The sequence below is a fragment of the Haliotis cracherodii genome, unplaced genomic scaffold, assembly GCF_022045235.1.
Source record: "Haliotis cracherodii isolate W230 unplaced genomic scaffold, xgHalCrac1.p SCAF_22, whole genome shotgun sequence".
NCBI classification, from domain to species: Eukaryota; Metazoa; Mollusca; class Gastropoda; order Lepetellida; family Haliotidae; genus Haliotis; species Haliotis cracherodii.
The window spans coordinates 11299963-11415088 of NW_027266278.1; the positions used below are offsets into that span (position 1 = coordinate 11299963).

The window sequence follows — 115126 nt, forward strand, 5'->3', positions numbered from 1 at the left end:
AAATTGGGTTTTTAGTTGTTGTCAATTTGAATTTCTGTCTTATTTCAACTATCATGTAATTGGTCTAGTAAGAATGTAAGGGGGGATTTGAGTGATTTTCTGTTCGTCTGCAATCTCGAACCAATCTGATCAAACAAATAAGCCATGACAAGTTTGGCAGCCTGCACCTTTCAAGCAGGAACTTATAGATGATATTCTGACAAGTCATGATCATATTTGACGTTTATGGAGGAGTGAGTATGGTGGTTCTACGCTGCTTATAGCAATATTCTAACAATAACGCGTCGGGGGACACCAGAAATGGGCTTCACACATTGTGCCCATGTGGGGAATTGAACCCGGGTCTATAGCATGACGAGCAAACGTTTTAACCACTATCCCACCGTCCTTAATGGAGAAATGAAATACCCATAGAATAACCAACGAGGTGAAATTAATGTTGCTTTAGCGAGGAACTTAAAACATTAATTTCACGAGTGACATATTTTCCGTAATCACTCGTACCCAGTGGGTTATTCTATTTATTACCCATAATCGTTTCGGGGTGGGTGGGGGTGGGGGCTGTCGCCGAACAAGAATCAGATGTTTTGTGTCAACACTGTCTACTCACACCAGTTTTAACGTGTTGTTACGCGTGAAAAATATACATGGGCGGATACAGCTTTTTTTTTTTAAAAAAGGGGGGGGGGGTGCACGATAAAGATCTATTTATTGTCTTTGGTGGTAATTTATACAGAAATAAAGATTTTTTTCGAAATAAAAAGGGGGGATCACATTATTGCAGTTTCTGTCTGATTTACACAGCGTAAACTGTCTAGCATAATAGAAGACGAATATCAAACAAGGCTTGTTTTGACAAGATCTCGTCACTGACAGACAAGTCGCATCAGCACAGGCATGCATTTCACACTGAGAAGAGGAAACACGGAAAACCTGTCAATTTGTTCATGTGTCATTCGACAAAAATGCCAAAACCTATAAGAGAAACATAGACGGAATGTACAGAAGTATTTATTCATTTCTTATTCAAGTTAACTTTCACAAGGAAAAATGTTTTCTATAAAAAATCCAGGGGGGCAACTGTCCACCCTGCCCGCCGGCTTGCTACGGCACTGCAGTTTGATCCGGTTGGTTGGTTGGTTGGTTTGTTGTTTAACGCCGCACTCAGCAATATATCAGCTATATGACGGCGGTCTGTAAATAATCGAGTTTGGACCAGACAATCCAGTGATTAGTATCATGAGCATCGATCCACGCAATTGGGATTGATGACATGCATCAACCGAGTCAGCGAGCCTGACCACCCGATCCCGTTAGTCGCCTTTTACGACAAGCATAGTCACCTTTTACGGCAAGCATGGGTTGCTGAAGACCTATTCTACCTCGGAATCTTCACGGGTCAGTTTGATCCGGGCTAGTTTAATGAACATCGTGTGTAATTTGAGACAAGTGTGGCTGATGGGGACCGGAACATGTGCATGTGGGATTTTAGGAGGACTCGTCAAATACACTCGTGTAGTGGACACAGCCTAGTGGATGACAGGGATCTGACCCGAGTGTCTTTTGATGTCAACTGTATCAGCAACTGTATTTTATTTATCATCCAACATCATTCTTCCAACTTTTTCAGTTTGTAGATATCTCCCGTGGGAGCCAGTTTTGGATGATAAATTTTGATGTGATTCATAATGGCCAAACAGCTGTTGATAGGCTAACACGGTATCTAGGGACTAGGTGCCAAGCTGTCCGTATTCACGAAGTTTATTTAGTTCAATATCGGACAGGATTAGCTCGATGGGGTAAGTTCTATTTTCCTCGTATTTTTAGTTATTGTTGTCTTTATTTCAAAACCTCTCCGAGTTCAGCAAAGTGCATCGATTTCGCGAGCACACATGTAGGTTGGTAATCATATAACGCAATGTGCTACCTTTGATCCCTTCATAGTAGACTAAGGCCGGCCGCGATTCGCTGTGCAGAGTTGCGTCCCTTGAACACGCCAGAAACCTATGATTGTGGGTTCGAATCCCGGTTCGCCCCAATTATGTTTCTAGGTTTGTCAGCACCATACCCGTGCTCGTGGGTTTCACCGAAGTGGTAAACGTCTGAGACCTGCATCACTTCGGGCTTTCCTCCCACATTAAGCTGACACGCCGTGATATAACTGGAATAATGTTAAAAGCGGCGTGAAGCCTAACTCACTCACTCATAGTAGTGCCTGTACTGGACGTCAGTCAGACCGCATACCGCTCAGTGCCACACTGTGCTGACGTCGCGGTTACGAAAACGTATTAAAAAACTGTCACAACGTTCTTATTTCTTTACACAACGTTACAAAATTCTACGAAATAATAGATCTTGATATTGTCTTTCGGAATGTATAAAGGCTGTTGCAAAATGAGTTTGTTTACATTCTGATGCCATTGTTGAAAGTGTGAGTAGTCTTAAATTTCGTGTTTTTCTTTCCTGTACATATTTTGTGAATTAAGTTCATGTCAACTTGTCAAGTTTAGTCTTTTTCATTGTGTTTTCCTTTTCAGTTGCAGTTAAGATTCTTATCGATGTCATCGTCATTCACAAAAGGCAAACCTGTCTGTATTAAGTCCGGTTCGGGTGGTCGAAAAATTCGTCAAACAGCAAGTCCTCTAACACAGACGCAAACCCGGGCTTGGTGGTGTTGATCTTGGCGCACTAGATACAGTTTCTGACAAAACTGCAATCTGAATCTTGGAACTCGTATCTGTCCATATGCAGTTTTGACAACAAAGACAATGTGTTCAGAGGTTGTATTATACGAATAACTCTGTCAGTCAGATCTCCGTCCGCTTTAACGAGGTCATTTACTTTGACAGGTGTCAACTGGTCATCGCTGTTTGTTTACAAACAACGCAGACGTAATTTTTGGTTTAACTAATGTAATGTGAAATAAATGAAAAAAATAATGTGAACTCATGTGGTTGATATGACACTGTTTCGTGTCTTAAAAATCTCGAATCAGTGAGATTGTAGCACGTAAAACATTTGAATAAGTGGCGTGGATTTGTGAATGAATGGAATGAGACAAAAATTGTCCCGTTGACCAATGAAAGTTGATCTTTGTTTAACTGACCAATCAGCTTCGAGAATCAGTAATTGCACACTGTGCCAATATTAAAAATATATTACACTGGATATTTTCGCCCATAGGGATTTTGTTTGATTGTTGTTTAACTCCGCACTCAGCAATATTCCAGCAATATGACGGCGGTCTGTAAATAATCGAGTTTGGACCAGACAACTCAGTGATTTACATCATGAGCATCGATCCACGCAATTGGGTTCGATGACATGCATCAACTAAGTCAGCGAGCCTGGCCACCCGATCCCGTTAGTCGCCTCTTACGACAAGCATAGTCACCTTTTATGGCAAGCATGGGTTGCTGAAGACCTATTCTAACCCGGATCTTCACGGGTAATATGAAGTGGTGCGTCACAGCTGGAGCTGAAACATTAGAGACCAACTAATTATATGAAGTGGTGCATCACAGCTGGAGCTGAAACATTAGAGACCAACTAATTATATGAAGTGGCGCATCACAGCTGGAGCTGAAACATTAGAGACCAACTAATTATATGAAGTGGTGCATCACAGCTGGAGCTGAAACATTAGACACCAACTAATTATATGAAGTGGTGCATCACAGCTGGAGCTGAAACATTAGAGACCAACTAATTATATGAAGTGGTGCATCACAGCTGGAGCTGAAACATTAGAGATCACCTCATTATATGAGACCAACTAATTATATGAGAAGTGGTGCATCGCAGCTGGAGCTGAAATATTAGAGACCAACTCATTATATGAAGTGGTGCATCACAACTGCAGCTGAAACATTAGAGACCAACTCATATTATGAAGTGGCGCGTCACAACTGGAGCTGACACATAAGAGACTAACTCATTTTATGAAGTGGTGCAACACAACTGCAGCTGAAACATTAGAGACCAACTCATAATATGAAGTGGCGCGTCACAACGGGAGCTGAAACCTTAGAGATCACCTCATTATATGAAGTGGTGCATCACAACTGGAGCTGACACATAAGAGACCAACTCATTTTATGAAGTGGTGCATCACAACTGCAGCTGAAACATTAGGAGAACCACTCATTATATGAAGTGGTGCATCACAACTGGAGCTGAAACATTAGAGACCAACTAATTACATGAAGTGGTGCATCACATGTGCAGAAAAGAAAAACTCATTATGAATTGGTGCATCGCAACTGGAGCTGAAACATTATTGACCAACTAATAAATATCACATGGTGCATCGCAACTGCAGCTGAAACATTATAGACGAACTAATTATATAAAGTGGTGCATTGCAACCGGAGCTGAAACATAAGACACCAACTCATTATACCAGGAAGTGGCGCGTCACAGTTGCAGTTACACCGCTAGAGACAGACTCATCATATGAAGTGGCGCTTCTCAAATGGTTCTGAAACATTGAAAGACCAAATCATTAAAATAGGATTGTGCACGTCTGAACTTGATCTAAATCATTAAAAGACTAAATCATTGTTACTGGAGATGGTACATTTCAATATAGACTATAGTCTTGATTTTGTTTTCGAAATGATCCTTTGGTAGTGATACGCAAATCGTTATAAAACTCTCCAATAGTTACATGCCGGAACGGGTATGCACAGCAGAGGTCCATAATCTTTGAATTGACTAGTGTGCTAAATAATGGCCAATCGGAGTCAATGTAGCTGTTCATTTGAACCCAAAGCTGAAAGCTTTTTAGTATCTATCAGTATATGTGCTCTAGAGATCAGACTTCCAGACGACCTCAGCTGACACTACAACTGCCTTTCTACGGTAACTGGGGTATCATTGGGTGTGGACAGCACCCGCAACTCATTCTTACACTTCACCATGAATGCGGAAGGTTATACTTTCCCTACTACTCGGAACATTTGGACCAGCAAAATACACCCCTATATCTACTGACCACATTCTTCACAGGGAAAGTCCAGCATAACATGGCTTTCTCAGAATGGAGCCCACGTGACCACGGACAGTTGCAATGTGTAACCCATGTCCAGGCACCTTGGTCGTCTAGGTAAAACGTACGATTGTAGAAGGACATGTTTACATTCAGTCAAAGTCACTGTGACTATAGAAACTAGTTGGAGTTAAAGTAGTACCGAGTTTACACCATTATACTGAAGAAAATGATTGTCTTGGAAAAACGTGATGCGTCTCAGATGGACATAAATTATAAAAAAACAGCTCATACTAGTAGGAAGTGGCGCGTCACAACTGGTTCTGAAACATATGCGAACAACTGATCATGTAAAGTGGCGCGTGACAACTGGAGCCGAAAGGTGAGAGACCAACTAATTATATAAAGTGTTGCGTCTCAACTGCAACTGAAACATTACAGACCGACTCATTATATGAAGTGGCGCGTCACAACTGGAGCTGAAACATTAGAGGCCAACTCATTATATGACGTGGAGCATCGCAACTGCAGCTGAAACATTAGAGACGAACTAATTATATGAAGTGGTGCATTGCAAACGGAGCTGAAACATAAGACACCAACTCATTATACCAGGAAGTGGCGCGTCACAGTTGTAGCTTCATCACTAGAGACAGACTCATCATATGAAGTGGCACGTTACAACTGGAGCTGAAGCATGAAATACCAACTCATTATATGAAGTGGCGCGTTACAACTGGAGCTGAAACCATAAAGACCAATTCATTATATGAAGTGGCACGTCACAACTGGAGCTGAAACATGAAATACCAACTCATTATATGAAGAGGCGCGTTACAACTGGAGCTGAACTCATTATATGAAGTGATGCATCGCAGCTGGAGCTGAAACATAAGAGACCGTCTCATCAGATGAAGTGGCGCATCAAAACCAGAGCTGAAACATGAGAGTCCAAGTCATTATATGAAGTGGCGCATCACAGTAAGTGAGTAGGGTTTTACGCCGCTTTTAGCAATATTCCAGCAATATCACGGCGGGGGACACCAGAAATGGGCTTCACACATTGTACCCATGTCGGGAATCGAACCCAGGACTTCGGCGTGACGAGCGAATGCTTTAACCACTGGGCTACCCGACCGCCCCTGGCGCATCACAACCGGCGCTGAAACATAAGAGGCCAACTCATTGTATTAAGAGGTGCATCACAACTGGAGCTACATGACTAGAGACCAGCTCATAATACAACGAAGTGGCGCTTCTCAACTGGTTCTGAAACATTGAAAGACCAAATCATTTAAATAGGATTATGCACGTCTGAACTTGATCTTAATCATTAAAAGACAAAATCATTGTTACTGGAAATGGTACATTTCAATATAGACTATAGTCTTGATTTTGTTTTCGAAATGATCCTTTGGTAGTGATACGCAAATCGTTATAAAACTCTCCAATAGTTACATGCCGGAACGGGTATGCACAGCAGAGGTCCATAATCTTTGAATTGACTAGTGTGCTAAATAATGGCCAATCGGAGTCAATGTAGCTGTTCATTTGAACCCAAAGCTGAAAGCTTTTTAGTATCTATCAGTATATGTGCTCTAGAGATCAGACTTCCAGACGACCTCAGCTGACACTACAACTGCCTTTCTACGGTAACTGGGGTATCATTGGGTGTGGACAGCACCCGCAACTCATTCTTACACTTCACCATGAATGCGGAAGGTTATACTTTCCCTACTACTCGGAACATTCGGACCAGCAAAATACACCCCTATATCTACTGACCACATTCTTCACAGGGAAAGTCCAGCATAACATGGCTTTCTCAGAATGGAGCCCACGTGACCACGGACAGTTGCAATGTGTAACCCATGTCCAGGCACCTTGGTCGTCTAGGTAAAACGTACGATTGTAGAATGACATGTTTACATTCAGTCAAAGTCACTGTGACTATAGAAACTAGTTGGAGTTAAAGTAGTACCGAGTTTAGACCATCATACTGAAAAAATGATTGTCTTGGAAAAACGTGATGCGTCTCAGATGGACATAAATCATAAAAAACCCAGCTCATACTAGTAGGAAGAGGCGTGTCACAACTGGTTCTGAAACATATGCGAACAACTCATTATATAAAGTGGCGCATCACAACTGGAGCCGAAAGGTGAGAGACCAACTAATTATATAAAGTGTTGCGTCTCAACTGCAACTGAAACATTAGAGACCAACTAATTATATGATGCGGTGCATCACAACTGGAGCTGAAACATTAGAGATCACCTCATTATATGAAGTGGCGCGTCACAACTGGAGCTGAAACATTAGAGATCACCTCATTATATGAAGTGGCGCGTCACAACTGGAGCTGAAACATAACAGATCACCTCATTATATGAAGTGGCGCGTCACAACTGGAGCTGAAACATTAGAGATCACCTCATTACATGAAGAGGCGCGTCACAACTGGAGCTGAAACATTAGAGACCAACTCATTTTATGAAGTGGCGCGTTACAACTGGAGCTGAAACATGAAAGACCAACTCATTTTATGAAGTGACGCGTTACAACTGGAGCTGAAACATTAGAGACCAACTCATTATATGAAGTGACGCGTTACAACTGGAGCTGAAACAGGAAATACCAACTCATTATATGAAGTGGCGCATTACAACTGGAGCTGAAACATGAAATACCAACTCATTTTATGAAGTGGCGCGTTACAACTGGCGCTGAAACAAGGAAGACCAACTCATTATATGAAGTGACGCGTTACAACTGGAGCTGAAACATGAAATACCAACTCATTTTATGAAGTGGCGCGTTACAACTGGAGCTGAAACAGGGAAGACCAACTCATTATATGAAGTGACGCGTTACAACTGGAGCTGAAACAGGAAAGACCAACTCATTATATGAAGTGGCGCGTTACAACTGGAGCTGAAACAGGAGAGACCAACCCATTATATGAAGTGGTGCATCGCAGCTTGAGCTGAAACATAAGAGACCGACTCATTATATGAAGTGGTGCATTACAACTGGAGCTGAAACAGGAAAGACCAACTCATTATATGAAGTGACACGTTACAACTGGAGCTGAAACATTAGAGACCAACTCATTATATGAAGTGGTGCATCGCAGCTGGAGCTGAAACATAAGAGACCGACTCATTATATGAAGTGGCGCGTCACAACTGGAGCTGAAACATGAAAGACCAACTCATTATATGAAGTGGCTCGTCACAACTGGAGCTGAAACATGAAATACCAACTCATTATATGAAGTGGTGCATCGCAGCTGCAGCTGAAACATAAGAGACCGACTCATCATATGAAGTGGCGCGTTACAACTGGAGCTGAAACATGAAAGACCAAACTCATTATATGAAGTGGCGCGTTACAACTGGAGCTGAAACAGGAAATACCAACTCATTATATGAAGTGGCGCGTTACAACTGGAGCTGAAACATGAAATACCAACTCATTTTATGAAGTGGCGCGTTACAACTGGAGCTGAAACAGGAAAGACCAACTCATTATATGAAGTGGTGCATCGCAGCAGGAGCTGAAACATGAAATACCAACTCATTTTATGAAGTGGCGCGTTACAACTGGAGCTGAAACAGGAAAGACCAACTCATTATATGAAGTGGCGCGTTACAACTGGAGCTGAAACATGAAATACCAACTCATTTTATGAAGTGGCGCGTTACAACTGGAGCTGAAACAGGAGAGACCAACTCATTATATGAAGTGGTGCATCGCAGCTGGAGCTGAAACATAAGAGACCGACTCATTATATGAAGTGGTGCATTACAACTGGAGCTGAAACAGGAAAGACCAACTCATTATATGAAGTGACGCGTTACAACTGGAGCTGAAACATTAGAGACCAACTCATTATATGAAGTGGTGCATCGCAGCTGGAGCTGAAACATAAGAGACCGACTCATTATATGAAGTGGTGCATTACAACCGGAGCTGAAGCATGAAAGACCAACTCATTTTATGAAGTGGCGCGTTACAACTGGAGCTGAAACATGAAATACCAACTCATTATATGAAGTGGTGCATCGCAGCAGGAGCTGAAACATGAAATACCAACTCATTATATGAAGTGGCGCGTTACAACTGGAGCTGAAACAGGAAAGACCAACTCATTATATGAAGTGGCTCGTCACAACTGGAGCTGAAACATGAAAGACCAACTCATTATATGAAGTGGTGCATCGCAGCTGGAGCTGAAACATAAGAGACCGACTCATCATATGAAGTGGCGCGTTACAACTGGAGCTGAAACATGAAAGACCAACTCATTATATGAAGTGGCGCGTTACAACTGGAGCTGAAACATGAAATACCAACTCATTATATGAAGTGGCGCGTTACAACTGGAGCTGAAACATGAAATACCAACTCATTTTATGAAGTGGCGCGTTACAACTGGAGCTGAAACAGGAAAGACCAACTCATTATATGAAGTGGTGCATCGCAGCTGGAGCTGAAACATAAGAGACCGACTCATCATATGAAGTGGCGCGTTACAACTGGAGCTGAAACATGAAAGACCAACTCATTATATGAAGTGGCGCGTTACAACTGGAGCTGAAACATGAAATACCAACTCATTATATGAAGTGGCGCGTTACAACTGGAGCTGAAACATGAAATACCAACTCATTTTATGAAGTGGCGCGTTACAACTGGAGCTGAAACAGGAAAGACCAACTCATTATATGAAGTGGTGCATCGCAGCAGGAGCTGAAACATGAAATACCAACTCATTATATGAAGTGGCGCGTTACAACTGGAGCTGAAACATGAAAGACCAACTCATTATATGAAGTGGTGCATCGCAGCTGGAGCTGAAACATAAGAGACCAACTCATCATATGAAGTGGCGCGTTACAACTGGAGCTGAAATAGGAAAGACCAACTCATTATATGAAGTGGTGCATCGCAGCTGGAGCTGAAACATAAGAGACCGACTCATCATATGAAGTGGCGCGTTACAACTGGAGCTGAAACATGAAAGACCAACTCATTATATGAAGTGGCGTGTTATAACTGGAGCTGAAACATGAAAGACCAACTCATTATATGAAGTGGTGCATCGCAGCTGGAGCTGAAACATAAGAGACCGACTCATCATATGAAGTGGCGCGTTACAACTGGAGCTGAAACATGAAAGACCAACTCATTATATGAAATGGCACGTTTCAACTGGAGCTGAAACATGAAATACCAACTCATTATATCAAGTGACGCATCACAACCGGCGCTGAAACATTAGAGATCACCTCATTATATGAAGTGGCGCGTCACAACTGGAGCTGAAACATTAGAGATCACCTCATTATATTGGTAAAGTACAGATTCTAGTATTTTGGGGGGTTGAGTCCCGGTGGCTGAGTGGGTTGGATTGCTGACTTTGTGTGCTGGCGATTAGGTGCCTCACCCTGGCAGGTGTGGGTTCGAATCCCGGACGGTCGGGACTCAACCCAAAATTACTAGAATCTGTACTTTACTAAGAAAGTGTTATCCCAAATATAACATTTGTTACATTTGACCACTTTCTAAATGGTATTGTGTATTCATAAATTTATAGTTAGCTAAAAAGGCAAGATGGATTAGGTTTTTTTAGTAGTTTGAGGGGGAGTTTCTTGAGCACATGATTGTTTGGTGTTTTGTTGAATGTCTGGTGGGGAGATGTGTGATCTTTTGTTGTTTCAGTTGGTTGGGGGGGGGGGGGGGGGGGGGAGAGGGGGGAGGAGGAGGTTTACTGATGGTTTGGGAACACCTTGCTGAAATACAACTTTAGAAAGGACGCGTGGGCTGTGTCACGTGAGTATTTCATGCGGAAATATAAATCAAACAACACGATGATGCATTTTCAGTTCTGTCATTGCTTTCTGTCTGTCTGTCATTATTTTCTTCCCCAAAATACAATTCTGAAACCTATTTGGGTACACTTGCATTAATACCGGACACCAATTCGCCATGTTTGTTTGATGCTACTTTTAAAGTAGATCGAATTTGGGGGATATTGTTTTTTGTCAGTCTGCAGACGACAAATTGATAATAGCATTTCTTATTCATTTTGATGGAAAACATATTGAGTGAGCTACCCGAGATACTAAAACAATGCAAAGTACAGCAGTGCGCGTGATCACGTAGAACGTGCTGTTAAGACGATGGCGATAACTGGTACAGTAAGTCGACGGGAAAGTACTATTTCCAATGTTTTGATTCCCTATCGTAGCGTTATAACAAATCAACTGAATCTTATACCACGAACAGAAATGAGCGCATTTGCTCAGAGTTTCACAAAAATAAAAGTTATTGGTACAGTCATCTTTGTACACGGAAGATGTCAGAAATAACATGAAAAGAAATAACTGGTCATGACCAGAAAACATCAACCACGAAAATCCCCAATGAATGTGTACTGGACAATAAGATTTCCAACACGAGCGCTTACTTTACTTTACTTGCCACATTTAGGTGCTTCCATATTACGATTAATGTAGAAAAGTAGGAACCTTGTAATACCGGCAATTTTACCGATACCTAGGCAGTGCATATAGGCCAGTAGAAATATTGAAACACCTATACATTTTTGATAACAGACAAATTTTATGTTAAAATGAATCATATACATATTCTGTCACACCATACCAAACCCAACCAAACTCAATCTCTGGCAAATATATTTTTAACCATTTTATTTATCGGGACAAATATGGTAGAAAAGGGGAAAATAGGGGATGGGTTGACTTTAGATATGGATGGGTTGACTTTAGATATACAGTTGGAAAGACAATCTTCTCGGGTTGTATGTTATACAATTTGGTTACAGTGTGTGTAATAATAAGAACCTTGTAGCACTTTTCGGGTTGATACAATCTATATATACACGTGTGTGTTTGAAACCGCGACGTCATCACAGTGCGGCACTGAGCGGTGTACAAAGCCAGCTGACGGTCAGGCACCATGAGACTCTACAACGTTGTGAGACCGAGGGGGTCGCGTGGTAGCTGCGTCAAAATTGCATAATGCGCTGCATGCAGTGGGCTATTGTCAAATTTAGCAGAAGTGGAGTGGGTAAATTGGTTGGTTTGTTTGTTGTTTAACGCCGCACTCAGCAGTATTCAAGCTATATGACGACGGTCTGTAAGTAATCGAGTCTGGACCAGATGATCTAGTGATTAATATCATGTGCATCGATCCGCGCGATTGGGATCGATGACATGCATCAACCAAATCAGCGAGTCTGGGCCTAGATTTTCGAAACGATCTTAGCCCTAAGATTATCGTAAAGTTATCGTAAGGAAATCGTAGGCTATCGTAGCCTATTTTCGAAACTATCGTAGCCCTAAGATATCTTAAGTTTGTTGTAAATCAAAGATAGCCCCATACCTGTCGTAAGTTTATTTTATCTTCATCCAAGATGGCGGCATACTTTTCCATAGCTATTGTGCCAAACAACTAGTCCGCTTTACGTTCAAACATTGACATTTCATTTTGTAAAACTGAGTGATTCAAATTGACACTTCGAAAACACGAAGAACGCATCAAGGATTTCAAGTCAAAAATGTTCTTAATCGCGACAGCGATACACATAACTGTGGAGTCGATAACTTACATTATTTTTCTATCCGAGTCCATGCTGAAGAAATGTGAAACATTCTGAGTCGCATTTGTGTCAATGCTTTAGTCTTTATTTCCGCATTTTATAAAATTATATGAATCTACATATGTATAAACAACCATAAAGGTTTCGCATAAGTTTTTACATCTAAAATCGTGTGGGACGGGTGGTTTTAATAATTGAATTTTAACTATACAGTGTAGTATTTATTGACTAAACAAGGAAATACATGTGATCAAATATTTGTATACAATATCTAATATTTTTCTTGCAAAAGTAATTGTAATTTGTTTCGTTTTAAATTCAATACCTACGTTATCTATATCCTCTTGAAAGACAAATATTTGATAAAAAGTGATTAAAAACTGTCTGTCGAACAATTGCATTCTTTGAAAACAGGTGATTAACGGCATGTAGATGTATTCCCTTATAAATATAACAATTTACTGAAATTTTGACAGCAAAAGTTAAGCACAGAGTTTTGTATCAACAAATCAAATAAAAAATGAGTTCCCATGCTCGTTCTGGTTCCCGTCAAAATGTAGCATAGATTGCACATTGTCAAAAATTCACTTTCAAATATATGTTCGCAGAAAAAATGTTTATTGAATGAAATATACTTATCAACATAAAATACACATTTTCAACACAATAATCTTTGCATTCAATAATCCGGTTTTAAAATATTTTGGTCTTTTTAATATTTAAGTCTACATCTTCCCGTTTTATGTTTTAAAAAAATATAGATATCCTTGAGACCATTCAGACAATAAAATCGTTGTTACGTATAGGGTCAACGGACAAATACTAGTAAATGATCCTCAGCAATTCTGTCAGAAAAGCCAAACATCATTGAACTACGTTCTGGAATAGATTTGACACATTACAAAGTATATCGCTCCTCAGCCAGATTTAAATGAAATCAGACAAATCAGTTTATTAGCTCTACTTAATTTAAAAGGATAGAAAATGACTACATTATATGTATGTTCACGTCAACTTGTTCCATGAGACAACATAACTTGACAATTCCTAAAATTTGCGAACGAAAATTAGTGTCACTTTTAAATTTTGAAAATAATTATGGATCTAGATAGATAAAAAAATAATTTCATCATCTAAATACTAATAGCTTGATATTGAATTTAAGTCCTTGGTTTATTCGTGAAATATATTGGATACATAAGTAACAAAACAAACTTAACAAGCTTAGATTGTCATATAAACTTGCTTGTGGGTGCGCCTCTCTACATATGTGTGTATATGTTCACACGTGTGTAGAAATGCATACGTGTGTATACTTGTCATGCATGTGAACGCGTTTACTCGTGGGTGTATATTTACACCAGGAGCAAATTTGCATCATGTCTGGAGCAGGTGCAAATGTAAATGTAAATTCGCACTGTGTGTATGTGTTGCAATGTGAACGTTTATGTCAACTTAAGAGGATGATCAAATTAATATATGTTCTTTTGCCAACACCAAACAAATTGTCAACAGTTGCCAACTTTTATGCGTTAAAACAGAGTTGAGCGGTCGGTGTTTTCTTTTAGTTTCAAGGAGTCAAAACTTTGTGTACACATTAAATCAAACACATGTTGCTTCACGCGAAAATGTTCGGTGAAGTAATTCTCTTCTCATTCAACTTTGATTGGAAAAAAACCTGTTTTGTGAACAGACTGACGAATATGTGTGCCTTGCACAATTTACATACTTTATTTACACACATAAGATGCTTTTCATGTGAACGCATAGTAAATTTACATATATGCATGCACGTATGAATAGTTACACATGTGTAAAATGTTGTGCATGTGAACGGGGTTCAAAACCCTTAAACTTTGCAAAAGGATCAAAACATAAAAATAAAAATAGCATCTTTATATCACGATCAGTAACCAACTTCTGTTCGAGTTCTATACATCAAAATATAAAATAAAAAAATCTAGCTTTACTCTTCATGCCATTTAATGCATCGACAGTATTCTCGGCAATTCCAAATTTCATTATAATATACAGCAATTATTTTAGATTAATCTTTGACAAAACAAAATTCTAAACAAACTAATTGCCATATGTATTGAATCTAAATTCGTTTTTTATCTTTGTATGCATGTAGATGTCGGTCAACGGGTGCAGGGGTTTAGCAAAGTCTCACCTTGTGGCGATTTGTTGATAAAAATTCTGAAGGAAAAAAGTGACATCTAACCCTAACACACACACACACACACACACACACACACACACACACACACACACACACACACACACACACCTCCATATTTAGACACTGGTACTAAGTTTGCGGTTTCTTACAGGGGACCAAACAGCTACCCTCGTCGGATTAAGACTGTTGAATCGACGGAGGTAAACTCGTTTTTATTGCAATTAATACTAAGTTTTATTGATATTAAACCAACAGTTTGCAGGCTTCACAAAGAAAACAGCATGTATTGATGTTATACTACACCTTCCATAGCGGAGCTGGGCAAGATAGAGCTGCAGTGAATGGTTGAAACGGCCATTTATGTCCTTACACCTATGTCGTTGGTGTTTTCAACTTTACCAATTACACAATTATAATTATATTCCAACAGCATTACGACGGGAAGACCAAGAATGTTTTTCACACGTTTTACCCAATTTGGGTACAGGACCCGTATTCTCGTCACAGGAGCGAACGTTTTAACATGGTTTCCCAATACACCACGTAAACAACAGAAAACAGTTATGCAGTGTTAATATACCATTTCTAAACTCCACCCGTACGAACAAGTGGTATATCATTTATCAGGGTTTCTTTAGATAATGAATGAATGAGTATGTTTTTACGCCACTTTTAGCAATATTCCAGCAATATCACGGCGGGGGACACCAGAAATGGGCTTCACACAATGTACCCATATCGGGATTCGAACCCGCGCGTGCACACTATATACACACAATAAATTTTCACAAAGAGAATTGTGTCCAACGCCTCCACACATAGGGCAACAACACGTGGAGACATACAGAGTATTTGCTGCGAAACAGAATTTAGAATCGATATGTTTTATTTACATGCTGTATTCTTACATTAAATAATATGCTTCATTCATTGACGACATGGGACAACCTCAACACACACACACACACACATACACACACACACCTCACAGCGATGATTCGTTTACATAATTATATGTTCACCAACAGATTGTTTGATAACATATTGCTGCACTTACCATGTCGTTTTGTTCAACGTCCTCTCCAGAGTGAAAACATACGGCAGGGCAGAAAATCACCTTGAAAAATGTTTCTTCGTGAAAAATCTTCATAATGCACAAGACATACCAAAGTTTTAAACGCAACGTTCAAAGTAGAGCATGAATTAACAAACATGAGAAATAGGGGCCTAAGCCCATTGAAACTTGCCGTTGTTGAAATTAATTTAACATGCACCGGTGCATTTGATAAAATCAGCGTCGTCTGCTTCGATCCACAGTCTGGATTACGCGCAGGAAAAACTTGTGCAACGGAAGTGGTTCCCGATTGGCTAACCATGACATCACGTGACTATTCTGGTGAACACCTGCATGAAATATACAACACTTCTAACCTGATTTGACATTTGTTTATATAAATAATCTTAACCGACAAAGCCATTGGCGGTGGGTTTGTCCAGCGAGGTTAAAGCGTTGACTCGTCACACCAATTCACATGTAGAGCCGTTTTGACACCCCTCTCCATAATATGGCTTGGATTTTTTTCCAAAATTTCGCAAATGTTTTTATAATAGTAAATGGTAATTTTTTAGCGGTATTCATCATAATAGAATGGAGATGTAAAACACTGGATGGTCGACCATGAGTTGCCAAGCGCCCTAAAATTTTAAAGCATTTTAATCATAACGGTGATTATGAATAAAACATTATCAAAGCATTATGAATAATATGTATAAAGTACCACATGAGCAAAAACGTATTAGTTGAGGGTCAAGGGTATACCGAGTTTTTGTTGTTTTTTTGTAATGGAAAATTATTGAAAGAACTGTTGTTAAATTTGATAATGTCTATTTAACCATCACTCATTCCTGAAACAGTTTGTGAAAAGTAATCTGTGGCTGGATAATTTTGTGTAAAAAATATTGGTTCGATGAAGACTAGGGTAGGAAATGAACTTGCAACCACATGACCCCCTAACATGTTTGAAATGTTATTGATTTATGCCGAAAGAGGAAAATTTATTGATTTTCAAGATAAGATATCAAAGATACCCATCAACGAAATACATAATATTATAGTCGGCCCCATAGAACGTATATATTGTCAGCCAATTCTAAAGAGACCATACTGCTGGGTTGTGGTGGTTAAAGCGTTTGGCCTGGGTACAACCCTGTGAATTGCCGTAGAAGGCGACGATGCTTGTCGTAAAAAGAGGCGCTAACGGGATCGGGTGGTCAGACTCGCTGACTTGGCTGATGCATGTCATCGTATCCTAATTGTGTGGATCGATGCTTATAATATGAATCCCTGGATTGTCTGGTCCAGACTCGATTATTTACAGACCGCCGTCATATAGCTGAGTGCGGCGTAAAACAAAAAACAAGCAAATCGTTTGGAAATAACTATTTTTCCATAAGAATTTAATCAATCGCCAGATTACCTCGCTCCTTTTAAATAAAATGGTCCATAGTTTGTCATTATGTATAAGGTTTTTTTCTCCTTTGCCTAAACAAAACCCTTTAATTAAAGCTCTACAGATTTGAGCTGAATCCATAAATCCATGTAATTATCGATGGAACATTTGGTTGAAAAGAAATAATACATTTTGTGACAATTAATACGCATAATGTGTTTGTCAATCAATCAAGGGAAATGTTGACAATTTGTTTTTACCTCAATATCTGATTGTGTTTCTATCTACAGTAAACTAGGGTTATAACGAACTCAAAGTGACCACTAATTTTAGTTCGTAATAACCGTAGTTCGCTATAAGCATATATACAGCATATATACATCAAATGGCCGGGACTAAAACTAAGTTCGCTATATCCGTCAGTTCGTTAAAAGCGTGTTCGTTATAAACGTAGTCTACTGTACTTGTTAATTACGCCATTGCTAATCAAATACTATAGTCTAAGAGTTGTGGTATAGGTGCAGTATATATAACATCGATCAGCGCGCGCGCACGCACGCATGCGCACAGATGTGAGTAAACAATATACATGTCTCTCAGGCGTTCATTATCGGCCGACCTGGTATGTACTATGGAACAGAATAATAACACAAGATAATGTTTGTATACAAAAAGGCAAGATGAGGAAGGCAGAGACGACCACTAGACCCAAACTCCTCACAGCGATAACTCATTCGCGGAGCTCTCTATACCGAGAGGGGGCACGGGTGGCCCAGTCGTCTAAGGCACCGCGAGTCGCTGTGCAGAGTTGCGTCCCTTAGGCACGCCAGAAACCTATGATTGTGGGTTCGAATCCAGGTTCGCCCCGATTATGTTTCTAGGTTTGTCAGCACCATACCTGTGCTCGTGGGTTTCACCGAAGTGGTAAACGTCGGAGACCTGCATCACTTCCGGCTTCCCTCCCACATTAAGCTGACACGCCGCGATATGACTGGAATACTGTTAAAAGCGGCGTTAAACCCAACTCACTCACTCATTCACTCTACACCGAGAGTGTAACGAAGGTGTCACGTGCTGGGAAGGGGCTTTTATACACTAGACCGAGCAAAGGGAGATAACTTCCAGCAGAAGTGAAAAACGATGTGCTCTAAATAGTGGGGCGGATTTTGTCAAAATGGTGCACTTTGGGTTAAAAGCACCAAACTTGGCACACTTATACACTGAACCACCAGGGGATCTGCCGAGGTGGATCCATGTCCAAAAAATTTCGGAATGGTTTAATGTATGTGCCAAGTTTGGTGTTTTTACCAAAAGTGCACAATTTAAGCCTTACAAAATCGCCCCACTAAAACTGAACAGCAGACGAGCTACATGCATTTGTGTCCACCCGGGGAAACATGAGGTCTGGAATGGGCTCCCACTGTACAAGCAGGCAACCGAGCGTACGAGCGAAACCTTATCGGTCCAGCGCCCGCCAAAACCTTGCCACACCTAACAGTATTTGTTGATATAAGACGCTAAACGGCAATAACAAAAACAACATTAATAATGGTTTACGTTTTAGCTACAATGTACATGAAGGTGCGAAAAGAGCGAGGGATCGAAGTCGGCGGTTTGTTTACATTAAAGTAAATAAATGTCTTTGAAGTCGACTTCAAAATGCAAATATTTAAATGTATACGGCTTACGCTTGTATTTTGCGCTGGGCAGGAACTTGAAATCAATCGTAACTAGATAAACAAGATTAGGTCTTTATAAACGTTTAATGTCACGCAACAAGTCGTGAGTCAGGATGTTACATGTTCGGCCCCGGCTGTCGTTATGTAAACCCAAACCATACCGGGCGGTAATTAGAATAGCCCCTGGCGAATATGTTCCCGTATTTGCTCCATTCGTCTTACGGGCATACCTAAAACAATTGTCAACTCGTTGTGTACTGGTTCACATATATTTCCCCAAAATTAATGTTTTATATATATTTCAGGTGGACTTTAAAGCACAGCGGGACATGCGGATATATACAGTATGACTGAACACATTTAACTGTGTCTTGGGTATATATTTAGATGCAGGACATATGTAAAATCAAAAATTATTCCTGACGAAGAACTTGAAATCATACGCGCATTCTGATTGGTTTGTCGTATTTTCGCACATAACATTCATCGATAGGGGGACGGGTCTTCTTGAAGGTTACGGAAAGGGGCGAGTGGTGACGAATGGTATTTGCTCGTGCGCGGAGGACAGCTGAACACATACGGGGATTCAAGTCTGAAACTGGCGACTTCAGTATATAGCCCTGGCGGTCTCTGACAGCTACCATGGGAGAGTTCACCAGGAGGATTACATAGCGTGAAGCGGACATAAAATATTACGATTCTCTCCTCCATCTTTGGCATGGACTGCGCTTCGTCCTGATGTTTAATGTTTTCTATATGTGAGCTGAAAATTTGAGAGACAAGTCATGGTTTATATGGACCTCGGTCTTCTAGGAAATCCAACCGATCAACAACGACGCCAATCCATACACCAGAGTAAAACTAGATACGTTCCCCTATTCACCAGAGCATACATAGATACTTTCCCCTATACACCAGAACATACCTAGATGCTTTCCCCCATACACCAGAGTATACCTAGATACTTTCCCCTGTACACCAGAGCATACCTAGATACTTTCCCCTATACACCAGAGTATACCTAGATACTTTTCCCTATACAACAGAGCATACCTAGATACTTTCCCCTATTCACCAGAGTATACCTAGATACTTTCCCCTATACACCAGAACATACCTAGATGCTTTCCCCCATACACCAGAGTATACCTAGATACTTTCCCCTGTACACCAGAGCATACCTAGATACTTTCCCCTATACACCAGAGTATACCTAGATACTTTCCCCTATACAACAGAGCATACCTAGATACTTTCCCCTATTCACCAGAGTATACCTAGATACTTTCCCCTATACACCAGAGCAAACATAGATACTTTCCCCTATACAACAGAGCATACCTAGATACTTTCCCCTATACACCAGAGCATACCTAGATACTTTCCCCTATACACCAGAGTATACCTAGATACTTTCCCCTATACACATGAGCATACCTAGACACTTTCCCCTATACACCAGATTATACCTGGATACTTTCCCCTGTACACCAGAGTATACCTAGATTCTTTCCCCTATACACCAGAACATACCTAGATACTTTCCCCTATACACCAGAGCATACCTAGATACTTTCTCCTATACATGAGAGCATACCTAGATACTTTCCCCTATACACCAGAGCATACCTAGATACTTTCTCCTATACACCAGAGCATACCTAGATACTTTCCCCTATACACCAGAGTATACCTAGATACTTTCCCCTATACACATGAGCATACCTAGACACTTTCCCCTATACACCAGAGTATACCTGGATACTTTCCCCTATACACCAGAGCATACCTAGACACTTTCCCCTATACACCAGAGTATACCTAGATACTTTCCCCTATACACCAGAGCATACCTAGATACTTTCCCCTATACACCAGAGCATACCTAGATACTTTCCCCTATACACCAGAGCATACCTAGATACTTTCCCCTATACACATGAGCATACCTAGATACTTTCCCCTATACACATGAGCATACCTAGATACTTTCCCCTATACACCAGAGCATACCTAGATACTTTCTCCTATACACCAGAGCATACCTAGATACTTTTCCCTATACACCAGAACATACCTAGATACTTTCCCTATACACCAGAGCATACCTAGATACTTTCCCCTATACACCAGAGCATACATAGATACTTTCTCCTATACACCAGAGCATACCTAGATACTTTTCCCTACACACCAGAACATACCTAGATACTTTCCCTATACACCAGAGCATACCTAGATACTTTCCCCTATACACCAGAGCATACCTAGATACTTTCCCCTATTCACCAGAACATACCTAGATACTTCCCATCAAGCAGAGCATGCCTAGATACATCTTATAAACCACAGCATACTTAAATACACCCTATCCGGAAGACGTGTTATGAAAATAAAGGTTTATCTTCGTTTCTGACAAGGCCGCTGAATTAAAATGAAAACATGTAAACTAAATTTTCAAATAAAATGTTTAAAATATCTTTAAAGTATCGTCAGTTGTGGAATAGCCTACGTGTTTCTCCAAAAGATTAATCACTGGATTCTGTTGCCCAGACTGCATTATTTACAGACACACTGGGACCACAAACAAGTCCTGCAGTATGCAGACGGGAAGAAGTCACCACCAACTGGAAGTGCCGCAATCGAGAAGACTTCAGGCTTCAGATTTTGAATCAACGAGAGAGAGAGAGAGAGAGAGAGAGAGAGAGAGAGAGAGAGAGAGAGAGAGAGAGCGAGAGAGAGAGAGAGAGAGAGAGAGAGAGAGAGAGAGAGAGAGAGACGTCACATTTCTTATCGATATCGTCTAAAAGTGTCTTCAGATTATATCAATATCAGGCGCGGTTGTCATTAACTATCATATTAACAGAAAAGTTGAAACATGATCAATTTCAATATTGACACAGATGCACTATTTAAATATCGACCAAGAGTCGAAAGATTCATAATCAATATCGACATATGGTCGTTACATTTTAAAAAAAATACTAAATTACAATGTCCACACAAACACATGCATGTGTACATAAAACTGAAGTTACACACCTTATTAGCTTCGACACCATTGCTGGGACCATGAGTGATCAATATCGTCCTTTCCCTAATACATGACTAATCACTAAACTATTGACTCTAAAACTGTAAACTTTTAACGCAGTATGTCACGAGTCTGTCTACGTCGCCTTCAACCTTGTTCCCGGCGGAGCGGTCGTATTTCCAGGTCCCCAGTACCACAAGGCACCAAGCAGGATGTGCGTACGTATAATATGCAAGCGCATACTGTCGACAATACGTTAGATTATCGATTCTCGATTTGAGATGATATATTGGTGAGCTTGTCAATAATAAAATCATCGTGTATACTAATCACGCCGATGGCCTCAAGACTGGGCCGTCGGGGATCACGGTGCGGAATATAGCGACTAAACAAGAACCCAGGGAGCTGGACCATTTTGTATAAACGGGGTGAACATATTCGAGTGAGTGAGTGAGTGAGTGAGTGAGTGAGTTGGGTTTAACGCCGCTTTTAACAGTATTCCAGTGATGCAGGTCTCAGACGTTTACAACTTCGGTGAAACCCAGGAGCAAGGGTTTGGTGCTGACAAACCTAGAAACATAATCGGGGCCAACCGGGATTCGAACCCACAATCATAGGTTTCTGGCGCGTCCAGGGGACGCAACTCTGCACAGCGAATCGCGGCGCCTTAGACGACTGGGCCACCCGTGCCCCCTGAAAATATTCGAAGAGGGCATACAAAACCACAACTGTAAATCGTCATATTGTTATTCAGGAAGTGAATGTACATAAAAACTTTGGTGTGTTGGCTTTTTATTCACAAATCGTGAATTTTGATATCGTTAAAATGGAGGTAAAGCGTTTGCTTTGATGTTCATTCACAGTGGGGGTTACCATGGTAACATGAAATGTCTTCGGTTAGGTACGTCAGGGGATAAGGAAATGATCTCCATATTTCAAACCAGTAATAGGTCTTTAACATTTCTAAATATGAACTGCGCCAAGTTGTCTTTCAACACTTAGATCAGTTATTACCTATGACCTCACTCAAGTCTACCTAGTTGTTCATGCTCTCGACCTCCGCTATGTCTCTACCTATTATTTAAATGTGATGTGTACTACTGCTGATTATGGCTATTTTTTATTGAATGTATAACGTTCTACATGAACATACAAATCCATTTGATATACATTTATGACGTCCAGATATCAGGAAGTATTTTGATCGCTTACAGTTTCTGTAAAGCTGCCAAATAAAAAAAATCGTCGCACAGTACTTTTATCGGTGTACGATAAAAAACGCAGAACAAATTCTCAGACAACACTTAGCAGTGTCTTTTTTTCAAACCGGTTAAATATTTGCAGAAATATAGTGAAGCTATGGTTCTTCGTGACATCAAATGTTTCTTTTTTCAAACAAAACACTGTTTGAAATCTCTCCATGAAACTTTGAACTTATGTTGATGAGGCATTTTCTGCTTTTCTGTTTATATTTCGAATTAAAGGCCATATATACAGAATAAAAAAATTGGCTTAGTCTCCAGTGACAGATCAACCGTTAACTGAGACTTTCACTTAGAAATGTACATTTCTTAAATAGCCACGTGTGTTTGTAAAGGAAAAGTTTATATCATATTATATTGTTATATTGTGACAATGCAAGGTTAGTTCCAAGGGCAGTATATGCCCTTCGTTTCACATGTAGTCCCCCCCCCCCCCCCCCCCCCCCCATAATACAGACTACCAACCAGTGACAATTAATCCAGCTGTTCTAAATTCACGTCCAGACTTCCATTAGTCCATTGCTAATTACCAAGCAGTGTTAATTAACTGTTGGTTTCGCTTGTTGATGTTCCCACCTTTATTATTGTTTTTCTTTCGTTGTTTTTACATGTACATATATATGATTTTTACATCCTTGCTTTAATTTACCCGATGAAGGAGTAAGTATGTTCCGAAACGATGTGTTCCTCATAATAAAAAAAACCCCGTTTACATCCATAAATTTCCTCTCTTATGTAATCTAATTGCCAATGATTGTTTTTACTGTAAACAAATACTTACTCCTTACTCAAAGTCGCGTGAAAAACATATTTTCTGTAATTAAGCCAGTCAGACACGGGCTTTGTGCTTGCAAAACGTATTTATTGCGGCGTGTCTGGTAAATAGTGATTCGAACACATCTGATTTGGATGTTTGTACAACGTTAACATTTGCGAAATCAATAATAGCAATCAATTAGAGTTACCCGCCCTTGGCTGTCTTGTTCACAGGTGGCAGTCTACTCAAAACATGACAGGTGTGAGATGTCACTACTGTCCCGAGTCACGAAAAAGATGATAAAAAGAAATCCTGAGTAAATTTTACAGTTAAACAATGGTTGCTAACAGAGCCCTAGAGGCGGCAAAAAGTGGGGACATTGCCATCCTACAGTCTCTGGCTGAGCCCGCGCGAGAGGCCGATAAACACGGAGCAACATGTTTACATTATGCAGCAAGGGGAGGGAACGTCAAAACAATTGAATTCCTTGTCAAGAAAAAAGGATTTAATGCGATCAAGAGAAGTAACGTCGGAGCTACGCCCGCCCATGATGCCGCAGCCACGGGGAATTTAGCAGCTTTGAAATGGATACTTGAAAACACCGAGTGTAAAGTTGACGATCAGGATGGTACCGGGGCCACTGTTCTTCACCTGGGTACCCGGTATGGTCACGCCCATATCGTCAGTTACCTCTTGGATGATACTAATTGTGATATTATGAAGAAGACGGCAACTGGCGCAATGCCTCTACATTTTGCCGTCGTTGGTGGGAACTTGGATATTGTCAAGATGCTCGTCAAAGAAGCCCCAAGGTATATAAACACAAATATCTCAGTACAGTTTGGTTGGTTGGTTTGTTGTTTTACGCCGCACTCAGCTATATGACGGTGGTCTGTAAATAATCGAGTCTGGACCAGACATTCCAGTGATTGATATCATGGGCATCGATCCACGCAGTTGGGATCGATGACATGCTTCAACCAAGTCTGACCATCCGATCCCGATAGTCGGCTCTTATGACAAGCATAGTATCTTATTTAATAAATATAGATAGTTAATGTAGATGGGAATGACTTTTGTCCGTATCCTAACCCGTGAAGAGCCGGGGTAGAATAGCTCCTCAGCAACCCATGCTTGCCGTGAAAGGCGACTATGCTTGTCGTAAAAGGCGACTAACGGAATCGGGTGGTCAGGCTCACTGACTTGATTGATACATGTCATCGCCCCCAATTGCGTAGATTGATGCTCATGATGTCAGTCACTGGATTGTCTGGTCCGGACTCGATTATTTACAGACCGCCGTCATATAGCTGGAATATTGCTGAGTGCGGCGTTAAACAACAAACCAACCAACCGTCAGTATCCCCCCTCAAAAAGTTGTCTGTCCTATGCATTGACTCTCAATTCTTTTAATTATGTAAATTGTTTAGGGGGGGGTATGGGCGGAAGTCTTACCTGCAGATGTAACCCCACATAACATGTTTTCCAGCCTCACCTCTTTTCGTGTCCCTAAACAATATGTAATCATGCACTTGATGACATAATCAAGGTAGACGCTTCAAAGTTCACTGAAGACATCAAAGAGTTTGCCACTTGTTACTGAAGTTCTGTTTTGAATTAAGCTAAGATATTCTAAATTAGTCATGAAAGTGAAGGGTGAAACTTCAAGATTGCAAATTTGGGAGTGGGTTTTAAAGTGAAAAGAGGTCAACAAGCAAAGCCTACTAAAATCATGGAAATAGGCTATAGGCTTGTGCTTGAAGATGGACCATTGCCAACAACACTATCATTGACTATAGGGAGCCACTATGATAGTTACAATTGTCAAGTTTGCTAAACAGGACAAGGAGCAAAGTGAAGAATAACTTACATTATGCTTATATTAATCTAAAGAACTATGTTTTCTTTAAATATTTATCCACCATGTCCACAGAAAGTTATAAAGTTTGTTTGATGCCATCCTGTGGAATATCCGAAACATGACTATGTTACTGTGATTATTCACCATGTGCACTTTAAGTTACCATGGTTACAATGCCCATCAAGTACATGGTCCTAATCAAATTAGCTTTGGTAGTGAACTCACAACCATGACAACATGGTTTTAAACACGAACAGCCTGTTCACACAGTGGTAGTCAAACACAGAATTTAGACAGCTAACTTGAGAGAGTGACATTTAGCTGGACAGACATAGATTCTAGTCAGGTGCACATGGTGATATGGACAATATCTGGTTAAGGGCGTTCTGCACATAGTGATACAGACAATATCTAGTCAGGTGCATTCTGCACATCGTGAAACAAACAATATCTAGTCAGGGGAGTTCTGCACACAGTGATACGGACAATATCTAGTCAGGTGCATTCTGCACATGGTGATATGGACAATATCTAGTCAGGTGCATTCTGCACATGGTGATACGGACAATATCTAGTGAGGGGCGTTCTGCACATGGTGATCAAACAATATCTAGTCAGGAGCGTTCTGCACATGGTGATACGGACACTATCTAGTGAGGGGCGTTCTGCACATGGTGATATGGACAATATCTAGTCAGGTGCATTCTGCACATGGTGATACTGACACTATCTAGTGAGGTGCATTCTGCACATGGTGATATGGACAGTGTCATGGCAGTGAGGCAGTGAGGCCCAGTACATAATAAGTATGACTGGTAGTTCATCTCATAATATTTCAGTGTCTTTTGATAGTTTAGGAGGTGAATTGATTTCTTTTCATAAAATGTCATAATAAGTAACTTAATTTCATTGATTCAAGCCTGTTTAATTTCAGCATGGGTGAATTTGACAATGAACGTGTATGTAGCCAGCAGGGTTTGCTCCCTTTAAAATTTACCTGCCCTCCTCCAAACTAACTGGCCTACAGCTAAATGGTTGAGGCCGCGAAGTGGCAAAACTTGAGGTCGCGTAGCCACCCCTCAAACATTTTTTCCTGCACTCTGAGATTAAACCTTGGCTTCCATTTACCTCATTTCATGGCAATTAATGATAAAAAAAAGTTGTTGTACACAACATTGCAACATGATGTCAGGTTGTCATTCTACTGAGATGATCCAGTTAAAAAAATTAAACATACATGGAGAAAAAATTTACTAGCCACACAGGCCATCTACTTTATGTTTCAGCATTCCCTTTGTAATTTTAACTGGCCATTGGCCAACATGCCAGCAGTTAAATCGACCCATGATTTCAAACGTTTTACCATTGGTTAGAACAGTCTGGGTTAGAACTAGTCCCATCAACATCAGATACTGGTCAACTAAATGGATCAGTTGGTCAGGTGTTACTTGGTTGATAGCATCTCAACATGACACGACGGTGTGGGTCTTCGCAATAATATCAATCACTGGATTGTCTGGTCCAGAATCGGCAATTTACAGTCCGCCACCACTTTGATGGAATATTGCAGAGTGCTTTTATCCAACAGAATCATATGTACAGTAAACAACGTTTATTATAAACATGCTTATTCTGAACTGAGGGATATGAGGCACTATTTCTTCGGTCCTGGCCAATGGCTGTATATTTTATCATATAAAATGAATGGATATATCAAACACGCTTATTACGAAATAACAGATATAGCAAACTCACTTTGTGGTCCCGTGTGTACTCTATCAACGACGGGGGCATGGGTGGCCCAGTCGTCTAAGGCGCCGCGATTCGCTGTGCAGAGTTGCGTCCCCTGGACGCGCCAGAAACCTATGATTGTGGGTTCGAATCCCGGTTCACCCCGATTATGTTTCTAGGTTTGTCAGCACCATACCCGTGCTCGTGGGTTTCACTGAAGTGGTAAACGTCTGAGACCTGGGGGGCTTTCCCCCCACATTAAGCTGACACGCCGTGATATAACTGGAATACTGTTAAAAGCGGCGTTAAACCCAACTCACTCACTCACTCACTCACTCACTCACTCACTCACTCTATCAACGACAATGCTTTTGTTTATGACGAACTGTTAACCATGTTAACCTCTGAGCTAATCACTTATCACCAATCAGCCTGTCAAAACATACGCAGCCCCAATGTCTCTACAAAGCGGCAATAAACAGTTAGAGGCCAGTGATAAACTGGATCAAGTACTGACACCTTGACCCCAATTAACACCCTCAATTAACAATAGTAATCAGTGATGAAGCTGTAGCTTTTAAAGTGGATAATTTCTGTCTTTAATATGACGACTACAGAGAAGATTCAGTCAAAATGCTTATATCAAACTATGGTTATAATTTATAATGAACAAGAATTACTGATCCCTTTGAGTATGTTATAACCGTAGTTTAATGTAGTTACAATCATAACATAGAGTAAGACCCTTAAAAATGACAAATTTGTACTAGTCCTTATGATACCTGCAGTTTGGCAAGGACTACAGGACTGGTGCAAATTTCTAACGCTGTAGTTTTCATCAGCTGGTCAGTATCAGTATGACACACACAAAAACTCTCTTTTCATTAATTGCTTTTTTTTAATTCAAATAATAATTTCTTTTTTTTCCATCAGAGTAGCAGTATGAGCTGTTGTAAGCTTGAAATGTTTTACACATGTAAGCTTCATCACATGGGTGTGATGAGTGTCAAAGCCAAGTGAAGGTGACCCGCTAATCTATTGATCTCTAACAGTAACAGCTGCTTGAAGGACTGGTTTGGTATCTTGGTTTGGAAGACAAATTATTGGCTATTTATTGAAGCAGTGTTTGGAATTGATGGGTGTCCTGAGGTCCTGAATGATTTTGAATCTAAGTTGCAAGTTGTGTGACAAATAGTTTTTTCATCATCATAATCTACCTGATCAGAAACTACACTTCACAATTTAATATCCTCTTGACATGTTTCCTGTATTAGACAAGGTTAGAACAAATAATGATTGAAAACCTTTCATTAAATATATAACTTTAACTCCAGAGAATAACTAGTCTCAATAGAGCGTCCGCCTGGAGAGCAGAAGGTCCGGGGTTCGATCCCTAACCGCGTCATACCAAAAGACGTTTAAAGATGGTACATGTTGTTACCCTGTCTGGCGCTCGGCATTAAGGGGCTAAAACAAGGACTGGTCGGCTTGGAGTCAGTATACTGTGTCTGAGTGGCGTATTCATGTTAAACTGCGGCATGGTATCTCAGTGAGCTAGCACAATAAATTGGCATCAGTCCGAACTAGTACAAGCAGCCACACACACACACACACATACACGTGCATGCACGTCGCTATATAAGTGCAATAACCTTGGACGCGACGTTAAACCCCATTTCACCTCACCTCACCAACTAGTCTTGATTATACACTAACACAGATTCCATTGGGGGTAGAAAGCCAATTTTCGGTGAAAACAAATGATGACGAACACCAGCTGTTTGCGAAAAGGGCAGCGTTAGAAATTGGCACTAGTCCTATAGTCCTTGTCAAACTGCCCAACAGTTAAGGTATGATAAGGACTGGTAGAAATTTGCCCTGTTTAAGGGTTTGTACTATATATTATCATTATAAGGACTAGTGGACTAATACGGATAGTTTCTTTCGCTGAAGTGTAAGCTTGTCTACCAAATGGCATTTTCATTAAATATTCTTGAATTTCATCATGATTGACTTTTCTTTGAGAAATCCATTAAAATTTTTGCTGTTCAGATGAGCCCTGGGATGAAATATATCCGTAGAGAACCACTCTTATTTGCATGGGACCCATTGTGTCATGATGACTTTGTAGTGTGAAGCGTTCGGTTTCAAGTTAGGGAAGGATGTATCAGCTGACTTGCGCCCATGGTAACATTCCTCAGGAGATCTGGTAATGTTATCTCCTGGCTATTATGTCATGTTCAACACAGTAGGCCAGGAGGGGGGTAGCCCAGTGGTTATAGCGTTCGTGGGTTCCGCCAAACCAGGGTTTTATTCTCCATGATTGAAGCCCGTTTTGGATGCCCTCTATCTCATACTATATGCATAGTTTTATGTAGCTTCAAACTATCTTCACTCACTCACTCTGTAGAGTTGATGGATTATTTTGAGTTATTTTTTTATGGATTTCTGGGAATACTCATCCTCTGTTATCCTGGGTGTTACCACTCCATTATGACCCGTGAAGATCCGGGGTAAAATACCGTATTTGACGTAATAAGCGCCCCGCTCTAATTAGCGCCCACGGCGATATTTGCTAATATATTGGCTAGTGAACAATCCCAACTAGCACCCCTTCCGAATGATCAATGTACACAAGACTTTTTTATTCGCGTATTATACACACTCATGTGTTATATGCACCCTTAATTATGGGCAATTAAATTCTGGAAAAATATATCTGTCGTATATAAACATTTCAGGCTGTCAGCATAAACCACGAAATTTATCCTTCAACTCTATTTTTTTTCACCAAAATAACATTCTAAGAAGAGCCCCCTATTTCTAATTTTGAGAGCGCCCTGGGCGCTTATTACGTCAAATACAGTAGGTCATCAACAACCCATGCTTGCCGTAAGAGCCGACTTTTTAAGAGGTGACTAACGGGATCGGGTGGTCAGGCTCCCTGACTTGGTTAATGCTTGTCATCATATCCCAATTGCAAGGATCGATGCTCATGTTATCAATCACTGGATTGTCTGGTTCAGACTCGATTATTTACAGACCGCCGTCATATAGCAGGAATATTGCTGATCGGCGTTAAACAACCAACAAACAATTATGACATGTACCCTGTGTATTATATCTCTCTATCTGGTTTGATAAAAAACCTGGATCCATTTAACCCCCATAGCTTTGTTTTGAGCCTGATTTGAATGACACAATGCAGCGTTAGAAATTGGCACAAGTCCTATAGTCCTTGCCAATTAAGGTATCCTAAGGACTAGTAAAAATTTGCCCTTTTTAAGGGTTTTGCTATATGTTATCATTATAAGGACTAGTGAACTTAAACTGTTAGTTTCTATCACTGCAATGCTATAAAAAATAAAATAGCCATCACTGACAAATGGCTTTCATGGCGCAAGAAATTCTGTACCATGTTGGAGCATTGGGCTAGGAGCGATGAGGTGGTGATATCTTTTCTTATACAAAGCTATGGTGCAGTGTTAGAAGTTGGCACTAGTCCTATAGTCCTTGCCAAACCGCCCAATAGTTAAAGTATCATAAGGACTAGTAGAAATCTGCCATTTTTAAGGGTTTTGCTATATGTTATCATTATGAGGACTAATGGACTAAAATTGTTAGTTTCTATTGCCGATGGTGGAGAATGGTCTAAAACAGACTGGTGCTAAAATACCAATGATAACATATCCTGTGGAATACTGTATGATGGACACTGGTTGTCTTGCACTGACTGTGGATCAGTTTAATGTTGATATATATACACCAACGTCCTGTTGCAGCTGAATGAAGGGTGTTTAGCATTGGCAAACTTATCGACATGATCGCCCAGAGCTAGCTTCCACACCAGTCATCTTCGGCTATATCTTTTACTGTCTGGGGCAATGTGTAAATATGTCGTATGGTTCCAAGCCTTCTGCGTTAGATCCATAAACTGTTCCCATGGTTACTTAGGCCTTGATGATAGCTAAACTTTAGTTTGCCTTGAGTTTCTTTGTGTAAAAAGGTTGTTCATTTATTAATAATAAAAAAATGCCAGGCACAAGCAGAAAACAAAAATGTGGATCCGATGGTCAAATCTAAGATGTTATCTTAGTCATAACACGTAATAACACTATCAGCGATAGAAACTAACATTTGTAGTCCACTAGACCTTATAATGATATCATATAGAAAAAATCTTAAAATTGGCCAATTTCTCCTTGTCCTTATGATACCTAACTATTGGGAAGTTTGGCAAGGACTACAGGACTAATGCCAGTTTCTAACGCTGACTATTGTCTCAAATCATGTTGATTGAGACATGGTATAACGCTGATATGACACAGGGAGTAACACTGATATAACACAACATATAACATATGGTATGACAGTGATATAACGATATGATCCTAATATGACATATGGTATAACAAATGATATGACCGTGATATTGCACATGACATATCAATGCTCTTTATAATCAGACCTTAGTCAGCATTAGCTGATCAGAAAACAGCTTTCTCAAGCTATACAGCACTAGTTGCAAACGATTCAAAAAATATTTCAACAAATTCTCAATTCAAAATTTGAAAACTGATCAAAAGAACATTCTGGAATGTCTAACATTGAGTGAGTGAGTTGGATTTTAACGCCGCTTTTAACAGTATTCCAGTTACATCACGGCGTGTCAGCTTAATGTGGGAGGAAAGCCAGAAGTGATGCAGGTCTCAGACGTTTACCACTTCTGTGAAACCCACGAGCACGGGTATGGTGCATCTTTCCGAGGCAAGAGAGTTTACTGACTTTAAAAGTCCAGTTTCCACCCTTGCCGAACTAGGCTGGAATTCCTGGGCTTGATCGTAGCGCCACCAGTGGCTATTACGAGTTATGTCCTTTCTATGCCTCTCCTATTGACCAATCAGATTCAACTTCTCGTATCACTTGCATTTGTTTCAAACAAAATGATGCCGCCCAGTCAAGACGATCTGATCGATAATCAAGAACTATATTGTGATAAAACGAGTCTTACATCGCGAAGTGCATCAAATCACGTGAGCACCTTGATTAAAAACATGAAATATTTAGAAAATATCTGTTGACAACGAGTTAGAGGTGCACATGCTTTGCAAATCCTGCAGTCGACCGAAATCTGTATGACACTTTACGAACCGGATTTCGATTTCGGTGCACGATTTTGATTGGACTATGCATAGACTCGTTAGTCCAGCCAAAATCTAACTCCATAACACCAGCCTAGTTCGGCAAGGGTGGAAACGGAACTTTTAGAGTCAGTTAACTCACATGCCTCGGGAAGATGGGGTATGGTGCTGACAAACCTAGAAACATAATCGGGGCGAACCGGGATTCGAACCCACAATCATAGGTTGCTGGCATGCCCAAGGGATGCAACTCTGCACAGCGAATCACGGCGCCTTAGACTACTGGGCCACCCGTGCCCCCGGAATGTCTAACAGATGGCCTAGACTGTATGGCAGTAGTTCCCACGGACAAGAGAGAGTCTCTTCCTCTCAAATGCTTATCCCACTGAAGCAAGAGACTGGCAAAGATTTTTGACAGATTCAGTCATTAAGCCTAAACTGTGTTGTGGTATACCCTGTGTTAATTTTTCGAGGTTGCATGATTTGGAATCACATTCTGACTGTCACCTTCTCTGATAGGTTGGATGAAAGGTCGTGACCTGTAATAATATGAACTCAGATCTTTGTTTTGAGGTAGCGAGAAATAAGATCTGATTTTGTTTTCGATTGTATCATTGCTATAACACATAGTAACAGTAATCCTAATAAAATCCCAATATAACCCTCATATAATCCTAATATAACACACTGCACAACATAAGCATATTATAACATGTAAGAGTAGCGATCAAGGACTTATCTCAAATATCTGTGGCATACAAACTGAAAAAAGGCAATATTGTGTCACAAAATTTGGAAGTTTTTCAAAGTCCTAAGTTTATGTCCAGTGTATTTAAATATATATGTCATGTTTGTCTTGCCTTCGTGCATTAGTATATGACAGTATTTAACTAGACACTTCCGACTAGACACAGACCTCTACATTGTTGTTGATGATGATGATGATGATGATGATGATGATGATGATGATGATAATGTGGTGGTGATGGTGGTGATGATGATGATAAGAATAGTGACATCATAAGTTTTGGTTTGTAAAATGTTGTCACATACAATAGAACAGTAAAAAAGTTGTTATCCATTAAAAGTTTCACGTATTGTTCCACAAACCTGTAACCATTCAAAAAACGTTAAGATGTATACATGATCATGGTATACACACATGACAAAAACAAACAAAACACCACCTAGCTGCCAAACAATTTTCAGAGGCATGCTTAGATTCAGAACTGAAGTATTTACTTATCATTTCAAGCCACCCAGTACCCTGAATTAGTGTGCACATAATGTATAAAGAATCTATCCAGCACTATAGGGAGCTGTCAAGGCCGGTACTGTGAGACTCAATGTCTGTGTGTTACACCCAGGGATTTGACCGACAGCACCTTTGTTGACTTATTGCCTGTCTGTACTGAATACATTGAATACATTGGAGACCTGTGAAGATCTGGGGTAGAATAGGTCTTCAGCAACCCATGCTTGCCATAAAAGGCGACTATACTTGTCATAAGAGGCGACTAACGGAATTGGGTGGTCAGGCTCACTGACTTGGTTGATGCATGTCATCGATCCCACTTAGGGGCGGTTGGGTAGCCTAGTGGTTAAAGCATTCGCTCGTCACGCCGAAGACCCGGGTATGATTCCCGACATGGGTACAATGTGTGAAGCCCATTACTGGTGTCCCCCTGCCGTGATATTGCTGGAATATTGCTAAAAGCGGCGTAAAACCATATTCACTCACTCACTCACTCACTCACATCCCAATTGCATTGAATACATTGGACCATGTTCACCACCAGGGCAGCATCTATTTTAGATGTTATAAGGAGATGTATGTCACCTACCAACACATGGTTATAACAGTTGATTTATGCATGGTATAACATCGATAAAACACATGGTATAGCATTTATGTAACAATGGTTTAACACTGATGTAATGCATGTTATGACATTGATGTAATGCATGGTATAACATTGATGAAACACATGGTATAATATTGATGTAACATGCTATACAATTTGTGTAACACTTGGTATAACATTGATGTAACACATCATATAACATTGATGTAACACATGGTATAACATTGATGTAACACATGGTGTAATGTTCATGTAACACTTCATATAACATTGATGTAACACATGGTATAACATTGATGTAACACATGGTGTTATGTTCATGTAACACATGGTATAACATTGATGTAACATATGGTATAACATTGATGTAACATGATATAACAATGATTTAACACAATTGGTATGCAATTTATATAACCATATCATGTTATAACATTTCTATAACATTGGGAGTATACATGCTAAAACATTGATATAAGAGTATATGTAAGACACACTATAACATTCATAGCACGTGGCATCATAGGAGTGGTTTAGCCATGATATCATGGTAAAGCACAAACATAACGTGTTGCACAAGACCTATTTGTACACATATTGTGAAAGCTTCTTAAAATAGATGCGCTCCACCACGACCCTCCTTTGTGATGTGTGTGTTGGGGATAAACTTTATGGAGCATGCTGAGAGTGGCCATGAAACTAACTCTTGGTGTATACTGTGATCTAGGATTATTATACTGTAGTGTTTACCCAGAAACCTTCAGTTACCATGGTTACCTAGCTACTGCTTTCATGAAGAAATTGTTATAGAAGCCTTCTTGTGAGAAAAATACACCGATGAAGGCAACAGAATAAATGTTAATATAAAATATGCAGATGATGGCACACTGTGTTTTTCCCACAGATATTACGTTTCATGTGAGGATATCTTTGTCACACCCACATTTCCATCTGCGGAGAGGTCTCAGTAGACTTGCCAAGTTTATTAGTTTTAGTCCTCCATTTTTTAGATTATGTAAATATAAGAACAATTTGTCCCTGTAAGAGACTGGCGTCTTCGTTCAAGTCCGAAGACTTGTACTGTCCACATATCTAGACTTGCCTATTATGAGGAAAGACTTACTATACACTCATGGTCTTATCATTCAGTACAGCCTTGAAGCAAGGATAAGGTCAAGGCTCCAATAACAGGTGCTTGTTGTAAGGCAACCAAATGGTTTTGGTTGTCCAGTCGTTGGTGACATACATTGACATAGTTGATTGATTGTTCTCCTACAGCCTAGATTGCTGCTCATTATATCAATCACTGGTTTGTCCAGACTCCATGTTTTACAGCCGCTGACATATAGCTGGACTCAATGCTGAAGTGCAGCATTAAACAACAAACAAACAAACAAACAAACATCCACACTTCACGTTTGCGAAATATACTCACCAAGAAAAGAAACGCAAATACCATTCATGTTGGTTAATGTGTGAACACTTACACTAATTCAAGAGATATTAGATTGGTTCGATGCACAAACAAACATGCTGTTATGTTGCATGAATCAACGTTCATGAACGCATCCCATGTGGCGTCATAGATCCATGACTCGAGATGCACCATTTGTCTTGTGCAGGATAAGCGTGTAAAGTTTGGAAATCACTTGCAGCATATCTTGATGAGTATAAAGACACTCTGTGGTAACACTGGGGCTCTCGGGTAGCCTAGCGGTTAATGTGTTTGCCCGTCGCACTGAAGACCCGGTTTCGATTCCCAACATGGGTAAAATGTGTGAAGCCCATTTCTGGTGTCCCTCGCTGTGATATATTGCTATTGGAATATTGCTAAAAGCGGCGTAAAACTATACTCTCTCACTCACTCACTCACTCACTCACTCACTCACTGTGGTAACACTTGACTGATTGTTAGTGTTGTCATTAAGTGGTACACATTGGAAACATCTCTTCTTAACAAATATACTTCTCTATATGTTTCAATGGGTCATGTTACTTTTGGTGGAGGGGCGGTCGGGCAGCCTAGTGGTTAAAGCGTTCGCTAGTCACGCCGAAGACCCAGGTTCGATTCCCAACATGGGTACAATGTGTGAAGCCCATTTCTGGTGTCCCCCGTCGTGATATTGCTGGAATATCGCTAAAAGCGGCGTAAAACCAAACTCACTTACTACTTTTGGTGGTGGTGAGAATAGTTTGAAAAAGAATATTGCATTTTTTTTTAGACTGTGGATGTGGAGTGTGGGTAAACTGGTCATGGTGCTAGTCACCACTGCATGCGGTCATTGTGGTCATTGTGGTCATTGTAGTCACTGGATAGAGTGTTTGTCCAGGGAACAGAAGGTCGGTGGTTTGATTCCGAGCATACGAAAAGATGTTAAAAATGGTACTTGTTATTGATACCCTGTCTGTCACTCGGCAATCAGGGGATACAAAATATGCTCTGTCTGAGCGGGGTGTCCATGTTAAACTGCTACTTGGTATCTCTGTCAGCTAGCACTATGAAACTAGCTTTCATCTGGACTAGTACAAGCAGCCACACACACACGCACACATACTAATACGCTATGAGGGAAATACGATGCATATCACGAACATAGGGTAATGAATATGAATATTTATTTATAAAAACAAAAACAAGTCAGCAGTTGATGATTTTTCGTATTCAGTAAAACAATAACAAAATCAATTATTGGATATGGTTTGACCTGGTTGACCGTGTTAATTATTATTATCATTATATTATACGTTTAGATGCTGCACTTATCCAGGTACTCGTATCTGCTCAAGTGTGACAATGACCAGTGACCACATTACTGTCAAATGAAATATATAAGAAATATATATAAATATTTAAGAGTTGTCTTTTTTTAAGAAATCTATAAAACAACAGACAAGTTCAAGTTAAAAACACTTTAAAATCATATTTCTTAAGTGACCGCGAATAAGAAATTCAATTCATGAAGGAATACGATTCAATTCACCGAATACGCGAGTGAATCGTAACAGCCCGAGTAGATACACATTTCTATATGAGTGAATAATCTTGAATGCATAGTTAAACCCCGTTTTACATCATCTCACCCCCATTGTAACTGTAATCAGGTAATATTATTTGAGCGACATATGAGTTTGGATGAGCCACACCACTTAAACTTAAACTGTAGTTTGTTTAGTTTCATTTCGACCTTGTAGATCTAGACCAGGCCACTCGAGTAGAAGTAAAGAAATGAAACTTTGTTGAGTGAGTGAGTGGGATTGTGAATACACAATACCATTTAGAAAGTGGTCAAATGTAACAAATGTTATATATACTCAACCCAAAAAAGTACGAGAATCTGTACTTTACCAAGAAAGTGTTACCCCAAATATAACATTTGTTACATGAGTGGGATTGGTTTAACACTGCAGTCAGTTTGAGTGGGTGAGTGAGTGAGTGTGCATGGTTTTACGCCGCTTTTAACAATATTCCAGCAATATCACGGCGGGAGGACACCAGAAATGGGCTTCACACATTGTACCCATGTTGGGTATCAAACCTGGGTCTTCAGTGTGATGAGCAAACGCTTTAACCACCAGCCTACCCACGCCATGTCAGTTTGAGTTATTTAACCACAGGAAAGGAACATCCAGATGTGACAGGTGTAGACGTTTAACTCGATTGTGAAACCTATTGTTATTGTGCTGGTAAACCTAGAATCACTATAAGAGTGAAACTGGGATTCAAACCAGCGATCAGCAGATCCTGGCACAGCAAGACCTTAACCCACTGGGCCACCCTTGCCTTGATGTTTGTTAAACACACCACTCAGCAATATTTCAGCTCTATGATGGCGGGCTGTGAATAATCAAATCTGGACCAGACAATCCAGTGATTGATATCGTGAGCATAGATCCACGCAATTGGGATACGATGACATTCATCAACTAAGTCAGCGAACCTGACCACCCAATCCCGTTAGTTACCTCTTACGGCAAGCATGGGTTGCTGAAGGCCTATTTTACCCAAGACCTTCACGGTTCACCTGTCCATGTGACGCCCCAAGTGAGTCATTTCGCATACAATCACAGCCATAATGTCTATGTTACAAAAAGGGTGCAGTAGTTGGTTGGTTGTTTAACGCCGCACTCAGCAATTTTACAGCTATATGACGGCGGTCTGTAAATAAACGTGTCTGGACCAGACAATCTAGTGATTAATATCATGAGCATTGATCCACGCAATTGGGATCAATGACATGCATCAACCAAGTCAGCGAGCCTGACCACCCGATCCCGTTAGTCGCCTTTTACAACAAGCATAGTCGCCTTTTATGGCAAGCATGGGTTGCTGAAGACGTATTCTACCCCGGAATCTTCACGGGTCAAGTGTGCAGTAGCCCTTGTTTGCTTTATTCACTGCTGTAGGTTCCATGTATGTGTGATGCCTGCTTTCAGTCAGTGAATAGTGATCTGTAAAGACATACAGGTACCCAAAAGACTTCATTGGGTAATTACGTGCAGTGTCGTTATTCTCTTGGGATTGGGGCGGTCGGGTAGCCTAGTGGTTAAAGCGTTCACTCATCACGCCAAAGACCCGGGTTCAATTCCTGATATGGGTACAATGTGTGAAGCCCATTTCTGGTGTCCCCCACCATGATATTGCTGAAATATTGCTGAAAGCGGTGTAAAACCGTACTCACTCAATCACTCACTCACTCACTCACTCACTACTCACTTGGAATTTTTCATATTTTTATGATTATTTGTATGCAACCTACACAACATGCTCAAAGTTAATTGGGCTATGGAGATCTGTTCTGGTATTCTATGCAAGTACCTGAAGCTCTGATCACTGGATGTCTGGAATTGTTTACAGGCTGCCATCATTCAGCTGGAATACTGCAATGTTAGAATAATAAGCAACAAACAATATGGGCAACCATCCAGTCAAAAAATACAAAGTTGAAATACAGGACAAAAGTACACAATAATAGTCAAATGTTATGAATAAAGGCATGTTCCGTCGTGTATTTGATAAATGCATGCCGAAGTGTGTCATTACATCATTCCTCGTGCACTCATCGTGTGACGTCATACACATGTGTGTATATATTCTATCTGTATCAAGCATTAAAGTTGGTCAATTAAAATCCTGTACGTCATATTTTTCAAATTTTCCACATCAATAAAAAAAGTCCTAACTCCTTCCTCACTTTTGAGCAAAATGTACCCATAAAATCATTATATAATTTCATAAAGCCTCATATACCAATAATCAACATTTGGTCAAAGATCTATGCAGCAACCCATGCTTGTCGTAAAAGGCGACTAAGCTTGTCGTAGAAGGCGACTATCGGAATCGGGTGGTCAGGCTCGCTGATTAAGCATGTCATCGATCCCAATTGCATTTATCAATGCTCATGATATCAATCATTGGATTGTCTGGTCCAGACTCGATTATTTACAGACCGTCGTCATATTGCTGGTATATTACTGAGTGCGGCGTAAAAACAACAAACCAACAAACAAAGATCTTTGGTGATATCTTCACCAATCGCGAAGACTAATCATGTCGGCCATATTGAAAATGTCACACACCCATTACGCAACTGTTTATGAGTGTTTTGGTGTTTACTTGTTGCAGATCCGTGAACCTGCAGATGAACAATGGCGTCACTGCGGTGTACCTCTCCTGCCAGTCCGGCCTGCTCGACATACTCAAGTTTCTCGTGCTCACGGCTAATGGCTCCCTCAAGATCAACTCCTTTGATGGGATGACCATCCTCCACGCTGCTGCACAGAATGGCCACCTCAGCTGCGTCCAGTGGCTGGTCAGTTGTCCTGCTAAGGCTTAAAAAACTAAAAGAATTGGTTCTCAGGCAATGTTTTTTGAAAATGTAGTGCTGGTGGGCGGTGTGTTTTTTGTGTGTTTTTTTGGTTGTTGTTCAAACTACTAGTAAGTCGTGTCCACTGGGGCTTAATGTCACGTCCAAGATTATTGCACTTATATAGCGACGTGCATGCACGTGTGTGTGTGGCTGCTTGTACTATTTCCGGACTGATGTCGATTTATAGTGCTAGCCCACTGAGATACCATGCCGCAGTTTAGCATGAATACCCACTCAGACAAAGTATACTGACTCCGAGCCGACCAGTCCTTGTTTTAGCCTCTTAATGTCAAACGCTAAACAGAGTAACAACAGGACCATCTTTTAAACGTTTTTTAGTATGACACGGCCAGGATTGAACCCAGGACCTTCCGCTCTCCAAGCGGACACTCTACCACTGGACCACGGAAGCGGTCTTCAATCTGGGAAGGAGCCCCCTACATCAATGTATTCCTGGAATACAGTATATGACTACCAGTGTATGCATAATACACACATACAATGAGCTTATATTTTTAAAAAAAATTGAAATATAAATTTTATGATGATGCGAGTGGTGCCTGAGAACCATGACTATTATTTTTTTAGCCTAAAGATCGTTCATAAACCTTAGGATATTTTTCTAGATATTTTCATCAATATTATTGCTATAATCATAATCATCATCATTATCATCATCACTCAACCTTTTAGGTTCAAAGGGATACGTTTCATAAAACGATCATAGTGTTATGATGGTCATAAGTCCATGTTAAAGAATAGGAACTACAATAGTTGTAGTGCTACAATCATTTTATGAAATGGCCCTAGGTTAAAATTAGACCCCAGTGACTTATGTATGTCGTAAGAGGTGACTAAATTGATCAGGTGGTCAGTCTCGGTTGATAGTTTGTCACTGTTCCCAAACTGCTTTGGACATTGCTCATATCATTAATCACTGTTTTGGAGGTTGAACAGGCTGCCGTGATATAGTTAGAAATTTGCTGACTGCAGCGTAAAGCAAAATCAACAAATTATTAGTATGGGCCGTCAGGGTAGGATGACAAACAATCATCCAAGTCATAGAGTGGAACCACCTGATCCACTCAATCACCTGTCACAACCAGCAAAGACTGCTTGGGATCTCTTCTAACGCAGACTCCCTATTGGGCCCTGATCTAGTCGAGAGGAGTGCACAGAATGATATTTTACAGGCTTGTAGCACAGGACTCCATATCTCCCTTGACTACCTGGGTCAGTATAAAACTGGCAATAGTCCAGGCTAGTACAAGCTGCACCATCCCCCCACCCAACACACACACACAAGCACACACATGCACGCACATCGCTATTTTGGCGTTAAACCCTATTTCACCCAGCCTAACCTCCAGGCATTAGTCATTACTATCATTACATGAATTGGGAAATTTTAATTCCAATTAGTGAACTTGTACTGATATTTGAAACAGATTTGACCTCAGAGCAGCTCCAGATAAATCCAAGATCTAGTCCAATGATCCATGATCCAGTTACTTAGGAGTCCCCTAACTCAAGCCAGGAGCTCAGTCGAGGAGCTCAATTCAGGAGCTCAATCCAGGAGCTGAGTCCTGGAGCTCAAGCCAGGAGCTCAATTCAGGAGGTCAATCCTGGAGCTCAAGCCAGGAGCTCAGTCGAGGAGCTCAATTCAGGAGGTCAATCCAGGAGCTGAGTCCTGGAGCTGAAGCCAGTAGCTCAGTCGAGGAGCTCAAGCCAGGAGCTCAATTCAGGAGGTCAATCCAGGAGCTGAGTCCTGGAGCTCAAGCCAGGAGCTCAGTCGAGGAGCTCAATTCAGGAGGTCAAGCCAGGAGCTGAGTCCTGGAGCTGAAGCCAGTAGCTCAGTCGAGGAGCTCAAGCCAGGAGCTCAATTCAGGAGGTCAATCCAGGAGCTGAGTCCTGGAGCTCAAGCCAGGAGCTCAGTCGAGGAGCTCAATTCAGGAGGTCAATCCAGGAGCTGAGTCCTGGAGCTGAAGCCAGTAGCTCAGTCGAGGAGCTCAATTCAGGAGGTCAATCCAGGAGCTGAGTCCTGGAGCTGAAGCCAGGAGCTCAGTCGAGGAGCTCAAGCCAGGAGCTCAATTCAGGAGGTCAATCCAGGAGCTGAGTCCTGGAGCTCAAGCCAGGAGCTCAGTCGAGGAGCTCAATTCAGGAGGTCAATCCAGGAGCTGAGTCCTGGAGCTGAAGCCAGTAGCTCAGTCGAGGAGCTCAATTCAGGAGGTCAAGCCAGGAGCTGAGTCCTGGAGCTCAAGCCAGGAGCTCAGTCGAGGAGCTCAATTCAGGAGCTGAGTCCTGGAGCTCAAGCCAGGAGCTCAATTCAGGAGGTCAATCCAGGAGCTGAGTCCTGGAGCTCAAGCCAGGAGCTCAGTCGAGGAGCTCAATTCAGGAGGTCAATCCAGGAGCTGAGTCCTGGAGCTGAAGCCAGTAGCTCAGTCGAGGAGCTCAAGCCAGGAGCTCAATTCAGGAGGTCAATCCAGGAGCTGAGTCCTGGAGCTCAAGCCAGGAGCTGAGTCCTGGCGCTCAAGCCAGGAACCCAAGCCAGGAGCTCAATTCAGGAGGTCAATCCAGGAGCTGAGTCCTGGAGCTCAATCCAGGAGCTGAGTCCTGGAACTCAAGCCAGGAACTCAAGCCAGGAGCTCATTCCAGGAGCTGAGTCTTGGAGCTCAAGCCAGGAACTCAAGCCAGGAACCCAATTCAGGAGCTCAATCGAGGAACTCAAGCCAGGAGCTCAATTCAGGAGCTCAATCCAGGAGCTCAAGCCAGGAATTCAAGCCAGGAGCTCAATCAAGGAGCTAAATCGAAGAGCTCAATCCAGGAGCTCAAGCCAGGAGCTTAATTCAGAAACTCAAGCCAGGAGCTCAATCCAAGAGCTCAAGCCAGGAATTCAAGCCAGGAGCTCAATCCAAGAGCTCAAGCCAGGAGCTCAAGCCAGAAACTCAAGCCAGGAGCTCAGTCTAGGAGCTCAAGCCAGGAGCTTAATCCAAGAGCTCATGCCAAGCTTCCACAATCTTTCATTTACCCAGAGGGCTGACACAGGCTTGTGGGGAGATCCTACACAGTGTGCAGTGTTGGCTGAAGAGCGCGTTTTTGCGTCTTGGACGCACAAAAATAAGTTTGAACGCACCTGCGTAACATGTGTGGGTCTCGTGGACGCAGTGACTGGGGCTATATTAATTTCATATCGAATTGACACTGTTATCATAAATCAAAGACGTACGTCTTTGCGTAAAGGTATTTGTTGCCATACAAGACAGCGAAGCATTTTGATCAACATTTCCGTTTGCTAAACCAAACCAGTTTCATTATTCTCTCCCTTTTTATGACAAATACCCAAACCGGTTTCTTGACCTATATCTGTTGTCGGTTTTGCATGTATTAATTTTCGGTATGGTCCGTAGCTTTGCTTCAGTCAATCAGGTGCCACATATTAAGCAAGTCGGATATAGTCGTAACAGTGACCCGCGAAATCGAGCGACTGTGTAGGATGATACGCTATGTTATCGCGGTAGTTAATTTATAATGGATCGTAGTGGGGCACGCTTACAAACTTATAAATATGTGATTCACAAAATGTTTGTTGTTCATTGGATTGATTGATGCTGATTTTCTTTACCGAGTTCGGTAAACAAAGTACCTGTCATTGGTGAATCTTACCGCAGTAAGTAAGGCTGTGTGGATTATATGGTATATCACTTCCTGTTTTGAATTTTGCATACGACCGAGGTTTGGTCAAGGGACTTCGTTTGAACAAATGTCTTTTTCTAATCAATTTTGAATGGAGGAAGGGGTAATTCCACTTCAAAAACATCCCAGGAACTGTCATAAAAAAAGTTAACGTGTGTACAAGTAGCCGTGACATACCGCAACGAGTCCTGTATTTGATCATGCGATGAAATATATCGTGCTTAGATTTGCATAAGTAAACAGTCGACAGGTTGTGTGGATTACGAGATTTATCAATACCGTGATACTGTATATGATAAAGAATGAATGCGAACACTTGAATGTACAATGATGTAAGCATTGTTTTTATTTAGCGGACTCTGAATATTTAGTTATCCTACAACGGACTTATCAAGCTGATAATAATTCAATATCTTGTGAGTCATATTAAGAATTGCAAAACACATTTTGCCAGGACTGTTATTGGTGTAACTGACATGTTTAAACATTTATAGCACCTGAAACATGTTGACTAGATTTATCAAGGAAATGCTGGATCCTGAACATACTCTTACTAAAAAAACGTTCAATATGCCAATTATATTTTATGACTCATTGATCATTGTCACAGTTACAACATGAACTCAATACTCAGTACAGTAGCATCAGAACAGCCATTGAACTTAACTGAATCCATAACTTCAAATCAGTGGTAGATCTCGGTAAAAACATTCACAAATGTCTGTCACAATGACCCCTTACCAATGGCTGACCCGTGTACTGCCTTTTCATATACGAAGTTAGATATTAACATGGATAATTTTGTGTTATAATATTCATTAATATGAAATGTCCCTTTTAAGAAATTGTTTGTCCTTTAATGTAAACCTCTTGGTTATGAGAGCAGGATGTGCCCTGATGTGAACCTTTCTCTCACTTTGCCTGTTTGTTGATATTTTGCAGTTGCGAAAAGATTTCTTATTTTTCACAACCACTGTGTTCTGTTGTTAATGTTATGTTATAATGCTATAAATTGGACCCCTCCATTTTTGTTTGGGACCCCTAATTTTATGATGAAGGGGTCCAAGTGACCCCAAGAAAATTTAAGCCAGAGCAGACACTGGTGTTTCTGATCAGGTTAAAGACGGCTTATTGCTTCTCCGACTACTTCAGTCATACAGGGAATATTAAACCACCAGCTCACACTTTAATGGCTTCTAATTCCCTCTGCCCCTCAATATGACTGTTATACCATGGCAACCAGTATTTTATAGGTCGCCATTACGTCTCGTGCCATCACATTGCAGCAGGTTAAGTGACCGGCATGGTCAAGCGGCCCTGTGAAGTTGTGATCATTGATAGAGAGAGAGGTGCTAACTTTTCACGAGGGCACTTAAAGATTCATTGACATCGGGGTTGAGGTCCCATTACCTGAAAGATTAATGTGTATGGTTTGAGGCTCTCCATCACCTATATTCACGCAGTAGGCCGTTTCATTCATGATTTTATGTTGATTTGAGGCATTTAATTACAGGCAGATTTCTACAAGCTTATGTAAATGTTTTATTGTTGGAGAACCAGATTATGTATGAGAGGGTGTTGATGTATACCCTCAGTTATCTTTTCATGGGCCTGCCACCAGGTGGCGCCTAGGACATGTCTCTTAGTACAGGTTTAAGGGACCAGGACTCTGGTCCCAACTGCTATATTCTGATGAGAAGATATGTAACTTCTCAAGGATAGGATTCCTCAAATTTATGTATGGAATTATACTGGCACTTATTACGTTAGACCCCTGAAGATCCGGGGTAGAATAGGTCTTCAGCAACCTATGCTTGATGTAAGAGGCGATTATGCTTGTAAGAGGCCACTAACGGGATCGGGTGACATAGATCAATGCTCATGATGTCAGTCACTGGATTGTCTGGTCCAGATTCGATTATTTACAGACCGCTGTAATGTAGCTGGAATATTGCTGAGTGCGGCATCAAACAGCAAACAAACAAACAAACACTCACTCTCTGCTGAATGATAACAGCCTTTAGGAAACACCTTCATCTGTCTCTACATTCATTGGGGTATGAACGAGTGACTGGTTGAATGTTATATCTTGATGTGGTGCAGTGATCCAGGGCTACAGTGATGTCAATAAAAAAAATTCTTGTATTTCATGGCTTGTTTCAAAATTGACTGGGTAGGAAGGATTGTATTTTTATTTTTTTTATTTGATAGTTTACAAGAAATAATAATCTATAATAAACTTGATTCTAATATAGCCAACTACTGGACCTCTTTTGGCCACACCCACACCCTCACTCAAAACATAAACAGATGGGGCCCTGGATCGACTATGACACACTATATGACACACTTAATAATAATAGTAAATGGTAAAAAGTTGGAATACCACACAAAAATGAAAACTGAGTTTAAAAGATCATTTCTAAAAATATTTTAAAATTTTGGGCTGATGATTCTAATAACATGTAGAGTAATATATAGCCATATAGTCAACTACACCTGACCTGACCTCTTTTAGCGACACCCACACCCTCACTCCGAACATAAAGAGATGGGGCCCCGGGGCATGGTGACCTGGATCAACGATGACACACGATATGACACACTGTATGACACACTATAAATGAATTTCATAATAATAATGAATGGTAAAAAGTTGGAATCTGCCACAAAAATGAAATTTGAGTTTAAAAGGTCATTACTTTTCAGTGCTTAAAGTATTTTAAAATTTTAGGCTGATGATTGTAATGCTTAGCATAACATGTAGAATAATATTTCATGTATATTGCCTCCTCAATCACCCCTGTGTTGAAGTCCTATGCTGTGCACCAAGATGTATGTTTACATGCCTAACACTAGCTGTGAACAAGCAGCACTTGTACCAGATAATGTATGTTCTAAGTGGGGCCGGATTAGTGTGGATTAGTGTGGTTGGGTGTTGTTATTTTTAAAAACAATATTACATGTATTTGTTGCAGTTAAATGTGGGGGGAAAGGAAATTTTACTTCTCAAAATTAATTGTTCCCTGGACCTGTTGTCCTGAGAAGAATTTTTTGTGTGTGAAAAAATGAAACTGTCCTGCTTCTTTCCAAGATGAAATTGCATGATTTAAAACAGTGACTGCAAAAATAGCCTGTCTCAAACAAATGTCCCTGCACCATCCCCAGCTTACTACATGATGGAGCCTTAATTCTCAGGGAATTTACATCTGATGTGACTACAGGTCACTCTGCGGTGATTAATTTATGAGTATCCACACATGCATAGCCTCCTGTGCCTGACCTGAATACCGATCTACCCACAAATCCAGATCAGCTTCATATTTAAGTAAATTATGCAGACTTCGTCATCATAATCCAATTGATTATGTGTGGCTTGTGTACGGAAACGCATGAGGAAATTTGATAACCCAATAGTAAAACAACACTGTGTAATAACCCAATGTAGCTTCCCAGCTTGCGTACATATATGTCTTCACTGATTTATTTTCTTTCTTTTTTGTTTGTTGGTTAAACGCCGCACTCAGCAATATTCTAGCTATATGACAGCGGTCTGTAAATAATCAAGTCTGGACCAGACAATCCTGTGATTGATATCATGATATCAACCAAGTCAGCGAGCCTGACCACCTGATCGCCTCTTACGACAAGAGTAGTCACCTCTTACAAGCATGGGTTGGTGAAGACCTATCTAACCAAGATCTTCACGGCTCTTTTTCTCACTGATTGAATGCAGGAATGATGAATACATGGACTCGACTGCAGTGAACAATGCATGGAGCTGCAACATCTCGGCTATTTTAACTTTGTTTTGAGGTTATGCAACATGGGGCAGCACAAGAACCCTTGGTTGATGCATCTCATTGTATCCCAATTGTTTAGATCAATGCTCATGATATGAATAACTGGATTGTCTGGTCTAGACTCAATTATTGACAGACCACCGTCATATAGCTGGAATATTGCTTAGGGTGGCATTAAAGAGCAAACAAACAAACATTTGAATCAGGACCAAAACCAAGCAATGATAGTTCATGGGTCCAGGGTAGTTATTATGATTGAATGGAGATAATACCCTGGATGATCGAGGATGATGAGGGTATATAAGAAGTTCCAAAAGGTGAGGGCTGGTTTAAAGAATTTATGAATACTTCAGATGAAGAATTATAATTAGGATAGATACTCTTAAATATTAATGATACAGCTTGACTTATGAAGCTGAAATTTGGCATCCAGGATTCATCTCATCTTGTTCAATTCAGTGTCATGTTAACGTGAACAATTTTTGTTTTTTTAATTTTTAATATTTAAGAAATACAACTTTTTTCTTTAGGGGACATGACTTAAACATGTTAAACTTTGTGTGAATGTATTTACCGTAAGAAGATCCAAGTTTGTTCCAGGTATCACTATTTGCACTCTACATCGTTGTCCTGAATGATGTTGCAAAAAAAATTTTTTTCTTTATCCCAAGACTTCTGCACTAAGAAATTTGAAGTAAACCGTAAGTGCAATATGATTTTCACTTCATTCATAAGTCGGGGTGGTCAGGTAGCCTAGTGTTTAAAGCGTTCGCTCGCCATGCCGAAGACCCGGGTTCAATGCCCGACATGGGTACAATATGTGAAGCCCATTTCTGGTGTCCCCCCCCCCCCCCCCCCGTGAAATTGCTGGAATATTGCTAAAAAGCGTCATAAAAGCATACTCACTCACTCATTCACAAGTTAGGTGAGCTACAGTTCTTTGAAGAGCTCTATGTTTCAATGTTTTTGTATAAAAATAATTAAGAGTCTATTTGTTGGGGTATTTCGACCACCTGCAACGACTATTTTTCAAAAGAAATAAAAGTCACATTAACCCACGGTTAAAAGTAGGATTCACTAAATTCTGGGAAAGGGCACTTGAACACTGGAGCAGTATCCATGACAACAAGCTTACTGTGTTATATACATTAATTCCCTTTTTAAATGATGTCAGTCACACGTGTGATCCCTTGAATAATGTTTGAATATATAAGCATTTGATTGCCAACAAAAGCACAAGACATCAAGCTCAATGTTTGAAGGTTGCATTTGGACATGTAGATTCCATCAAGTTTATGATGCATACATGACATTAATTATTTTCCAGCGAATAATATATTGCCTGTGTACCACACAGCCATGTCTTCGCCCCAAGTTAATGACACTGTCGGAAAGCTATTTGTCCCAAACCCATTCTAGAAACCTATTAGCCCCTTTGCAAACTGTTCTATTTGTTACGGAAATTTTAAATTTATGTTTTATGCTATAGGTCAGGATGACCTGCTGTCAGTGAAAGAGTTATTGTGTAACACAGCTAGACGTATTATTCCGAGTGAAAGGTCAGGCCACAAAACACTTCCACACATGACCGAGCTTGAGTTGTGTAAATCTCACACTCTGGGTCCACAGGGGCACTAAGTCCATAGGGACGCTCAGTATCTTGGCGGAACAGGCAGTGTTATAGTAAAGCATTGACGTGATATTAAACAAGATCGCTCTTATGTTGAGTGTCAGTTGTTTCCAATGTAGACAATGTGATGTTTGTTGCATTGCATATGTGTACAAAAAACAGATACCGTATTCAACGTAATAAGCGCCCAGGGCGCTCTCAAAATTAGAAATAGGGGGCGCTTATTAGAATAAAAGATCGTAAATTCCGTGGTTTATGCTCACAGCCTGAAATGATACAAAAGAAAAGTCTGTGTGTATTATACACACTGATATAGTTTTCCAGAATTTAATTGCCCATGATATGGGGTGCATATAACACACGAGCGCGTATTATACACGAATAAATAAGTCTTGATAAGTACATTGATCAATCGGAAGGGTTGCTGATTGGGATTGTTCACTAGCCAATATATTAGCAAATATCGCCGTGGGCGCTTATTAGAGCGGGGCGCTTATTACGTCGAATACGGTAAGACCTGTTTTGAAACTTGTTGGGGTTTTCTTAGAAAGCAGAGCGTGAATAAACTTGCAGAGTGTCACCATGGTCACAACAAGTACCATTGGTGTTTGACAAGGCTAGGTACTGTCTAGTTGACCTGGCCCAGTGGGAGGAGGATTGGGTCATGGACGTAATGTCATCATTGTTTTTGTCATCTGGTTGGAGGAGATTTATGGCAGGGCTTGTGTGCTGTTGTCTTTATTTGCGTCTGGTCCTAGAGGGGTTAATTATATCTTTGACTGAGTGTCTTCATTGCTGTCAGCTGGTCCTAAAAGGGTTAACTGTGTGTTTGACTGCTTGTGTTCATAACTGGAATCTGGTCCTAGAAGGGTTAACTGTTTCTTTGATTGTCTTCATTATTGTATTCTGGTCCTAGGAGGGTTAACTATTTCTTTGATTGTTTGCATTATTGTCTTCTGGTCCTAGAAGGGTTAACTGTTTCTTGGATTGTCTGCATTATTGTCATCTGGTCCTAGAAGGGTTAACTGTTTCTTGGATTGTCTGCATTATTGTCTTCTGGTCCTAGAAGGGTTAACTGTTTCTTTGATTGTCTTCATTATTGTATTCTGGTCCTAGGAGGGTTAACTATTTCTTTGATTGTTTGCATTATTGTCTTCTGGTCCTAGAAGGGTTAACTGTTTCTTGGATTGTCTGCATTATTGTCATCTGGTCCTAGAAGGGTCAACTGTTTCTTGGATTGTCTGCATTATTGTCTTCTGGTCCTAGAAGGGTTAACTATTTCTTGGATTGTCTGCGTTATTGTCATCCGGTCCTAGAAGGGCTAGCTGTTTCTTTGATTCTCTTCATTGTTGTCATCTCGTCCTAGAAGGGTTAACTATTCCTTTGATTGTCTGCATTATTGTCATCTGGTCCTAGAGGGGTTAACTGTTTTTGCTGTTGAAATCCTATCAAAATGAACTAATTCAAAACATGGTATCCTAATCTGATAACAAGAACACCAAAAGTTCAAAGTCTTCACTGAATCAAGTTTTGCTTCAAACAAAGAACTCCCCAGTAAGCTTCAGGTGGCATTCTAGAAGCCGTTGTATCAATGGAGGGAGAGTTGACTTCAGCTTCTTTAATCTTTCAATGCAAAATTGTAATCAGTTCATGTAATATAACTTCAGGACAGTGTAAGCAAATACTTTATGCTTTTACATATTTTTGTGTGTTGATACTGTGGTCCTCCGGGGATCCCAAACATTATCACCAAAGTTCTTCAGGACAGAGCAGTACTCTGGTAAATTCCTGATCTGTCTGGATGAGTATTTTGTTGGTTTGTCTGCCACATCTTGACTCTCTTGAACCTCCCAGCTGCTGATCCTGCTTGGATTACTGAGGTGTGCTGTTCATTGTGTGAGGAGCCGGAATAAGCCAGGACTATGTCTGAAGCCTGAACAATCAGGTACATTGTACTACAGGTAGACTGGAGTGGCTTTGTTGGCTGGAGAGACTCTTCCTGTTTCATTTTTAGCTCACCTAACTGAAAGTGTTTTGAGATAATTTTCAGTTTGACCTTAATTTGACTGTTACATTTTGAACATGCTGAAAGATGAAACTCCTTTTGTCCTTTATCCTGCCATTTCTGAAAAAAATGTATTTCTGAAAAACAAAGTTGGCGGGGGATATAGAAACGGGCTCCGTCCGTCCGTCCGTCACGTTTCGTTTCCAGAGCATAACTCATAAATCGTTCAATATATTTTCATGAAACTTTGCAGGTTTGTCAGGTACATGCTGAACTGGTGCTATTTAGAAATTTTAGATATTTTTTTTTTTATGTTTCCATTGCAACACGATGGACTTAGGTTCCAAACTTCGGTTACAATTTCCATGATAAGTTCCACCTCGGTTAAAAAAGGTTAGGGTTTGTTTAGATTTAATTATGTCATATATTCTGCAACAGTGGTGGGGGATATAGCCATGTTAGTGGCAAACTCTTGTTAAGTTAGTAATAAGGGTCAGCCAGTACATTCTGTTTTTCTTGACATTAATTTTGACCTTGATCAGTTGATTTCACCTTTGCACGTTGACCTTGCTCGAATCCCATTTTCTGTATGGCCACCTCATCAACCACAATGAAAAGCTAACTATGGACATAACAGAGTCAGCAGTATTAGTCAACCTACATGTTCCATTTTTTGCAATTTTTCATTGTAGATATCGCTGTAATGAAATTGCATAACAATGCTTTGCAGACCATTGTGACCTCATTGGTTACCATGACATCACAATCAAATGACATCACTAATGGCTCTGCTACTGAAGCTGTTAGCAGTACTTTTTACACTTAAGACACTGCTTATTACTGTCTACAAACTGAAATAGTTGGAAGAATGATGTTGGATGATAAATAAAATCTCACCCTTGTGTCTTTTGACATCAAATGTATCAAACTTGTTGATAAAAGTGGATAAATTCCTGCAATCCTCAGAGTTTTTCCACTTTTATCAACTCATGTTGATATATTTGATATCAAAAGACACTCAGGTCAGATTCTCTGTATCTCAAATTTTACCTTTTGTTTTGATGATGCTCTTAACGTCTCTCAAGGGCTTATTAGCTCTGTACGTTTGCTCGTCCACCGAAGACCCGGGTTCAATTCCCGACATGGGTACAATGTGTGAAGCCCATTTCTGGTGTCCCCCGCCGTGATATTGCTGGAATATTGCTAAAAGCGGCTAAAAACCATACTCACTCACTCACTCACTCACTCACTCACTCACTCAGTAACTATTAGGTCTGTAAATTTCTTTTCCTCTGAAATTGACCGATTGAGGAATCTGAACTTTGGCATGTTTCTTCTTTAAGAAGACATCATATTTTGTTGAAATCATTACATTTTAGGGTTAGTTTATGCAGAATATATTTGAATGAGTCATCATTGATATCAACTTTTTCAAAGCTTCTGTTTTTGGTAAAATTTAAAACTGTTGAAAACGTATCCAGGGCCCACTTGCACAAAGCAATCTTACCGCTAAGATGATCGTAACTCCTAGACCCGTGAAGATTCCGGGGTAGAATAGGTCTTCAGCAACCCATGCTTGCCGTAAAAGGTGACTATGCTTGTCATAAAAGGCGACTAACGGGATCAGGTGGTCAGGCTCACTGACTTGGTTAATGCATGCCATCGTATCCATATTGCGTGGATCGATGCTCAAGATGTCAATCACTGGATTGTCTGGTCCAGACTCGATTATTTACAGACCGACGTCATATAGCTGGAATATTGCTGAGTGCCGCGTTAAACAACAAACAAACAAAACCATACATTTCATGATTGGCAGTTCATTCATGACATAGCATAATACCTCAGCATTCAGTATACAGTTATATTCATGATATTCAGTGGCCTACAGTAAATACTCAATCTTGAGTTTCATTTTCAACCAAGACTAAAGGGGAGTGTTTTAACTAACTTATGAACCATCTAAATGTAACAAGTACCAGAAAAAAACCTTGGCATGCCTTATAGTGAAACAATACAGTTGTTATGGTATAATACAATAATACACAAACAGTGGGCTAGAAAAAGACCACATGCAGAATGCAAACAACTGAAGTCATGACATGTGAGATTGAATACCCTTTAACCACTTGCCTAGTGGATCAGTGGGAGAACAGGGGCTTACAAGACAACGTTACAAAAAGAGTATCACCTTTTTTCACCGTATCAGAACCCAAACCTTTAAAAACCTTTAAAAAATTGTCAACTACATACACAAGCTGAGGTCATAGAGTTGTGGTTTTGTTGTCCTGGAAGAAATGGTCATATTCATCCGTTACAGTCATGTCACCATATCTCCTTTAAGGCTATTGACCGCCTCCGTGGTCTTGTGGTAGAGCGTCCGCCCCGAGAGCGGAAGGTCCAGGGTTCGATCTCGGGCCGCGTCATACAAATAGACGTTAAAAGATTGTACTTGTTGTTACCCTGTCTGGCGCTCGGCATTAAGGGGCTAAAACAAGGACTGGTCGGCTCGGAGTCAGTATACTGTGTCTGAGTGGGTTATTCATGTTAAACTGCAGCTTGGTATCTCAGTGAGCTAGCACTATAAATCAGCATCAGTCCGGACTAGTACAAGCAGCCACACACACACATACACGTGCATGCACGTCGCTCTATAAGTGCAATAATCTTGGACTCGACATTAAACCCAATTTCACCTCACCTCACCTCACCTTTAAGGCTATTAGACTTTGGGGCCTTGCTGTCTAATCCTGCATACTGTGATATGGTGCATTGTCCATGATAATAAGGATCTTGGCAGGCAAAGCAGGGACCAATTTATTTTTCACTCACTCCAGAAATAGCTTGCCATTCCCCACTGGGTACCCACTGACCTTAAAAATCAGCTGTTTCACATCAGCTGAGTAGCACATCTTGTCAGTCAACAACGACGTAATGTTTACTATGTAGCACGTGCAGTTCATGTTTTGGCTGTTCCTCCTACCCTTGTGCCCCCCTCCGTTCAAGATGTCAAGGTGCGCACATAACAACATGATAGTTTCTTGAACGACTTTTTCCAGTGATGGGAATAAAAATACCAAACAGCAGACATTGTTGGGCACAGTGTATTAATTGATTTTTAATACAATATTCCCCACTTTGAGTTATTTTGCAATTCATTATTCTCATTTGGGGCCAAACGGGCTGTCAGGCTGTGACCATTGAATGTATGTCAAGGGAGATAACTCTTTCTGCCCTCATGCCACTTGTATTATGAGGAGGTATTTCATTGCTGCTCTCAGCGTAGTGTTGAAATATGTTGCATGATTTTCAGCAGTCTTTAGCTGTGTTTTATTATATCGTTCTTCCATGTCATACATTTATGTAAGGAATGACCTATAACCGATATTGAAATGTCAAAACAAGCCATGTTACAGGAGAAACAAATCTTAGTTCTCGGGTGCATTTGTCATGCCCACTGTAGCCATGTTAATTCTCCATTGAGGAAAATGTAATTCTTAGATGCCCAGATTAGACACACCATTTACACACAATTAATACCCCAGCTATTTGCCTGTATTTCATTATTCACTGGTCAGCGATGATTGTGAATTTTCATGAAGATGCTACATGTGATTATAATTGTGCCTACCAAATGACGTTTGAATATAGAAACGGATTCCGTCGGTACGTGAAACTTAATATATACATATCATGCATTCACTGGTACTTTGTGCTGTTCAGAAATTTTGGACCACCTCTGTTGTCTGGTGGCAGGAAATTGTGCCTGAAAACAACACACACATGTGCAATCTTGAACATGATGTTAAATCCCATTTCACTTTACCTATTCAGCAATTTATTAAGGAAATATATACGAGGGGCGTTCAACAAGTTTTGCAATTTCAATATAAGACTAGATTTCATTTGCCGGAACAGTAAATTGTCACTGGGGCCTTAGCCTGGGCTGTATAGTTAAATCACCCACCCTACAGCCCAGACTTAGCCCCTAGTGACTATTTCCTGTTCGGGCAAATGAAATCTGCCCTACGTGGAAGACGCTTCCAGGATGACGACAACGTAAAGGCTGCCACAGAGGCATAGTTAGAAGGCCAATCTGCAGATTTTTATAAAAGTAGTATTAAAAGCTTGAAGGACAAATGGAATAAGTGTATTGAGGTGAATGGAGATTATATTGAAAAATAAAAGTGCAAAAGATATTCTGCGACTTGGTCTTATATTGAAGTTGCAAAACTTATTAAATGCCCCTCGTATATTTTTTTGCATTTCTAATGTAACAAATTGGACTTTGGTTCAGATGAGTATTGGATTCATTTTCAGAGTATATGGATTTCGATTTTGTGATATATGTTGTCTGTATTTGCTCTGTGTTGTAAAGTGACTGTTAAAGTAGAGACGACCACCTCCGTGGTCGAGTGTTAGAGCGTCCGCCCGGAGAGCGGAAGGTCCGGGGTTCGATCCCCGGCCGCGTCATACCAAAAGACGTTCAAAGATGGTACTTGTTGTTACCCTGTCTGGTGCTCGGCATTAAGGGGCTAACACAAGGACTGGTCGGCTTGGAGTCAGTATACTGTGTCTGAGTGGGGTATTCATGTTAAACTGCGGCATGGTATCTCAGTGTGCTAGCACTATAAATCAGCATCAGTCCGGACTAGTACAAGCAGCCACACAAACACACATCGCTATATAAGTGCAATAATCTTGGACGCGACGCTAAACCCCATTTCACCTCACCTCACCTTAAGTAGAGACAATTTATGGATAACATCTTCTTTATTTACTGTAAAGGCGATGATTCAGTAGCAAGCCTTGCTTGACAACTGTATAAGGATCTTTATCATCCCAAACTGGCTCCCACAGGAGATATCGCTTGGATGAGATCCTGCAATGAAATTGCATCACAATGATTTGCAGACCATTGTGATGTCATTGGTTACCATGATGTCACAATCAAATGACATCACTAATGGCTTTGCTACTGAAACTCACAGTTAGCAGTACTTTTTACACTTAAGACACTGCTTATTACTGTCTACAATTTAAAAATGTTGGAAGAACGATGTAGGATGATAAATAAAATCTCACCCTCGTGCTTTTTGATATAAGCCTCAGAGTTTTTCCACTTTTATCAACTCGTGTTGATATATTTGATATCAAAAGACACTCCGGTGAGATTCTCTATATACTGAAACATCGATTTTATTGTAAATAAAGAAGTTGTTATCCATAAATTGTGTCTATTTTGTCAACCGTCGATTAACATGACTGTTGTTTCTGTGTTGTAACGCTACTGTTGTGCGTTGTTTCTGTGTTGTAACATGACTTTTGTCTTTGTGTTTTAGATAGCTGAACAGAAGTGCAATCCTAACGAGCGTGACTTTGATGGTGTGTCAGCTCTACACTTCGCTGCCACTCGGGGCCACCATCAAGTGGTGGAGTGGCTGTTGAAACATGGAGGCAGGGTGACACTAGACAACCTCGGGGGGAGTCCGCTGCACAACGCTGCTGAGATGGGACACAAGCAGGTAGGTGACACAACCTCTGCTCCTGTCTCAGCTCTTATCTCCACTCCTGTCTGCACTCATGTCTCCCCTCCTGTCTCCACTCCTGTCTGCCCTCATGTCTCCCCTCCTGTCTCCACTCCTGTCTCCACTCATGTCTCCACTCATGTCTCCCCTCCTGTCTCCCCTCCTGTCTCCCCTCCTGTCTCCGCTCATGTCTCCGCTCCTGTCTCTGCTCCTGTCTCAACTCCTGTCTCAACTCCAGTCTCCGCTCCTGTCTCCACTCCTGTCTCCCCTCCTGTCTCCCCCCCTGTCTCCACTCCTGTTTCCACTCCTGTCTCCACTCCTGTCTCCCTCCTGTCTCCCTCCTGTCTCCCCCCCTGTCTCCACTCCTGTCTCCACTCCTGTCTCCACTCCCGTCTCCACTCGGCTCCACTCCTGTCTCCGCTCCTGTCTCCCCCCTGTCACCACTCCTGTCTCCACTCCTGTCTCCCTCCTGTCTCCACTCCTGTCTCACTCCTGTCTCCACTCCTGTCTCCCCTCCTGTCTCCACTCCTGTCTCCACTCCTGTCTCACTCCTGTCTCCACTCCTGTCTCCCCCCTGTCTCCCTCCTGTCTCCCTCCTGTCTCCCTCCTGTCTCCACTCCTGTCTCTACTCCTGTCTCCACTCCTGTCTCCACTCCTGTCTCCCTCCTGTCTCCCTCCTGTCTCTACTCCTGTCTCACTCCTGTCTCCACTCCTGTCTCCCTCCTGTCTCCACTCCTGTCTCCCCTCCTGTCTCCACTCCTGTCTCCACTCCTGTCTCCACTCCTGTCTCCACTCCTGTCTCCCTCCTGTCTCCACTCCTGTCTCCACTCCTGTCTCCCTCCTGTCTCCACTCCTGTCTCCCTCCTGTCTCCCCTCCTGTCTCCCCTCCTGTCTCCACTCCTGTCTCCCTCCTGTCTCCACTCCTGTCTCCACTCGTCTCCGTTCCTGTCATGTAACTTGTGACCGACCCAGTCAGTTGTAACAAACTGGCCTCTAGTAACAAGCTGAGTTCTCACGGGTACTGTCCCCCTAGCTCTGCCCCTCCTGACAAGTGGGGCCGTAGACACGCCCCTCATCACATACTAGGCCAGGCGTGTGTGGAATTGATAAGAAGCTCAGGTGCTGTTGGACATGGAGAATTAATCATTCCCTGGATTACTCTTTGATGTTGGGTTGGTGGTTGAATGTGAGGGAATATATCTTGTATTTAGCATTCAAGCATACACTGGTCACTTTGATCGGTAGGTTACAAACATACACGTGTTCAAAAAGACCAGCGTTGTTTCTTTTCCAATGATTCTTTTCACAAACTGTTTCATAGTAAAAGCTGTATCTTTTTATATGTAATTACCAATCTCTTTATTTAAGAAGTCAGTAAAATCCTTCTTAAAGTATGACCTACATGACACAATGTCTTCTTTCTTTTTTGAGATTTGACACAAACCAGTTCATTAAAACAAGTATTGTTGATTACCAATCTCATTCTTAAATGGCCCATTTCTGGTGTTCCCCCGCCGGGACATTGCTGGAATATTGCTAAAAGAGGCGTTAAAAACCATACTCACTCACTCACTCACTCACTCAGAAAGAAGTCACTCAGAAAGAAGTCACTCAGAAAGAAGTCAATAAAATCCTTCTTAAAGTATCACCTACACAGCACATTCATTGTCTTCTTTCTTTTTTGAGATTAAACACAAACAAGTTCATTAAAAATAGTATTGTTAGGTATGTAATTACCAAAGTCATTCTTAAAGAAGTCCCTCCCTTAAGTCGAACCGACACAACCCATGGCCCTGTTAAACAGGTTAGAGGCCTCTATCAAGACAGGAGGTCTCACAAGGGGGAGACCTGTAGATTACACACAGTGATGCTGCCTCATTATGGAAAGTAGAGTGTCCCTCCCGCTACTTAGCAAGTGGTCGCTGTGTACTTAGTCTGACTGAAGCTTTCTCCTCCAGATAGAGGGAGGAATCGGGGATGTATGGGAGACAGATCCCCCATGTTTGCCTCCCTTCTGCAAACACTTGCCGTGTGTTTCTTTTGGACATAGGTGATGGGAGTTTATCACGTATCTTACTTACATATCTCTAGTAGACAGAGGTGATGGGAATATATCATGTATTATACTTACATTGGGAGCTGTGATGGTAAAGATTGGGTTGAATTGTGGCTCATGTTGAACTTTATCTGGGTAGAAATGATTACTGGAATGATTTCCTTTTTTCATAGCTTTTTCACTGTGCAGAGTTGTGTCCCTTAGGCATGCCAGGAACATATGCTCGTAGGTTTGAATCCCTGATTCACTCTGATTGTGTTTCTAGGTTTGTCAGTGCTTGTGGGTTTTACCAAAGTGGTAAATGTCTCAGAGCTGCATCACTTCGGGCTTTCCTCCCACATCAAGCTGATGGTCTGTGATATAACTAAAATACTGTTCAAAACAGCGATAACTTTACTCACTCACTGACTATTCATGGCTGCTTGGTTTGCTATACAGGGTATATGGTATCAACACTTAAGATTTGAAAAAATATTTCCCTATGGTGATTTTGGCCTAGAATAGGTCCCCAGCAGCCTATGCATGGTGAGCAAGACAATGGACCAGGTAGTCTGGCTGCTTGATTGTGTGTCATCGTACCCAGATGGTGTTGATAATTTCTCATAATATCAGTTACAAGTTAGTTTGTTTTTTTGTTTGTTGTTTAACGCCGCACTCAGCAATATTCAAGCTATATGACGGCAGTTTGTAAGTATTGATTCTAGACTAGACAATCAAGGGATTGACATCAGGAGCATCGATCCACACAATTGGGATACGATGACATGCATCAACCAAATCAGCATCAAGTCAGTGGGCCTGACCACCTGATCCTGTTAGGCCTCTCACGACAAGCATAGTCGTCTCTTACTGCAGGAATAGGTTGAAGACCTAATCAAACGCAGATTTTCACGGGTGTACTGGATGTCTAGTCCAGATTTGTTTGCTTACAAATTAAAAAAATGTGAAAGAAAAACAACAGTAAAATAATATTGTAGTTGAAACAATTGAAGAAATTAATAATTGATTAGGATATGTAGTATTGTCTGGAGCGAACTGCATTTTGGTAGGTGTGGTAAGACAATCCTAACTCACTTCCTGGGGGCACGGGTGGCCAGAAACCTATGATTGTGGGTTTGAATCCCGGTTCGCCCTATTTATGTTTCTAGGTTTGTCAGCACCATACCCGTGCTTGTGGGTTTCACCAAACTGGTAAACGTCTAAGACCTGCATCGCTTGGGGATTTCCTCCAACAATAAGCAGACATGCCGAAATATGACTTGAATACTGATAAAAGCGGCATTAAACACAACTCACTCACTCACTCATCCAGTTAGCCACTCACTCACTCACTCACTCACTCACTCACTCACTCATTCACTCATTCACTCACTCACTCGCTCACTCACTCACTCACTCACTCATGGTATAATGAAAGCAATGCATCAACATGTTAAATTATACTGATGATGTCCGAAATATGAAAGCAATAAAGTCTGACATGAAGTACTTCAAATGGGCTGACCCTGCGTGTGTTGACCGTTGGCTACATTTATCGGGTCAAGGAAAACACAGGTATTGTAGTGATCAGGTAATTACTTAATTGCAATAGAACTGGAACCTACACAATGACAATCAGCAGTCATTAAATACAGAGGTGAAGGATTGCTGTTGTGCACCTGTGTGTTACCTGTCAGGTAAACATAACTGGTCAATTAACACAAATAAAAACTGATCAGAGATATGTACACTTTCACTGTTTCCATGGCAACTTGCACTTATTGACCTGGCTGCTTTAAAAAGCATGCATCACTGTACAGATTGTTAGGCATTCAACCAGTGAAAAGTCTCATTGAGTACCTGGCCAGCATAGCTAAACAGCTCCAACACACCACTCATACATCACATTAAACGTGCACAGATTTCTTACTACTGAAACAATAGCCTGGTTCTGTGTGGAGGGAGCAGAAGGTTGAAAAGGAGATATTCACTGAGATATTTAAAGCAGTGTTATTCTTATCGGAGGTGTATCTACAAGGTAATTGTGTCAGTCATATTTGTTGACATATGCCCTGGGGAGGTGTTCACCCTGACACCGAGGGATGTTAACCTACTTGTGAGGAGGACTTGGCTAACTCCATACCGAGGTGAGTTTAGCTAACTAAGGCCATACTAAGGTAGAATAAGCTGACTGACTCCATATGGAGGTTAGTTCAGCTAACTAAGGCCATACAGAGGTGTGTTCAGCTAACTAAGGCCATACAGAGGTGAGTTCAGCTAACTAAGGCCATACACAGGTAGAATAAGCTGACTAAGGCCATACAGAGGTGAGTTCAGCTAAGGCCATACGGAGGTGAGTCCATCTAACTAAGGCCATACAGAGGTGAGTTCAGCTAAGGCCATACACAGGTAGAATAAGCTGACTGGCTCCATATGGAGGTGAGTTCAGCTAACTAAGGCCATACATAGGTGAGTTCAGCTAACTAAGGCCATACAGAGGTGAGTTCAGCTAAGGCCATACGGAGGTGAGTCCATCTAACTAAGGCCATACAGAGGTGAGTTCAGCTAACTAAGGCCATACACAGGTAGAATAAGCTGACTGGCTCCATACGGAGGTGAGGTCAGCTAACTAAGGCCATACACAGGTAGAATAAGCTGACTGGCTCCATATGGAGGTGAGTTCAGCTCACTAAGGCCATACAGAGGTGAGTTCAGCTAACTAAGGCCATACACAGGTAGAATAAGCTGACTGGCTCCATACGGAGGTGAGTTCAGCTAACTATGGCCATACAGAGGTGAGTTCAGCTAACTAAGGCCATACACAGGTAGAATAAGCTGACTGGCACCATACATAGGTGAGTTCAGCTAAGGCCATACAGAGGTGAGTTCAGCTAATTAAGGCCATACAGAGGTGAGTTCAGCTGACTAAGGCCATACAGAGGTGAGTTCAGCTGACTAAGGCCATACAGAAGAGAGTTCAGCTGACTAAGGTCATACAGAGGTGAGTTGAATAGGTCTTCAGCAACCTATACTTGCTTCAAAAGTTGACTATGCTTGTTGTAAGAGGAAACTAACAGGATCAGGTGGTCAGTCTCGTTGACTTGGTTCGATGCATGTCATCCTATCCCGATTGTGTTTATTGATGCTCATGATGTCAGTCACTGGATTGTCTGGTCCAGACTCGATTATTTAAAGACAGCTGTCATTTAGCTGGAATATTGGTGAGTGCGGCATTGAACAACAAACAAACAAACAAACAAACACTCACTCTCTGCTGAATGATAACAGCCTTTAGGAAACACTTTCATCTGTCTCTACATTCATTGGGGTATGAATGAGTGACTGGTTGAATGTTACATCTTGTTGTCAGTTAAACATTATTCTTGTATTTCATGACTTGTTCAAAATTGACTGGGTAGAAAGGATTGTATTTTTTTTGTTTATTTATTTGATAGCTTACAATAAATAATAATGTATAATAAGCTTGATTCTAATATATTCTGATATAGCCAACTACCTGACCTTGTTTGGCCACACCCACACCCTCACTCCAAGCATAAAGAGATGGGGCCCCAGGGCATGGTGACCTGGATCGACTATGACACACGATATGACACACTGTATGACACACTATGAATGACAAAAAGTTGGAATCTGCCACAAAAATGAAATTTGAGTTTAAAAGGTCATTTCTTTTCTGTGCTTAAAGTATTTTATTATTTTAGGCTGGGTGCAGTTTTACGGCCAGGCTGGTGAAAACAAAAAAATGTTTTGCCAAGCCTCATGGAGGCAACAGCTTGGTGCGTCTGTGTTTGATGTTTGACTGGACTGGGTGGAGTGACATTTTATCTGAAGTTGAAGTATTTTCAAAATGATATAACAACCCCTTAACATCCCACTCCTTGCAGCTGTACGTCATCTAACTTATCTCAACAGCCAAGTCGATACTTGAAAACTTAGGCGTTTTTTGGTTGTTTTTTTTAAATTACATTTGATAATAAAAGAGAAAACTAATTGTTGCTAAGTCAAGAAAGAAAATTCATTTGAATACCTGCTTGACCTAGATTTATCCACAATTTTATCAAATCATTGATTTTTTTGTTGTTCAGTGGGTTTTTGAACTGCCGCCTCCACTGCAGACAATCTTGCCTGTTTGTAATCATGAGAGTGCTGCACAGCTGCCTGTGTTGCTAGGCGTCCTGCCTGTGTTGCTAGGCGTCCTGCCTGTGTTGCTAGGTGTCCCACCTGTTGCTGCTGTTGAAGTCCCAGTAACAAATTACAAAATCTTTTGAATGCCAGAAGTAAGCTTAGACAAATGATTGATTTTGAAGCAATTCAAATTTGAATTTTAGTGATATTTGCTGACACAGCAATATTCTGTTAATTCCTTATGTGAGGGTTCATGTAGTTGCAGCTTTCAGTGTGATGAGGCAGTATGTAGTGAATGGGACAAGTCTCTCTTACTCATTCTCCTCTCTCTCTCTTTCTCATTTTCTCTTTCTCTCTCCCTCTCATTTTCTCTCTCTCCCTCTCATTCTTTCTCTTTCTCATTTTCTCTTTCTCTCCCTCATTCTCATCTCTCTTTCTCTCTCTCCCTTTCTCATTTTCTCTCTCCCTCTCTCTCATTCTCCCTCTCTCAGTTTTTTCTCTCTCCCTCTTTTTCTCATTTTCTCTCTCTCCCTCTCTTTCTCATTCTCATCTCTCTCTCTCCCTCTCTCAATTTTTTATATCTCTCTCTTTCTCATTTTCTCTCTCTCTCCCTCTCTTTATCATTCTCATCGCTCTCTCTCTTTCTCATTTTCTCTCTCTCTCTCTCCCTTTCTTTCTCATTTTGTCTCTCCCTCTTTCTCATTCTCGTCTGTCTCCCTCTCTTTGTCACATTTTGTCTCTCAACCTCTCTTTCTCATTCTCTCTCTCTCTCTCTCTCTCTCTCTCTCTCTCTCTCTCTTTCTATGTATCTAAATATTTCACACACACACACACACACACACACACACACACACACACACACATTTCTAAAAACAAGGTTACAAAGGGTGTCCTGGAGTCCTTGACATTTCTTGTAATGATAAGTAGCCCTTGACTTTCCTGCCTGATATTGCCCCCTGTTGTGTATGTGCTTCCTACTCCGTTGTATATGTAGAAGTATTAGACCTGTACAGTTCAATACCCATGAAATCAAACCAGGTGAGAAATGTCACATCACACATTTCAAGTGTTATTGATATGCAATTAAACCTTTTGGAAAACTTAAAATCATTCATAATCAAACAAACAAAATTTCTCAGGGCTCTCTCACTTACACTGTTCACGATGAAAAGCGTGGATGTTATAAAATATCATGTATGTAAACTAGCGAAGTACTACAGATTTATTCCTTTACTGTGGTCATGACTAATAGTCATAAAATTGCATTAAGATATATTATAACCATTATCCTTTGAAATGGACCGCAAGATATTAAATCTGTCGTGTATTGTTTTTTATCATCCAAAACTGGCTCCCACAGGAGATATCGCTTGGATGAGATCAAGTCTGAGATCTGAGATCTACACTGTAGATATCGCTGCAATGAAATTACATCACAATGCTTTGCAGACCATTGTGACGTCACTGGTTACCATGACATCACAATCAAATGACATCACTAATGGCTCTGCTACTGAAGCTGTAAGCAGTACTCTTTACACTGAAGACACTGCCTATTACTGTCTACAAATTAAAAAAGTTGAAAGAATGATGTTGGATGATAAATAAAATCTCACCCTCGTGTCTTTTGATGTCAAATATATCATCACAAGTTGATAAAAGTGATATATTTGATATATTTGATATCAAAAGACACTCGGGTGAGATTCTCTATATAGGTTCAGCGTTAAGTTAGTAACGGGTATCAGTGTTTAAACTGAAGGTCAGCCTTGTGACTGGAATATTCCCACCCTGTATACACCTCACAGATATGCACACCCCTTTCAGATGGCACCCCTCTTACACACCTCCTATAGCACAGTTCTTTTCAACCCCTCTTAGTGTACACATAAATGTTGAAAATGCCTTTCACTTATCTGAAACCCCCGCTTGATAATAGAAGATTCCAGGACAGTCTATTTGTTAAACAGCTGGCAGAGATCTCTTGCTCCACCTGGCTCGTTAGCAAAGGTGTGCTGATCTTGTGTGTGTGTGTGTGTTTACTCGTGTTTACTAGTTTACTGCCCTGAGAAGGGGTTGGTGTTTGACACTCTCATCACAGAGGATACCCACGTCTTAGTCTTAAGTCAAGTGTTGTGTAGACACGGATTGAGGAGGATTCGGACAGGTGTATTGTGGAGGAGATAACGACTTTCGACTCAGGTAATCAGAGTGATTAGTCAGTGGTTGGTGTTTGAGGCAACTAGACACTATCTCATTATTTTTCACATGAGTATTTCAGCAATCTGTTTCAAAACCATTTGAGCCTGAAAAAGTAATTTGGCAGTATTTTTAGAATATTTTTTTCTTATATGCCAGTATCTATGACGATTTTACAAGACCAGATGACATCTTTCTAGACTTCAGTTCAGACTGGTGGTTGCAGGCTGTTTCAGTGTACAGAACTATTTTAACCATCTGTTGTCATCACTTTTACTGATTTCAATAAAAAAATCAGTTATCAAGATCAGTGTCATTACTTGTAACGTGTCAGTTAAAAAAACATAAATATCAATGAAAATAGTATGTTGACTTGACAGATAAGTTGATTTTTCTGGATTCCTGGTATTTGACTCTTATGAAAGGTAAGCTGATCGGTACATCTGGCCATGCATCCACATTCCGGCTGAGGATGGAGTATTGGGTGACTGGGGTAGAATCAGGTTACACTGGAGCTTCGTCTTACATCTCACGAGAATAAAACAGAATAAACTGTGATACTGTATTGAGATCGAGTAGCTAGTGGACAAATAGTCTCGAGACTTGACATAGAATAGAGGTCATACACCACCCAACTTGAAGAAGTTGCTGGACATCTCTAAGATGGTTTGAAAAGGAGAAACAGCTTTGTATTAAGTCATATATAGCATGTGTTTTATTATGGAACAATGTCTTCAGCCAAAATAATATTTTGGAAATGAAGTACAAAGATAGTTATTTACTAATTCATAGTATATAGATTTAGCCTTTTGAATTAGCCAACTTGAAGTACGGGAACATTGAGTGATGGGTCAGCCTGGTTGTCAGCCATTTATACATATATAAGTTTGATAACAAATTAAACTTTCCCCCAACTTTGAAATTGGACAATATTAGCATATCTTGTGAGCTGTATGTAACAGGCCTTATCAGGACGTCATCATCTACAGGACTCCAAGGCTCCCCATCAAGAACATTAAATGCATGGGATGAGGGTAGCACAAAGATCACTTTATGGGATGATGGCACCCTGGTGCCCGTCACTTGGGCAACACAGAGTCATAACAGTCGTGCTGCTACGGTCACTTTGTGAAGTGGCCCTGGTGCCCGTCACTGTGGTAACAGATTCATGACAGTCGTGCTGCTACGGTCACTTTGTGAAATAGCACCCTGGTACTTACTTCTTGCCTGCAAATACAGGACAATTCCACGCTGTCTCTCGCTCATTAGGCATGCATGGTTTCAGGTCAGCTATGCATAACAACAGCACCATCTCACTAAAAAGTATTGATTCTTACCTATCATGTATGCTTTAATCAATGTTACACCAAACACTAATTACTAGTGAAAATTAGTATAAAAATGTTAATATCCATTACACCATACTTAACACTGCAAACTGTAAAAAGTTAGTGTGCCAGGTATATTTGGCCATCCTGTCTTATTATGAAAAGATGGCTTACGCCTAAGTATCGTGATACGTATTGGATCGTGAGTAAGGTACTGAGATAAGTATCGGATCGCACAGTTGGTGTATCATCCCAGATTTAACTGTACATGGTACGGTAGTGCTGTTACCACGGCCCACTTGCACAAAGCGACCCTAGCGCTACGACTATCGTAAACCTATGTTAAAGTATTGGAGTTACGATCGTCTTAACGGTGAGATCGTTTTGTGCAAGTGGGCCCAGAAACATTATAACATCATCGGCTGGTATTGAGTGTTCTTAATGTCCGCTATATTTCATAAGGCCCATCTCTGGGGCCCACCCCCCACCATGACCCAGGCACATGGCTGGAGTATTTCCTAAAAAGGCGTACAGCTCGCTTGATAACTGGATGTCCTGGACGCAAACATTTGTCATCAGTCAGAAACAGAGTTTTTATCCTTTGAACACAATCCTGGGGTCGACGCTGTCGTGATAGTGATGTATATATGAGCAGGTATCTTATCTCAGCCACTGATTTTCTGGTCTCCTAGCTGTTGACTACACTTGTAATGGACTCTATTTAGGGAAGACATTTACTTCAATTTCTAGTTGTAAAATAAAATTGTTCAGTGTAGCAAATTATGGGGTCTGAATTATATCAAATGAATTATATTATTTAATCAAAAGCTCATCTGGTTACTTCCAGGGCCCATTTCACAAAGCGATCGTAGCGCTACGACTACCGTAACTCCTATACTTTAACATAGACTTACGACCGTCTTAGTGTTACGATCTCTTTGTGAAACAGCCCCCTGATTTTAGTTTACTGTGAAGTCAAATGGACAGTTGCAAAATATAGCTGTATATCCCTTGTATGAGATGTTCTAGTTGCCACAGAATATCATTACAGTGGTGCTCACAGGGAAGGTTTCAGAAAGGACCAGGAAGATGCATCGTCTTAAACACGACACAGTGCCTGACATTAAGGGGCCTTGTGGTTTGCTTCTATATTATTTGAATCTGAAACATGTGACACTAGGCCATGACAAGGCCTACTTGACATTCATGCTCAATGTCAGACACTGCTACTTGGAGATAATGCAGCTCGGGTGGACTAGATTTCACTGCTATACCCTTATCACTGGCTTGGCCCTACCCCATCATTGAATCTGTTATACCCCATCATTGAATCTGTTATACCCCATCATTGAATCTGTTATACCCCATCATTGAATCTGTTATACCCCATCATTGAATCTGCTATACTCCATCATTGGGTCAGCTATACCCCATCACTGGTTCTGCTATACGCCATCATTGAATCTGCTATACTCCATCATTGGGTCGACTATACCCTATCACTGGGTCAACTATACCCCATCATTGGGTCAACTATACCCCATCACTGGGTTGACTATACCCAATCACTGGGTCGACTATACCCCATCACTGGGTCTGCTATACCCCATCACTGTGTCTGCTATACCCCATCAATGGGTCTGCTATACCCAATCACTGGGTCTGCTATACCCCATCACTGGGTCAACTATACCCCATCACTGGGTCGACTATACCCCATCACTGTGTCTGCTATGCCCCATCACTGGGTCAACTATACCTCATCACTGGGTCAACTATACCCCATCACTGTTAATGCTATACCCCATCACTGGGTCAACTATACCCCATCACTGGGTCAACTATACCCCATCACTGGTTCGACTATACCCCATCACTGGGTCTGCTATACCCCATCACTGTGTCTGCTATACCCCATCAATGGGTCTGCTATACCCAATCACTGGGTCTGCTATACCCCATCACTGGGTCAACTATACCCCATCACTGGGTCAACTATACCCCATCACTGGGTCGACTATACCCCATCACTGTGTCTGCTATACCCCATCACTGGGTCTGCTATACCCCATGACTGGGTCTGCTATACCCCATCACTGGGTCAACTATACCCAATCACTGGGTCAACTATACCCCATCACTGGGTCAACTATACCCCATCACTGGGTCAACTATACCCCATCACTGGGTCAACTATACCCCATTACTGGGTCAACTATACCCCATCATTGAATCTGCTATACCCCATCATTGGGTCTGCTATACCCCATCACTGAATTTGCTATACCCCATCATTGAATCTGCTATACCCCATCATTGAATCTGCTATACCCCATCATTGAATCTGCTATACCCCATCACTGAATTTGCTATACCCCATCATTGAATCTGCTATACCTATCATTGAATCTGCTATACCCCATCATTGAATCTGCTATACCCCATCATTGAATCTGCTATACCCCATCATTGAATCTGCTATACCCCATAATTGAATCTGCTATACCCCATCACTGGGTCAACTATACCTCATCACTGGGTCGACTATACCCTATCACTTTGTCTGCTATACCCCATCACTGTGTCTGCTATACCCCATCACTGGGTCTGCTATACCCCATCACTGGGTCTGATATATATCTGACATTGACCAGTATTGGGTCTGATATACACAAGTATTCGGTCTGATATACACAAGTATTTGATCTGACATTGGCCAGTATTGGGTCTGATATACACAAGCATTCGATCTGACATTGGCCAGTATTGGGACTAAGTGATACTGGGGATATCAGACATTGCGACAGAGGGACAGTGTTGGCAGACTTGTCAGTGATGTATGTGTAATCAGCTTCATCCAACGATGTCCCAAGTCAGATTGTCCTAACTGAGATAGCTATTGATTGCAGCAGTGTATGCTTGGGTGTGACTTGTGAGACTGCTTATTGACCTGAGGGTTCAGGGAGTGTACCCACCCCTTTTCAGTCCGACATCTATAGAGTCAGTGTCAGGCTCTTGCATGGTTGTATGAAAGTACACATAATAGACAGACCTAAGTATACTACCGTATAAGCTGCAGTTACCCCCGTCTGTTTTGTATCGGTTCTATATATACATCACTACTGGGGGCTTTATATCGTTCGATCACAAAGGGTGCCTTGTGCACTTTAGGATTTGCAGCCCATTCGACATCACCAACTGAGTACAAATGATACTTTGAATGTTTGGGGAAACAAGAAACCTGTGAAGATCCAGGTAGCGGAAAGGCCTGCAGCAACCCATGCTTGACGTAAAAGGCGACTATGCTTGTCGTAAGAGACGACTAACGGGATCGGGTGGTCAGGTTCGATGACTTGGTTGATGCATGTCATCGTATCCCAGTTGCATAGATCGATGCTCATGATGTCAATCACTGGATTGTCTGGTCAGACTTGAGTATGTACAGTCCGCCGTCATATACCTGGAATATTGCTGATACAAACAAACAAACAACCAAACAAACAAACAAACAAACAAACAAGCAAAAAAACAAGAATACATCCCCACAAACAAAATCACTTGGTTTTGTTTACATTTCGATTTTTGCTGATAGAAAAGCTTTCTGCAGTCATTTCATATTAACTGGAAAAAGGTAAATATTCTATAAATGGGGAAAAGGTCAAGATTGTATCAATAGAAAATTATTCATATTGAGAAAGTTAGCCGGTGTCAGAACAGTGGTGGGCCAGGCGCTAATGCGAAGACTTGTCTACCTCATTGAGCAAGACTCCAAACCTTGTATTATGTGTCCTAATGCTGAGATATATAATGACAAAGTTTCTCTGGTTCAGTTCCTTTTGTGTGACACTAATACGCACAAAGTATCACATTGATGTAACCAGGCACATAAAACTACATGGACCTGTAAATGACATTTGTGTTTGAAACATATCAAGATGTCTTCCTTGAAGTTGACACTCATGTAGAATTTTAGGACCTGTCTTAGGACGTAACGTGATCTCATCTTTTACAACACACAACAACTCCCAGTGAGGACCATAGAGTATAATTAATTCAACATATTTATTCAAAACGTATAAAACGTTAAAAAAATATCTCATGCATTAGGGAATGGGTGAGTAAATTGATTTAATGCCACTTTGAATGGTATTTTAGTTATATTACGATTTGCCAGTTTGATGTGGGAGGAGGCCTAAAGTGATGCAGATCTTAGACGTTTACCACTTCGTTGAAACCCAAGAGCATAGGTATGATACTATTTCATGCATTAGATATGATAAAAGCTGTGTATATAATCTGGTAGTTATGATATGTGTTGTGCATATCATGTGTAAGATGGATATGTGGTGTGTATATCACATGTAAGAAATGATATATATTGTTTGTATCTTTTGTAAGATATGACATATATTTTGTATATCATGTAGATGAAACATGTATTGTTCATAATCACGTGGTACATATGACATATAGTGTGTATCATGACTAAGGTATAATGTGTACTATATATATCATGTGTAAGATATATATATTTTGTGTAGTAATCACTTGGTAGTTATGACATATATTGTGTATATTGTGTGGTAGATATGGTATGTTGTGGTAGATGTAATACATATTGTGTATTACCTTCAGTATGACCTGAGACAGGTCAGTGTACCCTTGTCGTGTCCTTGTCGACCTCCCTACCTGCCTGTCTGTATCACGCGTGTCTTATTATCAGCAGTCAGTATAAAAAGAGAGGGATCAAGCATATCACCTTGTCACATCCTTTGTCTGACACACACTAGGTTCTCATCCCTGTAGTTATGTCCTCAATGGCGTATATATATTTGTCTTTTCATAGGGAATGTTGATTCACCAGGAGTTTATTTCAATACTTCATCTCTGACAGCATTATCGCGTAGCATTGTAGTAATATGTATTGAGTATTTCTGTTATTATTTTTTAAGGTGTGTATTTTTTACATAGTACATGTATCATGAAAACTCTCACAATGGAAATCACAACGTCAAAGCCTTTGGGGTGATTCATTCTTGAATCTCAATCTTATTCTTAAAATCGCCAGCTTATATAACATTAAGTTTAAATTGAATGTGAATGTGGACAAATTCACAGACCAACTTTTTCGAATCGTGAATCCTGACAATGATGACACCAGGTGTTCACGAGAATTGCCAGAAGCTTAGGTACTTTGTTCCAAATGTGTCAGGTACCGGTCCTCTGTCACCCAAGAATTTGATGTGCAGTTGCCTCCCTTAGCCATGCCTGGATCCTATGATCAGGGCTTGAATCCCAGAATCACTTGGTAAGGTTTCGTTGTTCATCAACACCATACCTGGGTTTGCAGGTTTCACTACAGTCATCAACTTTCAGACCTTCATCCCTTTCCTGACACATTAAGCTGACACACTCTTACAGGCTCGAACTGAATGCAGATCAGAGTTGAATCAAACTCACTCACACAGCCTTATATAAATATTTGTTTGTATGCCCCTTTGAAACATTTTATTGGGTAGCCCAGCAGTAAGTGTGCTCTCCTGTCACACTGACAGCCCCGGTTCAAGTCCTCACCTGATGGTGTGTGAAGCACATCTGTGCGTGATCTCACCAGATGTTGAGCTACTGTACCTGAACCAAATACAACAGTGATGTATCAATATTGATTAATGTTTCACGTAGGAAATCATTAATACCATTTATTAAGTTTGGTCAGGACTTTAAAAAAAATAAAAACACAGGTTTGGATCATATGCTTTTTTAAACTTCTTGTTTAATAGGCATTATTTATGCATGTCTTTGTATTTGGAAACAGAAAGCTATGCTAATAACTGGAAAAAATATTAATTTATAATATTAATTAATTTTAGTCAGGACTTTAAAAAAAATAAAAAATACACAGGTTTGGATCGTTTGATTTTCCACATAGTTTGTTTAATAGGCAATATTTATGTATGTATTTGTATTTGGAAAGAGAAAATTATGCAAGAAACAGAAAAAAACACTATTGTATTTATATTTTTTAAACTTTAAATATCATCCTGATAGTTCAAGTGAGGATGCAAATTGGTTTATGAAAATCTAAATTTCTTATTTTGCTCATGCTGGCATTCAACAGATTGTTTCAGGAAAATGGTTCCTCAAGTACAACAACCTTCATCCATTATCTCAGTGATACCACAGCTTTGAGAAGAACATAGTAGCAGTCGTGTTTAACATTCGAAAGAACTTAAAGTTGGCCGTTTGACCTAAAAAATTCAAATTTGAATATCCACGTATTGATTTAGTGTGACACTTTAAAACTAAACTTGAGGTCAAGGTTTGAACAAGGAAGTGATAACAGACAATACTAGTTCAGCAGTTTTTAAGTCCACTAGTCCTTATAGTGATAACATATAGCAAAACCCTTAAAACTGGCAAATGTCCACTTGTCTTCATGATACCTTAACTACTGGGCAGTTTGGCAAGGACGAGTGCCAGTTTCTGTCGCTGTTGTTGACATCAGTCAATGCAACCACTCAGTCTTTAGAGGATTGATGTGGCTCTGGTTAACTTTGTTTCATGTTCATTTACAGTTTACAGATCTTCCAACATTAAAAAAATAAGATTTGAAAAAAATGAAATTATAAAATTAAAAAATATTTTTTTATTCACTTCAGAGTTGACCAGAAATAATGTGCAGGATCGAGGTGGTACAAGAAATTGGCCACATGGCTAAATATTCAGGTGACATTCTTCAGAACACAATAAAAATCTAAAATATCCTTTATGTTTCGCCTCTGAACATTTCACACAATATGCAAGACTTACGCTAAGTCTCTGAAAATCTATAATTTTGATAGAAACAAACAACTATATTTAAATTAAAATAATATGGTTCAGGGACTGTGACACTGTCTAACAATTAAGAATTGACCTTCACTTTGTGTGAGTTCATTGGAGTATGAACCTTCATAGAGTGTGGGCCAAACTGTATGAACGTCGGAGCTTGCGACGATGTTCATACAATGTTTGGCCCTCACTCTATGGAGGTTCATACTCCAATGAACTCACACAAAGTGAAAGTCAATTCTTATAATTTTTTATCACAGTTTCCTTCCTCAAAGGACATAGGCCAAGATCTAAACACAATTTTATTTAGTACGTGTGACTTCATGTTTACACTGACAGCCAAACAACAACCAGCTATATCGCGGAATAAAGTAGTTCACCAAAAAGAGAGGTGACATGAGCGTATGGATGCAGAACTTGCTCTTCAGAAACATCTTATGCAACACATGTGTTCATATAATATCCCCATTAGATGAGAAAGGTCTGTAATGAACTACCTCAGTAAGTCAGTCACAATGACGGCAGCGTAATACATTTACATCAAGTACAAAACTAAAAAATGGCCGACACGATAAACGTGACGGGAGGATTTCCGAAGTTGTTAATGAACCTGTGGCGGTTACATGTGTTAGTCATTATTGATCAACTGACCGATTATTGATAGGTGATTAAAGATGCGTCAAACAGACACCAAGGTAAATTCGTAGATTGCTGGAGACGGTCACTGTCAGCCTAGACACAGATCGAGTCGATACTGACGATAGTTTGGATGTGCATTTTTTCGTTTGTTCATTAGGGTGGGCCGTAGAGAGTATATTCATGAACAATCATGCAGTCAAGCTCTATTACGTTTCTCAATGTAAACTGTAAATGTGAATTCCCAGGGGTTTCCCCAGAAATGTGGAAGTAGTCCGTCAGTGTTTTCGTCATTTCAAGAACACGGTCTCGTGAAAAACGTATGAACCTCAAATTGTGTCGTTCATACACTTATGAACGTCAACTTCGCGGTCATGTGACCCATCTCTCGTCGATGTTAAAGCCGTATATCGTGTAAACGTCAAATTAAAAAATTATAATCCATTAACCCAGGAATAAAATGGTCTGTTATATCTGTCCAATACACTGTATCTCAAGTAATATTTTTTAACAACACAATTTAAAATAGATTATCTTCTTTTCTTTAAAAAATATATTTTTGATCCATCAGTTTCCTTAAAGTATGTTATAGGGAAATCTATGCAGGTATGTGTTGTAGGTATTTCAGCTAGATTTTGTGTCTGAATTAATTATTTTTTGCAAGTGCAGCATATATTACACAAAGGTCAACACCAGAAGAAATGAATGTTTTGTGCATTTCCTGTAAGGAAATCTGTACAGGAATGTGTTCATTGTTTCTCTTCACATCCCGTGTGGCTGGGAGGCGAGACACTGCTGCTGCAGCTGTCCCTGGTGAAGGCTGCCAGGTAGGGAGACTTCTGTTCCCGTAGGTGTCGGGTACGATACCATCCATTTTCCCGAGGCAAGAGGTGAGGTGAGGTGAGGTGAAATTGGGTTTAACGTCGCGTCCAAGATTATTGCACTTATATAGAGACGTGCATGCACGTGTGTGTGTGTGGCTGCTTGTACTAGTCCGGACTGATGCCGATTTATAGTGCTAGCTCACTGAGATACCATGCCTCAGTTTAACATGAATACCCCACTCAGACACAGTATACTGACCCCGAGCCGACCAGTCCTTGTTTTAGCCCCTTAATGTCGAGCGCCAGACAGGGTAACAACAAGTACCATCTTTTAACATCTTTTGGTATGATGCGGCCGGGGATCGAACCCCGGACCGTCCGCTTTCCGGGCGGACGCTCTACCACTAGACAACGGAGGCGGCCCAAGGCAAGAGGGTTAACTGACTATAAAAGTCCAGTTTTCACCCTTGCCGAACTAGGCTGGTATTATGGAGTTACATTTTGGCTGGACTAACGAGTCTATGCATAGTCCAATCAAAATCACGCACCGAAATCAAAATCCGGTTCGTAAAGTGTTATGCAGATTTCGGTCGACTGCAGGATTTGCAAAGAATGTGCACCGCTAACTCGCTGTCAACAGATATTTTCTAAATCTTTTCATGTTTTTAATCAAGGTGCTCACGTGATTTGATGCACTTCGCGATGTAAGACTCGTTTTATCACAATATAGATCTTGATTATCGATCAGATCGTCTTGACTGGGCGCCACCGTTTTGTTTGAAGCAAATGCAAGTGATATGAGAGGTTGAATCTGATTGGTCCATAGGAGAGGCATAGAAAGGACATAACTTGTAATAGCCACTGGTGGCGCTACAATCAAGCCCAGGAATTCCAGCCTAGTTTGGCAAGGTTGGAAACTGGACTTTTATAGTCAGTTAACGCACTTGCCTCGGGAAGATGGATACCCTTCTACCTCGGCCACTTATTCTTACCACTCCTTGGTTCCGGGGATGATGTAGCTCTCTCAAAGTACACATCAGATTTGTTGCTCAAAGTCCATTTATTGGAGACAGAATTCTTGACTATAACACACGAGGTCCTCAGAGGTGTTTCTGTTGGCTGACTTGTTTAGGCACAACACATATCGATGGGATGCATGGAAGAGTCTGATAAAACTACTGATCAACTCTAAACCCTTACACTTTTCTGTTCCGGACTTCTAATATACAGAGAAAACCTCTCTGGTTAGCATACATGGGCTCAAGCCACCAGATTGGCCTGTATTATTGAGTATTTGATACCTGAAATTACATTTGGAACTATCCATGTCAGCTGGAGGTTTCAAATGTTAAATTTTTACAAATGCATGTTGACTTTTAGAATACCACATTTTTTACATTTTCAAATTTGGGACTGTCAGAAACAAACAGATGACACCAAGAAGTTTTCAAATGCAAGAAATGTCCAGAAAAGTTAAATATTCCTGTGAGAGTGAACAACAAAAACATTGAGGAATTTGATATGAGGATTATCAGGTTGCAGATTCGACACAGAAAACTTAACCTTTGCCTTATCAAAGCTGAATATAAGTTTTAGTGATAAACTTTTCTCTTGAAGTGAGACTATAGGTGAGGGATTACATCTCCCTCTGAAGATGATGAGGCAGTTGAATCCTAGCAGGGGCCAGTTCGCAATGACACTTGCTGCACCTGCCCCGCCCCCCAGGCAGGTGCACTGTCAGACCTGGGGGTGCCACCTTCAAGTATGTGACACTTGCTGCACCTGCCCTGGCCCTCAGTCAGGTGCGTTCGGGGTGCCACCTTCAAGTATGTGACACTTGCTGCACCTGCCCCGCCCCCCAGGCAGGTGCACTGTCAGACCTGGGGGTGCCATCTTCAAGTATGTGACACTTGCTGCACCTGCCCTGGCCCTCAGGCAGGTGCCCTGGGGGGTGCCACCTTCATGTATATGACAGTTGCACTCTATGTGAAACTGCTATTGAAGTGATGTGACCTAGTTGGTGTGATTGTGCGCAGATGTTGCAGTGGTCCTTAGAGAGACCTGTGTATTCGGCTGTTATGCAAACACTCTCTGCATGTTAAGTTTTCTATGGTGATTCTGTAAAATCCGTGAATGACAAATGAAGGTTTTATGAATGTCAGCTTCTGTTGTGGATATACTTCACAAAAGCGAGTAAGTGAGTTGGTTTAATGCTGCTAACAGTATTGCAGTCATATCACAGCATGTCATCTTGATGTGGGAAAAAAAACCTGAAGTGATGCAGGTCTTTGACGTTCACCACTTTGGCGAAACCCACATGCATGGGCATGGTGCTGACAGACCTTGAAACATAATCTGAGAAAATGGGGAATTGAAGCCCGGTGATCATAGGTTTAATGCAATCTCATTAAAATCTGATCTTAGTTCTCGCTATCGCTTAACAAAGATCTGAGGACATCCCATTAACCGTCACGTCAGAACGACCTTTCATCCAACCAATCAGAGCGTCGCTCACCAGATCATGAAAGTGACAGTTGGAATGAGTTTTCTAATCATGCAACCATGAAATATTTAACACGGGGTATTCTGAACGATAGTTACAGGTTTTATGATTATATCCATACAATCTAGGCCATCTATAAGCCATTCCAGAATGTTCTTCTTATCAGTTTTAATTTTCTTAATCGAGAATACGTCAAAATATGTTTCGAAGCGTAGTCGCCAGTTTGAAACTAGTGTCGTAAAGCTCGAGAAAGCTGCCTTCTCATTGGCTAATGTCGATTTCTTGTCAGTCATTTCATTGGTCGGTCAAAATTCGTGAAAGGTCCTTCTGACATGCCCCGTAATGGGATGTCCTCAGATCTTTGTTTAGCGGTAGAGAAAACTAAGATCTGATTTTAATGAGATTGAGGTTTTATGTCATGTCCACGGAACACAATTCTGCACAGCGAATTGCAGAGCCTTTGATGACTGGGCCACCTGTGCCACAACGCTTCATAAAAGAAGCTGAGAGAGACAGGTGGAACATAGTTTCATGGTCTATCAAATTTGACAGGACTCTCCTGGATCAGGAACAATTTTGAAAAAATCTTCAATACATTTTAGATGACGATCAACCAATATCCTTGAAATTGAACAGATCTCAACCCAACATCTAAATGCCCATAAAGATGTACATGATGACATCTTCCTCAAACCACATCTTAATTGTGATCTGTCCATCCATCTATCCATCTGGTGGGAGTAGCATTGCCTTGTCACACCAAGGATCTAGGTGAAATCCCTACATGTGCTCACTCTTGGAATATAGCATAAAGCAGCTGTAAAATGAGCTCACTCACTCACTCACTCACTCACTCACTCACTCACTCACTCACTCACTCACTCACTCACTCACTCACTCACTCACTCACTCACTCAACCACTCACTCACTCACTCACTCAACCACTCACTCAACCACTCACTCAACCACTCAACCAGTTAGCCACTTCCTCACTCACTCCTTCACTCAACCACAACCGCTCACTCACTCACTAAATCACTCAACCACATAACCAATCACCCAACCAATCACTCAGCCACTCACTCACACAACTACACATCCACTCACTCACTCACTCACTCAACTACTCAACTTTTCAACCCCTCAATCCGCAACTCACTCACCCACTTAACTCACTCAACACCCAACACTGAGACAAATAACAAACACTATTTTTAAAATGAAGATATCAAGATGTAGACAAATTAGAATTAAGAACTTGAAAGAAGCTATATTGAAAGTATGCCTGGTACTTAAGTGTTCAGGAGCTACAAGATCCTCTAATTTGTGACTGAAGTTGCCTAATGGTCCGTTACATGAGATAATCATGGCTCCATGTTAGGAACTAATTGACAGTATCGTGTTCCTGGGAGACATTTACTGGGTGTAGAGAGCAGTTTGATGGGTGAGATGCCTTGTGATGACAGACTAAGATCTGCTATTTCCTGATACTCATCGTGTGTCTCGTGTCAAACACAAGGATAGATCTGTATCATCTGAGTAGCTGATGACAATTATATATGTTTACAACCTGCAGGTATGTTTAACGGTATTTCCGGGTTATGGGCAAAGATACTAATCTTTAAGAGGCCGTTTAGACTGCAGTATCAATGAACACCGTTGATTATAGAATTCGATTTGTCGGTTCTTTTCCTGCAATGTTTGGGTACAGGTGCTAGTGCTTTAACATAGTCTAGTAGCTAAAAGCAATTTTCAATGCTAACCTTGCATTTGAGGTCCCACAGTGTTTTATTGCTGATTTTATAAGTTAAAGATATGTAGATCAAGAAACAACTGGATGCCAACTTGGCACCCTTGAGGATTTTATATTTATTTTATGTTTTAATACTTAAAAGAACTTCTACCACATGTCTGACCAAAACTTTTAAACATATATGTTGTATATCAAGTGTATTTAACATCTATATACTCTGAAAAGTTCATTATGTGTTTCTTTCTGACTACAAAAATGATGCCGAATATGAAAATTGGGCCAATTTTTTAAAATCTTTTTTTTTCAAAACCCTCAAGGGTGCCAAAGTGGCATCCATTAGTTTATTCATATGTAGTGTCTGAACAAATGAAATCATGCAAAAACAACTGTGGAACCTAAATTGCAAGGTCATGTCAACATTCTGCCGGACTAACAGCAGGTGATCAACAACTGGGTAGGACATGGTATATAGCTAAGATTACATGTACAGAGATCAACTTACACTTGGTAAAGATATGTTTGTATCGCATGCTCATGATGTTATCTGTTAGTGATACAGGTATGTTAATATACAGTACGTAGTTCCCTGTGAAGGATGTTGTGTGACATTGTACTTGTCTGTGTCACTTGTAAGCACAGGCACTTAAGCACGTGCTTATAGTTATAGTAAACTAGATAGTGAGAAGTATTATCCCTTAATACCCACCCACTGACAACTTCAGTCACAACCTGAAAATAGTCCTGTTCAGAAAAGGCACTAACTAGATACAGGACAGGGTGCAGACATTTTTAGTCTCATGTTCAAACTAACATATTTAACACAGAAGAAAGTCGAGCAGTTATTCCAATTCTACAAGTCATAGCTCAGTGTCCTCTTGTGCTAAAGCTGAGCATGTCTGCTTCCAATTCCCCAAACATTGTGGTCCAGATGCTAATCAAAGACAGGTAAATAATTCAGGAGAGACTTCTAACAGTCCCGTCCTTGAGGTCAAGGTTAGAGGCTGCAGCGTGTGTTAGTGCTGGTGCTTGTGTTGGTGTTAGTGCTGGTGCTTGTGTTGGTGTTAGTGCTGGTGCTTGTGTGGGTGTTAGTGCTGGTGCTTGTGTTGGTGTTAGTGCTGGTGCTTGTGTGGGTGTTAGTGCTGGTGCATGTGTGGATGCTAGTGCAGGTGCTTGTATGGGTGTTAGTGCAGGTGCTTGTGTGGGTGTTAGTGCTAGTTAATGTGTGGGTGCTAGTGCAGGTTCTGGTGTCAGTGTTGGTGCTGGTCCTGGTGTCGGTGTCAGGTTGCTGGGGTCGTGGGGTCATGTCTATGTTGCGATGCACTGTTTCAAACATGTAGCCAACTGTTAAACCTTTTTAACGTGAACTCATTTCAAACATCTAGGCTTATCATTGAAGGTGATGTAACTATAGGGACCTGAAAGAATCCCTATCAGAACTGTGGATGCAACTTAACCTGAAATGCTTAACATAAGGACACCCCTAAAAAACCTGACATTCTACGAGTCACGCACCTTACCGTAAGAGGTGACTAACAGGATCGGGTGGTCAGGCTCACTGACATTGTTAATGCATGTCATCAATCCCAATTGTGTGGATCCATGCTCATGATATTAATCACTGGATTGTCTGGTCCAGACTCGATTATTTACAGACCGCCGTCATATAGCTGGAATATTGCTGAGTGCGGCATTAAACAACAAACCAATCTTTGGTAAAGTTTACTGTACCAAGAATCACACACAGCAGGCACATATTGTGTGTGTCATACATTAGGCTACAACAACTTTTGGCCATCAATGACATAAAATGTAAATACCTTTGTGTTATTGAAATTCCTGTTCATGCCCCTTGAAAAGCTGGAGCATATCACTGATAGTTTGATTGGCTTGAAGTAAGTGAGTAGATAAGAAAACTAACAACTCTGTGTATAACAACTATAATGCATTTAGCAACTTTTCAACTTTACCCTGTTATCAAGCGACATCAATACATTGCTATATGCAATAAACCACAAGTTCTTGTCCATAAAGTTGTATGTTTTCTTGTATGACTGATTGTGTATGTCCTTCAGAGTCTGGAGATTCGATTCAAAGGAACAGATTCAAATACTGTAACATCAATCCTCAAGGACACCCTATGCATTTTTAGACACTGATATACCATATTCAACGTAATAAGCGCCCCGCTCTAATAAGCGCCCATTAGGTCAAATACAGTATTTTAAAAAAGCAATCTTTGGGTGATATTTGCCAATATATTGGCTAGTGAACAATCCCAATTAGCACCCCTTCCGATTGATCAATGTCTTCAAGACTTATTTATTCACGTATAATACGTGTGTTATATGCATCTTTAATTATGGGAAATTTAATTCTGGAAAAATATATCTGTTGTGTATGAGCATTTCAGGCTGTCAGCATAAACCATGAAATTTATGATCTTTCAACTCTGTTGTTTTTCACCAAAATAATATTCTAATAAGAGCTCCCTTTTTCTAATTTTGAGAGCGCCCGGGGCGTTTATTATGTCGAATACGGTATGTGTACAAGGATTAGCAAGTGAGTAATGAAGTTGCTTGTACGGTGTATCCCATCTTCCCAAGGCTAGAGAGTTAACTGACTTTAAAAGTCTAGTTTCCACCTTTGCCAAACTAGGCTGGAATTCCTGGGTTTGAATGTAGTGCCACCTGTGGCTATTACGAGTTATGTCCCTTCTATGCCTCTCCTATGGACCAATCAGATTTCACCTCTCGTATCACTTTCATTTGCCTCAAATAAAATGGCAGCACCCAGTCAAGACAATCTGATCAATAATCAAGATCTATATTGTGATAAAACGAGTCTTACATCGCGAAGTGCATCAAATCACGTGAGCACCTTGATTAAAAACATGAAAAGATTTAGAAAATATTTGTTGACAGTGAGTTAGCTGTGCACATGCTTTGCAAATCCTGCAGTAACTCCATAATACAGGCCTAGTTTGGCGAGGGTGGAAACTGGACTTTTATAGTCAGTTAACTCTGTTGCAGGGGGAATGAGTGTGTCTCCCTCAAGTCAAGGTTTTTTATGGGCGCTTAAGAAACATTCGTAGTTTTTCTCACTAGTCACAAGAACAACTGTTAAACATCTCACTCACGTATGAAAGACAACTTTATCTTCAAATCAAGCCATCATCTGAGGATTTACAATGTCTGTGTCATACCAAACCCCTTGTTATAGCAGGAGTACTTGCGATAAACATGGCTGTCCGAAATTATATGATGTCCGAAAACATATAATCCGACGATACTTAGATCCCTACTGGGTACACCCCCACAGTATCCGTCAGCTGTTGCGTGTTGATGAAACGGCCACCTTCTGAACCCTGCACGTGTATCATGATGTGTACATGTATTGATGCCCGGGATTAGATGCTGTATCTATATATCTTACAATCTGTTACTTACAGCTACCGACAGCTGGCAGATGTCTGTAAATCAATATCAGCGTACTAGAAAATGTTTCACATGTCAGACATCGGTTCGTGCTGGGCCTTCTTGAAGAGCTGATAGAAGTGATGTGTGACAGCCATCTTGTTACCATCACCTTGAGAGACAGGTACCGTTGAGAGAACGATATACCTTGAACATTCAATTGAAAACTTATGATCGGAAATAGTAACATGCATTCATTTTTTTAATAATGACAACATTGGTGTATGATAATAACTTTATTGATCATTTATAACAATAACAGCTGTAGTCATGGCAACTTCCAAACTTTCAGTAAGTTATATTCTCTCAGACCAGCATTCAGGCGATGTTTATGACAGATCACGATCTGAAAAATACTATCATGAATGTGAATCCCATGGATAAGCCGACCCCTTGCAACAGAATTTTTTTTCTGGGCCTCAAAATTCGGCTTATCTGCGGACATATACGGTAAGTGCCAGTGTTGGATTTCAAGTCAGACTAGGTCCCCAGCAACCTATGCTGCTCACAGAGGGAAGTAGATGGGTCGGATGGTCAAGTTATGTGACTTGGTTGATTGCGTGTCATCGTCATGGATGGTGTAGATCATTGCTCTTAACGTCAAGACCCATGACGATCCGGGTTAGAATTGGTCTTCAGCAACCCATGCTTGTCCAACCCCCGTGAAGATCCGGTTTAGAATAGGTCTTCTGCAGCTCATGCTTGTCGTAGGCGACTAATGGGATCGGGTGGTCAGGCTCACTGACTTGGTTGATGCATGTCATTGTATCCCAATTGCGTAGATCGATGCTCATGATGTCAATCACTGGATCGTCTGGTCCAGACTTGATTATTTACAGACCGCCGTCATATAGCTGGAAAATTGTTGGGTGTGGCTTTAAACAACAAACAATCAAATCATAATATCTATCACTGGATTGTCTGGTCAAGACTTCATTATTTGCAGGCCACTGCACATAGCTTGACACAAAATGAAGGAAAAGGAAGCAGAGTGCCAATGGTTGTGCTGGAGACAACTGGAATTAGGACTTTCTTGAACCCTATTTTCCCATTTCATAACCTAAACATTTGATTTGAATTTGATTGACAATTTGACTCTTTAGTTTATGATTCTTGGTTTGATCATGTCAGTAAGTATGTTGTTAAAAACTCCCGATACTCGCCATTTTGAGTTGTGCAGTGAACACAATATTGGCAAAAATCCTCAACTGCCAGATTGATATATACTTCTCAAAAGAAGTTAAGGATAACTATTACTATAGTTAATCTCTCATGTCATGACAGATTAACTTTACCATTATGAAAGAATCGGGTGATCCTTAACTTCTTTTGAGAAGTATACATAAGATTTTAATAGAAAAACAACAAAGCCAGTTTTCAAGTCTTGATCAAACTTGGTAAGACACTAGTCATCCCAAAGCTTTTCTCCACAAAAGTTAATGTTCTGCCTTGTTAGAAATACCTTTTACAGGAGGTAATGTTTATGAGATCATAGATTAGTGCTTGTTATTTGTTTGAGATCATAAATTGGTGCCTGCTATGTGGGATTTAGAAGCCTTTGTTGAAGAGGAGGTTGACCTGATTGATAAGCAGCGGGTTTAGAAGACTAAGGGTTCCATCAAGGCCGGACTGGCTCCAGTAATGAAAGCAATACAATATCTGTCACAGCGGGATCTCCGCAACACAGTCGTATGTCAATTATAGGTGTGAGTGCTTCCTGACCATTGTCAGGTCCACCTTTGATCAATCAGTGAGGTGAAATTGGGTTTAACATCTCGTTCAAGGTTATTGCTTTTTTATGGCGCCGTGCATGCATGTGTATCTGTGTCTGTGTCCGTGTAGCTGCTTGTACTAGTGCAGACTAATGACTGTTTTATGATGCCTGCCCACTGAGACGCCATGCCGCAGTTTAATATGGATACCCTACTCAGGCACAGTATACTCAGAGCCAACCTGTCCTATAATCCCCATAATGCTGAAAGCTAGGCAGGGTAACAACAAGTACCATTTTTTAACATCTTCGTATGGTGCAGTCAGCCGTAGGGGATTGTGACTGATGCAGAATAGAGAAACAAAGTATTAACATGAAGTGAGTGGGTTTCGTAGTGAGTATGTACTAGCAGATGTTGTTTGTTGTTGTTGTTGTTTAACGCCACAACTCAACAATATTCCAGCTCTATGTCAATCATCTAGTCTGGACCAGACAAAATAGTGACTGAATGCTTGTCGTAAGAGGCGACTATGCTTGTCGTAAGAGGCGACTATGCTTGTCGTAAGAGGCGACTATGCTTGTCGTAAGAGGCGACTAACGGGATCGGGTGGTCAGGCTCACTGACTTGCTTGATGCATGTCATCGATCCCAACTGCTTGGATCGATGATCATGATATTAATCACTGAATTGTCTGGTCCAGATTCGATTATTTACAGACTGCCATCATATAGCTGGAATATTGAGTGTGGTGTTAAACAACAAACCAACCAAATATAATCCCAGTATACACATATCCGTGTCTAAACATTAAGAGGGTCTTTGGGTCATTGAAGTCTGCTGTTATAGTATTTGAAAATGTACTTTTGAATCTACAGACCCTTAACCCAGCAGTCTGTAATATATCAGGGGCGGTCGGGTAGCCTAGTGGTTAAAGCGTTCGCTCGCCACACTGAAGACCCGGGTTCGATTCCCGACATGGGTACAATGTGTGAAACCGATTTCTGGTGTCCCCTGCCGTAATATTGCTGGAATATTGCTAAAAGTGGCGTAAAACCAAACTCAGAACACAGGATCTCCATTGTAGTCAGGTCAGAGGTACTTAAAGCAATGCGTGAATGAAGGATCTGATGGCAGTGTTCAATAGTAGGTATCAATATCATGGGGCTCTTGTCATAATTCAAATACTAAACATTCAGGAATTAGGGGTCATTAAGTTTGATACCAGAGTTGAAAACGGAGACTGTCTTACGTTTCTAGACTACTGACATATCCATGCTCCGACTGGTGTGAGATTTTGTCCGCTGTATCAAATGTCTGTCACCTGTGCGCTCATTATTAATCATGCAAGTTAAACAGGTTCATTCATTTTGTTCACTCAGACTTTGTGCACAAGTACTCCAACTAAAGGTCATCATCAATCGCCACAGATAGACTTGCTGACCAAATGATCATGTGATAGGGACATAGATATGGCTCCGTGCAAGAAATTAATAATTTATATGAGAAACTTGAGTGTAATATCAGATAATAGATGCCATTGCAAACCAGAGCTCCAGATAAGCTTCGTATCTGCATAAAATACGCATCAGAAATGCAGAAATACGCAGTAAAATAAAATCCAAGCGTATCAAATACGCAACGAACATTACAGATAAGCTACAAAAATTAAAACTTGTGTTTATCATCAAAATATTGTGAAGTAACTCTGCGTATTCGATTAGCAAATCAGCAACTTATTTTGAAATTATAAACGGGCATTTTGTCAACCTTGCCAAACTCCACGATGACAGTTACATCACCATCATTGGCCATCACACTTTCTTGTGGAAGTATCGTGGAATTTTTGAGTTCTATAAAGCTCTCGAACCCACACGACACCAGTTTGCAGGGACTAGATGAATAGTGTTTTTAAACATTTAACTTAAATACCCACATGTGTAGAAACTAGTGGGTAACAGAAATTTGAATACCCAGATAGAATTACTGATACCCAATGATTTTAAAAAAATGGGTAAAATACCCACAACCCCAAAAGCTTATCTGGAGCTCTGCAAACTGATCAGAACTGAAAGGTTAGGTATCAGTTTTACACAATGTGAAAGCATCAAGTAACTGAAGGATCATCTCTGTGCTCTGTTGATGTGAGATCCTGTCCAGCAACGTTGGCCTACCCATGGACTCCTTTGGGTAGAAATGTGTCATGTAGTAATCCTTATTAAAACATCGATCAAACTTGCCATTTGTGAATGTTGCAGATATGATGTGGGTTGACCCGAGGTACAGTTTCTCCTTCAGGATGGGGATTGATTACCAGTGACGGGTATGGCAATATTGACACAGTGGGGTGTTATTCATGTGGCTTGATGGTGTTTTGATCGATGTTTATGATGTTCATATTGACCAGTTGTCACTTTAAGTCTGTCAGTAATGTTGCCTGTGGACAGCGCTATCAGTGCTGTTGTCTGTCCATGGAACAGTGTATCAGTGCTGTAGTCTGTCCATGGAACAGTGTATCGGTGCTGTTGTCTGTCCATGGAACATTGTATCAGTGTAATCTGTCCATGGAACAGTGTATCAGTGCTGTAGTCTGTCCATGGAACAGCGTATCGGTGCTGTAGTCTGTCCATGGAACAGTGTATCGGTGCTGTAGTCTGTCCATGGAACAGTGTATCGGTGCTGTAGTCTGTCCATGGAACAGTGTATCAGTGCTGTAGTCTGTCCATGGAACAGTGTATCGGTGCTGTAGTCTGTCTGGATCGGGATCGGGTGGTCAGGCTCACTGACTTGCTTGATGCATGTCATCGTATCCCAAGTCTGTAGATCGATGCTCATGATATCAATCACTGGATTGTTTGGTCCAGACTCGATTATTTACAGACCGTCCTCATATAGCTGGAATATTGCTGAGTGCAGACTTAAACAACAAACAAAGGAATTGAGAAGGGAAGTAACTCTTTAACTTGTCATCAAAAGAAAGTTTGATTGAATTCATCCAATTCTTCCAAACATACTAACATGATATAATGTGATATAATGATATATATGTGCAACCTGCTAATTCCACCTGATAATGACACCCTGTCACCATGTCCCCCCCTGCATCACTTCAGGCTTTCCTGAAACTTACACACACACACCATCATAGAGGTGAAATAATGTCCCAAGCAGCACAAGACAGTGAGGTCGACTGTGTCAATTAGAGACTTCGAAAAGCTTCTGTTGCCATGTTCTCATCATTCTAACATTTACCAAACACTTCATCAACATATCTCAATTCTTTTTAATGCGGTTTCATTTAAACGCTTGTTGTTGCCATGACAACCAAACATTTACGGATTGTTTATTGTGCATGGTATTTGTCCCTGCATTTCACCTGTGATTGTGATGGCTTCACGGCTGACAGGTAAATACTGTCTGCTCCAGTGATGAAGAACTCCATCAATCTAATGAGGTAACCAGCGACCAAGTGTTTTCTCTTCTGACAATGCTGTTGTCAGGGAGGCTCCGTGGTTGGCCGGTTCCAGATTGATGTCAATATCTTTGCTCTATATGGTTCATATTTCAAACAATACCCCTTGTAGAGCTACAGATTATTCAAGAGTCATTGAAATCATTAATGCTGTGATCATCGATCTGTCGGTTATTTGTGGGACATTAACCGTGATTTCTGGAATTTCAAAAATGAGATTGGTATTAAACTGATCTTGGTATTTCGCTTCCAAGTTTAGAATAAATCATAGGGGCGGTCGGGTAGCCTAGTGGTTAAAGCATTCGCTTGTCACGCTGAAGACCCGGGTTCGATTCCCGACATGGGTACAATGTGTGAAGTCCATTTCTGGTGTCCCCCGTCGTGATATTGCTGGAATATTGCTAAAAGTGGCGTAAAACCATACTCACTCACTAGAATAAATTATACAGGTTACCAAATTTTTTTATCCTTGTGAATGTGTGAGTGAGTGAGTGAGTGAGTTGGATTGTACACAACTTTCAGCAATATTCAAGCAACATCATGGCAGGGGACACCAGAAATGGGCTTCAAACATTGTACCCATGTGGAGAATCAAACCTGCATGGGCCTTCAGCATGACAATCAAGCGCTTTAACCACTAGGCTATCCCACTGCCCAGAAGATTATATGATGTGTTCACTATATGGCGTATTGATATTCAGAGTAACTGGTGTCAGAAAGATGACCAGCTCTCAAACAGAAATAAGACTGCCTCCTCGGTCTAGTTGTAGAGCGTCCGCCCGGAGAGCGGAAGGTCCGGGGTTTGATCCCTGGCCGCGTCATACCAAAAGACGTTAAAAGATGGTATTTGTTGTTACCCTGTCTGGTGCTCGGCATTAAGGGGCTAAAACAAGGACTTGTCGGCTCGGAGTCAGTATACTGTGTCTGAGTGGGGTATTCATGTTAAACTGCGGCATGGTATCTCAGTGGCCTAGCACTATAAATCAGCATCAGTCCGGACTAGTACAAGCAGCCACTCACACATGTGCATGTAACTTGCTATATAAGTGCAATAATGTTGAACATATGTTAAACCCCCTCACCTCACATTCACCTCACCTCACCTCACATTCGCATTCACCTCACCTCACCTCACCTCACCTCACCTCAGTATTTGGAAGCAGGGCAACTCACCCTGATTTATTGCTTTATTGTTATGATCGTCATTATCATGTACTGTGAAATATACAAATTTATGAGGCTACATCCCATTCTGAGCAAGTTTATGTGACAGTCAGTGATATAGGGTATATGTCCTACAGACACACATCGAGGTATGGTAATTTATTTCAGCGTTATATCCCTGAATATACAATAGCCCTGAGGATCATAGGCCCTCAATAAGTCATTCCTCCAATCACCAGCTAGGGGTCACCTCAAGAGTTTTACAGTCAACTAATTACAAATGGAGTTGATTACCTATGTGCATATTAGGGTGGTAACGATTCTCTGATGAATACGATATCATCGACACTTCGGTACACACAATACTTGAATCGTCAGTTTGTGAGATCACGAAAGGCTATGAATAGAACAGGAGCTAATCGAGTTACCTCCCTTAATGGCAGAAGTAACATAGCACCACGTTTAAGCATGGTAGAACGCATGGGCATGTTAGCTGAGGACGCGCCAGCTAACTGTTACAGTTAATAACCATCCATTCATTTAAAACTGTTTTATTCTTGTGGCTTTCGTTGTTAAAGTTTTTGAGATAACAATAAATAAATGTACGATCGAAGAGGTTCTTAAGCTGTATTTCAGTGATTTCATCATTTCTTCCTTTTTGATGTGGTGTATCTTGATACCAGTAGTGTTGTCAGTTCATATCATGATACGAACTGTATCGCAAGATACCAGGCGATACTCAGCTCTAGTGCATATGCGAAAGTCTCATTTACCTGAACTTTGCCTGCAAAACAAATGGACAACAGACGATCCATTTTTGCAATCATCTTATTAAATCTATGTAGTACCTGTTGAGATGCCCCCTGAATGGTTAGTGTGTTGGTTGTGTGAAGTGATATAACATTTAGCCACTACACATGACTGATTGCCTAATCTGTCATTGAGAGACTGGTCACACTCCATCGGAGCCTGACAATTGGTGTTGTCCTGATAGGAACCTGTGCGCCCTCCACTACCTCCCTAGCCACACTGTAGCAGGCTGGCCACTGGACTAACATACCACGGTAAACCACATACTTATGTGTAAACTTATATACAGTTTTCTTCTTAAGGGTGCTGAATTTTAATCATAATGACCAAGAGGTGATTGTCCCTGGTTTACTATTCAATACTGAGTCATGTTGTGAATATTGTTTGTTTATGTAAATATCACTGCTGTTAACATGACAATGGCTAACAGCATAATACATAGGCTGAATTCTGGTTCATTGTTCCTGTGTCCTGAGCGTGTGTTTTCTAACAGCTGAGAGAAGTTTGGGTCCAATGCTTCATTAATAGGACATTTGAGACGTAAATATTCTGCGAGGTCGTGTGAAGTCATGAGAAATTGTTTTGTGCTTACCACCCTATGACTGACACATGTGGATTCAGGACTTGGCTTACAGATGCTTGTAGTCCTATGTCTTGCGTTCTCTGATGCACCATGTGTACTGTCCTAATCTCTGTGTCCTACACCATGTAACTGTCCTATCGTGTGTGTACAGACACCCTATGGCTGACACATGTGGATTCAGGACATGGCTTACAGATGCTTGTATTCCTATGTCTTGCGTTCTCTCATACACCATGTGTACTGTCCTAATCTCTGTGTTCTACACCATGTAACTGTCCTATCGGTGTGTACAAATACCCTATGGCTGTCACATGTGGATTCAGGACTTGGCTTACAGATGCTTGTAGTCCTATGTCTTGTGTTCTCTCATACACCATGTGCACTGTCCTAATCTCTGTGTCCTACACCATGTAACTGTCCTATCGTGTGTGTACAGACACCCTATGGCTGACACATGTGGATTCAGGACTTGGCTTACAGATGCTTGTAGTTTTATGTCTTGCGTTCTCTCATACACCATGTGTACTGTCCTAATCTCTGTGTCCTACACCATGTAACTGTCCTATCGTGTGTGTACAAACACCCTATTGCTGACACATGTGGATTCAGGACTTGGCTTACAGATGCTTGTAGTCCTATGTCTTGTGTTCTCTCATACACCATGTGCACTGTCCTAATCTCTGTGTCCTACACCATGTAACTGTCCTATCGTGTGTGTACAGACACCCTATGGCTGACACATGTGGATTCAGGTCTTGGCTTACAGATGCTTGTATTCCTATGTCTGGTGTTCTCTCATACACCATGTGTACTGTCCTGAACTCTGTGTCCTACACCATGAAACTGTGTGTATTGAGTCACTTTCTGTCGGTGTATAGTCAGTCCAATACTGGCAGTACTCTGTCCAACACCATGTGACTGTCCTATCATGTGTGTATAGAGTCCTACACTGTCGGTGTTTAGTCCAATACTGTCAGTGCTCTATCCAACACCATGTGATGGCCCTATCATGTGTGTATAGAGTCCTACACTGTCGGTGTTTAGTCCAATACTGTCAGTGCTCTATCCAACACCATGTGACGGCCCTATCATGTGTGTATAGAGTCCTACACTGTCGGTGTTTAGTCCAATACTGTCAGTGCTCTATCCAACACCATGTGACGGCCCTATCATGTGTGTATAGAGTCCTACACTGTCGGTGTATGGTCCAATACTGTCAGTGCTCTATCCAACACCATGTGACGGCCCTATCATGTGTGTATAGAGTCCTACACTGTCGGTGTATGGTCCAATACTGTCAGTGCTCTGTACAACACACTGTGTACATATCTGAGTTCATTGTTGTCCTGTGTTTCCTCATATTAATATAAACTGTATGATCCAAAAACTGACTGCAAAGTGGCAGTAGACCCGTGAAAATCTGGGGCAGAATAGGTCTTCAGCAGCCCATGCTTGCCGTAAGAGGCGACTAACGAGATTTGGTGGTTAGGGTCGCTGACTTGGTTGATGCATGTCATCGTATCCCAATTGTGTAGATTGATGCTCATGGTGTCAATCACTGGATTGTCTGGTCCAGACGCGATTATTTACAGACTGTTGTCAAGTAGCTATAGGAATATTGCTAAATGGGAGTTAAACAACAAACAAACAAACAAATCAAAGTGGAAGTAAACTTCAAATTGAGTGCCTCTACAACAGGAATGACATTTTCTTGTGGACCAATATTGATGCATCTCTTAACTCTAGACAACCATTGATACATCTCTTCACTTGAGACCATGATCGATGCATTTCTTCACTTTAGACCATGATCGATGCATTTCTTCACTTTAGACCATGATCGATGCATTTCTTCACTTTAGACCACGATCGATGCATTTCTTCGCTTAAGACCACGATCGATGCATCGCTTCACTTGAGACCATGGTCGATGCATTTCTTAACTCTAGACAACCATTGATGCATCTCTTCACTTGAGACCATGGTCGATGCATTTCTTCACTTTAGACCACGATCGATTCATTTCTTCTCTTTAGACCACGATCGATGCATTTCTTCACTTTAGACCACGATCGATGCATCGCTTCACTTGAGACCACGATCAATGCATCACTGGTCAAAGCATCACTTCAGTCAGCAGATAGGTTGTGTGAATGACTTCAACATAACTTTCAGCTCCTCTAGTTATTGCAAAACTGACACCAATAACAATATGCATCACACCCAACATGACAGTCAAAGATTCCTTGCCATGAACTTAATGTTAACAGTTGAGGATGGTTGGGAAGCCTCAAGGACCCCAAAATCCCCTTCAATGTGAATGATGCATGTCCCTGTCACAGGCCACTCCATGCTGGGTCACACTGTACCCAAACCAAACTGCAGAATTTCTGTCAATGTATGGAATCCTATGAACAAATAATGAAAAATATTGTTACAAATGCCAACCGAGCGGTTGGGATCGCGTTAACTTGAGTTCCGTGGGCTGTGGGTTAAAGTGGTTTAAGTGTACGTTCGTCCTGTGGTTCGATTCTTCACATAGGTACGTGTTAAGCCCACTGCTGGTGTACATGTACCCCTGCGAATATAGCTGGAAAATGACGAAAATCAGAGGAAAAACTAATTCTGTCACTCACGAGAGTTTCTTCTATCTGTTGCAGTGTATTCAAGTTCTGCTGGACAGTGGGTGTGACCTCAACATCACAGACAACAAGGGACTGACCGCTGCAGAGCTCGCTGACAAGTGCAACCAGCCCTACTGTGCCGCCCTGATACGGGGGGAAGTCACACTCCAGGTAAATACATGCTTCCACTCTCACCGTTAATTATCCCAGGTATCTGAATGAACATATATATTTCCATAAAGTGGAGGGATTGCCAAACAAGCAAATTGCTTATCTGAATGCATCTCCCAAACATGATACATATACAAATTACAAAAGCATACATCATATAATTATCCCCCGCCCAACAAAGTTGTCGGGGGATATAGAAACGGGCTCCGTCCGTCCGTCACGTTTCGTTTCCAGAGCATAACTCAGAATCCGTTCAATATTTTTTCATCAAACTTTGCAGGTGTGTCAAGTACATGCTGAACTGGTGCCTTTTGCTATTTAGAAATTTTAGAAATTTTTATTTTTTTATGTTTCCATGGCAGCAAGATGGACTTAAACTCTTCTTTTTTTACAATTTCCATGACAAGTTCCACCTCGGTTAAAAAGGTTAGGGTTTGTTTAGATATAATTATGTCATAAATTCTGCAACAGGGGCGGAGGATATAGCCACTTGAGTGGCAAACTCTTGTTGACATTAAAGATAAGTATTGTGCTGTAAGTGTTTTATGACTTGATCTTACTTTCGTAACTACAGCTATGTTATTATTTACATCGACCACAACAACATTGTAGTATCATATAGCAAAGCCAGCATCTAAGACAAAATCTCTAAATCGGCAAGAAGTTTGAATAAAACTATGCACTGATTTCAAAGATTCAAGATTTGTTATGGTCGTTAAATGTGAATTACCATATAAAATTGAATTAAATTGTTGCCTTTTACAAAATAATATCTATTTTGTCTTAATGTAAAGTTTAAGGGACATGTAAGAAAGAAATGAAGTGCATCTTCAGTGTGATAGCCACAACATCTCGAGCTGTCGGATATAAATGTGGCAAATTTGTCGGTGTTTTGATCACTACAGCCGGGCCTGAGACGGGAATTATGACTCTTTTCTATTAGACCTGTGAAGATTCTCTGGTAGAAAAGGTCTTCAGCAACCCATACTTGCCGTAAAAGGCAACTATGATTGTCGTAAAAGGCGACTAACGGGATCGGGTGGTCAGGCTCGCTGACTTGGTTGATACATGTCATCGATCCCAATTGCGTAGATCGATGCTCATGATGTCAATCACTGGATTGTCTGGTCCAGACTCGATTATTTTACTGACCGCCGTCATATAGCTGGAATATTGCTGAGTGCAGCGTTAAACAACAAACAATCAAAATTTTTCTATTATATCAACTGTGGACCCATTCCCCACCATTCCTTGTTGTGACTTGGAATGACATTAGGCTAAAATCAACCAATTCCAAGTTCAACCTTCATTCTTGATTGATACGAGTTGTTCACTTGTACCCTCCTGCTGCACGCTGTGTGCGAGCAACTGGAATGTCAGGAATACAACTTTTCCGGTTTATTTGTAATAGGTCTTGAGGCATTGCTTGACCACAGCCATTATTTTGACTGTAGATCTGTGACAAACTCATTTTCAGAAGAGGTGTTTTGATTGGTTGTTGATTCCAAGCTGATGAGTGATTGAGTTTGTGTTTGTTTGTTTGTTGTTTTACGCCGCACTCAGCAATATTCCAGCTACCTGATGGTGGTCTGTAAATACTCGAGTCTGAACCAGACAATCCAGCGATTGTTATCATCGATTGGGATCGATGACATGCATCAACCAAGTCAGCAAGCCTGACCACCCAATCCCGTTAGTTGCCTACGACAAGCATGAGTTGCTGAAGACCTATTCTAAACAGGATCTTCACGGGGGTTGGACAAGCATTGGTTGCTTAAGACCAATTCTACTCCGGATCTTCACGGGTCAAGAGAGTTTGTGAGCTGAGAGAATGAGCTGATGAAGATGTGGAGGTGAATGGGACCAGGGTAATATCATAATGGATGGACATTGATACCCAGGATTATCAAGGATGACACTCTATACTGTTGAATAAATGTTGATTGGTGTGAAGCCCTGTTTGTTCAGGTGACTGACGGGATTGGGTTGTCAGACTCGCTGACTAAGTTAATGCATGTCTTAGCATCCCAATTACATAGATCGATATCATGAGGTCAGTCACTGGATTGTGTGGTCCTGAGACCCCTGGAATATTGCTGAATGCTGTCTAACAACAAACAAAAAACCAAACAAAAAAAAGATTTATATATATTGAAGCAGTAACTGAAAAAATATTCTTACAAAATTTCCATCTCTCTCACACACTCACACACTCACACGCGCACGCGCACGCACGCATGCACGCACGCACACACACAAAATACTGAAATGGTTGGTCCCCAGCTACAGTAAACTACGGTTATAACGAACTCAAAGGGACCACTAATTTTCGTTCATTGTTATAAGCATATGTACAACATATATACAACACATAGCCGGGACTAAAAAATATGTTCATTATATCGGTCAGTTCGTTATAAGCGTGTTCGTTATAAACGTAGTTTACTGTACCTATCCAGCAACACACAATCCAGCCTTCCTTTCGTCCAGAAATAATCAAGTTGTACCTATACACACTCAACAAATATTTTCCATTTTAACCCGAGAATAAAGAAATAGTTAGTTACAGCTTAGTTTGCCTTTAGGCCTGATGTACTTGACAACGTAATCAGCTTAGGTGACATCTTATTGACGAAGTATAAACTTTAACATGGATACAACACCGCCAGGCAGCCTTCTCTAAATAGTGTCACGTTTACCAAACAACAAATATTTTTAAATACAACGACAGTCCCAAACTGAATTCCCTGATAAATCCCAGAGGATTACAGCAACAGATATATTTACATATCCACCTTCACCTACGTTCCATGGCCTGTCTATATTTACTTGTGTCAGCGGTAGTGGGCAGATTGTTATGATGAGGCTCTGTGATGTAACGGTTATGTTCAGCGGAGCTGAAGGCATACACCAGCTGATCTATATTTACTTGTGTCAACGGCAAGGGCAGACTGTATGATGAGGCTCAGTCTTGTAACGGTTATGTTCCATGAAGCTGGAGATATCCACCAACTGGTCTATATTTAGTATTATCACCTATCATGGGCAGACTTTGTGTGAGGTCAGTGATGTAACGGCTGCGTGATCTCGAGGTACCGTCTGCATCAGCCCTCCTCCTAGATAAGGGTTTGGTGCACAGATTGCTCTGTTTATTGGAGACCCTGGCTTCTGAAGGTGAGTTGTTGGTAGATTGTCCTTGATTAATATGTCGTAACTTTAGGTTTGTTGGGTTCTTGCTGTTGAAGTTTGATTTGACAGATTAACTTTGTTAGAGATGTTAGACATTGTGTTGATCAGGGACCAAACACTTGTTATCCCCCGCCCAACTAAGTTGGCGGAGGATATAGAAACGGGCTCTGTCCGTCCATCACGTTTCGTTTCCAGAGCATAACTCATAAACCGTTCAATATTTTTTCATCAAACTTTGCAGGTCTGTCAGGTACATGCTGAACTGGTGCCTTTTGCTATTTAGAAATTTAAGAAATTTTTATTTTTTACGTTTCCATGGCAACAAGATGGACTTAGGTTGTGTGAGGGTAGGGTTCGTTTCCGGAGAATAACTCATAAACCGTTCAATATTTTTTCATGGAACTTTGCAGGTCTGTCAGGTACATGCTGAACTGGAGCCTTTTGCTATTTAGAAATTTAAGAAATTTGTATTTTTTACGTTTCCATGGCAACAAGATGGACTTAGGTTCTCTGAGGGTAGGGTTCGTTTCCGGAGAATAACTCATAAACCGTTCAATATTTTTTCATCAAACTTTGCAGGTCTGTCAGGTAAAGGGGAACTGGTGCCTTTTGCTATTTAGAAATTTAAGAAATTTGTATTTTTTACGTTTCCATGGCAACAAGATGGACTTAGGTTCTCTGAGGGTAGGGTTCGTTTCCAGAGCATAACTCATACTATGAGCATAGAACGTTACTATGTGATGAACACTGGAATATCTCGCATTGCATCACGTGGAACACTTAGTTTATTTGGAGACGAACACAAGATGTGTTTTGAACACTTCATTTATCATACACCAAGAAACAGCAAGTTATACCAGCTCAGAAACTTGCTATCATCCTTTAGAAGCTTAGAGAAAAACGTACTGGTCATAACAGGTGTGACAGTTGAAGAGTCCAAAACGAGTGGTCTTCCATGTATGTCCAGCCTGTATGGTCACCTGGCTGGTCTGATCAAGTCATTTCACGTGGGACCCCCTCCGTGGTCTAGTGGGACCGCCTCCGTGGTCTAGTGGGACCCCCTCCGTGTTCTAGTGGGACCGCCTCCGTGGTCTAGTGGGACCGCCTCCGTGGTCTAGTGGGACCGCCTCCGTGTTCTAGTGGGACCCCCTCCGTGGTCTAGTGGGACCGCCTCCGTGGTCTAGTGGGACCGCCTCCGTGGTCTAGTGGGACCGCCTCCGTGGTCTTGTGGGACCACCTCCGTGGTCTTGTGGGACCGCCTCCGTGGTCTTGTGGGACCACCTCCGTGGTCTAGTGGGATGGCCTCCGTGGTCTTGTGGGACCACCTCCGCGGTCTAGTGGGACCGCCTCCGTATTCTTGTGGGACCACCTCCGTGGTCTAGTGGGACCGCCTCCGTATTCTTGTGGGACCACCTCCGTGGTCTAGTGGGATGGCCTCCGTGGTCTAGTGGGACCACCTCCGTGGTCTAGTGGGATGGCCTCCGTGGTCTAGTGGGACCATCTCTGTGGTCTTGTGGGACCACCTCTGTGGTCTAGTGGGACCGTCTCCGTGGTCTTGTGGGACCACCTCCGTGGTCTAGTGGGATGGCCTCCGTGGTCTAGTGTGACCGTCTCCGTGGTCTAGTGGGATGCCCTCCTTGGTCTAGTGGTAGAGCGTCCGCCAGGGAGCGGAAGGTCCGGGGTTTGATTCCCAGCCACGTCACACCAAAAGATGTTAAAAGATGGTACTTGTTGTTACCCTGTCTGGTGTTCGGCATTAGGGGCTAAAACAAGGACTGGTCGGCTCTGAGTCAGTTTACTGTGTCTGAGTGGGGTATTCATGTTTAACTGCAGCATGATATCTCAGTGGGCTAGCACTATAAATAGGTATCAATAGGTATCAATCTGGACACAGTTGTGTCGTAAGAGGTGACTCTATGGATTGGGTGGTCAGACTCGGTGACTTGGTTGTTTGTGGATCACCCCAATTCACATTGCATATCCCAATCGTTGCTCGTAGTATCAGTCACTAGATTGTCTGGTCTTGATTTAATTATTTACAGGCCACCATAAAAAAATCTGGAATATTGATAAGTCCGGCAAAACAAACAAACAAGCACATTAAATTCTGTAACATCCAGAAACTCAAATCAGAGAAAATAAGGTAAACACTACGGTTAACAGTCACATTACCATGTCATCCTACCGGGTACCCATTCACTACTGGGTGAACAGAATACTCTACTTATTAGTCCCACATTAATACTAGCATCTACCGAAAGTGTTGCAGAGAGACACTGATGGACGAGTAGACTTGAGTCGTTTTGGCAGACTGGTACCCTAAAGCCATCAATGACAACAGAGTAACCACCCCCTGTCTGTTGCAGCCCCCATCAGCCCAGCCGCCGCCTGCTGTCCCCAGCACCAGTAACGGGGCCCAAGAAAGACGCCCTCAGCCCAGCGGTTTCCAAGGATACCGACAGACGAGACCTGTGTCAGGTAACCATCTTGTCTTCCATGTTAATAGTGGTTTAATAAAACGGTATGTGCTGCTTAGTAACTGTGATGTAATATACAGCATTTATTAAGATGAAATGTTTTCAAAAAAATTGTAAAAACAAATCGTTATGATCAAGAGACCCATATCTTTCATAAGGAACATTTCTCCTGAAATATCTGTAACTTTGGATTTTTAAGGATTGAAATGTTCAATGGGTGTGTGATACTAGATTTTATTACCCACAGGGTTAGAACTAACCGAGTTCATAAAAATCATATATGCACTAGTGTGAATATCACTTCTCCCGCACCAGTGTATTGTCCCAGTCATCTGACCGGCATTGTTGACGTCATTCAAATCTTTTTGTGACTTAAGGTCAGAATGACGTCATGGCTGAAGATTGTTGAAGTCATTCGACAAATTGTCAATTTCTTGGACAGCGGTGGAGAGCAGTGCATTTTTCTAAAGGGTACCTCAAAAGGATTAAGAAATAATGGGTAATAAAGAAATTACTAGACTCATATTTGTGTCAAACTGATTTTGTTAAACTTGTGTAAGATTTCATATATTACCATCGCACTTGCTCGGGAAATACAAGAATTCTGACACTCGTTTTGTAAAATCAGTATGACGTACATGCTCGTATAATCATCACTATGTGTAAAACTTTAAATACAAATTTGATGATATGTGTCTTACATTATGGGGGGCATGGGTGGCCCAGTTGTCTTAGGCGCCGCAATTCAATGTGCAGAGTTGCGTCCCTTGGTCGCGCCAGAAACCTATGATTGTGGGTTGGAATCCCGGTTCACCCCGATTATGTTTCTAGGTTTGTCAGCACCATGCCCATGCTCATGGGTTTCACCGAAGTGGTAAACGTCTGAGACCTGCATCACTTCGGGCTTTCCTCGTACATTAAGCTGACACGCCGCGATATAACTGAAATACTGTTAAAAGCGGCGTTAAACCCAACTCACACACTCACTCACTCACTCTTACATTGTGAGAATATCGCGTACAGTGAAACGATGTTAGATAGAGTAGTGTTGCAATGTCCTCATCTGGATTAACGAAGATGGTGACAGTTATGTCCATGTGTGTATTTCTGGACATTTTGACAATTTCCGTACCAGTCCTCCCTAGTTTTAGCTGTACTGTTATTTTTGGTTGTTGTTTTTATGTATTGTATGTTGTGTTTGCTCTAGTTCCTGTGGTAGAGGATTTTCGCATGAGGAGAACAACCTAGTACCGTATTCGACATAATAAGCGCCCAGGGCACTCTCAAAATTAGAAATAGGCGGCTGTTATTAGAATATTATTTTGTTGAAAAAAACATAGCTGAAAGATAAATTCCGTGGTTTATGCTGACAGCCTGAAATGTTTATATATGGGAGATATATTTTTCCAGAATTTAATTGCCCATAATTAAGGGTGCATATAACACACGAATGCGTATGATGCGAATGCGAATAAATAAGTCTTGTGTACATTGATCAATCGGAAGGGGTGCTAATTGGGATTGGTAACTAGCCAATATATTAGCAAATATCGCTGTGGGTGCTTATTACGTCGAATACGGTATACCTCGTGCCATGTACTTCATTCCTTACAACAGCTTCCATTAATCAGACTCGAATTTTCCGAGATCAGTAATTCTTTTAAAAAATATTTCCAAGGTATTCAAAATCAACAGAAACTATTAAGTCACTCTTAAGGATGTCTGCTGGTATGAGTTTATAATCAACTTGAAATGTACTCAACTTGTATGAAAGTATAGCCATTTTGATCATCGATAGCCAGCCCAAGTAATGGCCACGCTCAGTTAGGATCGTACTTCGCCCCAGTCTGCCCACAATTAGACTAACGTGCTGGGGAATTGTAAGTTTGGTCAGGGATGTGTAGCTGTTTGTGTTGTGTATTACAGTTGCCTCGTCTTGCTCCGACTTCGGTTATTACACGAGTCGAGAAGCTGCCCGCGGGGGCAGACAGATCACTGGTGGGTGGTTGAAACGTGTGCCGTTTTCCTCTAAACTATTTCTGAAATTTCTTGCCTTGCTTTAACAAATACTTTTCCTCTAAAATCTGTAGACACAGGGCTTAGGAAGCGCTGACTGCTTGTTGCCTCATTACACCAGGAGCTGCAGGTCATAGGGACAGGCTCTCTGTATACAACAAGGTGTCAGGTGTAACCACAGATTACAGAATTCCTTCAACTTCTTAAAATAACACACTCAAAAACACGTAACTGCAATCATTGTTGCCGGTATTCATAAAAAATAAGAAAGTTTTTATTTGAAGATTTTTTTAGGCCAGATGAGTTTACATGCTTGTTTTACTGATTATATGTCGTGTCAAAATGCAAAAGAAAAATAACAACAACAAAAAATGTCAGAGTTGAGTCAAGTTAAGTTAAATCTTGAAATAATGTTTTGACAAAAATACAAACAGAAGGATATTTAAGAAGGCATATTTCAATCAAACACTAGCTATTTTAAATGAATGTATTTTTTTCTTTGCATGATTGAGATTAGGTTATAAAAGAGATAAATGTTGTGGTCTAAAAAATAGATCGAAATGAACTATCTATAATGCAACAATACCAGTATCCTATAGGCTGTAGTTAGTGTTCTACTCCGATAAGCGCCCCTGACCAACTTTTAGACAGATCAGTAAGTAATTTCCACTGCCACTATCTCTGAACATAGATTTAACTTTTGTATGGTTTTAATAAGCATCCCCTAAAGCAAGTTTCTAAGCCCCTCGGGTAAATATATGTATACAATATCAGCTAGGTCTTTCTGCACTTATTACGGTGAATACAGTATATATGTATACAATGTCAGCTAGGTCTTTCTGCACTTTTTACGGTGAATACAGTATATATGTATACAATATCAGTTGGGTCTTTCTGCACTTTTTACGGTGAATACAGTATATATGTTTACAATGTCAGCTAGGTCTTTCTGCACTTATTATGGTGAATATGGTATATACGTATACAATATCAGGTCTTTCTCCACTTATTACTGTGAATACGGTATATATGTATACATTATCAGTTGGGTCTTTCTGCACTTACTACGGTGAATACTGTATATATGTATACAATATCAGGTCTTTCTGCACTTATTACGGTGAATATGTATACAATATCAGTTAGGTCTTTTTGCATGTATTAAAGTGAATACAGTATATATGTATACAATATCAGGTCTTTCTGCACTTATTACAGTGAATACGGTATATAGGTATACAATATCAGGTCTTTCTGCACTTATTACAGTGAATACGGTATATATGTATACAATATCAGGTCTTTCTGCACTTATTACAGTGAATACGGTATATATGTATACAATATCTGTGAGGTCTTTCTGCACTTACTATGGTCAATACGGTATATATGTATACAATATCAGGTCTTTCTGCACTTATTACGGTGAATACGGTATATATGTATACAATATCAGGTCTTTCTGCACTTATTACGGTGAATATGTATACAATATCAGTTAGGTCTTTTTGCACGTATTAAAGTGAATACAGTATATATGTATACAATATCAGGTCTTTCTGCACTTATTACAGTGAATACGGTATATAGGTATACAATATCAGGTCTTTCTGCACTTACTACGGTGAATACGGTATATATGTATACAATATCAGGTCTTTCTGCACTTATTAAAGTGAATACGGTATATATGTATACAATATCAGGTCTTTCTGCACTTATTACAGTGAATACGGTATATAGGTATACAATATCAGGTCTTTCTGCACTTATTACAGTGAATACGGTATATATGTATACAATATCAGGTCTTTCTGCACTTATTACGGTGAATACGGTATATATGTATACAATATCTGTGAGGTCTTTCTGCACTTACTATGGTCAATACGGTATATATGTATACAATATCAGGTCTTTCTGCACTTACTATGGTCAATACGGTATATATGTATACAATATCAGGTCTTTCTGCACTTACTATGATCAATACGGTATATATGTATACAATATCAGGTCTTTCTGCATGGTCTCAGTGCATGACCCTTTCTGTGAGTTGTCCCTTCACTTCTACACTGGCTTGTTCAGCACCAGTTCTCTTTCATCGACACACTGCCTCCGCATCAGCTTGTATCGCTCCAGTGTATAGTGCTGTCAATTCCAGGTAATCCTATTACTGTAGATTACTGTCCAGTACATATACTGTATATGCACATCAATCACGGCTAGTCCAGGATGGGCTGTGGTCATTTGCCAAAGTATATCAGAAATACTGATTCTGATTATGTCTTGGGTGGGTCTCTATGCAAGCCATACAAATGTACTTCAGTGTACAAGCCTGAGCTCTGTTAAAAGGTTAGTGGAACATCTGTTATTGTAATTGTTTTTAATCATGTCTAAATTGTTCTTTGATGTTGGTAAGGTTTACATTGTTACACAGACTTTCTCATGAATTCATTCAGTTGAATTTTGAAGACAGTTAAAAACAAAGAAAACCGTACCACTTTTTCGAAAAGAATTCCTAGTTTATTGCATACATATATATATATATAATTCTAGGGTGGGGCCTTGTGCTTATAGCCCCTAAATGTGAAAAAAGGTCCACATATTAAAATAATGCAATGGGGTATTTTAACATTGTGCTCTATGGGCGTATTTGAAATTTTCACATAAAAGGCCTATGTCAGAAAATAGAGTGAACCTTGTATATATATATATCACATTTTAACTTGATTATGGTGTAAGAATCTGCACTGAAACATTAAAAACAATAAACCAGAAGATGTTATCCCTAAAGTTGTACATATTTTCTTACTTATTGGACAACTTCAAACAGTTAGCTAAAAACTACTTACTCTGGTAAATCTTGTGACTTATAATATTTGAAGGCTTTGATTGTCTGCCAGTCTTGCATGCATTGATTTTACTACAAATCTAGACTAGTTGGCCTGACCACAAACTCTGAAGGTTATAGTTTTGCTTTAGTCCTCCAAACTAGGCTTAAAAACACCTTAGGCAGTAGGTCAGAGGGCATCTTCTATGACCAGTCAGTGTCCCAGCTAGATACTCCCCATCTTTGTGGATGAGTGAGTTGGGTGTTATGCTATTTTCAGTGTGTAGTGTGGACACACCTAGATTATTATGATCGAGGGACTCAGGATCTCAGTCTCTTCCTCACTGGTGTTTTGACTCATTGTATTTAATATGAGACTGATGTGTGATGTAGGTATATGTTTCCATGTTTCAATTTTGAAATATTTGATAAAAATATTATCACGTCATTACTGTATCTGGGTGATCAGGTGCAAGATATGGACTTGGGTATGTGATAATCTCTATATATACCAGCAATATCAGCACTTGATGATGTACATGGGTGTGTGATAGTCTTTATTAAAGTGCAGAGTTCGAAATTCAGCATGCAAGTGAAGGAGTCCTTGTCATCGATGAATGTTGAATGTTAGAGATACTGTAGGTGCAAACACCAAGGACCCCATGACCCCCTTAATTTGAAACACTGCACATGCAATGTCAGCACTGTACCCAGTGTCGTGTGTCCCCTCTCTCCAGGTTCTTCAGGGCGGTTGGGTAGTCTAGTGGTTAAAGTGTTTGTTCGTCACACCTAAGCCCGGGTTCGTTTCCCCACGTGGGAACAATGTGTGAAGCCCATTTCTGGTGTCCCCCGCCGTGATATTGCTGGAATATTGCTGAAAGCGGCGTGAAACCCAACTCACTCACTCACTTACTACAGGTTCTCCAACACCCTGTATTTGTCTGCTTTTTTGCTTCTTTGCTTCTTTGCTTCTTACTTCTGTTATCCCACTTTGTTCTTGTTCTTTTTCTTCCCTTGTTTTGTGTGGTGTTTGTGGTGGAAAATTATAAAGGCAATCTTTTTGGAGTAATTTGTTTATTTACTTCTTCACACCGACATGTTTGTGGATTTATTTATTTCTAAATTAAATCTTTGTCATCTTAGTTGACCTTAAATATGTTTATGGAACAGATATATATCTGTCAAAATTTCTGCACAAACTTTCAACTATTTAATAGTGAGATGTTACATACAAAATTGTTCCTGGATACCAAATAATGTTTGTTTGTTGTTCCAGTACACGCAGAGGTCCATACTAACAAGAAACTGGACAGTAGTCGACGTTTATCCAAGGAAACCGGAGAGCCTGAATGTGTCCTTCAGCCAGGTAAAAGGTCATCAGCTCACAGATCACCTTCACCTTCGTCACTGCGACCTCCATCACCACCAGTGTCGCCACCGTACAACGGTCGCAATCGTGGGTCAGTGGTGAGCGAGTTGTCATCCACTGCGTCGACCTTGAGTTCTCTCTCGGCGTCGGCGTCACGGGAGTTTGAGGAATCGGACGCACAGGACGGAAGAGTGAAAGCTCCTTCACCTCAGAGAGTTCCATTCTCAGCTGCGAGAGCTCGGTTTGAAGGTCGTCCACCCGCGAAGTACGACACCGTTCGTAGCTGTGACAGCTGTGAGGAGTCAGGAGAGACAATTCCGACACACAACATATCGTCCTGGCGATATTCCGAATTGTATGCTCGGGGAAGGAATGTTGTGATTGAAGAAAAGGAGCCCACTGATAACATGGCGTCACCAAGGGAAGCCACTCAGAATGGAGGTTCCAAGAAGACTGTGATTCAGATCAGAGGCAGTACTATTCGTATTGATGATGGCACAGGTTCGCGTGATATTAAGACACACTCGAGACAAAATGGTAATGTTACAGGCTCTGCGCCTGTGAAGTCCAGCCAGCCCAAGCTCATAATGACCATGACCCCATCTCCGGCTGACCTCTCTGCCAAGTCGACCGCGACCTCCACAGTTAATGGATCGGCTGCAAACGGACAGATGACAAATGGCTCCGTATCTCCCAGAAACTCAGTAGGTCAGTCTGTTGTGAAAACCCAGTCTTCATCAAGTGTGTCCGAGAACAAGACAGTCACTACCAGTAACGGAGTAACGAATGGAAGTGCATCAGCATCCAGAACGACAGTGACCAATGGGAGCTCCATGGTTAAACACAGTGCCCCCCATCCTGGTCGTCCAGTTGGCTTCAGTCCACTAGGAAGCATCATGATGTCAGCCCTGCCCCCTAAGGTGACCCCACATGCTTCAGATGTGCCGGCATCACAGCAGAACTCACCCCCTTCGCCACCCCTACCTCCACCACCACCACCAGTGGAGGACCGCACTCCGTCGCCTAGCAACACAAACATAAAGTAAGTCCACATGAATATATGCAAGAGATGGTTGATCATGAATATGGTCTTGTCAGTGTTGAGCATGAATATATGCAAGGGAGTGTTGATCATGAATATGGTCTTGTCAGTGTTGATCATGAATATATGCAAGGGATGGTTGATCATGATTATGGTCTTGGGAATGTTGATCATGAATATGGTCATGTCAGTGTTGATCATGAATATATGCAAGGAATGTTGATCATGAATATGGTCTTGTCAGTGTTGAGCATGAATATATGCAAGGGAGTGTTGATCATGAATATGGTCTTGTCAGTGTTAATCATAAATATATGCAAGGGATGTATTGGGAATGTTGAGCATGAATGTGGACTAACTTGAGTTCAAGCTGTTCAGGAATATGAGATGTGTTGAACACATATCAGGGCTAGAGGGCAATGATCATGAATTTGAGCTAATTGGTGTTGATTGTGAATATGGACTTGTCGATGTTGATCAGGAATATGGGTTATGGAGTGTTCATCACGAACATACGCTTGGGAGTGTTCATCATGACTATTGACTAGCTAGTATTCATGGAGAATAATATCTAGTCTCTGTTGATCACAGATCAGGGCTTGGGGGTGTTGATCATGAACGTGAACTAATTAGTGTTGATCATGAACGTGAACTAATTAGTGTTGATCATGAACGTGAACTAATTAGTGTTGATCATGAACGTGAACTAATTAGTGTTGATCATGGGCTGTATGACAGATTCGGGATGTTTGTCAGAAAAATGGCCAGTCAGTGTTCATCATGAATATGGGTTCATCTTACACTCCAGATCAGTTGTATACAATTCATCGTTCAGGTTTATTGAGGTTCCATTTATTGAGTGGCTCAAGATTAGCTGTTTCTCAGTCATGAATTTGTATGTATGCGTGTCTTGGTGTAGTGGCAGCCGTGATTACCAAATAAGCCACTTCCAAGCCTACCTTGTCAGTGACACAGTCATCTGTTTCAGACCATCCAGTTTGTCCGGGGGCGCCTTCCAGAACCAGAACGGCTTCGTGAAGTCTGCACCACCGCGCTTCGACCTGATAGCAGAGCTGCAGTCAGGACCGGGGAAATCAGGATTGAAGACGTCCAAGGGTCCTAACCGGGGTGCCACCATGGTGTTCTCCTTCGGCAACGGGAACATGGGTGCAGCCCAGCCTCAACCTTCGCAACCCAAACAGGTGAGGCATGGAAATTTGGAAATCGCACAAAACGCAAAACCCGGTAACAGTATCCAAAGAAGATTTTCTTTTTGGTTATTCAACAAAAAATAACAATCTCTTAACCTTATCATTATTTTGTTAAAACATCATCTTCAACTATAGAAATAACAACTGTCTAACATTCAATTTATACAGAAGGAGCTCACTGAATTTTATAAGTTAACAAAGGATGCTTCCGTCATTTATTGTAATAAAGATTACTTTTATGAGCTTTTGTCAAGCTGTCATGATATATTTTTTTGAATATTTTGTTATGCAGAACTATGTTAATGCTCCGGAAAATTAAACAAATTATTAAAAAAAAACGATGAAGCGGTGTATTTAGTTCCGACCCACAACAAGCAACCTGACTTAATAGGACGGATTGTAGGGCTTGTTGACTGTGTGTCATCATACCCTGATGGCATGGATCGTTGCTCATAATTTCAATCACTGGATTGTTTGAAATGTCTCTGTCAAAACAGTGATACAAGTGATAATAATAACTTCACATTCTCCGAAAGATTCTCAGAGGGTTTGACAAGGCAGTGCTTCCTGGGAGAAGTCCCATTCACTGTCTGGTCTGCGTGTAGAGGGGGCAAGGACCCTGAGCTGATGATGAGCCTAACCTGTGCCAGGATCATCATCATCATCATCATAATAATGATAATAATAATAGGCAATTTATATTGCTCATATTTCCACACCACACAGGGGCATGCTCAAAGCACCATTGTTACACACAACAATCATTCTCGGCTCCCTGGGGAGTATGCAACCCAAGCTGCCTGTTAGGCGCTAGAAGGTTAACAACCACATTGCCATCTCATCCTTCTGGGTACTCATTCACTGATGGGTGAACAGTGACACATTTCGAACAAAGTCACTTGCCTAAGGAGACCCCACATGTGTTACATGTGCTTCAGTGTGGGGCAGGACCGAAGCCCTAGAAACTCTCAGAAGCCTAGCAGGCGAAACGCACGCGGTCACCCATTCAAGGACTCTCCGCGACCAACGTTGCTTAACTTCACCTGATTTTTACCTGAGCGATGTGCACAGGACCATGCGCCACCATGAGCTTTACACAGTCATTAAGCTGGGACACGATGAAGTAACTGAAATAGGGTAAACCGTCTTAGTCCAACTCACGTATAAATGATCGAACGAACGAACAAACTCATGAAGCTCATGACATGTGTTACAAGATGTTGACCTGTGGATTCTTACCTCCCTCCAGGCCCCGGCCAGCAGGTTAGATGGGGAGTTTGACCCCAAGAACTTCCTTGACCAGGTGCCGGAGAGGGATTCCTCCGGTCAGCCAATCCCCCAGTGGAAGAAGCAGATGCTGGCCAAGGGCATCGCAGAGAAGGCTCAGAAGGAAGCCGAAGCAAGGCGGAAGGTGAGTACCACTGAGTACCTCTGAGTACCTCTGAGTACCACTCAGTACCACTCAGTACCACTCAGTACCACTGAATACCTCTGAGTACCTCTGAGTACCACTGAGTACCTCTGAGTACCACCGAGTACCTCTGAGTACCTCTGAGTACTAGGGCTGCAACGAATAACCTATGAGGCGAATATGATTCGTATCACGAATATAGGGTAATGAATACGAATATTAATTCACAAATACAATAATAAGTCAGCAGTTGATGTATTATTTATTATATTCAGTGAAACATTAACAACATAAATTATTTTACATGGTTTGTTAATTATCTATATTATACATTTATAAACTGCACTTGTCCAGGTACTTAGTCTAAGTATCTGTTCAAATGCTACAATGACCAGTGACCAAATTCCTGTCAAATTAAATATTATAAGTGTTGTTTTTGAAGAAATCTGTGCATATCATAAGTTTTTTATGGATGTTTTAGGTACAAGGCATGTAAATGCACATGATTGCATATTCATAAATATTCGATTCTAGTGGCCACGAATAACGAATTCAATTCATGAATGGATACGGTTCGATTCTCCGAATACGAGAGTGATTCGTAATGGCCTAGTACCTCTGAATACCTCCTTTCAAACCACAGGAGTTTCTTCAAATTAAGGGAACAGTTTCCATACTATTAGGAGAGGCGTAGTGCAAAGTTTGTTTTCGATAAGTGGATTTTCTGAGAAATTATTGCTTTTTTCATGTTTTGAACTTAGAGTGAGTGAGTATGATTTTACGCCGCTTGTAGCAATATTCCAGCAATATCACGGCGGGGAACATCAGAAATGGGCTTCACACATTGTACCCACGTCGGTAATCGAACCCGGGTCTCCGGCGTGACGAGCGAACATTTGAACTATGTTGGAGTCAAATTTGGGGGTAGTAGTGAGCCCTGCTCTTTGTCTTGTTTTAGTAGCTTTTGAAAAGCACGCTTGATGATAAGTTATTGTGTTGAAGTGTCGTGATATGTAGCTCTACGTAATACTAACTTACCTCTGATCTTATATCAATACATCACAAACTGTAAACAAGAAAAACAGACTAATGAGATGCTAATTGATGAATACTGTAATTACTGGTCGGCCAGGTAATCAGCGCTCATGGTTCACTGATCACGAAGATTTGGGCAAAGGGAGACAGCCAATGTTTCTCCAAGAGCCTATTCCCGGGTGGCCCAGTCTTTTAAGGTGCCGCTATTCCCTGTGCAGAGTTGCGTCCCTTGGGCATGCCAGAAACCTATGATTGTGGGTTCGAATCCCGGTTCACCCGATTATGTTTCTAGGTTTGTCAGCACCATACCACTCACTCGTATAATTTGGTGTAATATTTATCGAAGGTCTCATTTCTACAGAATCGTAAGCCCATGGTGGTTCCTTTCTTTAAAGTTACCATTTTGTTCAGGTTGAAGCAGAGGAAGCGAGATTCCGGAATGTGCCGGCCTGGAAGCGAGCTCTCATAGAGAAGAAGGAGACAACTAGCAAGTGAGTACACAGGTCATTCGTCACCACTCGCCCCTTTCCGTAACCTGAAAGAAGACTCGTCCCCCTATCGAATGAATGTTACATGTAAAATACGACAAACCAATCAGAATGCACGTATGATTCCAAGTTCTTTGTCAAAGAATTCCTCAGAAATAATTTTTGATTTTACATAAGTCTTGCATCTAAAAATATACCCAAGATACAGTTAAATATGTTCAATCATACTGTATAATTCCGTACGTCCCGATGTGCTTTAAATTGCATCTGAAATATATGTAATATATGGGGAAATGTATGTGAACCATTTCGCAACGAATTGACAATTGTTTTAGGTATGCCCGTTTGCGCTAAGACGGAACCCTGTCGCAAATATGGCCCATAGTTTCAAATTTGTGTGATTCTTATGGACTGCAGTAAATTAAAGTGAAAAAAAAGTAAAAAACATGTATTTTCCATTGTAAACTAGTAAAGAGATACATAATTGATCTCGAAGCCGAACATGAATAGCCTCCCTTGACAATTGTCCGTGTTGTAAGTGGTAGAATTTTTCATTGTTGCAAGGGGCTTTATCATCACAAATGGTGGTCTTTTGAGCACAGAATTAAAAACTGACTTTGGGCTGAAAATTCTGTAATCCTAAATGTAAAAAAAGCCTGGCCTTAACAGGTTAAACTATTTTAACAGACAGACAGACAGACAGACAGACAGACATGTATGTTGAGGACAACACTATGATAAAGGGCTTGTCCACTGCTGTGTATGTCATGTGTCAGATATCATAGCGTATCCTGACTCTATTGTAGAAACTGATCCCCAAGCGGTGAGTCTTTTATGTATGCTTCACTGCCAAAGCTTGTAATGTACATGTACCTATGCTGTATTTGCCTCAACTAACCAATAAATATTGTTTATTCATCTTGTAAAATGCAGCTAACTAATACACATATTTAAGAATTTAGAATCACTGCCTTTGTGAATAATGGAAGCTAACAGTATTGTCCCTACGTGTAGAGAATGGTATATAATCATACTCAAAGAATCACTCTTAAAATCTGACTGTGAGCGCAGAAATCCTGACATGCTCAATATGTGTTTTGTAGCGAGTCAGTGAATATTTTAGGCCAAAGTCAGCAATATTGCAGAACTATCATGTTGTCACAAGATAGTCACCCAGGCCGGAAACCAGTGATTGATAGCGTGAGCATGATGATGACAGTGAGAAGTGAATGTTGCTCTTCAGCTGAAAAAAGGCAAAGAAGTTAAATGTGAAAATATACAAACTGGAAATATGATATGCTTTCATAAATGAACTAACCCGTGAAGATTGATACAATGTGTGAAGCCCATTTCTGGTGTCCCCCGCCGTGGTATTGCTGGATTTTGCTAAAAGCAACGTAAAACCATACTCACTCACTCTCAACAGGTTTCAGTACGTCCCTAGCAGCCCATGCTGGTTGTGTGAGGTAATTAAATGGATCAATTACTCGGAGATTTTGTTGTAGATCATTGTGTGCTGACATTGTTATTGTTATTGTTATTGTTGTATATCAGTTGATTTAACAAGGTTGATATATTGCATGCGCCTGTTTATACATCCATGCTGTTTATCTGTCTGCGCCTGTTTATCCGTCTGCGCCTGTTTATCCGTCTGCATGACCTCTCAGGCCCAGGGTGATATGGAAGTTATCTGTGCCGCTGCAACATCGTGTGTAAAATGTGCTTTGGATGGGTATATATGAAGAAAGTGTTTTCTGTGAAGTGTGGTACGTTGGGTGGAGTTCATCTGAAAACCTCTGCTTCATCAACACTACAGTGACTTTCTGTGTTGTACAAGCTGTCGGGGGATGGCCCAGTCGTGTACAGCACCGCACGTGGATGTGCGAGGTTGCATGCAGACATCTAAGATCAGGAATACAATCCCAGATTCGCCCTGATTTTGATTCTAGGTTGGTCACGACCATATTTTGCTCATAGGTTTCGGCTAAGTGGTAAATGTCACACATCAGCCTTTTCTCCCATCCCACATCAAGCTGACACGCCATGATGTAACTGAAATACTGTTCAAAGTAAACAATACTCACTCTCTCTCACTTTCAGGAACCAATACTAACAATATCTGTAGCTTGAAGCTTTACAAGACTTTTCTCTTCTCCGATTTTATGAATGATTTTGTAGATATTTCTGTGTGACGAGAATATTTCAGCCTGTAGCCGGTAGTGTGAAACTAAAATTTAGTCAGTTCTGTTTCTGTTTAGATCTGCTAACAAACCTTGCCACAAAAAAAATGCCACTGAACAAGTACTGGTTTGTGAACTATGAAGTTTTGTGCACAATAAACTACACCATGTAATATTACCCTCCCTAATTATCAATCTAGGCCCCATTCCACAAGGCTGTCGTAACTCTAACCCGTGAAGATCCGGGTTAGAATAGGTCTTCAGCAACCCATGCTTGAATCGGGTGGTCAGGCTCGCTGACTTGGTTGATGCATGTCATTGTATCCCACTTGCATGGATCGATGCTCATGATGTCAATCACTGGATTGTCTTGTCCAAACTCGATTATTTACAGACCGCCGTCATATAGCTGGAGTATTGCTGAGTGCGAAAGGAAGAAGAAAAAGAGTATTTTAGGTCTAAGACAATCTTAATTCTATGATCACTTTGTTGAACAGGACCCTGATCTCTTCAGACATTTAACGACCTGTGAAGATTCCGGGGTAGAATAGGTCTTCAGCAACCCATGCTTGCCGTAAAAGGCGACTATGCTTGTCGTAAAAGGCGACTAACGGGATCGGGTGGTCAGGCTCGCTGACTTGTTTGATACATGTCATCGATCCCAATTGCGTGGATCGATGCTCATGATGTCAATCACTGGATTGTCTGGTCCAGACTCGATTATTTACTGACCGCCATCATATAGCTGGAATACTGCAGAGTGCGGCGTTAAACAACAAACAAACAAACAAAATCAGACATTTAACTGTTTGTTTGCAGGTGGTAAAAGAATTTGTGAAGTGATACACATATAGATACAAAGTAAGGCATGTCTAATGCTTATAGTCAGTATAGACATAGTTGTTGCGTTGTGTAAAATTGAGACATTGTTTCCGTGTAATTTGGGTCATTGTTAACTGTCATGGTTTCCAAACATCACTCATGAACATGATGAAGAGTCGAGGTGTGATAGTTGGAAATGTCCAATCCATATGGAAGCATTTAATACTTTGGATTTATTTGATTCTTAAATTGTGGAATTCCCATGGATCAATACCAGCCACCATGTCTTGTCCTTTGAGTGAGCCAACAATGACATTTGTAACAGATGTTATATTTGGGATAACACTTTCTCAGTAAAGTACAGATTCTCCTACTTTTGGGGGTTGAGTCCCGTCCGGGATTCAAACTGTTCGGGACACAACCCCCAAAAGTGTGAGAATCTGTACTTAAATGAGAAAGTGTTATCCTAAATATAACATCTGTTACATTTGACCACTTTCTAAATGGGCCCCATGAAATCCGGGTTAGAATTGGTCTTCAGCAGCCCATGCTTGCCGTAAAAGGCGACTATGCTTGTCGTAAGAGGCGACTATCGGGATCGGGTGGTCAGGCTCGCTGACTTGGTTGATGCATATCATCGATCCCAATTGCATGGATCAATGCTCATGATGTCAATCACTGGATTGTCTGGTCCAGATTCAGTTATTTACAGACTGCCGTCATATAGCTGGAATGTTGCTGAGAGTTAAACAACAAACAAACAAAAAACAAACAAAACTTTCTAAATGGCATTGTGTGTTCAAAGACATTTGTGTTTATGAAGACATAATCAATCTTTCCAGGACTGGCAATTTGATGTCCTCAATGATCCTGTGTGATAGCTACATTTTATTATGATTAATACTCTGGACACATTTGCCACCAAAGTTTAGTTTCGGAAGTGGCGTCACAATCTCCATTTCATATCACTAACTTAGCACATGATATATCTTTCTCAGTTTAATCTAATTTTAGTGTGTGTTTTTCGAACATGGTTAAAAACAAGGCTATGGTGGTGAAAGGGTCCAGGGTATTAATCTTTATGGAATGGAAATATACCCTGGATCACTGAGGATGACCGCACAATGTTAAATCTGCTGTTGCCTTGGTGATCAAACTCTTGAGGAGGTGACAAAAAGATCATTTGACTCATTCAAATAACCGTTATGTGTTTTCAGAAATAATGAGGTGGTTCCGGCACCTGCCAAACCTGTGACTGTCAATAACACAACAAGTGTGGATGAAGATGGTCGACCTTTGACCTCCTGGCAGACACAGCTTCGGAAGAAGAAAGGCGTTGTCAATTAGTTAATTGTTGTTCAGCTGACTGATTGTGTAGTTTATGGTTGGTCCGATTGCTGTCTTGTCTGTCACAGCATGGGTACATTGTTAGATCCTTCGGGCATACCACAGCCTCACACACCACTCAACGGGACATACCACAGCCTCACACAGCACAACAGGACATACCATAGCCTCACACACCACTCAACAGGACATACCATAGCCTCACACAGCACAACAGGACATACCACAGCCTCACACAAAACAACAGGACATACCACAGCCTCACACACCACTCAACAGGACATACCACAGCTTCAAACAGCACAACAGGACATACCATAGCCTCACACACCA

The 115126-nt window shown here is 41.0% G+C and overlaps 1 protein-coding gene across 3 annotated transcripts; it reads left to right on the forward strand.

The window, feature by feature from the left end:
- Positions 1–24218: 24218 nt before the first annotated feature.
- Positions 24219–114805, forward strand: LOC139471378 (espin-like). Of its 3 annotated transcripts, XM_071253725.1 has the most exons (12): positions 24219–24796; positions 40206–40392; positions 56923–57105; positions 93239–93373; positions 98929–99040; positions 100966–101037; positions 105165–106299; positions 107288–107501; positions 108760–108921; positions 110368–110447; positions 111251–111267; positions 114664–114751. In XM_071253725.1, the coding sequence occupies exons 1-11, from the start codon at positions 24321–24323 to the stop codon at positions 111255–111257; spliced, it is 2763 nt and encodes a 920-aa protein (XP_071109826.1). In that variant the 5' UTR covers positions 24219–24320; the 3' UTR covers positions 111258–111267; positions 114664–114751. The 3 variants fall into 3 exon arrangements, with proteins under 3 accessions (XP_071109826.1, XP_071109824.1, XP_071109825.1); XM_071253723.1 differs by lacking the exon at positions 111251–111267 and having other exon boundaries at positions 114664–114805; XM_071253724.1 differs by lacking the exons at positions 100966–101037; positions 111251–111267 and having other exon boundaries at positions 114664–114805.
- The last annotated feature ends 321 nt before the right edge of the window (positions 114806–115126 follow it).

What these genes read in the sequence shown, in the direction of transcription:
- LOC139471378 (XM_071253723.1), top strand. Translation starts at nt 24,321, where the DNA reads ATGGTTGCTAACAGAGCCCTAGAGGCGGCAAAAAGTGGGGACATTGCC. An exon ending in CTGAGATGGGACACAAGCAG is followed by an intron (nt 57,106 to 93,238) that starts GTAGGTGACACA and finishes TATCTGTTGCAG; the next exon opens with TGTATTCAAGTTCTGCTGGA. An exon ending in ACAGACGAGACCTGTGTCAG is followed by an intron (nt 99,041 to 100,965) that starts GTAACCATCTTG and finishes TGTGTATTACAG; the next exon opens with TTGCCTCGTCTTGCTCCGAC.